The 121,896-nt window shown below is 42.7% G+C and overlaps 2 protein-coding genes across 2 annotated transcripts; one reads left to right on the top strand and one right to left on the bottom strand.

The window, feature by feature from the left end:
- Window positions 1-5,151: 5,151 nt before the first annotated feature.
- COL17A1 (collagen type XVII alpha 1 chain) lies at window positions 5,152-49,496 on the top strand. The gene is made up of 55 exons (XM_060104209.1): window positions 5,152-5,203; window positions 7,105-7,149; window positions 8,405-8,509; window positions 9,522-9,656; window positions 11,882-11,929; window positions 12,840-12,875; window positions 14,081-14,128; window positions 15,525-15,668; window positions 16,876-17,034; window positions 17,649-17,720; window positions 19,059-19,130; window positions 19,930-19,998; window positions 21,083-21,244; window positions 21,618-21,698; window positions 22,839-22,883; window positions 23,914-24,126; window positions 24,710-24,931; window positions 25,291-25,320; window positions 25,699-25,725; window positions 27,067-27,093; window positions 27,196-27,258; window positions 28,019-28,123; window positions 28,896-28,958; window positions 29,618-29,653; window positions 30,288-30,341; window positions 30,712-30,747; window positions 31,280-31,315; window positions 31,964-32,026; window positions 33,233-33,268; window positions 33,523-33,594; window positions 34,440-34,466; window positions 35,429-35,464; window positions 37,286-37,321; window positions 37,556-37,636; window positions 38,975-39,010; window positions 40,525-40,578; window positions 40,698-40,739; window positions 40,900-40,953; window positions 41,418-41,474; window positions 41,782-41,808; window positions 42,413-42,445; window positions 42,526-42,600; window positions 42,871-42,921; window positions 43,384-43,509; window positions 43,972-44,109; window positions 44,447-44,515; window positions 44,824-44,964; window positions 45,460-45,549; window positions 45,650-45,760; window positions 46,242-46,388; window positions 46,672-47,016; window positions 47,504-47,641; window positions 47,885-47,947; window positions 48,103-48,183; window positions 48,544-49,496. The coding sequence occupies exons 1-55, from the start codon at window positions 5,152-5,154 to the stop codon at window positions 48,594-48,596; spliced, it is 4,467 nt and encodes a 1,488-aa protein (XP_059960192.1). The 3' UTR covers window positions 48,597-49,496.
- Window positions 49,497-50,517: 1,021 nt separating this feature from the next.
- SLK (STE20 like kinase) lies at window positions 50,518-107,200 on the bottom strand. Its single transcript, XM_060099947.1, has 18 exons — window positions 106,435-107,200; window positions 88,939-89,103; window positions 86,919-86,967; window positions 86,438-86,587; window positions 79,893-79,965; window positions 79,536-79,730; window positions 78,914-78,995; window positions 76,825-76,953; window positions 75,102-76,478; window positions 72,524-72,654; window positions 72,174-72,297; window positions 70,526-70,705; window positions 60,662-60,791; window positions 59,914-60,038; window positions 59,206-59,394; window positions 58,526-58,651; window positions 57,435-57,548; window positions 50,518-54,207 (listed from the first exon to the last, which is right to left on the bottom strand). The coding sequence occupies exons 1-18, from the start codon at window positions 106,582-106,584 to the stop codon at window positions 54,061-54,063; spliced, it is 3,636 nt and encodes a 1,211-aa protein (XP_059955930.1). The 5' UTR covers window positions 106,585-107,200; the 3' UTR covers window positions 50,518-54,060.
- Window positions 107,201-121,896: the final 14,696 nt, after the last annotated feature.

Consider the following 121,896-nt stretch of genomic DNA (forward strand, 5'->3'; position numbering starts at 1 on the left):
TAGTGCTTTTGGAGGAAGGTGTATGGATGAGCACTGCTGGGAGAGGCAGGCTCAGACACGTGCCTGGGCATGTAACTTTCCTTTCCCTTAAGTTACACTTTTTAAAACTATCGGCACTTAAAATATTTAAAAAGGAAGTCCTGTGGGAAAACTATAGGCCCCATGGGATGATCCCTGTCCAGATTTGTGCCCTCAACCCATCATTTTCCTTTGATAACTCACAGAAAGCTTCCTCTTACGTTTGGTTTAAAGGAATCCACCTCCCAAAACATCTCTGCCATTTCAGACTATGAATCTGGGAAAGAGCTTTGGCAAAGTCAGCAGAGCTCCGTCCTGTGTACTTCAGGCCCGAGAAATCATTGTGTTAAGGCCATGGGATGCAGCCATTTAGGGGCTGCAGGCTGAGAGAGACGCAAGAACCAATCTACCTGCACCCACCTAGGGGGACTTCTATCCCAGAGCACCAGTCAGTGAAGAGCCCCCAGGCCCTGGAGGGGGGCATCTGATTTCTAGCAGGCTGTCTCCTCACGTCCTCTGGAAGTTAGGGAACTCTTGGCTTTTTGCTGCAGATCTTAAGGCTTCATCATTGGGACCTAAGAAAAAGATGGGGGATACCTAGAAATGTCTGTTATATCTCTGGGTACAGAAAGAGCAAGAAAACACTTGCCAGTTTTGCTGCCTAGATGCTGAGACTCTTAACAAATGGAATGGAGCTATCATCAGTCTGCCTTGATGGCTACAAGTGGAAACAACTCAGCCAAACCCAAATTTATAGCTGCCGGCAGCAACTTTCATTAAAGGATCATAGTAAGCAATAACTTGCGGGAAGTTAAAGTTTCCATGGATTGTTATAAACAGTTCCTTTCAGGATGATATTTCATGTCAATTCAGGTGCCATCCTAGGTGGCTCCACACCAGCAGCCAGGGGCATTTGAACGTTTGATCTCCAAAATACCTCCTGCTTCACAGCTAATGACCAATTGGGGGGGGGGGGGAAGGAGAGGGATTTCAGAGGCACCAAAGGCAATTAATGCTTAAACAAAGGATTTCAGAGAGGGTGTCAGGTTGTAGGTAGGTTGGTGTGACATAAGTCATACAGGTAATAGCTGGAATGCAGACAGTCACAGGCTAGGTTTGGCCCTCTAATGAGGCTGGCCTCCATTGTTAAATTGCTTATGGAGCCCCTGCTCTTTGGCTCTGGGAAACATACCTGCAAAGAACTGTGTCTTCTCAGATGCAGCCAGGAGTTTTTCCATGATGTCTCATTCCTTGCTGCATTTAAAAAACTCTGATGAGCAAAAAGTTGGCATATTCGATCAGGCCCTGACACTAAGTGTGTGGATCTTGGTGAATTTCTCTGGGTAGTTGACCAGTTGGTCTTGTGAGGTCTTGATTTTCAGTGGGAAAGTCACCCAGGGCTGCACTAGGACTTCTATCGGCCCTAGATAATTTTGCCTTTGTGGATGTCCTGCCTCCAGGAAAAAAACAAGCAACGACAACAACAAACAAACAAACAAAAACCCTGCATTGAAAGAATATAATCCAGGTTGCATTGTGTTCATTTTCCTTTCAATTATAAAAAGAAGTTCAAACATTTTTGAGGGACCCTGAAAGTATGATGGGGCTAGGCACTGTGCCCATTGCACCTAATGGATAAGTAGACCCTAAGGTCACCAGGCAGGAGAAAAAGACTAAAAGCGTTCAAGAAAGGGTTGTCCTGGGTAGAAGTAGCTTGCTCCAGAACTCTAGAATCCAATTTGGACTGCATCCAAAAAGTAAACTAGGAGGAAGGGAAGGTTGGGGGGATGGGAGGAGAGAACCACAGGGAAAGCCAGATTTCAACTCCCTGCAGAGCCTGAGACTGGGAACTACAGCCAAACGCACCCAGTTGGTCAGGGATCCTTGCCACGGTCTCCTGTGTGTTCAAGCCTGAATCATGCTCCTCCTCCGCCCCCCAGCCCGACCCCACCCCTTAAGTCAGCCTTGCCTCATCTCATCCAGGCTTCAGGACACAGCGGACAAGATCTCAATGATTTTTCTACTCAGAACACAGAGTAAGAGTGAAGGGAGAACATAGATGACATATACAAATATTTTCCTATGTATTTCAGTAGATTTTACACTGATTTTCTTCATGTTTTCACTACTTATATCTGTAATAAGCATAGTAGGCCTGGTGTGTTACGAAGAGAAAGTTTCACGTTGTAAGAAGTATAAAGTTCCACACAAGTATGACCATTATGATTTTTATCCTGATTTGAATCCATCAAACATCATTCTCACATCCAAACTCTAATGAAGCATGAATGTCTTGTATTCGTAGAGCTCCATATAGAACACTGAACATTATGGGATGCATCAAAATGAATTAGTTGAAAGCACCATGTGCTTTGACAGATATCCTTCAGCTGTGTGTTACTTGGGCAAAAAACGGAAGTTTTATAGTCAGGGCACCAGATCTTCTATGTAAGACCTTTAACATTCAGCAGGGGGCAGCCTGCTCAATTAGAACTTAAAAAAAAAAAGATCCCAATACAAAGGAATAGAATCCAAGGTGGAACTATTAAATTATTCTCTCACTGATACAAGAAGTGGGAGTGACTCGTTAAAAATATACACACAAAAGAATTATGCTTCGAATTCTAGGAATCAAGTTTTGAATTCAAGTTTGAATTCTAGGAATCAAATCACTATTATTCAACATAGTTTTGGAAGTCCTAACCATGGCAATCAGAGAAGAAAAAGAAATAAAAGGAATCCAAATTGGAAAAGAAGAAGTAAAGCTGTCATTGTTTTCAGATGACATGACACTATACATAGAGAATCCTAAAGATGCCACCAGAAAACTACAAGAGCTAATCAATGAATTTGGTAAAGTTGCAGGATACAAAATTAATGCACAGAAATCTCTTGGATTCCTATACACTAATGATGAAAAATCTGAAGGAGAAATTAAGGAAACACTCCCATTTACCACTGCAACAAAAAGAATAAAATACCTAGGAATAAACCTACCTAGGGAGACAAAAGACCTGTATGCAGAAAACTATAAGACACTGATGAAAGAAATTAAAGATATACCAACAGATAGAGAGATATACCATGTTCTTGGATTGGAAGAATCAATATTGTGAAAATGACTATACTACCCAAAGCAATCCACAGATTCAATGCAATCCCTATCAAATTACCAATGGCAATTTTTATGGAACTAGAAGAAAAAATCTTAAACTTTGTATGGAGATACAAAAGACCCCGAATAGCCAAAGCACTCTTGAGGGAAAAAAATGGAGCTGGAGGAAACAGACTCCCTGACTTCAGAGTATACTACAAAGCTACAGTAATCAAGACAATATGGTACTGGCACAAAAACAGAAATATAGATCAATGGAACAGGATAGAAAGCACAGAGATAAACCCACGCACCTATGGTCAACTAATCTATGACAAAGGAGGCAAGGATATACAATGGAAAAAAGACAGTCTCTTCAGTAAGTGGTGCTGGGAAAACTGAACAGCTACATGTAAAAGAATGAAATTAGAACACTCCCTAACACCATCCACAAAAATAAACTCAAAATGGATTAGAGACCTAAATGTAAGACCGGACACTATAAAACTCTTAGAGGAAAACATAGGAAGAACACTCTTTGACAAATCACAGCAAGATATTTTTTGATCCATCTCCTACAGTAATGGAAATAAAAAGAAAAATAAACAAATGGGGCCTAATGAAACTTAAAAGCTTTTGAACAGCAAAGGAAACCATAAACAAGATGAAAAGACAGCCCTCAGAAGGGAGAAAATATTCGCAAATGAATCAATGGACAAAGGATTAATATCCAAAATATATAAACAGCTCATACAGCTCAATATTAAAAGAAAAAAACCCAATCCAAAAATGGGCAGAAGACCTAAATAGGCATTTCTCCAAAGAAGGCATACAGATGGCCAAGAAGCACATGAAAAGCTGCTCAACATCACTAATTGTTAGAGAAATGCAAATCAAAACTACAATGAGGTATCACCTCACACCAGTTATAATGGGCATCATCAGAAAATCTACAAACAACAAATGCTGGAGAGGGTGTGGAGAAAAGGGAACCCTCTTGCACTGTTGGTGGGAATGTAAATTGATACAGCCACCATGGAGAACAGTATGGAGGTTCCTTAAAAAACTAAAAATAGAACTACCATATGACCCAGCAATCCCACTACTGGGCATATACCCTGAGAAAACCATAATTCAAAAAGACACATGCCCCCCAATGTTCATTGCAGCACTATTTACAATAGCCAGGTCATGGAAGCAACCTAAATGCCTATTGACAGATGAATGGATAAAGAAGATGTGGCACATATATACAATGGAATATTACTCAGCCACAAAAAGAAATGAAATTGGGTCATTTGTAGAGACGTGGATGGATCTAGAGACTGTCATACAGAGTGAAGTAAGTCAGAAAGAGAAAACCAAATATCGTATGTTAACACATTTATGTGGAACCTAGAAAATGGTACAGATGAACTGGTTTGCAGAGCAGAAGTTGAGACACAGAAGTAGAGGAAAAACGTATGGACTCCAGTGGGGGAAAGCGGCAGGGGTGGGGGGTGGTGGTGGGATGAATTGGGCGATTGGGATTGATATGTATACACTGATGTGTATAAAATGGATGACTAATAAGAACATGCTGTATTAAAAAATTAATAAAATTTTAAAAAAAAGGTTATGAATTTTTTATTGTTGTGGCTGGATTATGGGAACAGGGATATTCATTGTCCTATTCTCCCTGTTTGTATATATTTTCCATTATAAAAAGTTAAATAACATTGAAAGCAACTTAAATCTTTATCAGTGGGGAATGAGATAAATTATGGTGTCTCCATTCAATAAAAAAAAAAATAAAAAATAAAAGATCCCAATACAAAGGAGTAGAATCCAAGGAGGAACTATTAAATTACTCTCTCACTGATACAGGAAGTAGGAATGACTCTTGTTAAAAAAATATACACACGATAGAATTATGCTTTGAATTCTAGGAATCAAGTTTTGGTTCTCAGCTTGAAGAGTAGGGACCTATACTTATGAAAAGTGATGGTCATAGACATGGTTATTCATGGTTTCTGGCTTTTTCCGTAGTTGGCGATGGTATGGATGTAACCAAGAAGAACAAACGAGATGGCACTGAAGTCACTGAAAGATGTAAGAGCATGATACGTGTCATTATAAAAGTAAAAAAAAATTTGGAAAGAGTAAATAATTTATTCCTAATTCTACTGCAACTACTGTATCTTTTTTTCTATTTCTTATGTTTTTGTTTTTAGTTTTTTAATTAGCTTTTTCTTTTTGCTTTTTTTCCCCACTGTATCATTTTAAATGTTTTCCTAAATAGACTATTTCTTCCTATAAGAAGCCTTTTGTTGATTTTTTTAACACACTTGTAATCAAAATGTGTTCTGCTTTTTCTTCAAAGATGAAAATCATCATTTCTATGTTAGTTTTTATAACCAGCCTTTTTAATGGTTTCATAATATCCTGTTGAATGAATTTGCAACAGCTTATTTAACTGTGTTCATTTTTAGGGATACAGGGCAACAGAAATCCAAAAGAATAATATCCCCATTATTGCAGGGACAAAGGTGGAATCACACTGGTGTCACAGTTGCAGTCTACACTGAAAACTGAAAACAGACACATTTCTTTTGTGAAACTGCCCAAATAATAAACTCAGAGACATTTAAAATAGCCCCTTAGCAGCTCTGATTCTTTCATTTATCCTGTGACTTTCATATATTGCCAATAAAAAATTCTGGCTCCACAGACTTGGAACTTCAGGTTAAGAAAGAATTTATTTTTATGTGTCATAGAATCCCAAAGGTCCACACAATGAGAGGTTTAGTGAAAGCTCAAGGCCTATTATTCAAATCAAGCTGCCATTTTAGTCTGAAAAACCATTTCCTTTTATGCATGGAATGATGCTTCTGCTCCATTCATAACCCCATGTTGCTGCTAGGACAACCAAACTAATAGGAACACGCAGGGTGAAGAAGGAAAGGGTGAGGGCTGGGAGCAGTAAGACCAGTGTGGGATGCAGCAGTTGCCAGCAGCACAGAGTGATGCCCCACAATCTTCTTCATCCTTTTCTCCTTTCACCAACCATACGTGCATTCACAACACGCATATGAATATGCTTGGGCGTGTGCACGAGAAGGGTGCTTCTAGAAACCAGTGACCTTAGCTAGATAGGTGCTCCTTGATGTCCAACCCAGAGGGAGGTAGTGGTTGATGATGGTCACAGTCAGAGCACAGAATTGGCCCAGTTATGGTTTCGGGAATCTACTCACCTCCCCATGCTGCTGTAGAGGAGAGAGTGATTCAGGAAGGCAAGAGGTCTTTCTTCTAATTGGTGTTTTTAAAAAACACCGGAAGCTTTTGTGACCTCTATAGACTCACCATCACTTGGAGTCTTCTCAATTTCGGGAGGCAAAGGGACTGGTTCTTCAAGTCTGCCTTGGATGTTCATCTGTCCAAGCACCAAATGTGACTTACCGACCCCCTTCCTTCCTACACCTCCTCACACTCAGGGGTGACCCTGAAGACTTTAGAATGAATTATGACGTCCTTGATACACCCCCAAATTCATAAAAAGTTTCAAGGTAATTATTCGCATCACAGTGTAATCAGCCAGGATGATATACTGGCCTCAGCTGGACTGGGTGACCATTTAGAAGGGACAGTGCAGAGAAAGAGAGTGACTTGAGGGCCTGATCCTCTTTCAAAGGCAAATCCAGGCCTGGACTAGATCTAATTGTTATATGAGAGACATTAATGCAAGACAATTCATTGTTCAAATCAGTGGGTTACTAACTACTTTTGGTACCAAAGGGTTATAAACCTATTTTCCAGGTACATTAAGCCCTATTGTTATTGCACCTATTTGCTTTTACAGTGGGTCAGATCAAATACCTTAAAGCACAAGTGTATAAAAGTCTATATTGAACCTAATTTAATGTGCTGAACCTATGAACGATGTGAGACCTTGCCAAAGTACAAAGATTTCAGTACATTACTTAAGATCTCATCTTTTCTTTGTCTTTTTCTAGTTATCACGGAAACAATAACTACAAGACTTACGTCCTTACCACCAAGTAAGTGACCATCTTGAGAGCTTTCTTCTCATTAAGGCCTGTGTGAAGGGCTCCACATGTAACCTTTTCCATGGGTACTCACTCTCCCGTTGAGCAAGTCCAAAATATCTGAAATCTTTTTTTTATTTTTTATTTTCTTTTATTTACTTTTTTGTGTGGTACGCAGGCCTCTCACTGTTGTGGCCTCTCCCGTTGCGGAGCACAGGCTCCGGACGTGCAGGCTCAGTGGCCATGGCTCACGGGCCCAGCCGCAGCATGTGGGATCTTCCCGGACCGGGGCACAAACCCGTGTCCCCTGCATCGGTAGGCAGACTCTCAACCACTGCGCCACAAGGAAAGCCCTGAAATCTTTCTTTTAAACAGCTGTATTGAAATTACCTTATATCTCACAAAATCCACCAGTTCAAAGTGTATAATTCAGTAGTTGTTAGTGTATTTACAGAGTCGTGCAGCCCCTTTGCAACAATCTAATTTTAGAACATTTCCATCACTCAAAAAAAACCTCCACGGCCATTAGCAGTCACTCCCATTCCCCCTCCCTTCTCCCCAGCCCCTGAAAACCACAAATCTACTTTCTGTCTCTATAAGTTTGCCTGATCCAGACACTAAAATTTCAGAAATCTTATCCAGCCTGGGCCTGGGGTGGGAGGAGGGAACCACATCCAGGCTTCTGTCTGAATTCACTTTTTTCTCGGGAGGTTGTTAGGGTTAGTGGATTCTATAATGGAGATCTGAGCCCTCAAACTAGCCCTGCACCTCTCGGGAAGCCTGGCTCAGTGTGGGGAGTGGGGAGATCCCTCCATCCACAAACGAGGTTGGAGCATGATGGGCTGCCGGGTGAAACACCAGCAACCCAGAGCTCTCACTCATCCCTCCAGCACTTCCAGTGGCTGCCATGTCCAGTGTACCGACCAGGCATTCAAAAAAAGCGAGCCCAGCCCAGGCCTTGGCCTCAAGGAGTTTTCATCACTTGCTGACTTTTCAAATATTTAATTTTCCTAATCAGCAACTTGCTATGCTCCACCCAGGGAACTTTCTTTTTAAATTGGGTAGAATATTTGCTCTTGACATTTGTATCACAAACAAACAAACCAAGAGCATGGCAGTATGTATCGTGCAGTGAAGGTGGGAAAGGGGCCCCAAACCAATATCCTCGTGGGTGAGAAGCCAGGGAAGGCTTCCGAGGGGCAGGGAATGAGGAAACCCTCTGCACTGACTCCACTTGTAAACTGTCACCTGCTCCTCCTTTCTGCAGAAGGGGGCACCAGCAACGGCTATGCTAAGACAGGTTCTCTTGGTGGAGGGAGCCGGCTGGAGAAACAGAGCCTGATGCATGGCAGCAGCGGCTACATAAACTCTAGTAAGTGCCTGCTGGTGTGAGGGCTGGGGGCAGGGCAGGTGGACAGGGAGAGAGAGGGTCCTGGATGGAGGGAGACCATTACCACTGTTTGTCACCCCTTCCAAATACCCCAAAGAGCTGTGTAAAGGACACACATCCCACCAAAGGTGAGACTTTCGAATTATCCACATTTGAAGCCTACTTAAAATGGAATCAGTTATCATTCTCTCCCCCAATATAAATAACAATAATTAATTAAGAAGGCTTCCTGGGGAGTTGACTCCTTTCCCACTGAATTACTCTCTTTAAGCCATCTCTTTTAGAAAAGGGTGTACATGTCCGAGGGTTTACAATTTGAATTAACAGCAACAAAAGAAACTTAACTGATTGGGTTACTGTGCTAAGGAAATCTGGTGACATATGAACCCACACTTTGTGCGTTTCCACTGGGCAAGCATCCAACACAGGCCCAGTTGTTCCCAAAGAAACATTCTTTCATGGTAGCTTTCAAACTGAAACAAAACAAAACAGGGAAAACACACACACACGCGCGTGCGCGCGCGCACACACACACACACACACACACACACACAAAACCGCTGAAGCCATTTTTAAAATCTTGGAATGACACTAAAGAAAAGGCCCAAGACAGGCAAACAGCTGGGCTGACCAAGTGCAGTGCCTGCCCTTACCTCTCGAGGAATACTTCCACGTGGGGTTGTATTCTAGTCCACCCAGCAGTGCTCTACGATTGCAGGCCAGGTCCTCAAGAAACATCCTGTTTTTCCATTTCCGTGCACTTTGGCCACAGACGTAAAGGACCTCCCTACCTTCCAGTAGCAATAATTCCATCTCCCATTTCTGAGCAGCCGCGGGAATGCTGAGGGGTGCATCCTTTCGGACGTGCTCTCCTGAAGTCCTCTGGCCCCTCCATAGGGCCCTCCTTTATCAGGAGCAGTCTGCATGCACTTAGTGGAACCGTATGTCAATCTGTGAAGTGCTCTGAGGGTCTGTGCTTTTTCCCCTCTTGTAGGTGGGAGCACACGAGGCAATGCCTCTACCTCCAGTTACAGGAGGACCCCTGGTGAGTTGGCCTCCACTCTGCCCAACTCACCAGGCTCAACCTTTGAGAGAAAAACTCGTGTCACCCACCATGGAACATACGAAGGTACCAGTCCCACAGACTTTGAGAGCTACTCTCTCCCCTCAGTAACTTCTCTCATCCTTTGAAGACGGAAGCCTCAGCCACCTGTCTTCACCTGGGCCTTCCCACCTTTCTTTCCACTCTTGTTTCGGTTCTTTTATGGACTCAGGTTACTTGGGGATTTTGTTGATTTATCGACCCCTCATTTATTCATTTATCCATTTAGTCACTTTTTCAACTGGTATTTTATCAGACATCTACCAGGCGTTTAATGCCGTGCAGAATGCCTTGATGGATGCTTAAATGAATCAGACCTGGATCTTCTCTTCAAAGGGCCTAGAATCTAATAGACAAGTTAAGATGACAGATAAAAAAAAACCTATAATGTAAAGTAGAAGGGGATTATCATTTCCAGATGGGTCTTCAGGGAAGAGTCTATGTAGGAGGTGGCATCTGAGCTGGGCCTTCATGATGTGTAAGACTTTTACCCGATGGAGAGCTGGGCTGTTCCAGGCTGCGGGAGCCTGCAGCACAGCGAAGACAGGAGTCCAGGGCTCAGGCAGCGAGCAGCAGTGGTACCTGTGTGAAGACAGACGGAAAGACTCAGAGTCGGTGCTAGGCCAAGATGTTTGGGCTTTATTCTGCACACAATGAGGAGACACAGAGATGTCTGAGCAGAAGCGTCCATCATGTCTGTTGTCCAGAACTAGAACTCTGGTTGCCATGCTCAGGACGAATAGGGCGGGAAGAGGCTGAACACGGTGACAAGTTAGGAGGTGATCAGTAGTCCGGGGAGGGGAACCTTGGCCGGGACTGCGGTGGTAGCAATGGGAGCCGACAGGAGGACCTGGAGTGAAAGGTGTTGCAGAGCTGGAATTGACAGGCTTGTCAATTATTCAAGTTTGGGGGGAAGGGAGAAAAAGGAGTCAGTGATTCCACTGAGATTTCAGACACAGGTGGTTGGGTTCATTGTGGTGCCAACGACTGAAGCAGGGAAGCCACGTGGAGGCCTCCCAGTGGATGAGTTCAGTTATTTTGTCCTAAAGTAGAGCTGCTGGCACAGCTTTCTGGTGGGGGTACCAAGCAGGCAGTGGGACACATAGGACTTGAACTAAGGGAAGAAGTCAAGGCAAGACACCCGGTTTGGGGTTATTCACAGAGTTGTTAGTAGAGGTTGGAAAACTGAAGGAGTTGGTCAAGGAAAGAGTTTAAAAGCAGAAGGGGGGCTTCCCTGGTGGCGCAGTGGTTGAGAGTCCACCTGCCGACGCAGGGGACACGGGTTCGTGCCCCGGTCCGGGAAGATCCCACATGCCGCGGAGCGGCTGGGCCCGTGAGCCATGGCCGCTGAGCCTGCGCATCCGGAGCCTGTGCTTTGCAACGCGAGAGGCCACAACAGTGAGAGGCCCGCGTACCGGGAAAAAAAAAAAAAAAAAAAAAGCAAAGCAGAAGGGAGCATAGAAAGATAAAGTTGGGGGAAGATGGAGAAAGAAGAGTCAGATCACAGAAAGGAGGAGGAGTCAATGGCGATGCCATTGAAGTCATGGGGGGCGGGGGGAGGGAGAGAGAGAGAGAGAGAGAGAGAGGGAGGAAGCTCATGACCAAGAAGGAGAAGGCGAGAGGAAGACATCTGGGTCCTGCTCCTAAGATTACTGGAGTTCCTGGTGATCTGCAGAAGCAGTTTTAGTGGAAAATAGACAAGCCAGGTGGCAAATGGGTCTAAGCGTGAATGGATATGGGTACCAATGATGGAGAAGCAGGATTAAGATGGGTACCCCAGTAAATGATTTTGACCCACAGCTGCCAGGGGTAGGGAGAGCCCCAAATCTCGGCCAGGTGGATGGGGTCACCACAGTGCTTCCTGCTGCTCTGCCAGCACGTGGGCTTGTCTCTTCATTTCACAAGGCCCACATCTGGGACGAGCTGCATGGAGTCAGAGAAGCCCTGGTGCTGACAGCACGTTCATTTGATCAGAGCCGGGTCGCTGGCGTCAGCACTGCATAGGGCAAATGCAGTCGAGGATGTGAAAACAAAAAGGAAACGAAAACTTCCTGCTCTCCTTTGCTCAAACCTTGCCCCACCAAGGTAGATCAGTGACCGGAAGGAAGTGCCACAAGCGCATCCACTGGGCGAATCATGTTTAAATCTGGTGCTGAACACCCAGGCTGCAGAGGTTTAGAAAGGACCCGCTCTCTTGGAAGCCGTTTGGGCTTAAGGGGCCATTTGTACTAAGTGTTTTGTCCTCTCTCCAGGGAGCTCCAGCGGCAACTCTTCCCCTGAGTACCCTCGGAAGGAATTTGGTATGTCCTATCCTTAGTTTCTGAAGAAATGGTCAAACATGCCTGGCGGGGATGGAGGGGGGAATATGATGAGTTAAGTGGATTCTTCTAGAGGAGTTTGACCTCTGCTGACCTCTTTTACCTGCTCTTTATCCTGAAGCATCTTAAGGGGACTGTCAGCCACATTCGCTTGCTGTCATAAGTCTTTGCTCGTGAAATGGCAAGTTATTCATACAAGGCTCAGGCTTGGACAGATAAGCCCTCACGCCAGGCAACAGTCATAGGATTTTTCCTTCCACAGGACCCACAGAGACCTCTCTGCAAAGGGGAGCAGGGCTTAGAATGAGCAAATGTCAAACATCCCAGCACCTCCTCCAAAACAGTCTCAAAGGGACACATTTTAACCAAATGAAACCCTAGGCTGTATCTTCACATGACCTTAAATCTTTAGTCCACATTCTTGGGTTCTCACTGTGCATATGAATTTATGATATGATCGTTGATTTTACAGGGATTATAATTTCATGTATTTATTTGCATACAGTGGGAAAACAAAGGCAGTCTCTAACAAAAGACCTGGAAAGGGAAAGACCTGGCAGTCTTTTGATACAGTTGACCAGTGTGGTCAGCCAGTCCGAATGGATCATGCTCCCAAACAATTTCCTTAGTTAACACTAAGTGTGAGCCAACTCCACATTCATTTGCTAACTTAATACCCTAAATGCACTGAGGCTGACAAAACTTTCTCTGCCCTTTGGCTATGTGGGCATCATTTATTAAGCATCCACCATACATTAAGGCTTCTATCTGGATATAAATGCACTATGAAAACAACCTCCTCCTCCCACCCAAATAGGTCTTCCTCCAAGTCACAAATATTTAGCATGCCACCTCTTATATATGCCTAATATTACTTTCCTTTGTTTCTCAGCATCTGTTTCAACCAGAGGACGGAGCCAAACACGAGGTGAGCTCTGTTGCTGGATTCAGTTCAGTTCATTCAACCAGTATTTTCTGAGCTGCTAACGTGTGCCCAGCTGTGAGAAAGGAAATGTGAGGTGTAAAGAATGAATAAGCCTGGAGGGGTGGGATGGGGAGGGTGGGAGGGAGGGAGACGCAGGAGGGAGGGGATGTGGGAACAGATGTATATGTATGACTGATTCACTTTGTTGTAAAGCAGAGACTAATAATAAAAAAAAAAAGAATGAATAAGTCATGACTTCTACCCTCAAGGAGCCTGCAGCATCTGGGCATCTTCCGCTGGCTCCATGAGGGTGGGAAGGGTAGATTTTGACAGCGACCTAGCAAGTACATGGAGTGGTTTGCACTGCTGTGGATTGTCTGAAGGTGCTGGCGTCACATCTGGTTTCACACCTAGTCTCCTGGGTGACTTTAACAAGATGTGCTGTAATTGCCTTTATGCAGCAAAAAATGAGCACAAGCCCTTCTTTTTCATTATTCCAGGGGACATAGGGCTCCATGAGAGTTTTGCACTCTCCACAACTGCCTGTAGATAAGGCCCTAGGAGGGAATGTGTCCTGGAGAAAGCTGCCCTTGATCTATCCGGTGAGGGTGGCAAGGAGCGTATGAGAGATATATTGAAGGCAGAATTCTTCACAGGCCCTGGGAGTTCTCAATGACCAGTCTAAACTTCCCAGGGGCCTGGTTGTATTGGTAACTGGAAAGTTAGGCACATACCAACCACCTACAACTTTAGGCTGATAGTCCAATAGATGCCCATACTCCACCTGAAGCTAATAATGTTAAATCACCCACTTTCTGCCCTAAAAGGCCAGAATGGCTAAGGAAACACTACAGGCTTTAGAATTGTCTTGCTATTGCTTGAGAAACCCTGGAGGCAGGAGAGCGGCTTGGTTCTGGCAATGCGGAGTGGGTCCTGTGAAAGGGGCTGGTCATTGCCGATTGTGATAGAGTCTTGGGGCTCAGCCCGGCGTTTCTGCTCGAGGATCCTGGGAGGTTAGCTGTGGGCAGGCTGGGGGGTCGAGAGAAGACGCCTCTTTCTAAGCACTCTTCCTGGGCACACCTAGCTTTTCTGTTCCCAGGACACAGATTGCAGATCAGCCCAAAGATAATCTGCCGCTCAGAGCTCAGTGCCAGGCACTGTCAGCCGAGCTCCTTCATTCACAGCTTCTCCATCTCTCCCCTGTACAGAGAGCGAGATCCGAGTTCGACTGCAGAGTGCATCCCCATCTACCCGATGTAAGTGCTCAGGTCTTGGGAAGGACCCAGGAATCCAGGGCTACTGCTGTGCGTGTGCGCACGTGCGCGTGTGTGTGTGCAGTCACTCCATCATAAGTGACATGTCTAAGGCCTTCTGTGACGGGGACTCCGGGCTGGGTGCAGGGGGTGAGGATCTGAGTCAGTCATGGTCCCTGATGCTTCACAGTTCACAGACTAAGGGGAGACAAAAAACCTACCAACCATGACAGCTCAGGGAGCTGAGGGGGTGGGGGCCACAGGAGTCTCCCCGGGCTAGTCAGTCACTTGAAGGGAGACTGAAGGGTGGGTCAGCTAGACTCAGCGAGATGAGAGGGCAGAGACACGGGAGGAAGGTTCGGTGCAGCTGAAGGAAAAAGAGCAGGAGGGGACACAGTGGGGCTGGTGAGGCTTAGAGAAGGCTCAGAAGCAGAGCGTGAGAGTTTAAACTTTATCTCGAACGTCGAGGATTTCCAAGTCTCTGTCTATTGACTGTGTTGGACTCCTGTTGTTTGCCATTTTGAAATGAGCCCAAATGGGCAAGAGCCAAGTACAAAGACGAGGAGGAGAAAGATCTGGGTCGAATGGCTCAGCAATCACAGGCTGGGACTTGCCCAGAGAGCTCAGGGCCTGGGCTGGACTCCAGGCCTGACGCTGTCTCACCTGAGTCCTTCCAGGCTCGGGGTGCTGAGCGAAAAGAACGGAGCTCTTGGGAGAGGGGCTGCCTGGGCAGTCCTCCAGCAATGTTGTCTGAAGATGTCCTGTGCGTTGCCCTTGCACAACACCTCCCTCCTCTGTTTGCCACCTCAGGAGGCACGGGCTGCTCACTCCACTGAATCACCTCGCTACAGATTACATCAGCCAGAGGGTCTTGCAATTAACCCACAGGAAAGCAGCGTAATATTTAAGAGTTATGGGCCACAAATTCCTTTTGAATTTGTGGCCCATAACTACCCCACTACAGAGCATACAAGGTCAGGGACCCAACACCTGAGGCATCCTGTACCCGGGATGAGACCACTGTTGAAGCATTTGTTTCAAGGGGTCTGGTGCTCCAACTGTCCTGGGTGTAAATGTTCCAGGATGACAGTGTCTTCCAGCCACAGAATCTTCCCCGGGCTGTCTGACGAGGTCTAATTAGGAAATATGTACTGAGAACTTTGACTTCCTTGTAGAGGCACTGTATTTATGCGGCCACTAATATTACAAAACTCCAGGTTAATCAGTGCTATAAATTGACAAGAGGGAAAAATTATAAGGCTAACCAAAAATGTCCCGGCGGGTGAGGTGGATGCTTCATACTCCCTGGTATTCAGAGTGCAGCGAATGTTCCTCCCACTGCACTTGGACTGAGGAAGGAATCCTGGGCCTGATGAAAAAGTGGAGGATTCCTTTACAGGGACGGAATTGGATGATGTCAAGCGTTTGGTCAAGGGAAGCCGATCAGCAAGCGTGAGCCCCACCCGGAATTCCTCTAACACACTCCCCATCCCCAAGAAAGGCACCGTGGAGGCCAAATTGGTGACAGCGAGCTCCCAGTCAGGTAAGCCCCACAGCCCTGACCTGCTGTGGAAGGAAGGGAAAAGTGGCAGATGTGTCCGGGCAGGGCTTTCAGGCCGTGGCAGAGACTTCACAAAACCCTGAGCATTGCTCTTCCTGCAGCGTGAAAATGTGGGCTGGACCCTTCTCATCCCTGTCTGGTCAACCATTCTATGTGCTGGCTATAGTCCGGCTCTAGATCCTAGAAATTCTCTCCCAGGAGATTCTTGACATGTCCTGGGAATTCAGGTTCCCTGAATGAAGACTATTGGGGAAAGTTGCAGTGTTTTCTATCATTCACTCATTCATCCAATGAACATTTATTATACGCCAAGCACCAGGCACTGAGGAAAGACAATGAGCAGGATGGACACGGCCACTGCCCGCGTGGATGTGAGGGCCTCTGGGGGAAGTCAAGCAGGATGAGTGTAGTTCAGCATTCATATATCACGTGCCTACCAAGGGCAAGGTCTCTGGGGGGAGATATGGAAAGAAGCCAGTTCTGCTATGAGGTGAAGCTTTCTTCTCATTCACTACTGAAGAAAAACCATCTTGAGATAGTGATCTTGTGTTTTTCAATATAAAACCAAAATCTCAGGGTACTTTGTGACCTGAGTGGCTAACTCCCTCTCAGATAAGAAATAGGCAGAATTGACTTCAGACTTGAAGAAGTACCCATAGCCCCTCTTGGGGGCAGAGTGCCCCTTGGGTCTGGTTGGCACATGGGAATGTTTAAGGAGGGTTCAACCGGAGAAGGCTGCCACCTGTGCAGCATGGCCTTGGGACCAAGGGCTTCCCTGTCTACCTGGAATTTTACTGTAAGGGAGTCACGGGTCCATGACATCTTTGAAGGTGGAGTCAGCAACAGAGGGAGAGAGAGACCGTTGGTGGGGACAGTGCACCAGGAGGTGGCAAAGGGGGCTTAGCAGGAGAAATGGGTGGACCACAGAGCAAAATTTACCTACCTCAGATTTCACCAAGAGCCAAAAAGAATTTCTAACCCAAGAGGTCAGGTTTTCACCAGCTCTGAGATTTCAAAAAGAAGTGAGATGACCAACTGCCCCAGTTCACCCCAGACTGAAGGGGTTGCCAGGGCATGGGATCTTCAGGGCTAAAACCAGGAAAGTCCTGCAAACCAAGCCCACTGGTTCCCCCCATTACAGAGGGGGTTTGTGTCTCACTGGGGTGTGGTCGGGCATGTCTGTTTCCAGTGTCCGGCACCTATGACACAACCATCCTGGATGCCAACCTTCCCTCCCACATGTGGTCCTCCACGCTGCCGGCAGGGTCCTCCATGGGCACCTACCACAACAACATCACAGCCCAGAGCTCATCCCTCCTCAACACCAATGCCTATTCTGCAGGATCAGGTACGTGGCTTGCAGTCCACATCCCCTCCCAGTCATAAACCCTCCACACCTTATGATGGAGCTGAATGACCCCTCCAGCATTTGCCATCCCCAAGGCTTCTTAGAGGGGCTTTCTGTGGCCAAGCATCCCAAGATTTTTCCACTGGAACTTCAATTCAATTCAACTTCTATGGCATTTCCTCTGGTGGGTCCCCTATGGAAAGGACTACATGGTACAGTGTATCCAAAAAAAAAAAAAAAAAAATGTAATGGGAAAGAACATGAAAACAAATGAAAGGAACCTAGTTTCACTCCATGTGGATTAACTGTGTGACCTTAAGAGGTCATTTAACCTCTCTGGGCTTAAAGTGCCTTCTATGTAAAATGGTCACTAACAAGAGGGGCTTGGCTGGAATTGATGTCCACTCAAACCCCACCAACCTGTGACCGCCCCTTGGCTGTTATGACCCAAGGCACTCCACAGACTAATGGTTGGTTCCGTGCCGCAAAGCAAGAGCCCAGGTTTTTCCTAAAAACAGAAATGTAACACAGTGCAATGCTGGCATTTCTTCCGGTGCTTCTTTGCCCCTATTCTGTGTGGACGTCCTCTCACCAGCCTTCCTCTTCCCCCGCAGTCTTTGGAGTTCCAAATAACATGGCCTCCAGCTCCCCAGCTCTGCAGCCTGGAATCAGCACCAGCTCCTCAGGTCAGTGCTTGCCAGCTTGAAACAAACAGGGATGCTCTTGCCTAGGGAGGAAAATGGAATGGTTTGTAGGGAGGATGTTCTTCCTGACCAAGAGCACAAGGACTTCCTCCACACCCATGGCAACGTGGAATCCGCAGCCAAGGAGCTGCGTTAGAAGGCACAGAGCCTGCCCTCCATGGGAGACACGGCTCAGTCCCTGAGGGAAAGGGCTAAGGGGGAAGCCGCCGGAGACCACACTATGTGCTTATTCTGCTCTGGTCCCCTTACGTAATGGGAGAGGTGGAGAGATGGAAATAAAGGAGCCAAGTGAGGAAGAGCTCAGGACATTTTCAGGTGGAAAGCATTGTTAATTTAGAAAGAGCTTCACTTCACATCTTTTTATAAATAGCGCAGTTCCCTGGGGGCTCAATAATGTTACTGCTTAAAGTCCAAGGCAAACATAGGATCATTTTAAAGAAGTATGTGTTCACTCTAGTTCAACATACATCCTAATAGCCTATACGTAAATAAGTTAGCCGCCCACATCTTTTGTTAAAGCAATCTGCCTCCTCTCTGTGATATCATGACTAATAAATACGGTGATGTGGGCCTTCCTTATTTCCTTGGCTGGTATTCTTGGCTTCTGATTTTAACATCTCCAATTGACTAGAGTCCCACAAGCCCAGAAGACACCAGGTTCATGCTTTGTTCCTCCTGCCTTTGTTATTCAATCAGTACTTTGCAAAGTCCTGACTGAGGAGGGCAGGCTGATGTTGGATCCATGATCTTGTGGCCCAAACTGTAGACAGGATGGAATAAGAGAAGCTGTTACCTGGGGAGGAATGAGCTTCTGCACATTGTTAAAAACAAACAAATAACCAGCCTTTGAAATCGTAATGGGGACGAGGGGAGTTTTGTGTGTTTGAGCCAAGAAAAGAAAGGAGGAAAACTAGGGTCCTGCCCAGTCAGTGCTTCTTAGCCTCCACTGTGTCTGTATCCACAGTTCCCACACTGTACACCACGGCACCCAAGGGTCCTGCAGGGAAAGGAACCCCTGGGATATTTTAAAATTTTGAGGCATACAGCAACAGACCCTATGCGAACTACCACTATTAAGTTGTGTGAACCTAACTACTCAATAAATGGAGCTTAGTAACTTTTGCCTGGGGTAGGGAGATGGGGTATTAAAAAAAATTGCCATGTCAGTGAGAGTGTGGGAACCGAGAATGTCCGGGATCTCTGTCGTATGCAAAGGCATTACTTGTGAAAATGGTTTGGGGGGCTCCTGGGACTGGCTGCCCTAACCTGGGGGGCCTCATCTATGTACCTGCACTCACCTGTCCTCAATTCCTCTCACAGTGTTTGGCATGCAGAACAACCTGGCCCCCAGTTCACCCGCCCTGTCCCATGGCATGGCCACCACCTCCACAGGTCCGTAACTGGGGTTTGGAGCCTAGGGGCTGGGAAATAACTCCTCTTTGCAGCTATAACTCACAATAGCCCCTTTCAACAAGGGAATTAGAGGGGCCAAAATGTCCCTAAAAATCAATCAACCTTTCCCACCAAAGAAACAACCCTCCACACCTCGACCCAGAGATGCCAACCTGAACCATGTGCTGGCTCAGACATCAGTGGGTGCCTGTGCTGGGGGTGTCTCCTGTATATCCCCATGTCACCCTGCTGTCCTTGACAGCCCACTGTCACTGCAAATCAATCATCTGGCTGACTTTATAGTGCACCCGGGCGGGGACAGAAAAGGTGCGAGCCTCAGCCATTGCACTCAGCTTGCTTACTGTTAAGTTGGAGTAGAAAGTCTAATACACATGAAACATCTGGGGGATCCTGTTAGCATGAATCAAGCTGTGCAGAGCAGGTGTTAGCTGAAGGAATTCAGAAGGGAAGGAGATGTGGGAGGGTCTGGGAGGACTTCACCGGGCAGGTGGCCTTTGGAATGGTCCTCCAAGGATGGGGATTATATCATAGAAGTTTTCATCTAAACTCACTGTTGCCCCCAAGGCGGGAGAGAGTTGATTCCATTATTCATTATTATTCTGTTCATTATTATCGGGTTGGCCAAAAGTTCGTCCGGGATGCTACCAAGAACCCGAACGAAATTTTTGGCCAGCCCAATATCTTCCTGTCACCTGGGGAGGTGGTCAGGCTGCTTCCACCCATCGTGGAGCTGCTCTCCTATGCTGGCTCTGCTCGTTCATAGGTTCCTCTCTTGCAGCATATGGTGTGAAGAAAAACATGCCCCAGAGCCCTGCCGTTGTGAGCACTGGGGTGTCCACCTCCACAGGTGAGTGCTGTCCCCAGCTGCTGGGGGCAGGCTGGCACACAGGAAGAGTTGTTTCCAAGTGACACATGGCAGGAGGGGACATAACCCATTGGTGGTCTGAGGTCTGCAAATGGGACTCACCCCACGGGCCTCTTGGTTGTTTCCAGGAGTGGGCAGGTGGGTATGCCCCTTACCTTACCTTGGCCTTCCTGTCCCAGGGGGCCAGGAAGCTCCACACCTGCCCAGAGTCAGGCACTCATACCCCAGCCCCCACCCTTGTTGGAAGCCCCTGGCCTGGTTACTGGTTACCCATCACAAGGGCCAGGGTGCCCCCCCAGAAGCTGCCACACCCTCCCTACTTCCCGTAGAATCTATCAACTTAGGCTGCCAAGAGTCATGTGTCCATCTCTTCCGTTGCTCTGATCCTGGTGCGTTTCCCTCCATTCAACAATTCATTCATTCAAAAGCTGTTTACTGAGCACCTGCTTTGTGTGAGACTGTGTTCTGAGTTCCCGGATTACAGACATAGACAAGGAGGCTAGATTCCTGCCCTCACCAGGCTGACAGTTCCAGTGGAGGAGGCAGATAACAAACAAGTGGAAAAAGTATACAAGATAATTACAGGAAATGACACATCATTGAAGGGCTGACATAATGAGGTGGGAGAGACAGGCCTGTGTGTACGCTGGACGGAGGGGTCAGGAAAAGTGCCCCCAGGCTGCAAACCCTTGAGACCTGCAGTTAGAAATGAACCCACCCAGTTAATTAAAGAAAGGCCTGCCTGACACAGCAACTTTTGACCATTCACTGAAGACCCTGTAATGTTCAGGTGGGGGGCAGCCCCTCAGGCCAGCCCCTAGCACTTCTGACATTGACCCGGCCCCCTGATGGCCAAGCCCAGCTAGGCAGGGGAGGGTGTCTCTGGTCCCCAAGATGCTTCTTAGTAACCACGACGAGCAGGAGCAGGAGACCCTCCGACACACCCACTAACCCTTTCTTTTCCTCCACCCTCCTTCTCTGCCTCTTCTCCTTCTTCTGGTCATTTCTTCCCTCTTCCTCTCCCTCCACTATTTCCGTCCTCCTCACCCACTTCTCTCCTCTCCAGCCAGTACCACAGGTGTCCAGAACAATGACCTCTTGCACAAGGACTGTAAATTCCTGATCCTGGAGAAAGACAACACACCTGCAAAGAAGGAGATGGAGCTGCTGATCATGTCCAAGGACAGCGGAAAGGTCTTCACCGCCTCCCCCGCCAGTGTCACTGCAAGTACGTGGCAGCCACGAGACTTGGGTCTTGGAAGAAGGACAAACAGTGTAGACAAATGTCCTAACAAGATGGTTTGAGACATTTGAATGATGAAACCACAGTCATCCCATTCAAATTGAAAATGTCTGCCAAATAGGGTGTCCCAGGGTCTGCCTTGAATGCAGACAAGTCAGGGAAATTCCAGCAAAGAGCTCCCAGAGTGTCTTTGGGCAATAATAAGTCTCCTAACCACAGGCCCAGACTGGGGGGATTAACCCCGGGAAAGCAGGCCCTCTTCCTACCAGGCTAACTTCTACCTCCACAAGCAGGAAAGGATGTGGGGTGGCGGGAGTCGGGAGAGAAAATCCGGGATCATCATGGGTTGTGTGCATAGCTTCTTTTTCAGAGGACACCCTAAAAAAGGAAAAGCAAGCTGCATACACCACCGACACCTACCTAATGTCAGAAGCTAATGGTAAGAGCAAATCTGATCGCTATCCACTTTGACTTCGGCCAATCCATCTGTCATTTATTTGTCTCCCAAGACCTCAGTAGTCTGAGTGGTCCTGGACCAGCAGCATCTGTAAGACCTGGGAGCGCGTTAGAAATGCAGAATCCTGGGCCCTAGCCCAGACCTGCTGTGTCGGAGGCTGCATTTTAACAAGCTCCCCTGTTGATTCACGTGTGCTAATTATAAAAGCAAAGTCTTCTCATGGTACATCTAAAGTCCACAGTGGTATTTTTTGCTCACCTTACTTGTCCTCCATAATTTTCAGAGCTAATAGAAAAAAGCTTTTCAAAGCACTTGCTAGCTTTATTTTTTTTCTTCCCAAATACCTGGATTCTGTCTTGCATAACCGCGTTTCTTCACTGCTCTGGTTGCTATGAATCTCTCCAAATCACTGATTTTAAGGAGGTCAGTAAAGGAAGAGAAAAGTTAAGTCACAGAACATTTTTTTTTAATGAAAATGACATCAGTTATAATCCTCTCAAGGTTGGAAGCCAAATCTTCTAAGTTAGCAGTTCCTTACATTTTAGGGGTGGAGGTGGGGTTTGGAGCCAAAAGATCCTTTTCAGAATCTGGTGAAAGCTATAAACAGTTTTCCCAGAAAATTCCACACATGCCCACAAACTCAATGGTCAAACAGCATCCAGGACTCATGATCAGCCCTCCTCCAAGCCCATCTTTGCCTTTCTGTTCCCTCCACCCCAGGTAAGGAACCTGTGTGCAGTCTTATAACCAAGAAATCAAGAGTCATTTCTCACAGGCACATTTATTATTTGAATGCCATGGTCATTCCTAAAAAACGTCCTCCAAAAAATGTCTCGGGCTTTAGAGATTGAAGGTCACAAGAAGGTTATGACACTGTGCTTTTTCCCACTGTGACTTGTTTGCCAAGCCATGTCTTCAACAATGTGATTATTGCAAATATGAGATCTGTGAGGACTTAGTTAATGGATGTTCCTGCACCTGCATGTGGCTGTTCCACAAGGTCCCTGGGGGCACATCTACTTCAAGCCCTGTCCCAAGTCCATGCATAGGCTGGACTGGACTGTGGGCTCCTGCAGTTGAAAGGCTCAGTCAGAACACATGTTCTTGGTGTTTGTATTTCAGGAGACGTGAAGACCGTGTCTGCAAAGGGCAAGGCCGCCTCTGCAGGTGAGTAAGACCTGGGTCCTGCAGTGACTGGAGCAGAAAGGGCTGGTTATGGTGAATGGAATAGATAACGGCCCCCTAGCCTGGAGCCAGGGCAGGCATGAGCCACCCAACTCTTACAGATCTTCCCCAAAAGCCTTCAATGGGAGCAGGGTGGAGGGCAGGAGAGCGGCTGGCTGGGGGCTGGAGCAGGGCTGCAGAAGGAGCTTAGCTCAGGAGATGTGCTCACGAGCCACGCTGCCCCTGGTGGGTGCCCATTGTCTGCCCTTAGCTGCAGAGTCTGCCAACGTGGCAGGAGCAGCACAGCAAGGCTACTGTTGTGTCTTACAAACCACTCCCCTCCCCCCACCCACACGGGGTTCCAAGGTGACACTAAGACCACACACTTCTCCAGTCCTTTACACTTTCCTCACTTGCTCCCATAATCTTGTGAGAGAAGCAGATCAAGGGGTATCAGCCCATTTTAGATACTAAAAACTAAAAACACTTTCACTGTAACTAAAAAATAAATAAAAATAAAAAGCTTCCTGACCACCCCTTAAGAGCTGAGTGTAGTTCTAGGCACTGTGGGGATTACAAAGAAAGAGCCGTGTGAACTGAGACATGAAGATGGGAATTATTCAGCTTTGGGCATAATAAAACGCAGGAGGTTGTAGCAGATCCACATTCATAGCCACGAATTTTAAGCCTGGTCGTGTCTGCTACATCCTCTGCTAATTACTCTACATGCCTTATCTCATTTCATTCAACATCCCTCTCATGAAGAAAGGTCAGCTTTGAACTCTATTTTATAAAAAATGAAACAGAGAGGTTAAGTGACTTTCTCTGGGTCACACAGCTCAAGGCCAGGATTGTCAGACCTCCACTCTTCGCCAGCCACAGCCCTGTGTTTTTTTCCAGGAGCCACACAGGAAGCTGAAAGCCCCACTCACATTCACTCAGGCCCACAGGAAGGCACCAAACGTTTGAGAATTTGGAGGGAAGAGGGCAAGAGCTGCCTGCATTCACCTTACCCTTGTCCTCTCTTCCACAGACTTCTACGGCTACAACCGCCACCGTGGGGGCGGCAGTAGCAGCGGCAGGGGCGCTGGCAGCGGGGTCTCCGGTGGAGGCGGCAAGGGCTCGTGGGGGGTAGCGCCAGCCTGGTGCCCCTGCGGCTCCTGCTGTAGCTGGTGGAAGTGGCTGCTAGGCCTGCTTCTCACCTGGCTGCTGCTCCTGGGGCTGCTCTTTGGCCTCATCGCTCTGGGTATGTGGTGATGGCAGCCCCGCTGCCTGTTCTGAAGGGCAAGAATCAGCGAGTGTCCCAAGTGTCAGGGGCCAAGGGTCCCGAGATCATGGGTGCAGACCCCACGTTACTGCAGATGAGAACACTGGGCCTCCAGGAGGCACCTTGCCAAGGTCCCATGGCTGCTCCGTGGCTGAGCTGGGACTCTAAGGCAGCTCCTCAGTCCTGGCCCCAGGCCCCAACCCCGTGGCATCCTGCTCTAAGCATCTGGCTGCCCTTAACAATCAGGCCAGGCCTTTCATAGCCTTTTTACTTTCCACGTTCTGTTGGCTCTCACACCAGCTCCCTGGGAGAGAGGGCCGGCTTTGTGACCATCTCAGATGATGGCCAGGCGTCTTCAAGGCTCAGTTCCGAATTTGAGTAGCTCATCCTGCTGGTAGCCACAACAGACTGTCTCCCCCAAAATATGCCAGCAAAGTGTCCCCATGGCATGAAGAAGCCGCCACGGACTCCAGAGCCCCCTTTTTTCAGGCTCCCCTGGAAGCTTGGAAGGCACTGGCTCGGGGGCCCCTGTACTGACACTGCCTCCGTGTGTCCATTTCAGCCGAGGAGGTGAGGAACCTGAAAGCACGTGTGGACGAGCTGGAGAAGGTCAGGAGCAGCGTGCTGCTTTACAACGAGAAGATGGAGCGGAGCAGCCAGGACTCCAAGCAGGGTGTCGCACCGAGGCTGGGGGAAGGTGTCGGGAAATCTGGGCTTGATGGCTACAGTCAAGAAGACCTCTGGCAATTCATGAGGGGCAAGCTGATGGCAGAACAGGAAAACGGTGAGCACATCGCAAGGCAAAGGGCCAGTGGCTCCCGGTCCCGGCTCCTGTATGTGGAGTGGTACCCATTTAGGGCACTCTCAAGCTCCCCTCATTCAGCCCTCTTGACAGCCCTGGGAGGGAGGGAGGGAGGACCCGTGTTGCTATCCTGTTTTACAGCTAGTAAAACTCAGACCTGGGGAGAATTGCCCATGATCACGATCACACAACCTGCACACTTTAGAATCAGATTGCTGGTCCTAGCCTCTGTTTCTTCCTACTGTACCATGGTGATCCCCTTCAAGTGTGTGTGTGCATGCGTGTATGTGTGTGTGACACAGAAGATGTGCAGCTAACTCAGGCTTTGCTGTCTCTTGTAGGAAATCTCCGAGGAAGCCCTGGCCCTAAAGGTATCACAGTGGTTGGAGCCCTTTCCCTGCTCTCCTTTCCTGCACTTGGAGCTGGGTTTTCGGGGAGGATCGGAAAACTTCTCTTCTTTCCAAACTGAAGGATGAGCAGTGGAAAGATCTTACAGAATCTGTTGGGAGGGTTGAGAATTGGCTCTACAGTCAGAATATCTTAGAATGAGAAGGGAACTAAGGCATCATCTAAGAGAGGCCGAGTGAAGTGCCCAAGAGATGCAGACGGGGACCTCGAGGAAGCGACACCACACGCCAGCTCACCTTGAAATGCCATTTACATGCTGTCAGCTGGCCTAAAGATACTAGGAGAGGATGGCCCTTGGGTTCTCACCCCATCTCACACTTTTCATGTCTTTCTGATTTTAGGTGACATGGGAAGTCAAGGCCCTAAAGGTAAACAAAACCTGGAAAACTTTACCCTAAATATTAGTGAGGGTTGACAGTTTGAAGCAATCAGCAAGTGTCAGAAGATGCACCTCCCACTCCCCTGGCCATCTCCCCTTGTGGTAGGATCGTGAATGCACACCCTCGGGCTTTTGGGACCGGGGGGCTTCATGACAGAGCAAGGCTACATCTCTGGGGCAGCACTGTCGCTGGCCCCTTCTCAGGGGTTCCCACGCCAGGGACCCTGAGGAGGCCTGCGTCCAGGACCTGCATCTCCCCCAGCTGCAAACGGCAGCCTGAGGGCCTCTACTGCACAACCCCTGGGGAGATTTTGAGAAATACAGATTCCTGGGCCCTGCCAGGAATCAGATGCTCTGGGGACAGACCCCCTCCCCCCAGGTTAATTCTGATGAACCAGGTCAGGAATCACCGATCCAGGTGAGCAGCCTGCTCTCAGGGGTTTTAGCCCAGGGAGCCTGGGAATAAAAGCCACCAGTCAGAAATGGAGCACCTGGGGGGCACATTCAGTAGGAGCAACACCACCTGCCTTCAGGGGAAGTAGGGGCGGCTGGCAGGGAGACAGGACATAGTCACGGGAAAAGGTGCCCCTCAGTGTTGGTTAGCTGGGGGACAGTCACCTGCTAACTTGGGTGGCACAGTATCGCTGTAGGACACTGATATATGTTCTCAGAAAAGTGGTCTGACAATCACTGGGACAGGCCTAGGGGTGGGAGGAGGATCTTTCCAATCCCAGTGACCACAGAAGTGCCCCTCGATCTAGCTGAGTGGGATTCTCAAGATTCAGGGTATGTGGGAATTGCCGGAAGATTCTGGGCCCTACTCCCAGAGCCTCTGATGAGCAGGTGTGGGTGGGGCCGTGAGCCTGTGGCCTGGATCAACCCGGGTGGTTCTGAGGGCAGGGCTGCACAGACCATTCTGAGAATCACTATTGGGAATGACAGGGTCACCCCTCTCTCCTTCCCAGGAGATCCCGGTGCAGGAATTGGGGTTCCTCCACTTGGTGGCCCTCAACTTCAGGATTCCCTGCCCTGACATGCACACCCTGGGTCACTGCCTCAGCCCCCCTTCCTCAAGGCTCCAGCTTGCAGGTCCCACACCCCTCCTGACTGTAATATAGGATGCCCAGTCAAATCTGAATTACATATAAACACGAAATTACTTGTCACTATAAGTAAAAGTTTATTCAATGTTTTCCTGCAATTCAAACTTAACTGAGAGTCCCATATTTCCACTTGCTAAATTTGGCGATCCTACCTGAATTCCACTGGTGGCTCCTTTAGGTGACCGGCCTGAGTCCTCTGGCTGACTTTTTTCTCTGTGTTCCCACAGGAGATCGAGGGTTCCCTGGGACTCCAGGTGCGTAGCCTCTGATGGTTCTGCTGGGGTTGCAGGCTGCCCGGTCCTTGCTCCGGGGGTTTGGGAGGAAAGCAGGGCTGAGTTATTCTTGTGTGTCCACAGGTATCCCTGGGCCCTTGGGCCACCAAGGTCCGGAGGGACCAAAGGGACAAAAAGGCAGCGTGGGTGAGGACCGTTTTTCTGTTCACTTATTCCCTCATTCTCTCATTCATTCATTCATTCATTCAGTAAATGTTCGTTGAGTGCCTGCTGTGTGCCAGACCCTGTTTTAGGTACTGGGGAGATGTGGTGAACAAAACAAAACCCCTACCTACTTTTGGGTGGAGATAAACAACAGACATGATAAATAAGTGAAGTACATAGAGGGAGGAAGTGGCTCGTGAAATGGGAACACAGAGCCCAGTGGAGCCTTGGGAGGGCTGAGGGGTAATTGAAAATAGGACCGGCAGGGAAGGCCTTGCTGAGAAGGTGCCACTTGAGCAAAGATGTGAAGACAGGGAGAGAGCCAGGCCTGAGGAGATCTGGGGGAACCTTCTAGGCAGAGGGAGCAGCTACACGCCCTGGGGCAAGCGTGTGCCCGTGAGTCTTGGGGGGAACAGGAGCTTGGGGGGGAACAGGAGGAATGGGGGCGGGTGCTGGAGCCCACTAAGAAGGCAGAGAGTTGAGAGGGAGGGACACTGGAGGCCTTGTGAGGGTTCAGCTTTTACTCCCAGTGAGTAGAGAAGCCATTTGCAGATTGGGGCAGAAATGGGACATGGTCCACTTGCATTTTCAAGCTCTCTGGCTTCTGCTTTGAGTCTGGGCTACAGGGGAGAGAGAGGGGTAGGGAGTGGGGTGTGGACGCTCCAGGCAGGTGTCCCGCCAGCGAGGTGCTGCCTGTGGCGTCCTTTGCGGCCCTAACTGAGATGGACATTCCTGTCTTTAGGAGAGCCTGGCATGGAGGGACCCATGGGCCAGAGAGGGCGAGAAGGCCCCATGGGACCTCGCGGTGAACCAGGGCCTCCTGGGTTTGGAGAGAAAGGAGACAGAGGTAAGAGGTGATTCCTTCACCAGGAGGGTTAGCTGCATCCACACTTCCTTCTTACATCGTTCTCCTTCCCTCTGTCTTTTACTAGCATTAGCTGAGCACCTGCCTTGAGCCAGGGGCTGTGCTGGGCCCTGCAGAGACTGTAGTCTAATGAGGGGGCATGGGCTGGACTGTGAGTTCAAGCCTGGGGCTAAGACCCCTGCAGTCTGAGTCCACAGAACGTGGTCACAGGGAGAAATGATATTCCTGAGAGGGGGTGGGGATGAGTCAGGGCTGAGGTGGAGAGCTCACGGTAGGGCCTGACGGAAGGCAGAGTGGGGTGCCTGCCCTGGAGCCTCTCGTGGCTGGAAGGAGGCGGGGAAAGCTTCAGACACAAGCCCAGCCCTGGAGGGAGCTGGGAAGATGTTGCATTAGATACTTAACCATGAGCCTGCTTTCATCAGGGGAAATGAAGCACAGACACCAGAAATTCTCTCAAGGCCAAAAGGTTGTGAGCAAGAAGCTTTATTTTTAGCTTCACTCTCTCTTAAAAATATTGCTCAACCAGGCAACAAATGTTTATTGAGCACCTACTGAATGCCAGACATCATGGAATATAAAGACTCTGGAGGTAGAAACTGAAGGTGTTTTGCTGATTCTTGGCCTCATGGAGGCCCCAGTGGATCAGAGACCACTGGCAGGGTGGGAAGTGTTCCCTCTACCCTGCAAATGACACCACTGGGCTGGGTGGGCAACCAAACTGGGGTACCCTCTCAAAGTGCTTATTTCTCCCCAGGGGATGCTGGTCAACCGGGCATTCAAGGCCCACCTGGTGTCCCAGGTTCTGTGGGTCCCAAAGGTAAGTCAGGTACCCAGACGGTACCCAAGTTTGCCACAACCAGGATGGATCTCAGAGATCCAGGCACTGGGATCCCAGATGGTCCTAACCCACGGTCCCAGGCCTGTGCGGGGTCGACGGGCCCACAGAGGGTCCCCCCACAAAGAAGTCCCTGGGCATCAGGATCGGGGCTGTAATTTTGGCTCTGTGGTGGATTTGGGAGTCACATTTCCATCTCTCTTTGATGGCCCTGTTATGTGGCCCCTAAGTGGGGGAATGGATCTGGAAATCAGAAGTCAGACAATTTCCTTGCTGGCTAGGGCCGAGATGCAAATGTTTGAGAGCAATATGTCTGGACAAGCCAGGCAAATGGGGCCTTCTCACAGTGCGACGCCCATCTGGCCCACTCTCCTCCCTGCCCCTGCCCATGCCCCAGCTCAAATGTTTGACCGGGAAGGAGCAAAGGGTCTCTTGATCCCAGCAGCTACAGCTTCCTCCCTAAGGAGGACTTTGCACCGGGATCACTCCTGGACCCACTGGCTCTGGGGTCCTGGTGCGCACACGCAGCCCTCCCCTGGGGGTGCGTGCCCCACCCCTCCCACCTGCCACTCACCATGGGGTCAGTGTCCCTGGCCTCTACCCGACCCATCTGATCATTGTTGTCATGTTGTCCTCCTCAGGTTCTAGCGGTTTTCCTGGCCCACAGGGTCCCCCAGGTCAGTAGCCTTCTTCTCATAAATAGATGCTATTTCTGGGGCAAAGAGAGGGATGTTAAATGGAGAAACAAACATTTTTCAAGCAAAAGAAGCAATTATAAAGAGAGCCTCTAAGAGACACAAAACTCACATCTGCACGTGTGTCCCCTGCGGCTGAGGCTGGTACCACTGGGTCCCCTGAGATCTGTTCTGACCTGACTTGGGGCACGAGGCCCTCCAGCAGCTTCAGCAGCAGGCAGCTCCCAGCCTGCCACGATCTGAGCAAAGCGCCTGCCTCACCTGATCCCCTGTGGGCCAGAGCTTGTCCCGCTGTCCTGGGAGTCTTGAGCTGCAGCCCACTCTGTGATGCAGGCCAACGTCTCTGCCAGGGTCCCATGAGGGGTCCTCATCCCCGGGCCTGGTAGTCTCAGGGACAAGGAACCTGGACCAGGACGATGTAGCAGGGACATGGGGAGGAGTCTGTGAACAGCAGCCCTTGACTTTTACCCCAGGGAGTGTGTGTGCCTATGTGTGTGTGTACATTTGTGTGCCAAGTAGGTGTGTGTACGTGTTGTGTGTATGTGTGCCGTGTGCATGTCCATCCCTTCCAAAGCTGGGGACACTCATCCACCCGTGTGGTTTCCTCTGTGCGCAGGCTCTGTAGGTCGCCAAGGGCTCCGAGGTGAAGTGGGACTCCCTGGCATCAAAGGTAAGCTGAGGGAAGGGGTTAGAGGGAGGGGACATCACCTTGTAGATGCCACTCACTTAAGAAGGAGGTCTGGGGGACTTCCCTGGCGGTCCAGTGGTTACGACTCCATGCTTCCAACACAGGGGACACAGGTCAAACCCTGGTCAGAGAACTAAGATCCCACATGCTGTGTGGTACGGCCAAAAAAAAAGGAGGAGGTCTGGGGGGACAGGGTCTGGTGGACATGCCAACAGCCTGTGCAGGCCGACAGGTGCATGAGGGGAGGGGGCAGTCAGGACTGCGGGGGAGCCTGTCTTCAGACACAGACTCTGCCCCTTGTTGGTCGTCCCTACCAAGGCTCTTTACACTAAGGTGTCCGTTTCCTCTTCAGGTGACAAAGGACCTATGGGACCACCAGGACCCAAAGGTATGCTTCTCCTGCTGCTGCCCGGACAACACCACAGCCTGCCGACTCCTGGGAACCCAGATGTGACCCCTGTCCCGGTGTCCAAAAACCCATATGACTTGGCTCCTGGACCCTGGGGCTGGGAGGGATCTGAGATTCTAGTCGAACCTCTCAGGGAAACTGAGGCACAAAGAGGAGGAACAGCACCAGCGTCACAATGCTGTGGTTGGGTGGCCCTCGGGGTGGCATGGATGCAGCACTGAGGCTTCTCCCCTCTAGTCCGGTCCCCCTCTTGCCCACAGCACACACTGGTAAGACAGCAGGGCCTGGGTCAGTCTGTGGGGGGGCCCTGACCCGGAAGAGCTCTATCTGGTGTGCCTTTTGGGCTTTGTTAATGCTGAGTTCTTACCAACATTCAGCTGACAGCAGCTTACAGGTAGAGTGGGAACCGCTCTGCAGCCCGGGGTCCCTCTTACTGGGTGAGATTCTTTTCCTTGCTCCTGACTGATGCTTGCTTCCTCCACCCCCCACCCCTGCCCCATTTCTATTTTAGGTGACCAGGGTGAGAAAGGACCCCGAGGCCTCACAGGTCAGTCCCACACAGGAAATCTACTGTGATCCACTAAAGACTTTTTGTAAATCCATTGGGTACCAGAGATGGGGGGAAAAAATACAGAAGTAGGAGACAGAATCTCTGTCTAAAACCTTCAGGGGACTTGCAATCTAGAAAAAAGCAGGCCAAGATAAAATAAAACACTGAATGGAGTATAAGCCAGCATCAACATGTATGGTCCAGATAGTAAATGTTTGGGGCAGAAAAGGGAGTTTATGATTATCTCTGATTCTTTTGAAGAATTGAGTTGGGAAAATTAAGCTCTTCCCTAAGTGGCAGAAAGTTTGCACTACCTGTATCCACTTACCTCCTGCCAACTTGCATGATTAAAAAGGACTTTAACAGTACTAGTGCTTTGGCTACAAGGGGCAGCTTTTTGTTGCCAAGGAAATAAGACTCATACACAGGCCCCTTCGGACCAGGCGTGGCCTCTGGGCCAGTCCGTGCCTGCTGCCGGGGGTGGGAGGCCTGACTTTAGAATCAAAGCTGACGCTGTGTCTCCCGCCTCTGGTTGACACACCAAGCTCCTCTGGGTGGGGAAGTGGCAGGCTTGGGGGTGGCCGGGAGGGTAGAGTGTTCACCACTGTCAAGCTCCTCCAAACACCTAGTCCATTTCCTTTGCAGGCGAGCCCGGCTTGAAAGGTTTACCTGGTGCTGTGGGCGAGCCCGGGCCTAAAGGAGCAATGGGTGAGTGTCTCACAGCAGCAAACACCATGCGTCTGCCCCGCCGCGGTCATCATCATAGCCCTAGAGTTGAGATTCTCCTAGAGCTGCAGCTCCCATTCTCTAATCTACCCACCCCTGGTAGAGGCTCCATTTACAGGCTGTTCCTGGATCTGGGCATCCCTCTTGGGGTTCAGAGAGCTGCTGCTATCTCTAACAGTTTCTTACTGCTCTGGAGGGGCTTGGCAGGACATGGTCCATCTGCCCCGGTTCCTGCCTCTAAGACCCTCAGGCCCTTGGGGAGGACAAACAAGGGCTGAGGTTCTTTGGAACCCGCAGAATTCCAGGCATAGCCCTGATACTCCAGGGTTCAGCCCTTTGGCCGACCCTCACTGAGGAACCTGTCAGCCAGGACAAGGAAGCTGGCTAAAGACCCCCCACGGGGCCAGGCATTTGACACCACATCCCAGAAGGGTCTAAGCCCCACCAATGGAGACGTGGTGCATTCATGATCTCATTCATTAACAAAGTGTTAGGAAGCGCTGATGGTGTGCAGGATGCTGTGCTGGGAGAGTAAGATGCTTTACCTCCCTCGAGGGGAGATCAAGTTTGTGTGAGATGACAAGGGCCGTGAAAGGTACAGGGTGCTATGCGGAAACAGTAGAGAGAGAAGTTTCTTCCAACCGGAAGGATGAAAGAGGTGCCTTTTCAGATGGTTCTAAAAAGTAAAGAAGATTTTAATCACATCAATTTAGAAAATGCCACGCAGAGATATGAGTGAGGAAAGACAAAGAGGTGGGAAAAAGCAGGTGGGAAGAGCTGGTCCCAGAAGGACATCACTTTGGACAGAGGTTAAGATAATGCCTACAGCAGAGGAGACAAGATCTTGGAGAATCTTGACCTCCAGGACCTGGACCAAATGAGGCCGACGTGTATTGAGCATCTGGTGTGTGCGAGTCCTGTGCCATCAATGCGGGAGATGCAGTGGGCGCCGTGGAACAGTTCTCAGCAGGAGAAAAGAGGCATTACTGGTCTAGGAGGAGAGGGCAGGGGGAAAGCTGCACCCTGCAGGTGTGACAACGACAGGGCTTCTTCCACGTCTAATGGCTGCAGGAGGGGATGCATGGGTGCCCCACCTAGGAGACAGCTTGTGAGGCTGTAAGGCAGTGGAGAGAGGGAGTCCCAGAGTAGCTCCCAGAGTCACTGATGAGCTTGCATCTTCTTTCCTAGGACAAGCTGGCCCCGACGGACACCAAGGCCCAAGAGGTTGGTCACTCACTCCCCCGGCCCGCCACTGCCCCCCTGCCCATGTCCCAGCGCGCAGCCCCCAGCCCCCCGATCACAAGGCCAGAGGGCGTACATCACAGGGAGGTGTGCAAGGTCCCAGTCTCATCTCCCTCCTCCCTACCAACTGCCAGCAAGTTACTCAGTAAAACCCCAAGAGACCATTGGCTCCGATGCGTTGGCTGGTCAGCTTGCCTAAAAGGAAAACGTTTCCATGTTGGTCATGCTTTCTCTAGGGGAACAAGGTCTTCCAGGGATGCCCGGCATCCGGGGCTTACCAGGACCTTCTGGAGACCCAGGAAAGCCAGGTAACAGAGTGGGAAGCGGGAGCTGGCCATTGTGTGTGTGTGTGTGTGTGTGTGTGTGTACGTGTGTGTACGTGTGTACGTGTCTACGTGTACCTTCCTTAATCCATTTTCCTCTAGCAGCTCATTAGGAAAATGCCACAATTGCTGGCTTGAGCCGGGCATAGCGGCTGTGAGTCCTGACACCTGAGTCACCAAGTCTGGCAACTTGGAAAAGAGAGATCAACACTGAAAGCAAGGAGTTCTAGAAAGGGGCAAGGAGTCTCTTAAAAATGGCAGTTTATCACCACCTCAGTGTCTGGGTCCTCTGAGCCCTTCCCCAGTGGACCCCCTTGGGCCATACCTGGACCCTCGCCAATACCCACCAGTCTGGGGAGATAAGCCATTGTTAGGGTCTCCACCAAAGGCCCAGCAGGAGCAAGATCCTCAGGGCTGCAGGAAGAACAAATCAAAACAAACCAAGAAAGCCGGGAGGACAAGGTGGCAATCCTCAGGGGCCAATGAGGAACCAGGGGGCCTCTGGGCTCCTTTGGTGGGTGCACAGATGGAGAGTACCCAGGAGGGAGCCTGGGGGCAGCATTAGGGATCAGTGAGTGTATGAAATTTTGGGGTTTGTAGCTCTCAGACACCAAAGGGTCTTGACCCCAAATGGGCTAAGAACCATCCCCTGATGGAGCAGTGAGTCAGAAAACTGCTCTCATCCGGGGCTGCGAGGACCCTGGAGTCCGGCTGTCCCAGACACGGGGCTCATCCTCCTGTGCCCACCAATCCCTTCCGCCCGCTCCTGCTGCTGAGGGGTCGGCTCCTCCGCCCTTCAACTCTCCTCTCATGTCTTCTACTCTCCGTAGGTCTCACAGGACCCCAAGGACCTCAGGGTGAGTCATCGGGTCACTGCCACTTCAAATGCCACCGCCAAGCCTCCCAATCCCAGCATTTGGCAGATGCTTCTCCAGTCACCTTAGTGTTTCCTCTCCTTCCCTCACTCCCCCAGCAAAAATGGGTTCAGGTCATTTTAATGTGAGTCTTGAGAAACACCTTAGGAAGGAAAAATATGCACAGAACAATCTAGAAAGCCATTCTAGGAGAGATGAGGTTAGATCACGTGTGAATTCTGCCTGCCTGAGCCTGGTCCCCTTTGGTGCAGGGACCCCCAAGAGGAGGCTCCAGGCCCAGGAGTCCCATTAGCCCTACAGAGGCCCACATCCCCTGTGGCACGGTAGGGAGTGGGCACTCATCTCATGCAGAAGGGCCCAGCCTCCCTGGGACAGCCCCAGTGTCAAAGCCTGTCTGATAGTTGGACAGTGTGCACCCACTTGGATTTGAGAAGCTGTCACCACACCAGCCCCAACTCCTAAAGGAAATTAGGCAAAGATGTAAAATAAAATCAAACAGCATCTCCCCCCCAACAGTTGAGCGCACAGGGATATCTTTCAAATGCTCCCTGGTGGAGCTGTGGACAAAAGCAAGAGGGGGTGTTGCATCAGATACAGGAAGCCCAGCCCCTACTCCCCCAGGCTGCAGGGCCGGTGGGTTACAATGGCCGCTTTGCAGGCTGCAGGGGGCTCATTACCCAGAGGGACTGGGATCCCCCAAAGCTCGACCTGTGAGTCTCTGCCTCCAGCCCAGCTGTTGCTCCATTTCCTAGAGAGGGAGAAGGGCTCAGAGCAAGAGGCTCCCTCAAGGGAGCTGGGCTAAGGCAGAAGGTTGAGCCAGGTGGGTCTGCAGGTTTCAGTCAGAATTGTGGCCTTGCCAGTGACAGAGCGCTAGGTACTAAAACAGGGGGTCTGGAATTGCTGGCCCTTAATCATCCTGACTGACTTGTTTTCAATCACACCAGGACTTCCTGGTACCCCCGGCCGACCAGGGGCTAAAGGTAAGTGATTTTCCAAATTAGACAGTCACTGGTCATTTTTGCAGGAGGGGAGGCATTGGCAGGAGGGAGGTCCCTCTATGGCCACAGCCTGGATCAATAGTGGCATCTAGTGGCTTCAGTGGAAGGCTGTGAGGCTGGGGAGCCAGGGATTCTTCTGACCAATTAAGCCCCGAGTCCTCAAGCCCCACCCTTCCCCCCACAATCCAGAGCCTCGCTTTGGTGCCCGGCTGTCTCCAAGCCCTCGATGGAGGAGGATCTGCAAGGCTGCTGTCCCCACCGCTGACTCTGTAATGCCCCCCACCGCTGACTCTGTCCCCTCACTTAGGCATGGTCCCCCCATGATGTGCCTCTTCCCTGGGACAAGTGTTATGGTCCACACAGGCCTCAGGGTAACGGGGACGCTGCCACCCCCTTTCTGAGAGGGGGCTTTGATGCAGGCAGGGAGGAGCCTCTCAGATGTTACTAAGAGGGCAAAGTCAGAGTTCTCAGAGAGGCATCCTCAGGACTTGGACCCTTACGTGTAGGGTGACATTCGCATCCGGTTCTGGGCCATCAGACCCCAACCCTGAGCCAGTCCAGGAAAGGGGCTGCTCAGGGACGGTCCTTCTCCTGTCCCTGTGACCCCACGTTCCTGAACCCTGACGTTCGGTGGAGCTGCCCTCTGTCACTGTCACCTTGGGGGGGACGTGCTTTCCAGAAACTATGGCTAACAACGGGTTGAGCCAAGGAGTTCTTTCAAGTACATCCCAAGCAGACACGTCTCTGGGTCCACAGATCTGCTCATGGATTGATGGCGTCTTTAGTAAGAGATCAGAGGCTTGGGGATTCTCAAGGAGAGACACCCTGCCCTTCTCCAGGGCCTGTGACTCTCTGTCCAGTGTGCACAAGAGGTGGACATTTTACCTGATACTGGATTGTGTTCCAACAAAAATAAAGTCAAGTGCTTTCTCTTGGCCTTGACCTCGAGGGGCTGGCAGATTGCAAGCAGAGCCCATCCCTCTACTTCCCCAAAGGGGGAAGTCAATATCACCCCTCAGTGTGTGGATGACTGAATTGCCCACAGGCCTTGGGAAATGACAAAAAAAAGTCCCAGAAGAATCTCCAGTCAAGGGTTTTCCATCCTCTACTTCACTCACCTTGTTCTTCAGAATGTGGATTTCCATCGCGACAGCCTTGGGAAAGTGTGAATCTGACACTCCCTTCTTGGAAGTCCTCTATGCACATTTGCATTTTCAACTCTCTAAGACACAAGGCAGAGAAGAGATCTGTTAACCTTTACATAACTCGGAGTTTCCCAGACCACAGAACCCCCTCTTGACTGTGCAGACCCTACTACTGTCCCAGGGAATTAGCACCTGAGGAGCACTGGGAACCAGGCTCCACCCCGCAGGCTCACTGCCTCTGCTCTTTGACCTCTCAGTGATTTTCCCACCTAAAGCAATTCCTAGTAAGAGCCTGCAGTGCCCAGTGTGGGAGAAGATGGAGTGTGGGAGGGGGAACGACTCCTGAGTCAGCTCATTCTGGCCTCACCAAAAGGCAAACTCTCCAACACCCACAAATGAAGCCCCTTCGCAGAGTCCCAGCTTCTTCCAAAAGCTAATGTGAGCCAAGAAGATTGATGCTCGAGCCTCCAGGGTCTCCAGTGCAGAGATTGGTGCTTAATGCATCCTGTATGCTTCCCTTCAGTTCATTAAAATGCCTTTAGCCTGAGGGTTAGAAGCCCAGGAGTGGGTCTCAAATGCAATCAGAGGCCTTGAAAATGATTCACTGAGCCACTAATTGATGCTGGGAATAACCACTCTCCTTTTGCTCCCCTCCCAGGTGAACCGGGAGCTCCAGGCAGGATCGTGACTTCAGGTGAGCAGGCCCTGCGCTGTTACTGGGCGTCTGCCCCGGCTCCGTCTCAACACCCTCCAAGTCCGCGGGCCCGGTGCTTTGGGCAAGGTGCAGGGCTGAGCTCTTCCAGTCAGAAGTGAGGAGGGTGGGGGGATTTCAGACATAATACTGGCCCGACCTGGCCCACAGCCTGGCCTGGGTCCCCTCTGAGCGAGGAGAGTGGGGCTCAGCGTTCAATGTGCCTTCTGTTTTCAGAGGGATCATCGACTCTCACTGTCCCAGGTCCCCCGGGACCTCCTGGAGCCATGGGACCTCCAGGACCTCCAGGTGCCTCAGGTCAGTCTGTTTTCTTGCTTTGCCCCAGATCAGTATCAGGCCTTGGTTGCATTTGACTATAGCGGCATTCGCTCAAATCCTGAAACCCGGGCCGGAACCTGGGGAAGAGTAGGAAGGGGGCTGAGAAAGCCTCTCCCGGACAGCCCGGTGAGCCCTGATCACTCCCCAGCAAGTAGCCCAAGCCCTGCATGGCATTGCTTCACTAGGTCCCCGCAGTACCATTGGAGGCTCGAGCAGGTAAATGACACGCCTAAGGTCACACGGATAAGAAATAGCAGAGTCAGGGTTTGGCCCAGGTCCTTCTGCCTCCAGATCCAGTATTTGACTTGTCAGAGTCAGTCCTCAAGTTGTTTCCTCTTGGAAAACAACTTGATAATATGCATCAAGAACAACAAAAGTGCAAATATCCCCCAATCGTCCAGCAATAATGAGATGGCTACAAAAATATGAAGACTTAAAGTTGTTAGCAGATAACAGTGTTATTTAAAAGGGCAGGTAGGGCTTCCCTGGTGGCGCAATGGTTGAGAGTCCACCTGCCGATGCAGGGGACGCGGGTTCATGCCCTGGTCCGGGAGGATCCCACGTGCCGCGGAGCGGCTGGGCCCATGAGCCATGGCCGCGGAGCCTGCGCGTCCGGAGCCTGTGCTCCGCAACGGGAGAGGCCACAGCAGTGAGAGGCCCGCGTACCGCAAAAAAAATAAAATAAAAAAATAAAAGGGCAGGTGACACAACATTGTAAATCAGCTATACTCCAATAAAAAAATTTTTTTTAAAATAAAAGAGCAGAATACTCGATAATGTGTGCTCTGTAGTTGCAACTATATTTATATAAGATAAAAAATGCTGGAAGGAAATACAACAAAATGCCTGTAAGTTAAAGAATTGTGGGTGATACTTCTTTCTATTTATCCAAAATGCCTGTTTTTTTATATCTATTTTTTAATTATTTAAAATGTTTGTGTGTAAATGAAATACATTATTTAATATGACCAATGCAAGTATGGATCGGCCTTCCCTCCTGATGAACTCCAGTGAGAGTGGGGACACTGGGGGTGTTTAGAAGTCCCTAACCATCGGAGGACAGTGTCAGAGAGGGCAGTCCTGCCCATCCCAGGGGCTTCAGTGCCTGGCAGAGGAATTCTCACTGGAATGGACCACAGGGCTGGTCTCAAATTGCTTATTGCTTTCAAATAAGCAAGGTGACCTCTTTGGGCCACTGTTCCATGCCTTGTGAGGAAAGTACTTATGTACCCAGGCACCTGCCTTTTCTTCAGTTCTTTCTAGAACTCTGCCCCTAGAGGTATGATAAAATCTTTCCTTCCCCAACCCCATTTCCAGGCCCCACTGGCCCAGCTGGTCTCCCAGGACAGCAAGGTATGTCACACCCTGAAAGAACGCATGACTGTAGGCTGTGGAGAGCTTCCTTCCTGGGGTGGCCCTGTGCCCCACCTTTAAGTGAGAGATGTGCATGTTGGGAAGGGAGGTGAGGGGCCACCGGGCTCTTCTCCAAGGCCCCGGCAAGGCCTCTGCAGCCAGAGGAGACACCTCCTCCCACCTTCTTCTATGTTTCTGAGAAGGTAGGGGTCCTCCCAAAAGGGAGATTGAAGCTCTTGGGTCAGGATCAAGCTCAGCTATCTTCACAGGCCTCAGGCCTCTGGTGACCATATCCTGAGAATCGTGTCACTGTCCAGCAACTTATCCAAATACCAAAAAAACGGACTCCAGCTCCTCCTGGGGTGTGTCTCGCTCCCAGCCAACACTCTGGCCCCGCCCACAGTCAGCTCAGCCCCGCCCACAGTCAGCTCTGCTTGGCCCTGCCCCACCCCGAGCACCCGGGCAGCTCCAGAGGGAAAGCACTGACAGCTGCAGGCGGTGTCCCCGAACTCTGTGTCCTCCCCACAGGCCCGCGAGGGGAGCCAGGACTTCCTGGTGAATCGTTCATGGGCAGCAGCAGCTCCATCTCTGAGGTCCTCTCCGCCCGTGAGTGCCTCCGTGTTCTCCGGGACAGGTGACACAGGGGTGGGAGTGGGAGAGGTGGCCATGCACTGGGGCCTGCGGCAGCTGCACCAGTGAGTCATCGTGAGCCCCAGTGTAAGGATGGCCAGTTCCTCTGAAATGCAGTGCTCGCTAAGAAGGAACAGCAGTTTTATCAGCTGTGGAGGATGAGTCACAGGGGATGGCACAGCTGTCAGAGAGGCTCTCCGGATTCCAGGAGGACCAGGGTCACATGGGGCCTCTGAGCCCAGCCCTGTGAGTGTGACTGGAGGAGTCCTGAACCCCCCACACCATGAATAATGACGAGGTTCCCTGGGTTCTCAGCCACAGGCCCGGCCTAGGAGCGCTGACTCCTGGGTCCTCCGCTTCCCAGAGTCCTTTAAAGAACCCAGGCAGAGATGCTGCTGGGCCTCCCACCTGGGCACCTGGACACTTGAACAGCAAAGACAACGCCAGCCCTGGTCTAACAGTCACCACGTGCCAGGCGCTGTGCCTTGTCGTCCCACTGAGTCTGCACAAGGCCCTTGTGATGTAGATCTTGGGCCTCTGGTTTACAGTGGAGGAAGCTGAGGCTGAAAGGTCAAGAACTTGCCCACAAGCTGGCAGTGATGAGGCAGGATTTGAACTCAGGCTGTCTGACTCCGAAGCCATGCTCTTAATCATCACTGCACACCCCCATCAGCCACCAGGGAGCTCGACTCAGCCCCGCCCTGCCTCTGAGCAAAAGGCACCTCCAGCAGAGGGGGTCTTGGAGGGTCCTGTGCCACGACCCATGACCCATGGCCTGGTGTGTGGGTGTGAGCACAGGCACCGAGGATCCTGGTGAGGGGTGAGGCTGGTGGAGAGCAGCCTTATGACAGCTTTTGCTCATTTCTGGTTTCTCCTTTCCACAGAGGGTCTTGATTTGCGAGGTCCCCCAGGCCCACCTGGACCACCTGGGCCACCAGGTGAGCACCTCAGGGATCTTTGGAAGGTGGGGAATCTTAGGGGCAGGGGGCTCAAGGCACTTAGTGAGGAAGCCAAGATCCTGGGTTCAGTATTGCCTCTTCCTCACCCTCTTCTACAGGACCATCCATTCCAGGACCCCCAGGACCTCGAGGCCCAGCAGGTGAGAGCTGAGCAGTGGGCTGAGAGATGATGGGACCCAGAGCCCAGGCTTCTTCCGGGCCGGCTCTTAGGAAACAGCTTCTCTGTCACTTCGGCTCCTGGGCAGAGTGTTCCTGGCCCACCTCTTGGCATTAATAGGTCTTGGGTGCTCTCTTATCTAGGGGAAGGCTTGCCAGGCCCACCAGGCCCACCAGGATCTCTTCTGACCAGCTCAGGTAATGCTGGGGAGTCAAGTCGCTCCTGTTCTCTACCTCAGCCCCAGCCCCAGCACATGCCATGGTCATGGGCACGCAGCCTTTCTGACCTACTCACCATGCTTCCTCCTTCTGACTTTCCACCGTGAGTGTGTTTGCATAAACTCCATGCTACCTGCTGCGTGGAGAGAAGGTACTGATGCCAACCCAGCCACCCTGAGAATCCCTGGTTGCCTAGCCTGGGGGAGATCTGCCTTTGGGGAGCTTCTGGGCCAACCGGGGAGACCTAGTTCCTGTCCTCAGAGAGCCCAGCTCTGATAAAGTAGGTAGGACACATGCTCATGAAATGAGATAAATGCTGACAGTATAACATAGAAACATATGGAAATAACTTTAGAACAGACTTTAGCCCAGAACTTGTCCCTAGTGGAAAATTCATCCATCCATCCATCGTCCACACTCAAAACTATTTCTTTCCTCTACAGAGACCTTCTCCGGCCCTCCAGGCCCACCTGGCCCCCCAGGCCCCAAGGGAGAGCAAGGTGAGCACAGTGTCTTAGGGAGCGCAGGAGCCTGTGTGAACCCCTGCTGAGCCAGCTGGTGGCCGGGAGAGTTCGGATGAGGCTGAATGAGCGGGCCTTCACCCTCCTGCCCTATCCCATTAGGAGCTCCGCAGCCTGCAGCAGGGCGTGGGGGGTGGTCGGAAGCTCTGCCAAGAATATCCGCCTCTGCCTTGTCCTGATGGGAGGAGAGGCACGAGGGGCCCTGGGGCCCCGAACCCTTCCCCATGGGCCCCTTGCAGTCACAGCATCTGGGTGGGACACGTCTCATGACTGTCTTCTCCTCCAGGTGCCCCAGGCCCCCGAGGACACCAAGGTACAGTAGAACTGGCATCAGACAAACCTGGGGTGGGGGTGGGAGTGGCAAAGGCTGACCTTCCAAGATCCCTGAGCTTCTTGAGTTTGGTCCAGATGAGGGTAGATAAGCGTGTGTCTCTGATGGTTGAGAACTTACGTGCGTGTGTGTGTGTGTGTCTGTGTGTGTGTGTGTGTCTGTGTGTGTGTGTGTGTGTGTGTCTGTGTGTGTGTGTCTCTGTGTGTGTGTCTGTGTGTGTGTGTGTGTCTGTCTGTGTGTGTGTGTGTGTCTGTGTGTGTGTGTCTGTGTGTGTGTGTGTGTCTGTCTGTGTGTGTGTGTGTCTGTGTGTGTGTGTCTGTGTGTGTGTGTCTGTCTGTGTCTGTGTGTGTGTGTCTGTCTGTGTGTGTGTGTGTCTGTCTGTGTGTGTCTGTGTGTGTGTGTCTGTGTGTGTCTGTGTGTGTCTGTGTGTGTCTGTGCGGCAGCTCTAGATACTACCCGAGGGCCGGTGCTGCTCCAGCCATCATGAATCCGGGGGAGCCCCGGGAGGGAGGTGGTGTCTTGGGCTGGGGCACGGGGAGAGGGAGGCCGGCCCAGCTGACTGTCCCCTCTCTGCTGTGTCCCTCAGGCGAGCGAGGCCTCCCAGGGTTCTCAGCCTCAGGTAAGTGCTGAGCCCCCTGCTGCCGGCTCTGCTGGAGCCTCTTCCCACCTGGCTGACTGCACTGTGTTGTTGGCCTCCAGGCTCCAGTTCTCTCGGGCTCGACCTACAAGGACCGCCAGGCCCACCCGGCCCTCGGGGACCCAAGGGTGACAGAGGTCAGTGAAGGCGGGGAGGAGGGGGAGCACGCCTGGCTCCCAGAGCCTGAATAGAGGGCAGCGAGTACTTGCTGATGCTACAGCCTTGGGAGGAAGAAGAGGCTGAAGAGAGGAGAGCCTGGAGGGAGAAAGGGACGGGTGTGGGGAGACAGTCCCGAGAAACATGGGGCCGTTGTTGAGCCACAGCTGACAGTGTGGTTCAACCTGAGGGGCGAGGGGAGGCTTCCTGGAGGAGGTGAGGCAAGCAGAGCTGCTTGTTTTGGATTCCAGGTGATCCCGGAGTCCCAGGGGCTCCCGGCCTTCCCAGTGGCCCCTCTCGAGGTAAGAACCAAAGGGGCCCAAAGTCCTTCTCTCCTTCTTCAAGCAAGGCTGATCATGCCAATGAGGATGTTAATTAACTCATTCATTCACTTATCCGTGATTCAGTGTTGATGAGATACTTTCTCCATGTGCGGGGATCTCTGAACTGCCTTTAAGGAGGTTACAAGTTAGTGGGGGTGGGAAGGAAGGATGCCTGCACGATAAAGATGACTAGCAACGCCGATGATGAATGAGGGCGAGAACAGAGCCTGGGAGCTGGGGGTTCAGGGGCGAGGGAGGCCGTGTGGGCGGTAAGCAGGTGGCCGAAGGAAAGGGAGGGCTCGGCCTGGGACAGCTCCTTGCCACTGTCTTAGTCCTCCTACTGAGAAAGACTCTCCCTCCTCAGACTGTGAAAGCATTGCCTGGGCTCCCTTGTTGGACCCCAGGGTGGAGAGACCAACTCAGAGGCTTTCTCTCCTGCAGGGGGATCGTCATCGAGCACCATGTTCATGCAGGGCCCGCCAGGCCCACCAGGGCCCCCCGGGCCTCCAGGCTCCATCAGCAGCTCGGGCCTGGAGATTCAGCAGTACGTCTCTGACTACATGCAGAGTGAGTGCCCGGCGTCCGAGTGGGCAGTCTGTGAGCTCCCGGACACCCGCCTTCTCACGGCTGCCTCCGTATTGATACATAGACTTGTCCTCACCCCAGCAGAGGCTCGTACATGCACATGCACACGCACACACACTTTCACACTGGTGTGCACTCCCCCGACCTCATCCGTGTGCCATGGAGGTGAGGGTGTGGTTTTCACACATGTGGGCACCAGAGCTTTGTCAAGTGGGTGGCTGACTGGAGTCTTGTTAGTCCACAGCCATGGAGATCCACCTGGCCCAGCACAGAGTCGGCCTCAGTTTCTCCATCTATAGCAAGGGGAGTCTAGGCTCCCTGCTGGCCCTGCCTTGGCCCCTGTGTGGGATGGGTGGGTGCATTTCATCAAGTATTTCAGGTCACCTCTGTGGGGAGGACACGCCCTCTTGGGGACAAGCCTGACTTTGCTTTCTTTGTTGACAGGTGACAGTATCAGGTCTTATCTATCTGGAGTTCAGGGTCCCCCAGGCCCACCTGGTCCCCCCGGGCCTGTCACCACCATCACGGGGGAGACTTTCAACTACTCAGAGCTGGCCAGCCTCGTCGTGAGCTACTTACAGAGTAAGCCTGTCCCCACCCCTGTAATGACACCTTCCTCCCAGGGTCCACGGTTATTCCTGGAGCCTCGTCTCTTAATTTGCTGTTTGCTTTGCCCTTTTTCTGAAAGTGATGTTCATTGCTGAATTCACGGTAATCAGGCCGCCGAATCTAGCTTCAAAAAAGGTTTGTTCAGATTAAGAAATATAGAAATAAGAAATTATAAATAGCCTGCTAACACCCCCATGCATTCATTTCCCCCAAACGGAAACAGCTGGTTGACCGGGTCTTTGTGATTCTGGAGTACTGACTGCGTTGCTTCAGTACCAGCTAAGCGGGTAACCGGTTTCCTTCCCCACAGCTTCGGGGTACAGCATCAGCACGTCCTCCACCTCCATCTCTTCACAAGACATCCTGGCTGTGCTCCAGCGTGAGTCGGCTGCGGTGGGCTAGAGGGTGGGGTGCCTTCCCTCTCTCCTGGCCGCACTTGTCAGGCACACTTGGCGGTCCCTTGGGACAAGGAGCCGCTCCCTCCTCGCTCCCAGCAGCCAGCTGGAAAGGGGGCATCAGCTCTCCCCTCTAAGGCCAGGCAACCGGGCAGGAGCCCCTTCAGCTACCGGAAGCTTGTTGATGTCCCCCTGGGGGTCTGAGAACCCCCAGCTCACACGTCACCCGGGCCAGTCTGCGGGGAGGTTAGGCTGGACGTGTGGTCCATACTGGTGCCTCCTGTCCTTTCAGGGGATGACGTGCGTCAGTATCTACAGCAGTACCTGATGGGCCCTCGGGGTCCCCCAGGGCCACCAGGAGCCAGTGGAGGTTGGTCCCTCCAGTCTTTGGACTACGCAGAGCTGAGCAGCCGCGTCCTCAGCTACATGTCCAGTGAGTGTCCGCCTCCGTGGCAGGGCGGGCAGCAGGGCGGGACACCCGGAAATGGCCCCCCGGCTCTCTCCTGCCAGGCTGCACCCAACCCAGAGGGAGGGGGGGCACTTCAGAGCTGTTCAAACCTGTGGCTCCAGAGCAGGTCACAGAGCTTGGCGAGGGAAGCCAGAATGAGTGTCCCGAGCACCGTCCTGCACACGACTCACATGCACACTTCTCTGTGCACACTCCCACACACCCAGCAGGAGGAGGGCTGTGGGCACTTCTGACCTGCACTCTTTCCCAGCCCTGGGGCCTCTCCTCCGTGGTGCCATTACCCAGGGTCTCGCATCCGCGTTACTCTCTGCCGGTCTCTTCCCGCTGTCCCTCTCGCCCCTATCCCAGCCTCCACTTCTGTTCAGGTTGCTTCTGTCTGGCTTCCTCTCTGACACGGTGTTTCTATCTGCCCTTCCCTGTCTGATCTGCATCCATCGCAACTTGGGATTTGTTCCTCAGGCTCCGGAGTCAGCATTGGGCTTCCTGGCCCCCCAGGGCCCCCAGGCTTGCCGGGAACATCCTACGAGGAGCTCCTGTCCTTGCTCCAAGGTAGGGCCGAGCAGGGCCCTCTGATCGAGTGCTTCGGGGTGGAGGGCAGAGCTCCTTGGCCCAGGCTTTGACCGATCCTTGCTCTTCCTTGGTGTCTCAGGGTCTGAATTCAGAGGCATTGTTGGGCCCCCAGGTCCCCCTGGGCCACCAGGGCTCCCAGGCAGCGCGTGGTCCAGCATCAGCATAGAGGACCTCTCATCCTACCTGCAGAGTAAGGAGTGAGGCAGGCGAGGGCTGCAGCCTGACCTCCAGGGCTCCCGCGGGTCTGAGCCAGGGCAGCCATGGAGGGCTCAGCCCAGGCACCAGTGCTCCTAGAGCGGGTACAGGGCCGGGCTCTGGGGCCCTGGAGGGGGACACACTTGACGTTGAGGTGCTTTCAGCCCTGGCAGGGGGAGAAGTGGGGGGACACCATGCATCCAAGTCACGAGAGAACTCGGGCCAGTGGGTGACCAGGTGCCTAGCCAGGAGCCCCAACTCCCAGCAGCAGAAGGGCTGAGGGGAAGGGGTATGATTTGGGTTGAGTGAGGCCGGGACTTGGGGTGGAGGGCAGCGGGGAGCCGTCACTCCAGGGAGGACGGGACGCGCGTGTGGAGGCCTCCCTCACCGCCTCCTTCCAGACGGGCCCAGGCTGGGAATTCCGCGGTCCTGGCAGGGGATCCCTGATCTTTCTCTTTCTCTTGCTCCCTGTTCAGCTGCTGGCTTGTCATCCATCCCAGGCCCTCCTGGTCCCCCTGGCCCCCCAGGCCCTCGAGGGCCCCCGGGTGTCTCAGGAGCTCTGGTGACATACGCAGCTGAAAACAGCGACAACTTCCGGAGTGAGCTGATCAGCTACCTCACAAGTGGGTGTCCCTGATGTCACTCTCCCTCCTCCATCCCCTCCCAGACCACGCTTCTCCCTGTGAGAGGGGCAGCCAGCCGGGGCTTGAAGGGAACTGGAGGCCAAACACATAAGCCGCCCTGGTCGGCCGAGGAAGCCTGGATTCCTCCCAGCCCACATGCTCCCGCTCGGTGCGAGTTCACATCCTGCTCAGGGGTGCTGAGGCCCTGGGAGAGACACCCCCAAGTCCCACTTCTTTCTCTCCCCCAGACCTGGCTCCCACTAACGCCGCTTCTTCCCCACAGGTCCTGACGTGCGCAGCTTCATCGTCGGCCCGCCGGGTCCTCCCGGGCCCCAGGGTCCCCCCGGGGACAGCCGCCTGGTGTCCACGGACAGTTCCTACAGCCGGGGCGGCAGCTCCTCTTCTCTCGGTCGGGCCTCTTCCTACAGCTCCTCCACGGGCATAGGAGGAGCCAGCGGAGGGTCCCTGGGCGAAGGGGGAGCCTTTGGCCTGGACACGGGCCTGGGCCGAGGCTATGGGGCAGCGGCAGAAGGCGGCACGTATGGCGGTGACGGCGGCTTCGGGGCCAGCTTTGCTGGAGGTCTGGATTACAACGAGCTGGCCGTCCGGGTGTCTGAAAGCTTGCAGCGTAAGTGGGGACACACAGGCTTCAGCGCTGCGGGGTTACAGGATCATGTGAGCATCTCCACATCCAGGAGGACAGCAGTTCTGGAATCAGACGGGCAGGGACTGAAGACAAGCTTAGTTCAAGGGGCCCAGTCGGGACTGGAACCTATGCTGCAGGGAACAGAGATGCTGGGGTCTTTGTCCTTTGTTTTCCCAAAGAGTCTATATGACTATGAAGGTTTTCTGGTGGGGCTGAGGGAAGGTTGTTGACTAAGAAGCCCTTTCCCGGGCGGCTCACCTGCACAGCTTATGCAGTAAAAGGCCTGTGAAACAAGCCCACGGAGGCGAGACATGCCTGTCAACAGGGGAGACTAAGGAGGCTCTCCCCTCGCTGCCGCACAGGAGAGTTTGGTTGGGATGGGAGCCAGACAGAGGGCACCGCGCTCCCACCGTGAGGAGGGTGCCGGGCGACCCCTGCTGCCTGTGCCCACCCACTCTGGTTTTTACAGGTCAGGGCCTGCTCCAAGGGATGGCCTACACTGTGCGGGGCCCACCAGGCAGGCCTGGGCCCCAGGGGCCCCCTGGCATCAGCAAGGTCTTCTCCGCCTACAGCAACGTGACCGAGGACCTCATGGACTTTTTCAGAAGTAAGGGCGTCCCCCGATTACCTGCCCAACACCCCACTTGCCGTGTAGTCTGCTCCACAGAAACTAGTCTCCCCAAAAACCTTGTTAACGCTCGAGATGCTGAAAATCGGATAAATTCTAAACCGTTTTCTTCTTACAAGTCCAAACTCTACCACTACCTGCCTGTGTTAGTCTGAACAAATCACTTTACTTCCCAAGCTCCAGGATGAGCTCTCGTCTAAGGCCAGTTTTTCCCCCTTGCAGCCTATGGAGCCATCCCAGGACCCCCTGGGCAGAAGGGCGAGATGGGCACCCCTGGCCCCAAAGGTAAGTGGCGGCAGGAAACAGCCACCAGGATCCCGTGTTAATGACTGCCTCTTGTGGGAAGCAGCTCCTCTGCCAGCGCTGTGCTGGGAACGTGTGCGGCTCCTTCAGGCCCTGCACTGTGCCTCGCTTAGCCGTGCCCCCTTCTGTCCTCCTAGGTGAGAAGGGCCCTGCTGGGCCACCAGGTCAGCCTGGGCCACCCGGCCCTCGAGGACACAAGGGAGAAAAAGGAGACAAAGGTAAGCCTCACTTGCCACAGTTTTTGGAGTGCTGGGAAGCAGGCCACATGTTCCAGAGCAAGCCTGAAAATTTTAGGCAAATGCCAGTTATGAAAGGCAGATACTGGCAACAGCATACTTTGTGTAACTATCAAATGAACAGCCAGGGAGAAAGGAAGAAGAGTGTCAATGCAGGGAGGAAAAGGAGAACCAAGCTGGTAATGAAATAGGGTAATCAATTTAAATCAATTGATAGTCTTACAAAAGAGTTCATCTTTCAAGCTGGTTTTGTAGTAGTCACAGTTACTGTAATTACCCAAGCGGAAGTCCCCACAGACCACAGGACATTTTCTAACTTCCCATTCATCTTCCAACTTCTAGGTGACCAAGTCTATGCTGGCCGGAGAAGGAGAAGCATCGCTGTCAAGCCATGAGCGACCCTTGGCAGAACAGCCGCCTGGACCAGTTGTTGCAGTGGCTTATGGCGCTTATGTCAAGACCTCTCCAGAGGGTACAAGCTGGAATCTCACTGTCCTACTGAGGCAGCACAGCAAATAGTCAACTAGAACCTTCTCTTAGTCTGGAGCAAAATATATGTACGTAGAATTCAGTCCAAGGTACACAGTCCGAAACAGCTTCACGGGGTAGACTCAACAGTGGCCGCACGCAGTGTGGTAGGATGAAGCTGGCCTCCCTGCTGTCCAGGCCTGAGCTCCTCGGCTTCTTTAACACTGAGTTCAAGCCCCAGCCTAGGAAAGCCAGGTACCTAAAAGTTGTTACAGGAGCCCTTGAGCTTCACCTTAAAAATGAGCCCAGAAAATGGAAGATGGGATGGGGGTGCCTTCCTGGGAGCCACTCGATGGGACTGTTCTGGTCAACGCTGCAAGGCTGTGCTCTCAGCTCCTTTCTCCTCTCTTCACTCTGCATTCTCTAGTCATAGAAAAAAACTCTCTCAGCTGAAAAACTTAAGAAATCCACTTCCCCTGAAGGTGGTGACAGGGTTTCTACTAGTTATTTCTCACTATGTATCACATTCCCACTTAGGAAGTTTGTTTGATTGCAGCTATGATCTGTCTCCATAGGTCCACGCTAGAGTTGATAGTATGTTAACACTGAACTAGGTTGCAGCCGATAGGAAGAGAAAGGCCGGGGTCAAGGAGGAAAGAAGGCGGTGCGGGGGAGAGCAGACTGCCCGACACCGGAAGCCGGCACCCCTGCTCTGCACTTAGGAAACGCATGGGGGACTGGGCGCAGTTGGTTTTATTGCACTTTTCAATGTCTACAAACATTCATGTGGTCTATTAGATGAGTCATTTCAATTGCAAAATTTCCAATTAAAGGGTTTTTTCTTTTTTAATATGTTTAATGTGATCCATCTAACCAAAAAAAAAAAAAAAAAAAAAGAAGGGAGGGGAGGAGGGAAGAAGGAAGGAAGAAAGGAGGAAAAGAAAGAGGGAAAGAAAATATTTTCGGTTAATTAAGTTTGACATTTTACTGTCTAATGAAAACTTACTATGTATAATGAATGAATGCATGCATCGTGCCTTTTTCATATTTTAGTTTTACCTAAAGGCTGACTCAATTTGTTTTTGTAATAGTAGCTTTAAAAGCTCAAGTATTATATCCCCTTTAATGATTCTTATCTTGATTAACCAGACTTCTGAGTTTTGTCCTAGTTATGAGATTTGCCTATCCAAGCTATCCAAAAGTCTTCATAGAATCCTATGCCCAAGAGAAATAGGGTAAAAGCCCAAACTTGCTAGCTTCTCTGGACAGAACCCAGATATGAGATATGTCCTCAGCTGGATGGTGGTGGATCTTAGCCTCTTTTGTTTCATTAAAAAAAAAAGTCAAGCATGAGCTCCACAGTATGCAATGCTCCTGGATTAGAAAATGACATGCTGTGCCTCCCTCCATCCAAGCTGACCACGTGCCAAATGGTCAGCCTAGTATGTCTACTGAATCTTGCATGAATGTATGAATGATTGAAAAGAGGTTGTTTTTAGCAGAAGTGACGTCACAGTTTGTGAAATGTTTGGTGAGAAAAATAATCCATTCCAAGGGGAAAAAAGGACATAAAAAAAGGTATATATACATATGCGGATGGAAATATTTTAAGCACCACGCAAAGGCGGGGCTTGGGCAATGAAAGACACTCCCAAGTTACCAGTAAAAAGGACCCTCTTGTGTGTGATGACTGCAGATGGTCTGGAATAGTAGTGAGTCTGAAGGGTCAGAAGATCTGGAGGACTGTGAGTTTTAAAATATAATTAGGATTTTTTAAAATGCTACAAAATGTTCTCATGCAGGACAATCTAGTTTCAAATAGTCTCAATAAAAGACTGCTTCCCAAAGTAGAGTAAGAAATAACTTTATTTTTCATTTGCCAACCCCATGATTGAAAAGACATGTTGCTCCCAAATAGACAAGAGGCATTTTCTGAAACAAAATTCTTTCTGAAAATTTAGCTTGTGAAGTTATTACACTGCAAATCAGAGAAGGATTACAAAAAGCTACAGCCAACATTTAAAACTGGTATCACATTCAACCCCAAGCTTAGTAACAGAAGTTTTAAAGCTGTATCAAAACCATGTCAGCCACAGGATAGCAACAGTAGTGGCATTAATTGTTGTGCCTTCAACTTAAGAAAAGCATTTAAAATATCCCATTTCCTATAAAAGATCATTTCCCAGGAAAGAACTGATTTATTCAACCAGAAGCCTATTAGAACTGGAACTACAGAGCTCGCCGCCTCCACCTCACAGCTCTACATTTCCCTGTAATCAACAATATCTCTAGCTAATCATTTGACAGAATTTGGCTTCTCAGAAGAGTCTTTGTCATTTAAGCACAGTGTGGAATGGGGGAAAAAGTGTGTAGTTACAAGGGAACTAGGAGACTACAAAAGACAATCGCTTCTGAAACTCACTGATGCTCAAGAAATCAGAGACCCTCCATTACAGTGGGTCTCATGTGCCTGAGAGCTTTGTGCTTGAGGAAACACTACTTAGAGGTAGGTCTGGTTCTGGTTTATATTTAATTACAATTTGCTGTATCCTGTCACAGGAACGTTTCAACATTTTCAGCAAGGTATAAGCACTCCAAATTTCCTCCTTACCCACCCTATAGCTTCCCCATAGAAAACAGTAAGAAAAAGCTTAACTGTGAGTCCATATAGTATAGCGGCTAATTCAGCAATTCACACCCAACCATGGGTTGACAGGACTAGGAAAGGCAACCTGGTGCAACGAGCTCCATGAGCTAGACCTGCAGAAGCGTGGTGGCCTGGTGTGTCCACAGCACGCAGGGAGAGGAGGGGAGGCTGGGTAATTAGGGGGCAACACGTGGAGAATTTCTTCTACGCATTTCATAGTACATTCTGCCACAGCAACAAAACCACCAACTGAGGAATGCATTTGACTGTACTCTTTGATTTCAAAGACGTCTGTGTCCCTCCCCAAGCCCCCACCTACACTTCATGCAAGAGAGAAGGATCAGTCTTCTGTACGTGAATACAGGGTCTAGCAAGAAGTGGGCAGGGATGGGTACAAACAGCATGGTCTATACAACAAAATACCTTTTGAACAGATTTAAGTAACTTTAAGTATTAAAATGAAGGTTTTACCTCTACATACATATCATTCTGTAGTCCTGCTCCTACATGCATATGGTCTGGTCACTTTTGCAAGAGAACTCGAGCGTGAACAAGGAATCCAAAGGGCAGTTTTACGGGAGATGCGAGAGGTGCTAACAAACTTACCAGCATGTCAATCGTTCTACTCTGAGCCTCTTTATTCAATACTCTGAATGTCAACTTGAAAGGAAGAAAAAGAACCAAATATTCAGACCAAATTAATTATGTGCCGTAAACTATTCAGCACACAGGATAGCCTTTAAATGATACTGAAAAACTGTCCACTGCCTGATGTATTAATTTTTAAAAAGCCAATAAACTGAAAATTTCAAAGGAGAAAGTGGTATGAGAACCTTCTTCCTCTCTCCCTCTTCAAATAAATCATTAAATACACTGGGTAACATACTGTCATTTCTATCATAACAATATAAACAATTTCCATCATCATCCTGAACATTACTTTATAAAGATATATATGTTAAAAGGCTTTCAAAACATTTTTCAACCCAGCATTTGAGAATAAAGCATTAAGAGTTTTGTATACAGTAACACATTCATGTGATAAGTGTATGAATTTACAACCATACATAATATATATAAATGTATATATATTTATATAAAAAACAAACTTGGCCAGAAGTTAAGGCTACCTACAAAGTTGTCCAAGTAAATTATGCTTGTCAAAACAATTACAGAATTAAAATCACATGCATTTTTAAATCATCTAAACCACTGACAAAATAAAATAAGGTTCAGCATTCAAAGTCTTCAGATTAACTGCAAGAAAGTGCTACAGATATTTACATTTTCTGAACATGAATCAGTGTTCCCACAAAGTTTCATTTGCATTTTTCACGAGCCTCAAATGTAATATAACTAAAGACTGACATGTCTACGGTTTGGTACCGGGCACTCATGACAGAACAGGCGCCCGTGGCAGGCAGCGAGCGTCGTCCACAAGTGTACTGTCCCACACCCCGGAATACGGTGTATAACACTGTTCCGACCTGACACGTGCTTGAACTTCTAACCCTCAAAAGGGACTAGAGTGAACATTTCATTAATAATTACACGTATCAGCAACCTCATGACAAAGGTTTCAGGCTTTTCCCACTCAAATCAAAGTCAATAATTTAAACATGGAACAAAACAAAGCCAAAATATAAATGACTCGATCTCAAAACAACGAAAAGTCATTTCTGATATTTGCCTAAATATTTTAAATTCTTTCTTAAAAACTATTCTGAACAAATGCCTCTTTTAAGACTAATTTCATAAAAATATATTCATAAATATAACTCAGAGCCTGCCAGCCTCCAACAGTTTTAAACAGAATTTGCTAAGATGGGAGAAGTCATTTAACCAGCTCATGTATTATTTTAGGAAATAAGCTGAGATAGCTATATCTGTATTTTTTTTAATTTGGTGAGTTTTACATTTCCAATTTGGACATCTAAAAGCTACCATTTATTTTTTTCATCTTTCCAACTTTGTACAACATATACTTTAGGATGAACATTTCTATCAATTGGTAATAGGAGCAAGATTTAAAAAACAATAATGCTTAATGCTAAGGGCGTTTTGTCCCTGTTGAATCAAAAAAGGAAATGCAATTTTAGACTCAACTGAAATTTAGTGTTTTAGGCACTATTTTAATAAAACTAGCACCCTTAATTTTTAGCTCATGTCTAAACAGGTAAGTATTTTAGACAAATTATTGAAATAATTTTTCTCTTTTAAACGAGTTTGATGCTAACATTTAAAGATAATAGATTTATTTACTGAATCAATATCATATTTTGAGCAACTCATAGTTTTTTCATGAGAGCTGATTCACCAAAAAATTATTCCAACTCTCTACAGCAGTTTCAACTATAGATTTTAGGCATGATTGAGAAGTTAAGTCAGGAAAAAAGATATTTAGTAATACTTAAGTGACATAACAGGGTTTTTTTAAATAACTTTAAACATTATATCTCTACCAGTTTTTCAGGTAACAGTATCTAAACAACACAATTTTTAAGATTATACACAAAAATCACCTTAGGGAATTACTACAAGATGCTACTTTGCCAGCATGGCCCAGCATCTGTCTTAGTGCCTTTCCCTTTATCTTTGCTAAACAAATAAAACAAACAAAAAAACATCTAGAAGGTGAGGCAGGTGATTGTCTTCGTGAGCTCTCTGATATAGACTATGGCAGAAGATGAAGAGAACAGAATGACATACTTAAGACAAACCCAACCACAGAATGCTTCCCATTGTTACGATCCAGTGGAATGCAAGCTAGGAATAGGATAGAATTTGGAAATCCGGCTCTGTGTTGATGGGTTAAGGCATTCAGACTCCCCGGTCATTTTAAAGAACACTTCCTGTTCCTGTAGTTTCCTAGCAAACTCCTCTTCCAGTGTCTTAAAAAGGAAGGGAAAAAGAAATTATGCACTGGTATTAAAAACAGAATTTACTCTGACAGCCCAGATAAAATTATTTGCCCCAAAGACTTTGTTATCCTAAGGAAGAAGAGACTGCTCAACAGCTAGGACCATAGGCTGTACAGCCGTGGGTTCAAGTCCTGGCTCAGCCACATGAATGGATAACTTGGGGGCAATTACTTAACTTCTCTATATTACAGAATCATTTCATTCTTCTGCTATGAAACAGCGATAATACCATCTACTTCTACTGGGCTGCTATGAGAGGATTAAATGTGATAATAATGTACTTAACACACACTAGGTACTCAACAGATGGCACCTATTATTAACTATTGATATTAACTGTCTCTTCCACATGGAACTTACCATTTTCTATTTTTTAATTTTGATTACTGATGTGCATGTCTTTTCTTTCACATTGAACTATAAACTGTTTGAAGGTAAGACCTAAACCAGATTCATCTTTACAACCCCACAATATGGAGCAAATATAATAAGTGCTTGATAAATATCTGAGGTATCAATTACTTTGTGGACAAGTGACTCAGGAGAAGTACTGCTGTAAAAATACAAAGTACAGGAAAAGATGGAAGGATAGGAAGGTTTCTCAGAAGAGGAAAACCATGAGCTTAGTTTCAAAGGAAAAATAAGAATTTGACAGACAGGATGGGGAAGACACACCAGACAAAGTGAGCTGAAACAATGCACAGAGGCAGGAAACTGTGGAGTTGCTGTGAGTAACGGTGATTATACCCAGTACTGGAACATGAACTGGGAACAAAGTGGCTAGTGGGAGACGAAGCTAGAAGGGCTGATATGGGCAAAGTGTGGCACTATGAAGGCTTCAAAGTCAAAGTGAGGCGTTTATATTCTACTCTGTTGGAACTGAAGATTTATCAGCACCACTATGACAGTAACAGAGATGCTCTTGAGGATAAACACTCTGGTGATGGCAAGCAAGTAGGAGGAAAGGGAACAAGAGACCAGAAGGACCATTAGGACATTACTGAACAATTTTAAGCAAAGAGTAGGAAGACAGTAAAGGGAAAGAGAAATATTATGAAATAAGAGTCAAAATTATTTGTCATCTGATTGAATGTGGGGTGTGATGGAAATGAAAGGTAATTCAGGTTTCTAGCCTAGATGTCAGTTAAGAGAACAGGAATGTTAGGAAGAACACCTGATGGTGGGTAGGACTGGAGAGAGGGGGAAAGATGAGATGGAGATGAAGGAAAAAAGAGGGTGAGTTTAGTTTTATCTCCACTGAGTTTACAATCTTTAGTCAATGTTCAACAACATTCAACAGGTATGTACTGATCATTTACAATGTGCAGGAATTGTTCCAGAAGCTGGGTATATATCAGTGAACAACGAGATAATGTCCCCGCTTTCAAGGAGCTTACATTCTGGTGGGAGAAGACACACAATAAAGAAATGTGTCTGGTGGTGATGAATATTATGAAGAAAAACAAAGAAAGGTTGAGGGGATAGAGAGTGTTCGAGGTAGGCATTGAAGCTATATTTTATATACAGTCATCAGAAAAAGAAACCTTTGATGAGATGATAATGGGACAGAATGAATGAAATGAGGAGGAATGGAACATCCATATGGAAAATGAGAGCTGAGAGCATGAACCAATAATAAAAACAATAAAATAATAACCATAACAACCATTCATTGGATCCTGACCACATCTCAAGTACTGGGACAAGTACTGTACACACATCACTTCTGTTAACTGTCTTAACAACCCCAATTAGGGAGGTAGTAACATCCTCATTTTACAAATGAGCAGAACTGGGCTCAGAAGTGTTAAGAGACAAAATTAATCAGTGTCAGCACTGAGATCTGAACCCAGACCTGTATGACTATAATTCATGTTCTATACAAGTTTTGGAATTGTCCTTAAATATGCAACAGCTGAAGCCATGATAATCTACAAGATCATCAAGATAAAGAGCAGAGGTAAGAGTGTAAAACTGGAAAATATCTACATTTCCGGTGACTAGATGACAAAGAAAGGTGATAAAGAGCACAGAGAAAGAAGAGAGTATGTCACAAAAGTCAGGTGAGAAGAAAATTTGAAGAAGATTTTTTAAGAAGAACAGGTAGATGATGCCACTGGTGACCACTGTCAACCAATTCAACTGGGGAGGAATTTGAGGCGAAAGCTAGACTGCAAAGGGTGAAAGGAGGAACTGGAGAAGGGACTTCTCACTTTCACCCCTCTGTGTACCCTTTGAATTCAGAAACACATGAATGAACTACCTATTCAAAAATGTAGCAAAAAACAAAATTCAAGTTAAAAAGCCACACTATTAGCACATGGTAGGTGCTAAATACATATTTCCTTGATTAACCCATTGGGTGAATGGAAGAAAGGAATGCTTGAAATGTATAGCAGGCAGGAAGCCCAAGAGAAAATAAAGGTTTACGTTTGACAGTTGGCAAAGAGAGAGAATCACACAATAATAGCAAAGACAGAGTTGAAATGGTTGACCAGTTGGACCAGGCTAGCAGGGAGTCAAGTGCAAACAAAGAAGATAGCTGGCTGGCTGGCTGGCTGGCTGGCTGGCTGGCTGGCGCGGGGTAGGAAGCCAACCCTATTTTACTAAATTGTCAATTAACACAGCACATAAGGGCCGTGTAATCTGGCTCCAGTCGACCCATCCAGACAAAGCTGTCATCCCTTCCCTCTCTCCCTCTCTAATGCCTACACACAGGCACACACTCCCTCTAATGCTACAATGATAGGGAGCTACTTATGATTCCTGTACACATTATTTTCACTCATTCTCTTTTCTGTACTTACATTGCCCCATTCCACTCCCATCTGTCTGTCCTCCTAGCAAGCTCTTACTCGTCTGTCAAGCCCCACTTGGCGTACACGGCGTCTCCTCTCTGACCCTTCCGGACTCCCCTGAGCAGACTTGAGCACTCCTCCTCCTCCTCCTCTGCTGGCACACGGTGCTCCTCTGCTCTTTATCTTGTGCTTGCCTCCCTCAGACAGATGCTGCTACTGATCTGCCACGGCTTGTCAACGAGATTCGGAACCTTTCGGGGACAGGGACTTTGACCCTTCACCTCTGTGTCTCCTGTCCCTGACACTGTTCCTGACACATATTAGGTCAAGAGCCAAGAGCTGGGAGGATGGAGGGATGGATGAATGCAAGCATATTTTAATTAAAGCTTTTAAAATTACCTTTTTCCTAGGTCTCAATTTCTCTCTCCATTCCTTTAATTCTTGGCTGTGTTCCTCATCTAACTCCTTTAGTTTCTGAGTCTCATGCTCAACCAAGAGGTGGCATTTTTCATTCTGAAAATAAAGTTTGGATTTAAAAAATTTCAGATCAAGTTAGCAATTTTTCACAAATACAATTATCTTCCAAAATAATAAAAGTATTCATTAAACATAAAGCTATTACTGAGGTTGAAATTCTCCTCTAACAACCAAAGGCCAAGAACTATGAAGAGTCATAACTTCATTTTTGCAAGTTTAGAGGCTAGATCTGTTATCCATATGAAAAGAACTTGAATAGAAAGAACTAGTTTGATCCTGATTTTCCTTCAAAGAAGGTTCACTCACAAAACTGACACTTCAGAGGGCAACTTGCAAGCATTTTACCCAATCGTACCAGAACATGGGGTTAGAAACTATTCCACTCTAGTAAATTAAGTAAATATGTAGCATATCCACAATGTATACACTACTCTGAAACTGTAAACATTTTAGAAATTATATTACATTACAATACATTATATTACATTACAATACATTATATTATATTATTTTATATATATTAGAGAGCTGCATACCCCAGGTAAGGTTCAAAAACAGTCCTCTCTAAAGTAATGTTTAAATTCCTTAGGAAAAGAATTCTCATATTATTTATCACCTTTTTCAAAAACCTTGAAGAAAATGAACTATTTCTCCCTAAATAAAAAGAAATTTTAAATTCAGAATGATAACAAAAATGCCTACATCATTTTTAAAACTCCGTTCATCTTCTTTGCAAAATACACTAAAAATTCTCAATAGTACTTTTGAAAGATGCAACTTCTTATATCATAAATTAGCTTCATGTTTATACTAATCACGGCTGTGTAAGTTCTAAACAAGTGCCTGCGGTACTAAACTGATCTTCCTTTGGGTCTAGAGGAAAGAAAACCTTTAAATCCAAGCATCTTCACAAGCAATGTGCAGCTTACTCTGAGTAGCTATTATTTCCTCAAAACCAGCCACCTGTACTGTGCATCTACTACCAGCTTTGCATTCATGCTTCTGCAGCTAACCTGCAGCTGATGCAGTTCTCGGACATTGGCTTCACACTGCAACTGAAGATCCCGCATTTGATTTTCATGTTTTTGATGCTGAGCCAGTCTCTCATTTTTCTGCCTCTTTTCTTCTTGAGAAGCAAACTATAAATAAGAAAAACAAAAGATAAATATGGTTAACAAGTAATGTAATTTCTGCATCTTCCAAAGGTGTAATTAAGGAATGTAACAAAGCTTAAAGTACAATAAGCTAAAGCTGCAAGTAATAATATGCTGGGACTCAAAGCTGGAGTCTACGTCATGGCTTTGGTGGGGTGTAGGGAGGTGGAGAGAGACTTCTGATTAAAACCTTGTTCCTCCTACCTGCTTAGTCACCTCAGTTAATTTGTGTGTGGGATCTGTGACTGTAGAAGTATAGTGAGGCCACACGTTTGACTGAAAAGTTGGTCAAGTCATCTTATTCCCAGGGCTGGTCTTAGGACCAGCCTAGCCCTGGATCTGGTGTGGGGCGTGGAAGAGAGCAGCTCTCCGTGGCCAGCACCTGAGGGAGACTGAGTTGGTATATGCCATATGTGTACAGAGCCATGGTGAACATCAATGAGCCCAAGGTAGATCCAAATGTTTACAGCACAATTATGTGGTACTTCTAAAGGCCATTCAAAATTTTTAAACTTAAAGAGAGTAATTTGCTTATTTACTTGTTTAATTTTGTCACGATCCTGATCTGGTGTTGCCGTTGGGTTAATTCTCAAACTCTTCTTAAACATGGCCATGCGAGTCTTGGCTTCACTGCGCTGAATCTTAGGCAGTCTTGCTCTTTCTTGAGTCTGTCTGTTTTTCAACTCCTCAATAAGTCGTTGATTGTAACGCTGCATTTGTTCTGTTTCCTAAGAAAGTTTCAGAGTCCAGTGATGTAGATATAATTTAATACTCAGTACCCACATGTATGCTCAAACATGTCATTTTGCTGTTGCTTCCCCAAATTACTCTCCCTTGTTGCATACCAACCAGCAAAATATTAGGCAAAAAATAATTTATAAGAAAAATAAGCTACTAGTAATAAGAGATTTATATTGACTCTCGTATACTAAGTATAGGGAGTCCACATTTTTAAGATACCTGAACCATAAATAGAGCCAAAATAGCTAACTCCGAGAGACAAGATGAAGATTATAATGTATAAGAGGTCTTTAAGCATTGTAATCAGTTACCTTCCTTGGAATTTGTAGAAAAGAGTTTGCAATCATGACCAACATACAATTAACTACTCCAAATTTCAAAGAAATTTTAGGATAAAAGAAAGGAAATCTAAACTTTATCCTGTAAAAAAATATAAGTTTCAAAAATAAATAGCTCTGCAAACTTTAAAATGAACAAAAAAGTGAACAAATTTTCCTTTCATTAACCTTCTCATGGCGCTTAAGTAGCTGATGTCTTTGCATAAAATACTGATCTTTAAGTTGCTGTTTGAGCAGCTGGTGTTTTTCTTGTAAGTGTCGTTCTTCAAGCTCCCAAATCGCAGCTTCTCTAGCTAGAAGAAGAAAGCAATTTCAAAATGTAACTTTGCTCTTTTTACTAATGTACTTTGGTCTTCATTTTAATATTTACATACAAGTGTTCTAATACACTAATTAATACACACGGACATTCTGAGCTATAAATGGAATATTACCAACATAAAGATAATATCCATTACCACTTTCCGTTCTGCTCTGATGTCCTGTAAACAGAGAATGCCCTACCCACAACACCAAAATTCCATTTAATCATCTTAGTGAGAAAGAAAAAAAATATAAGGTATTTGTTAGGGGAAATAAGTGCTTAAAATTCCATTCTATCATGTAGCCAGTTTAAGTATACCAACATTGTAAGGCATAATGAGTATATAAAATTATTCAGCTATATTTCTACCATCATCTGGACAAAAAAGATGTTTTAAGGATTATATGTTTATGTTCACTTCTATTGCCTTAAAGGAATTCTGTATCTTGCAGTATTTCTTAATTTTATAAAGTATTTTCCTCTTATTTACTTTAAGTTGCTTCATCTTTCCCTCTACCACTCTAGCAACAGAAAACATTCAAATAATTTCCAGGGTATATCTCTGCAATGTTTTGAGATATATATACACATATGCTGCATAATTTCATATACCTCTCATGAGCTGTTGTTTGTTATTCAGGCACTCTCTTTCAATATTGGCTAACTCTGCCTTCTGCTGTTGGATGATCTTTTTCAGAGAGCCATCTAATTCTTGTTGTTGCTTCTGAACAAACTCTTGTTCCTATTAGACATAGTTAACCATCAGTTAATAAGTATCTACTGAGCAAAACATCCATTTATCTATACCTCTGTATATATTAGTGATTAACAAGATTTCTGAACCAAGTTTCTAAAGTCAACTAGATTTTAAAATCACCAAAATTATATAGTATAGACATAACATAAGTGTATTAGTCACCCAATTCAAGCCCAGAAAGAAAGTACTAGAATACATAATATTCTAAACTCACTATTAAGAATAACATACAAAAACACCACTCATAATTAAAATGCCCTACATCTTTGGGAAAAAAATAAATTTACAGTTTCTAAAACTGACTATTCATTTCACTAGAGTGTGGACAAAACAAGAATAAACAAGAAATGTCTTTCAGGAAGAGAGGCAATAAAGAGCAAACAAGAAAAACAGATATCGATATCAGGATTTTAAACTCTCTATTTTTCTATTAATAAAGAGTTAGGAAGCCATACCATGGCTACACTAACAGAGAAAGACAGTTTCTGTATCTTTAGCCTGTGCCTAAAAAGAACAATACTTTAAGGATTTAATGAGAAATAATGCATTGCTAGAGAAATGTGAACTAGAAATAGGAAAATGAGTTACATTTTATGACTCTACAAACAAAATTCCTTATAATCAGAGAATTCTACCAACATGTAAGGGATTCACTCATTCATTCAACAGTATTTACTGAGTATATACTATTTTTGCCCAAATGCCAAACTTATACTTTCAAAAAAAATCCTTCAATTACTGTGTAAGGAAAGGAAACGTTAAAGTGACTTATGGTCATTATGCTAGATTACACATTTGCAGAAGGAAAGGAACCATACTCAAATTGAAGAAATGCAAATTTTGCCAGTAAACGTTTGGCTCTCCATCCCTCTCTTGGCTATTATAGCAGTTTGTGATTAGCTCAAGGGTATTCTGATCAATTTGAGCACAGATTTAGAAATTTAGGGTTGAACAGCAGCACTTCACCTATAATTCCTCCTCTTGCACATCTAAGAGATGTAAAACCTCAAGATCCATTTTGGAACTATTTTTTAGGCCTTGGACAGAGTCTGGCAGGATCTGGATCACTACCAGCCTGGTCTTCAGTGCACAAAGAGTGAGTCAGCAGTGTTCCTCAGGATGCTTGTCTTACTACTGTTTCTCTGGAGGTGAGAATCAGGTCTTACCATCCATGACATCCTGTTAGTTTGTTGTCACAAATGCTGCTGTCTTATCTACATCATGATTTGTATTTTAGCATAAATACAAATATACAGTAGCAGAAAGACTAATAAACTGTCTCCATAAAATACAATTGCCAGGTGCAAGTGGAATAACATGTACTTTTGTATTTATTGAGCTGTGGTCTTATGTACTGGGGACAGGAAATGTACTTATGTGTCGTTAAAAAAAAATATCACACACATTGTCAGTTCCGTAGATATAATAAATGCTGAGCAAATTTATACAAAAAAAATTACAATTGCCAACTTGACTACAGTCACCTACATCACTTTATCACAGCAAAGAAAAAAAAAACTCAATGAATATTTAAATTCAACTATCTAGAATAAGGCTTTTGAGTTTTATTTAAAGAGATGCAAAAATCTCCATCCTATCTTATAAGCAGTTATAACAAAGTAAGTTGTCAAGCTTCTCTTTTCCTACAGTAAATATCATTTGTAATAAAAATTAAATTGATTCTCTAATTTCATTGTAAAATTTCTATATGCAAACTTGTTTAATAAACAATATAACCTGCAGATTTATCAAAAGTTTTCTTTTGTTCAACATTTTTACCACTAGTTTGCATAAAGAACTTTTTAAAAATATCTGTGTGGACAGAAATAATGGGTCCAAATTATCATAAATAAAAATATTACATTTATATTTATCAAAAAAATCAAGTGTAAAAGATGGGGCAAATAAATATTTATATGAAACTAAAAAAGGTAAATACAGTGGACCCTTGAACAACACAAGTCTGAACTGTGTGGGTCCACTTAAACGTGGAGTTTTTCACTAAGTATGTACTGCAGTACTACACATTCTATGGTTGGATGAATGTCCAGATGTGGAAGCACAGATGTGGAGGGGCAACTGTAAAGTTATATGTGAATTTTCAATTGTGCAGAAGGTCAGCACCCCAATACCTGAGGTGTTCAAGGGTCAACTGTATAAGCCAGTGCCACTAAAAAAGTGAACGTGATTTCTTGTCAATGCAGTTTTTGGTCATATTATTGTATTTATGTCTAAATTAAGATAAGAGTTCAGGTCAAAGAAAACCTTTATCAGGCACTTAGTAAATGCTGGGGACTGTACTACTTACAGGGTTACTAAAATTAATAAAAGACAGTACTGCCTTCAAGGAATTTCCACTCTATTGGTCCCAAATTGGTTTTATCTGTCAGCCCATATAAAGAGTAGTGGGTCCCTTCCCTTAGTAACATACTTTGAAAAGTTTAAAAGTAAACCACAGAGAACTCAAAGCAAGGAATAAGGGTCCAGAAATCAAGACTCAAAATGAATGACAAGGAACTACAAAAGCATGCCCTGAAGCGGCCAGGACATGAGAGGAAAAAGGAGCTAAGACTGTTATGTAGAAGCGGGCAGAACTAGCACTGTGCTGCTCCAGAAGATAAATAAAGATCAACAGGTCAAGGCTGGCAACGTCTGAAAGTGTCTCCTAACCATCAGAGTTTGCAAAGACACCAGCTGCCTTACAGAGCTATGGACTTGAATAATCAAGCAGAGTGTGGATGATTACAGAGTCAAGAATACTGCACATTTGATTTTTTTTTATATTAAAGCCAAAAACTACCAAAAAGGTCCCTTACACACTAATTAATATATTTTATTACCACAAAAGAAATGAAAATTTAATATCACTGAGCTTTCATTAAATTTCCTAAATTCAAAAGCCAAGTATAATACATTCACAGTGGAATCTGTAATTAGAAATTACTCTTAGGATCTAAAAGAAAAGCGATCTTACATTCCAAAAACACTGCACAAATTACACTCATTTAAAAAAATAACATCAATTTGATCACTAAGAGTAACAATTTCAAAATGGACACAGAAATTGTAAAATGAGTGTTCTTTAAATGTACAAGTTTTAATTCTGATAAGGAATTTTATCCTATTAGTCAGATAACTGTGAACGTTAAAAATACAGCTTTGGGTTCTAGAAAACTATAAGAAAGGGTTATGATACGTGGCGCTATTTGTACAGCATCTGGTCATTTTAACTTAAAAGCTAAAAATGGTAATGATCAGAAAAGTGTTCGTAATTCATAATTTCTCCCTCTCGTCAAAAAATAATTAACATTTTGACTACTCTTTTAGAAAACTATAGAGTCCAATGGCTGACAATAATATAAATAAATAAATAAATAAATAAATAAATAAATAAATAAATAAATAAATAATTTCGGGGCGGGGGAAGGAGTGGTTGAAATCAAGCTGTATTCTATCTCCTCCAGTTGTGTATATCAAACATCACAAACAAATATTACAGTGTTAAATAAGCTAGTCATTTCCCTATAGAAACTGTGAGAAAGAATACAGCCTGGAATTCCAGGCTTAATTTAAAACTGCAACATGGAGAATAGCAACCCACCATTCATTATGGACAATTTGAACAGTGAAAACTAAATGGAACTAAAATCACCACTTTTAACATGGCTTTTCTGACCATATCCATAATTAAAACATCTACATAAACATATATGCAATCAAAATGTCACTTCACACGAAGATAAAAATCTAACCACAGCATTCAATTTCTCACATGTGCAAAGTTCATAAAATACTATTGAGAAGATATTTCTTGAAAAAGATGAAAATCTCAGATTAAAATTTGTGGTGGTGTAGACTAAAAAAAGAACACTGTAGTAGAAGTGTTCTAGTTCCAGCTCTACCACTAATCTCTTTTGTGACTTTAGGCAAATCACTTAGTCTTCTGTGCCTCGATTTCCTCATCTGTAAAACAGATACACTCCATCCCTATATTTGGGGTTGGCAACGAGAATCAAATGTGAACTCTTCAAAGAATACTGAACTATAAAGTTCATGTCAGGTTATTACGACTGTCATCACTGACATTATCATCTATCAATCTTCTAGATTTACAACAAATGAAGCTAACAGTGAAAAGGCACATGTGAGCCAAAGAAAAAGCAGGTAAAACAGAAGAAGGCACCCTCCTACAAGGCACGCGGGACTTACGTCCTGCATTTGGGCGTTGAAGACTGCACAAGATGACAACTGAAAAGACTGAATCATGACCTGAGCAACGCCCTGTGGATCAGAATACAACGCACTTCCCAGGTAAGAATAGAGCTGAATGACTTTTTGTAAATGGAAAGAATAATTATACAAACGCAGAGTTTCCTGAGGCCTGGAACAAGTCACTTAACAAAGGGGTCTCTTTCTCATCTGTAAAATGAAGGATTTGAACTAGATCAGTGGTTTCCAAACTCTAATTTGCTGCCATTGTTTTTAAACCAGTTGAACTCTCTTTTTAAAAAACTCACCAAAACAATCTCAGTTTATAAAACAGATGAAAAGTGGTCCTGCTCTGGAAGCAGGGGCCCAGAGCCCTACTGTCCTCACTTTTTGAAGGATTCTCGAGATGCTTCTTCCAAACTCAAGAGCTCCTGAGAGTACAGTTTGAAAACCACTGGACTAGATGATCAAATACATTCTAGTTCCACGACCATATGGCTATTGTTCATAAACTCTTTAAAAAGTTTAAAATATTAGACTCAAGTTATCATGTGTTAATACCTTCATCAAAAGTGGTAGCTAAATAGAAATACTTTTGAAATTTGTTTGATTACTAAATTCTTCATTAAATTTACAGAGAGAAATTTACTACTGCTTTCAGCTTTAGTTGGAAAATACAGGCTAGCCCCTCAAATTATATGAAAAATCACCAACAAAGTTTTATTAAAGCATTGGATCACTTACCATTCAACACTAAATTCTCAATTTCAACTCTAGAGTCTGACATATTACCTTTTGGAATTAAAAACTTTACATTCCTTTACAAGGCAAAACCAAATTGTTATCTTCTGGTTTGAAATCCAAATTACCCAAAACTTGATGTGTGGCCAGCAAGGACTTCCTCTTCACCTATTAATAAGACATGGCCAACAACCACTAGGCCAAGCCAATAATTTAAATTAGGCACAGAAGGGGTAGCTTAAATACAAGAGGCAGTATGATGCGGTGGTTCAGTGTATGAAACATGGAGCCAAACCTGCCTAGATGAGAATTCAGGCTCTATCACTAACCAAATGCGTGAACGTGGGAGAGTCATTCAACCTCCTGTGCTTTAGTTCCCTCACCTGTAGAATGGGGGTAATATGAGTAACTACCTCCTGTGTTGTGAGGTTAAATGAGTTCATATAGGTCAAGCATTTAGAACAGTATGTGCCATACAGTAAATGCTGTGTTTGCTATTATCACCTTAACTACGGGCATACCTTGGAGATGCTGTAGGTTCAGCTCTAGACCACCGCAATAAAGCAAGTCACATGAATTTTTCGGTTTACCAAATATATAAGCTATGTTTACACTATAGTCTATTAAAGTGTGCAATAGCATTATGTCTAAAAAAACAACATACATACCTTAATTAAAAAGTAGTTTATTGTTAAAAAATGCTAACCATCACCTGAGCCTTCAGCAAGTCGTAGTAGTACAGCAAAGATCACAGATCATCATACCAAATATAAAAAGGGAAAAGTTTGAAATATTGTGAGTATTACCAAAATGTGACACAGAGGCATGAAGTGAGCAAAGCTGCTGGAAAAATGGTGCTGACAGACTTGTGCAATGCAGGGCTGCATGAACCTTCAATGTGTAAAAATCACAATACTGCAAAAGCGCAATAAAGTGAAGAGCAATAAAACAAGGTGTGCTTGTAGTAATTTCCTTACCAGGCCAAGACAAAATGTTTCATTGGCTCACAGGAAGAAAAAAACTACTAAATGTATTCAAATAGGCTAGTTTTATTAAAATTTTAAATTCTGAGATAGTTTCCTTATTTTTCATGGTGTTAAAATCATCTCTCTTTTGAAATGATGATGACAAATAAATGGCAGTTTCAAATAACCTTCCTTGACAAAAACAAAAAAATTTTTAATGGCAACCCATTTGTCATGCCTCCCAAAGGTTTGTGTTGCTTTTATGTTTCTTTTCATGAATCTATAAAATTCAAAAGTCTGGGAACCACTTTTTAAATTACATAAAACCCACATTAAAAAGATAAATTTAAAGCAACAAATAAATAATCCATGTCTCTTCTTCATTAACATCTGTAACTACAAACTGAGCTCATTTCTCTCTTTGCCTCCCAGCTGAGTGCAAGCTTAATTAAAAGAAAGGTAATCCCAAGTATAAAAGACCTCATACTCATGTGAGATACTTCTAGAAAAATCTGTTGAAAATACCAGTTTATCTATTTTGTAGAGAATTCACCCATCAATTGGCCTTATCATAACCTAGAATCAGGTTTATATAGGTAAAAACTGTCTATTTCTGTAACTGCTGGATTCTGAATCAAAAAGAAAAACAACATACTTAATATTTAAAATCTGGTTTTAAGTTGCTTATACTGTTGAGTTTAACAGTAATAAGTGTTTGATCTACCATTTAACATTACCATATACCAGGCTTGCAGGATCTCAGTTCCCCCACCCAGGGAAGGAACCCAAGCCACAGCAGTGAAAGCCCGGAATCCTAACCACCAGGCCATAAGGGAGCTCCCGAATCAATGGCCTTTTAAATATGCATTCCTTTTGTATGCATAAAGCTTATATACTCACCCTCTATATTTTTCTGCTCTAAAAATCTTCTATCAACCATTGACATTACCACTTAAATACAAGCTTCTATCATGATTAAAATAAGAATGCAGTGGATTATACATTAACATACACGTTTATTTCATCTGGAGTCAGCTTTCCAAACATTTCACTTAATTTCATGTTAGCAACTTAAATGTCACCATTAGTGTGAATTTAGTACTACATAAAGAATGCCCTGGGAACCTTTGTATAAGGAGACGTCAACATCATATAATAAGTACAGAATTTACCCTTTCAACCATGGTTTACTGAGCTGTGAGAATATTGCCACTTTCTGTTTTTAGTAGCATTAAGCTGCTGCTGTTACCTGAGCATGCTGGCTTTGTGCAAGCTCCTCTTTCCTGCGTTTCATGAGCTCTTTTCTCAGCTCTTTGGGTGCTTTCTCCACTTCATTTATAACCTACAGTGTATAAGCATGCAGGAGGTGGGGAAAAACACTTTCTCCACAGCAAGCATTTATGAGAGCAGACAAGCTACAAGTCAAATAAAGCTGTTAAAAAGCTCCTTTCAACATGCATTAGCATAGGTGTTAGTTTGGTGAAAAAGAATGAAAGGATAGAACATGCTTAATCTCAGTGCAGAAGGGGACATTACACCATACAAGGAAAATTAGTTGCTTAATTATCCCTACATATCATTCTCTTGTTAGATCCAAAGACAATCAGTAAAGCATTACTTGCAACGCTAACGCTGAACTAAAGGTGATAAACTCAACTGACCTTGAAAGATCATAAAATTATAAACATATCTACTGACACTGTTTGAAATATTGGATATAAAGAAAACAAATGCCACTCATTTATAAATCTGCAAAATTTCATAATTGGCTTGATAAAACCAATGAAATAATTCTAAATGAAATCCACTTAATGAGATCAAAAGAAAAACAAAAGGGAAAGTAAGCATTAGAATACACAAAGGAGAGACAAATGGACACTAAGTTTTCTTTTTTCATAATAAAGTATTTTATATATGGTGCGATAAAAATGAACACATCTGATGATTTTGGGATTAGATTAGAAAAACATTCTCCTCTGCTGATAATTTAAGCCAAAATCAATTGTCAGCTTTAAAATCAGTAATATAACCCCTCATAAAATAAGTTTATATGCTATGATTTATTATACCAAATAAAGTAATTATAAAATGAAGTGTATTTTAGAGCTCCTTCTTTCAATCATTTCAAAACCCTAGATATGTATTCCACCTAACAATAGATCTGTAATCCAACTACGAAAAACAATCACGTGTTTATAAGTAGAAGCACCAAAAGCAACCAGATTCCAAATCACCACACGCCATTGATGGTCTGTGAAAGAGACTGATTTTGATTTAACATAGTGTATTTTAAATTTCCCATCAGTAATCTCTCATGAAACCAAATCACCATGAAAAAGAAGAGACTCCCCAAATGCAAGAAGTTTAGCGATAAGGAAAAAAATACAGAATAGAATTATTTAAAATATGCATATCACTATCTCAAACATGTTCTCTGGCTAAACCTCTCCTAGTCCAAAACAGTAACAATAACTAGAAACTTCTATATATCTATAATTAAATCATATACTTACCTACAAAATTTTTAAAAGTTAACCTGATATTAAAAAATAACCTCTTAATAAAAACTACTCATGGTTTCAAGAAAATTAACATTTAGTTAATACAGTAAAGTCATACATCATGGTATATAGAGCAATTCTACATAAAACATAATAAACAGTAATTTTTAGAAATGGTAGCCACATCAAAAGGCTATATACCATTTCATTCATCTTTACCTAAAGAAATCATAGAAGGCACTGTATTTATTAACATTTGATTCTATCCTGTTTAAAGCAGATCCTCAAGTTCAGCAAAATGATGTTCCATTATCTGCATAATTTCATTGTTAAAATCAATGAATCTGAGTACTTGGGACATGTAACAAAAGTGAAAATGTATTCACTAGTTTGGTTGATATTAGTGTGTTCCAAAACTAATAAAACTGATCATAATATTGTCCTGGGGTCTTTCATATCATGAAAAGATGAATTCTCCTCTTACACTAAAGGAACAGAATAAATTATAAAATTATCTCTCAAAACTGCTAATATGTAAAAGCTCTCTTAGTGTTACCTTAATTGGGGAAGAAAAAGACACACTGATACAATACGTAAATCCTCCTTCTGAAACAATGACAATCTTTCATAGTAAATAATACCACAAATAGATTCTATGACAATATGGAACAGTTACAGGAAAAAAGAAAAAATTCATTATAATCAAATGACTTTACAGATACTTTCCACCTGTGATTCTTCAAAGTATCTCACAATTTGATAAACTTAAAGATATTATTCCAAATTTCAGCTTACTCAGCTTTTGTTTTGACACAAAGTCCAAGAAAGGTAATCAAGCTAATCAAGAGAAAAAAAAATTTTTAAGCATGAATTAAATATTACAAATAAATATTAAGATGAATTATTATTGCCACCTGCAAACAGAACATAGTATGTTTTCTTGAAAAAAAAACATTACTAAAAAAAAAAAAACAAAAACATTACTATGTCAGGCCTTAAATGTTGCATTAATAAAGGAGGAGTGATAGGTTGAAAGGAAAATGGATTACACTCAATTTGAAGACTTGGTTCAAGGGTTAGTTGGACATTTAATAATAGTTTGTGAACTTGAACAGGCCATTAAAACCTCTTCTGCTCCAGTTTTCTTGGCAGTAAAATGAGATAACATCTGACCTTACTACTACCCTGCATAAATGCTGGGAAGACCAAAAAAAAAAATGAATGAGTGCCATTTAACTACCAAGTATTATCGTAATTCCTTAGACAGTCTTAAGTGTACATTAAAAACAGTAGTTACGCTTACCTCCTTCTTTCGGTTCTTTAACATATTCTGAAATTTAGACAACTCTTTCTCTTGTTCACCTTTAATGCGTTTGGCTTCATCTCGTAAGCGATTTGTGTGTTCCTGTTCTAGACGTTCAATAGTCTGTTTCTGCTGTTTTTCTAGATTCTCAATCTCTTGGTCATATTGTCGTTTCTTGCTCTGTAAAATGATGTAGCTCAAGGTCATTTAACTTTAACATTAATGCTCATATTAATTCATTATACTGAAGATGTTTACTAAGAGCACATAACTGGCATTTAAATTGAGTGACGTAATATGTACCCTTTGCAATACTGAACAAGTTCAAATGCACTAAAATATGTTTTAAAATTTTTTCAAAAAGATGTGCATTTCGTTTTTTTCTAATATGGAAAACTTTTTTCTATTGTACAAGTGTAGAATGTTCAAAATTTTTAGACAATCTAGAAGAATATCCAGTTGCTATGAAATACTAAAGTAAGAAAAATTTCAATATTTATCCTATAAAATTTTTGATAAATCAAAGGTCTCATTTGAAGTCTATTTTAAAAACGTACCATTACTTGTCATTTTCAAATTTACCCTTCCTCATTAAGATTCTTAAATATCCTATTTCATTGAAACAAACCTTTTAGAATTATAAATCTACTCTCTCAACAAAAGATTCCTGCTTATATAATACTTGAGTAACGTTGCAATTTTAGACACAGGTAGAGTTAAGTATTTGTAAAGGGTGTTTTCTTTTAAAAAAAATTAAAAAGCAAAATATTTTGGAAAATATGGGGGGGAGAAACAGTTTTTATAAAGTTCTGAAAAAACAGAATATAAGTACTGTAAAAATACTCAAAGAGAACAAAAGTTCATTATTTTCTTAGGAATTCTCAGTTATGATCCAACATATGTAATCAGCAATGCCAACCTTCACACAAAACAATCCTTACCACTTAAAATTATAAAAATGTAAGTACTATAATCAACCATGAATCCTATAACATTTCAAATGATCTTTTTTCTAACCTACATTAAGCTACATGTTCAACATAAGTTACTGAAATTTTATATCACATTAATAATACCTTTTCCAACTTTGGACACAAAAGTAAAAATTTAAAGACTCGGTGACAATTACCCTTTACAAGTCAGCACTAACTTCTCTAGCAGCTGTGAAAAGGGATGTGGAAGCTTAACTGTAGTAGCTAGAAAAGTAAGTGTATTTTGAAAAATTCCCCAGGAAGTTCTAATACTCAGCCAAGTTTGACAACAACTGCTCTAGACTGGTTTAAATCTTGGATTCTAATTCTGAGAGGTCAAACTGTAACAATAAAAAGTTATACAGCAACAGGCACACCGAAGAACTTTGCAAACCATCGACTAGCTTCATGATTCCAGGTTTTCATGACAGATTTAATCAGAGAAAAATGAAAACACCCACCACACTGTAAGTCAGGCAAAAGGAGAAGAGAAGAGAAGAGGAGAGAAGAAAAAAGAAAGCATCTAACACACCAAAGAAATAAAGGCGAGAAATACATCACAAAGCCAGAGAAATCTAGTAATTAGAGAACAAGTTCTAAAACCTGCCAGTGGTGGGTTTTTTTCTAAGCCTTAAATTTCTTTATTAACAAAAGGGTACAAAATTCCAAGACTTTACCATCATCTCCTGCTCAAAACGCCGGAAAATCTGCTCTCGCTGTTGTTGCAGTTTGCCATTGAGCTGCTGTTGGGCTCTTTGCTCTTCTTTTTGAAGAAATCTTAATTCCCGAAGTTCCTGACGTCTGATAAAATTTAATGGCAAGGATAGAGAAAGACAGCAAAAGTTACACCTTTGAAGTAATGCTTTAAAAGAAAAAAACTTTAAAAGTAACATTTATTTTCAAATGGAAAAGTAATACACGAATCCAAAATTAGCCAAGACTTTACTCTTGTTTCTCTTTTCTTCAGACTCTGCAGAGACTTGAGAAGTCACAAAACCAGTTTAAATCATGTTGTTTCTCTACTCACCTAAGAAACCTCAATTCTTCAGTTTTGGAATCACTATCTGTAACTATCTTTGATGTTGTTACACTCACTTCGACACCATCAACAACAAATTTGCGTGTTTTCTTCAATGTTTTCTTTTGTCTTCTTGTTTCCTGAGTGAGATTTTATTTTAGTTAGGCTTTATATGGGGAATACTAGAGAGAGAAAACATTTTCTTCTTAAAAAAACAAAAACAAGAAACTAAACAGCTATGAAGACTATGAAGACTACACATATAAATGATGAATAGAAAGCAGTAAGACTCAACTTTGAAGCCAATTATATCATCTCACACCTCATCTGACTTTCACATGATTTTACAGATAAAATCAAATTTTTTTCAACTGAAATTATGCATTTTGATGATGTGCATGTAAAATTTTTATACCACATCATAATTAGGCACAAGTGGTAACAAGCAATTCACAAAAAAGAGTAATTAGTGCAACTTTCACATGTTAATCATTTTTTCCTCTTTTTATCTTGTAGGTTCGCAGATACCTCTGCTTTTCTGTTTTAGAAACACTTACAAAGCAATTAAAAAGGAATTCCTGGGACTCATCCCTTAAAGAATCTAAATCAACAGGTCTGAGGGTGGCTGAGAATTTCATTTTGAAAGGCTCCCAGACAACTTTTTTTTTTTTTTTTGCGGTATGTGGGCCTCTCACTGTTGTGGCCTCTCCCATTGCAGAGCACAGGCTCCGGACGCGCAGGCTCAGCGGCCATGGCTCACGGGCCTAGCCGCTCCGCGGCATGTGGGATCTTCCCGGACTGGGGCCGGAATGCGTGTCCCCTGCATCGGCAGGTGGACTCTCAACCACTACGCCACCAGGGAAGCCCCTCCCAGATAACTTTTAAACACTGCCAGGACTGGGATTCAAAATCCATTTCATCAACAACAATAGTATCACCAGCCCTCTTCCACCTCAGGGCCGGAGATGGATGAATGATTTTAGAGTTACTAGAAAGACAGCACCTTTACTGCACTCCCAAAATACCAGATCTGCCTGTTAGCTATTGCCCAAAATTCTTTATCAAGACCAAACTCTTTATTCCTCAGTTGGTTATCCAAATGCTTTTTAAAAGCAAAGAGAAATAACAGAAGTATAACACTGCTACAAATACATCTTGGTAAACATGTAAGTATTCAGAACAGATAATTACTTAGTTTTGATAGGTGGAAAAGGTTAGAAAGCAGAGGGAGCAAAAGGGGACTGTGAAAATACTACATTCAAAATGCATTAGAATTTTTTTTTTTTTTTTTTTTTTCTTTTTGCGGTATGTGGGCCTCTCACTGTTGTGGCCTCTCCTGTTGCGGAGCACAGGCTCCAGATGCGCAGGCCCAGTGGCCATGGCTCACGGGCCCAGCCGCTCCGCGGCATATGGGATCCTCCCAGACCGGGGCACGAACCCGTATCCCCTGCATCGGCAGGCGGACTCTTAACCACTGCGCCACCAGGGAGGCCCTGCATTAGAATTTTTAAGTTGATCTTTGGCACTTTCTAATCACCTTTCTTCAGCCTCTTACTGTTGTACTCTTTAGGCTTCCAGTATTCTCACACTGCTCTCCCTAAGCCCTGGACTACGGCCACCCTATCCAGACTTCCTCTAAAACCTAAAGTGGGCATGCTCCAAAAATAAATCTACCTCCCTGTAACTTCCATATTTTCCATTTCTTCAGTTCCTACTAAAGTATCCACAGCTAATATCACCTTAATTCTCACAGAAGTATCTGCATTTTTTGGAAAGGCTAACTATTAAGTCAGTGAATGAACTTCAGATTAATGGAATTTCAGCAGGGAAACAACCTGAAAACTGAAGACTATCTAGGCAATACATATAATAATTTGGGACAGATATGCAGGCTGATCAGTCATGCCATGGAGTCCTATCCCTAAGGTCAATTTTCTTCAGTTCTTTCTGCTTTTCTGCCACCTGTCAATCCAGAGTCTCACCTGTATCAGAATTGCATGGGATCTTTTGCTATAAATACTGATTCTATGGCCCCATTCCATACTTCTACACAGCTCCCCCTAGTTACTCAGATTGGAGAATTGTGCTTAACAGCTCCAAGTGTTCGAGGTTTAGTATCTGGCTTTCTTCCCACGATGATTCTCACGGCAGTAGTGATTGCTATGACTGAGGAGGTAAGAGCAGTCACCGCACGTGCCAGTGGTAACAAGGGCTGTTTATACCCTAAACATTCTTAAAAAGAGATCATTCTTTCAAGTCCTCAATTCTTTCATATACTGCTGATTCTTGCTACAATTATACCTAGGTATGTACAATAGGAAAACCCAAATTCCAGTAAGCAACTGTATTATATTGTTTCTATCAAGTTGGCAAAAATAGATAGGTACTACCAAAAAATTTAAAGATGACATCCAGAAGCTCTTTAGTTTTTTTTTTTAATTGATTGCCCTCATAGGCCTGAAGAATTTTATAGGGTTAATACCACACTGATTTAGTGTTGTTTTGTTTTCAAGATGTCAGTTTCACATAAACTCTCAACTGCCAAAATAACAAAGAAAAACCCAATCAAGGACCCGTGTACACTTACTTGTAAAGATATTGATCCATTGTCTTTAGTTTTGCTTAGGAAGCTAGAGATGGATAAATTCAAGTCAATGCTGCTATTATCAGCAGTGGAACCAGTGCCTGAATCAGTATCATTTTCCTTTTGATTCTCAGATTCTGGTAACGTGGTTTCAGTTTTTGATAAAGCACCTATTTCTCCTTTATTTTCTGCATCTTCAGGGTTGATATTAATACTGGGTATTAGAACAGGCTGAGGTTCACTGGACTGTGAAGTGGCAGGAGCTTGAGGTTCTGCTTTAATTGGCACTTCGCATGGGATATCTTTCTGCTCTGTGTCCATCTGAGCAGTGGCTTCATGAGCATCCTGAGTTTCACTTCCTAAAGCCTTTTGGTCACTATCAGTCACCGCACTTCTGACCTCCATCCCTTCAGTGCTACTTGATTCAGTAATCTCAGCTTCATTTGTCCCGAGCTCCTCATTGGTCTCCACTATGTTCTCTGAACTGCTGATTAACTGTTCCTCTTCCTCACCTTTACCTTCTACAGATTTTTGATCTATCTCATTAGTTTCAACTATTTCTTTAATAGAAACTTCCTCAGTACCACCAGCCTCAGGACCCTCTGTGGACTTGATCACTAATTTCTGGCCTGCTTCACCCACTTCTTTCCCATCATTACTCTGAGAATCCTCAGCACTGTTTTCAGTTGCCTTCTGAGCAACATCTTCTGCCTCATTTGTTCCTATCACTTTGCTTGTATCACTGATCATGTCTTTTTCAGTTTTGTCATCTCTTCCTAATTTCTCGAGGGTGTCTTCCTTTGTAAACTCAACTTCACTTTCAATTGCCTGAATATCTGCCTCTTTTTCTCCAGTCTCTTGAGAAACTAAGTCCATTGTCTGAATAGTAGTGTCTTCAATTTCTTCAGATTTTATAAACTTATTTTCAAATATCTGTTGCTTTTCTCGATCCCCTTCTTCCTCAGGTTTCAGATTCTGTTCAATATTTGTTTCTGAAGTTATCATTATGTTATTTTCTTTTCCTTCATCGACTGAATTAATGTCCACTGTTTCATGGTCTTCTGTGTCAGGTAGATTTTCAAGCTTGGGTCTCTTCTCCTCTCTCCCATTTTCCTCGATTACTGTTGCTCTATTATGAAGTTCAGCCATAGCTTCTAAATGAGTATCATTAACATGTTCATTAATGCCTACCACAGTATTTTCAGGCTCGTCGGTGGCTGGTTTTTCAGTAAGAATTTTACTGTTAAATTTATCTTCAGAAGTATTACGTTCTGTTTTTTCTGAGACAGATTCCAAAATACAAGCATTTTGTGAAAGCTTATCTTCTTCAGAGCTGGCAATACTAAGGTCAGAGGAGGCACGCTTACTTGCAGGTATTGGCTAAAAAAGATTTTATACAGTTTTAGTGTTAAAACATAATTTCAAGATGGTAACCAAAACAACGTTCCATATATAAAAATGATTTAATTCATATGTATAATGATTTAATATCTTTATTCAGTAAAATTTGATGAAATTATAAAAATAACTTAAAGAATTGACAAATTTTCACATAATAAATATGACAAAAATGGGCAGCAAGGAGCAAATTTAACAAATCTTCACCTCTAAAATTAAAGGTTTTTGTAATGCTACCCGTCAATTAATTCTTAGACACAGCTGCAATCATACCTCAAAACTCAACTCTAAAAATTACCTAAATGAAATTTCCTTTCTAAATACTAACCAGAGAATTTTCTGTTTCCTCATCCTCATCCTCCTCTTTGCCATCTTCAACTTCTTCTGTTACTTCAGCCTTTGCCTCTGCAATCAATTCTCGAACTGGTTTGTTGGAATCAACTGTCACAAAGGGATGCTGTTTGATCATTAAAAAGAGCATACTCAGTAACAACTGAAATGCTTGTGAAGTAAATTTCAAATATATAAAACACATTGTTATGTGGCAAAAATATAAACATATAAGTAGGAAAAATACAAACAACTTCAGATGATATTACATCTGGGAAAAGAAGGAGGGGGAGGGAATTGAGCAGGATAAGGGCTGCCTGCAACTGTATCTGTACCTTTTTTTAAGAATCTGAAAGAAATATGTCAAAAATGATAACATATTACATCTGGGTAGTAGGTATATATACTTTTCTGTATGTCTGAAAACTTCATAACCTAAAATCTAAATTAAAATTTAAAGCAAGTTTCAAGTACATTACTAGTTTTATAAAGTAACAATATGTTTACAATATGTTTGTTAGAACGTAACAATATGTATAAAGCCTCAATAAAAGATTTACAAAAAGCTTTAAAGTTCTGTTCAAAGTATCTACCTCATACACTGTTGGTGGGACTGTAAATTGGTACAGCCACTAGGGAGAACAGTATGCAGGTTCCTTGAAAATCTAAAAATAGAGCTACCATATGACCCAGCAATCCCACTCCTAGGCATGTATCTGGAGAAAACCGTAATTTGAAAGGATGCATTCTCTCCGATGTTCACTGCAGCACTATTTACAACAGCCAGGACATGGAAGCAACCTAAGTGTCCATTGACAGAGGAATGGATAAAGAAGATGTGGTACATATATAAAATGGAATATTACTCAGCCATAAAAAGGAATGAAATAGTGCCATTTGCAGAGTCATGGATGGACCTAGAGATTGTCATACAGAGTGAAGTAAGTTAGAAAAACAAATATCATATAATACCACTTATATGTGGGATCTAGGAAAATGGTACAGATGAACAAAGTCACAGATGTAGAGAACAAACTTATGGTTACTGAGGTGGGGGAGGGGGCGTAGGACGAACTGGGAGACTGGGATTGACATATATACACTACTATGCATAAAATAGATAACTAATGAGAACCTACTGTTTAGCACAGGAACTCTACTCAATGATCTGTGGTGACCTAAATGGGAAGGAAATCTAAAAAAGAGTGGATACATGTATACGTATAACTGATTCACTTGTTGTACAGCAGAAACTAATACAACATTGTAAAGCAACTATACTCCAATAAAAATTAATAATAAGTGTCTATAAACATCTGTTTTTTGACATAGTTCTAATATTCTTAAGAGTAAGAAGATATTTTATTCACCTCTGTACACTCAACACTTGGTGTTTGTCACAGATTAAGGCCTTCAAATGGGGGGGCTAGTGAAATAATAAGAGAAAGTGTGTTCCAAGAATAGTTGTACAGAGAAAGGAAATTTTTCCTGCTTCTCCCCCCAGATAAATAGATCAACCTAAGAAACTATAATGGAGGAGTTGTACTCAATCTAACAGTAACTGCCTCAAGACTTGTCATTCTATTTCTCTACCTATACTATTATTGACAAAATTTTATTTCAAATATTACAAACAAGTCCTGCTATAAAACAAAATTATCCAATCACTTTAACACCATTTTTTAAAAGTTAGCAATATTTACTGAACATTTACCCTCACTGTAAGGGACATTAAAAAAAATTTAATTAGCTCATGGCCCCTGCCACCAAGGTGCTTGTTTTCTAGTAACTGGAGAGACAAAATGTAAGTAACTGACAAAGTGGAAATAACTAAACAAAATGAAAAAAACACAATTAAACAATCAAAAAAGCATACGAGAAATTTAAAAGCTAAATAAATGCCCTTTAGTAACAGCAGCAAATGTTTCTAAAGCAAATGTTAACTACTACAATGAATCTTGAGTGAGTTTGCACAGGGAAACTCAAGTGGAAAGAGGGCACACTGAAGGAATCTGAAACTGTATTCTTCTTAAAGAGATGTTACAACAATTATATGGTTTGCCATTGTCTTACTACTCTTATCTTACCTGCAGTAGCTGAGATGTAGTCCACCTGGAATCCACGTTCTTTTCCAAGCATTTCTTTAGAAAGTCCTTAAAATTTGAAGACCTTCAAAATAAAATTTTAATAATGACATTCTATTTTTCTTGTTATTGAAATCAAAACTCTGAGAAATTATGGTTAAGTTCCATTATGTATGTAATAGTATTAATTCAACATAAGAAAACTAGTTATGAAATATTTCATAAGTCATTTATCTATAAATACAAGTTACATATATGTAAATAGATTCACAGTTTAAGTCATTGAGATGCAGCCATATATCCATAAGTATGCTAAAAATCACAAAAATTCTTCCATTATATTAAACTCCACAAATACAGATCAATCACATCTATGCCTCACTTTCTCATAGTACAGAAAATATCTCTTTCATGTAGAACTCAAATCACTGGTATTTTTTAATTTATGGGGAAAGTTAGTTACAGGAGTTTATATGGTCCTTAAGTCTTGAAAATACACCAAAAATCAGTTTTCTACTTCATACAATCTTTGTACCATGTACCTAAATTTAAATACCCTTGGAAAGTCGGAAGAATAAAGCATCAAATTTTGCTTCTTAAAAAAAATTGTTTAGGAATACTTTACCATTTTGATGGCTGTGCTAATGTAGGGGGCTCAGATTTTGCTATTTTTAGCAGCACTCGCATTGGATTTAATTCATGATGAGGTGGTTCTATCTCAGCCATTTCTATTAAAGTGATACCCAGGGACCAAACATCAGCTTTGTAGTCATAGGGTCTGTCCTTAGATGTTTCACACATGACTACCTCAGGAGCCATCCTATGAAGACAGAGAACTGAAAATTAAGATGTTTAACTGAAGAGCAGTGATCACAAACCACGTGAAAGATAGACAGTATAATTGATTATGTGGACAAAATTAATGAGTAATAATAACTGTTGACATAACTAACGCTGCAAATTCATAAAACTGAATACATACCAATAGGGTGTGCCGATAAAGGAATCTCTCCTTTGAATTGTCCTTGTGTTTTTAGCTGATACTCCAAAATCCGCTTGAAATAATCATACAAAAGTATTAATGATAGATTTTAAGCAAAGAACACTATATTGAACATAAGGGAAAAGTATATCAAGTCTTTAATAAGGCCACTGTTATTAAAGGGCAAGCAAAATAGAAAGAGAAATAACTTCCCTATCATCCTAATTTTGACCACCCTCTTTCTACCATACCCCCACCCCCCAAAAAAAAACTGCCAAAGAAAAGATTCCATCATTAATACACTTGATACCACCATCCTTACACATCTTCAGATCACAAATACTCCAGAATTGAAAAAAAAATAGTAACTTTAAAATAGATCAGTCTATCCACTTCACCAAAATAAATGCCAACTAGTGTTATATGTTACAATTAAATTAAGGGACATTTTTTCTATAGTGTGAAAAACAGAAATTATACCAAAGCAGCCTTTATGACAGCATATGTCTTGCTAACTTCCTCATAAAATTATACCACTAAGAAAAAAATTAGGAATGATGCTTTCTAATTTAAATTATAGGGCACAGCAACATTATAGCTTTATCGGTTGTTAACTCCTTTTCAGCTTAGAGTTCAATCATTAATAGCAATATAAAATTGCTATTGTTGCATAAATTACCTCATGCCATATACATTTAACTTTTAAAGTTTCATTTGACATGCCACAATTCTCAAAACTGAATACCAAAAATCCTGTATTTAGTATTCATGCCCCAAGGCCTGGCACAGAATATACACACAATAAATGTCAGCTACTGTTATTAATCATATGTGTAATTTTAACCTTCGTGATACTTTGGCAGTAGAACTCTTAAAACTCATGAAATCCTGCCCTATATTCTAATTATTTATGTCTATTATATAGTTCTTTCTTTTCTTTTTTTGACCATGTAGTTCTCCTGCTTAAAACATCTTGGCAGCTACCTATTGCCTGTAGAATGATGTTTAAGCTTCTTAATATGGTGTATGAAGTCTTTTGTTACACTAGATATTTCATTAATGTTTTATAATTAAATTAATAAATGAATTTGCCAATAGAACATACTATACTTGGAAGACATATCTGCAGAAAATGCAACATAAATAGATGTATTCAGGACTCTCCATCCCTATTACCCCCCTACTTCCTCAACTTATAACTTGCCATGTTTCCACAGGACGGGATTGAGATCACAATATGAAATTCCTGCCAGAAGAGGTTTTCTACTCAGGTAGAATCAGCTCAGTACGTATTCCAGTGTGTTCCTAGAACCTACTGATGGTCTATTCTTTTTAACTTTTTTCCCCTCAGAACATGACTGGGAAAGGAGGTCGAGAAACAGGCCTAAACCACTAAGGTCCACTGTCAACATTCATACCTCTTGAAGCACTCTTATGAGCAGGAGGTAAACTAAGGAGGGACAAGAAGGCATCTTCATGTTTGTGCAAAGGGGAAAACTAAGGCCATTATGTGCTTTACAGTTCTACTTATAATGATATGGCATATATATGTTAAAATAGCATTTTATATACTTATTTCCATTTGTAACAATGTGATCTGACAAGATCATTAAAATTTGATTATTGTAATGTATATATGGTTCTTGAGGATAGTATGGTTCTATATGCATCTGTGTACACTTAATACGATGTCACAGAATTGGAAGGTTCTCTGTATTTATGAATTAATGAAACAAAGTGCAACTACTTTAAATGTCAACCAACTCAAAACTATTTTGGCATTCCTAAATCTTCAAAAATATACTTATTTTTAATGGCATGCATTATTTTACACAAAAGTATATTCCTGTATTCAAATAAGATTTTAGTACACTTACAGAAAAACATGCACTAAAAAAGATCAAAATTATATTTCAAAACGAGCTACAAAACTAAAAAATGATGACATAAAAGAGTAACAGAAGTCAGAATTTTAAAACTCATAAATGAGGTGACAGAACTCAAGGGAAAATTAGAAATAAAAAACAATTTTAGAAACAAAGGCTAAAGTAGGAGGAATGCAAAAGCAAATAAACACAACAAACTCACATCCATTACCACTTCACACCCATTAAGATAGTTATCATCAAAAATACAGAAAATAACAAATGCTGGCAAGGAGGTGGAGCAACTGGAACTCTTGTGCATTGTTGTGGAAACATAAACTGGTGCAACCGCTGTGGAAAATGGTACGGTAGTTCCTCAAAAAATTAAACAGAGAATTACCATATGATCCAGCGATTCCACTTCTGGGTATATACCCAAAAGAACTGAAAGCGGGGACTCAAATAGATATTGTACACCCATGTTCATAGCAGCATTATTCACAAAAGCCAAAAGGTGGAAGCAACCAAAGTGTCCATCAATGGATGAATTGATAAATAAAATATGGTGTATACATATAACAGAATATTATTCAGCCTTAAAAAGGAACAAAATTAACACATGCTACACCATGGATGAACCTTAAAGATATTATGCTAAGTAAAATAAGCCAGTCACAGAAGGACCAGTATTGCAGGATTCCATTTATATGGGGTACGTAGAGTAGTCAAATTCACAGAGACAGAAAGGAGAATGGTTGCCAGGGGCTGGGGGAAGGAGGAAATGGGGACTTAAGTGTTTTAGTGTGTACAGAGTTTCAGTTGAGGAAGATGAAAAGGTTCTGGAGAGGGGTGGTGGTGTTGGCTGCACGACAGTGTGAATGCGCTGCATGTTACGGAACTGTGCACTTAAACATGGTTAGGACGGTGAATTTTAAGTATATTTTGCCACAATGAATAAAAATGAAGAAAGATAAAAAGGACCTGAGAGAAAGTTATAACTACTGATGATTGTCAAGCCCAACAAAAAAATAATAAAAGTCTCTAAAAGGAGAAAGTCAGTGTAAGGGAACAGAATAAATACTTATATCTATAATTACAGAAAACCTTCCTGGGGGGCGGGGGGTGAGCGGGAAACAAAAAAACAACACTTAGAAAAGTTTAGTCAAAGTATAGTCCTTAAAAAAAAAAGTCTTTGGCATCTAGGCAAAAAGAGCACATGACTTACACGAGAAAGAAAATCAGATTCTCATCAGACTTTTCAATAACACTTTATGTCAGAAGAAAACAGAGGAACATATTTTAGATATTCAAGGAAAGAAATGTGAACCAAGGATTTTCTATCCAGCAAAACTGACCTTCAAAGTATAAAGGGTGGAAGTGTTACCATTATATAAGAACTCAGAGAGCCCTTTCAGAGAAATCTACCAGAGAATGAACTTCAGACAACCAACACAACCAAAGAGACATGAACAAGAGCGGTGGTGAGCGCTGAATATAGAAATGAAGGTTAAAATGAGTAATTACAGAATACTCCAAATCTATCATCAATGTTCTTGAGAAGCAAGATTCTCAGGATAGAATAAAAGTGATACAGATGTAATACAGAAGGGGCTAAGAGAAGGAAAAAAAAAAAAAAGGCTTTATCCTGAATTTGAATAGGACATATGTAGGAACTCATGAGAGCCTAGCTCTGTCCTTTGGAAAGGCCTAGAATGAAGGCAAATCCAGAAACTATAAGCATGTCTAACACTCAGATTGTGGTCTTGAAATACCATGTCCTACTAAAACTTCTTCTTCAGGGCTTCCTGAAGAAATGGCTAATTACAGGTCTGAGGCAGGAAATGTAAAAGATGAGCCTGAAACATCTCAACCTAACAGACAGCAAGGAATCTACCAAAGATTAGTAGAGTCATGTCAAAAAGATTAACAAGCCAGCTTGAAGAAACTCCCACTGACCAAGATGGTACAACGTGAGCTTTAATAAGGATAAAAATTGTAATAGATTTGAAACCTATAAAATAAAATTAAATTCATGAATTAATAATGCCATTTAAAAAAATACTGGCCACAAACTAAGGATGAGAGAGAACCAATTCATTGTCTTTAAAGCTAAATAAATAAAAGGAAAGAATCAAGCATTTTTCCCGTCCTGTCTATATGAACTATACTCCTGAATAACCAAACAGTTGAAGGGAAGTGTCTTTTTATATAAGTATTCCTAATTTTATAATGATGATAAATGAAAATAATGAAATAACTGATGAATAGTTACACCAAAATTATTATCAAAAATAATAAATGAAAACAAAATGATATAATTCATTTTTCCACTCCAATCAAAGAACGGATCCAGGCATTAAACATCAACAGCTGCTAACATCAAAAAAAAGATCAAAAAGCCGGTATTACATGCCTCCCAATGAAAGAACACAAAACCACCTATAGTCTTGCCAAAAAAGTCAAACTTGAGACTGATGAGGCTTTTGGATTCATCTGCAAATTGAGGGAAATACAGAGAGGAACTTACTAAAGTCATCAGGAGTACACAGTCAGCAAAATGCAAGATGAGAGAAACTCTACAGGTCCAACAGCCTAGGTCCTATACATCAGTGTTTCTCAACCTTTTTTTTATCTCTCTCCTAAGGAGCCTTTTTAGACATTTTTTCCGAATCCTCCCTCCCCCCCATGAAATTTTAATGCCACAGATATACTGTATATCTGTTTGTGTATATCTATGGGCCTTTGGAGGGTCACAACCATGGTAACACTAAAATTTTTTGTCCCCAAAGAACCAACTTTCTTTGAGAAAGCATGCCATGAGAATGCATGCCATAGATAAAATGTAAAGAGAAAAAAGGAATGGCAGGGCGGTGGCAGGCAACCTATAAATTAAAAGAGACTTAGAAGAAAAATCAGGTTTTAAATATGGGTAAGTCTAAACTCTAAAGTCTAGACATGAACATTGGGTGACAGAGCCATAAAGAAACACAAGGAAGTGATTACTATAAAAGTCAGGATATAGATTACCTGTGGAGAAGGGAGGGACAGTGTGATTGAGAGCGGGCACATGAAACAGCTGCTAGGGTGCCTGACATAGTTCTAGTTCTTTTTTTCGTTGAGGCATGCGGGATCTTTCGCTGCGGCGCGCGGCCTCTTTGTTGAGGCTCGCAGGCTTCTCTCTAGTTGTGGCGTGTGTGGGTTTTTTCTCTCTAGTTATGGTTCTCAGGCTCCAGAGAGTGTGGACTCTGTAGTTTGCAGCACTTGGGCTTAGCTGCCCCGCGGCATGTGGGATCTTAGTTCCCCGACCAGGGGGGATTGAACCCGCGTACCCTGCATTGCAAGGTGGATTCTTTACCACTGGACCACCAGGGAAGTCCCATTCTATTTCTTTATCTAGGTGGTGGTTACAAAGCTATTGTGTACAAAGCTACAAGTCAATAAACTACACAACTGTTAGTGTGGTTTTCTGTATCTGTATCCATTTCTTAATAAAAAGGTTAAAATTTAGTAGTATATCAAATTATACCTGTTTAGATGTCATGACAAAGTGAAGTGAAATGACTATGATCACTGGTATCAGCATGGCCTTTGAATATATTTTGTTTTTAATATACTTCCCAAATACCCAAATTTAGACTTCATCACCAGATTTTTTTTTAATTCATATCTTGGGGATACTTACTTCTATTTGTATGCGTATATATGAAATTCATTAATTCCCATCTAAAATCTACATCTACTCCTTATGAAATTATCCTTTATTCCCTCAGTGTAAAAAACAAAATTAAAAATTCTAGTCCTTACACTTACTTTAGGCATCTTTTTCAGACTTAAGGTTAGTTACTTTGTTAGTTTAGCCAAGATACCATATCTACAAAATAGAATATAAAACTAAACATGGAAAAAGAAAACCACTAGATATGAGTCTTGGAAATGAAGATAAAACTAAGTTAGTGGTTTTACATACTATGGCATTTTCTAAATGTATTATATTTACAAGTATTAAGTCTACATACAAATAATTAGCCAGTCTTTTAAAAGTGTGCCATTTAAAAAATAAAAATCCATCCTTTCTTACTTTTTAAAGAGTCTTTATATGAGGTGCCTATACTTAGGAATTCTGGGAGTTAATGAATAATTATGTATCCAAGGAAATTTTGTTTTGTTTTTTTGTCCACACTGCATGGTGTATGGGATCTTAGTTCCCTGACCAGGAACTAAACCCGGGCCCTCAGCAGTGAAAGTGCTGAGTCCTCACCACTGGACCTCCAGGGAATTCCCTCCTAGGAAGTATCTTAAAAATTAACACTGAGGAGATACGGGGATATATGTCTATGTATAGCTGATTCACTTTGTTATAAAGCAGAAACTAACACACCATTGTAAAGCAATTATACTCCAATAAAGATGTTTAAAATAAATAAATAAATAAATAAAAGCATACAGGAATTGAAAGACCTGTACTCTGAAAACTATTCAACACTGTTGAAAGATATTAAAGCAGACCTAAATAAATGGGGGAAAAAATTAACACCGAGTAATTCTCCATGTTTCACATATTTGAATATAATTCTCCATGTTTCACATATTTGACTCATAACAAAACAATATTAAGTTAAGACATACGGGGGAAATCTCAAAGCACAAATTCAAATGTTTTATATAAAGGAATAAACTTACCCAACTTAATATCTCCATCTAAGGTAAAAAGAATGTTTCCAGCCTTTAGATCTCTGTGGATGATTTTATTATCATGTAAGTAGTTCAATGCCTCTAAAGTCTGCTTACAAACTACTTGTATTTGGGACTCAGTTAATGGTCTCTCAAGCTCTACAAGGAAAAAAGTAAACAAATCTGCACTTTTGTACAGTGAAAGCATATCAGCAGGCTATATAACTTTACCATCACTGTCAAAGATCATACACAATGAACTGATTTTTAAAAAACTATACACAAAACTTTCTTCACATATTATACTCAATGTTTAATTTTAGAATTTTATTACAATTATCCAAGAATATAAAAATAATTAGGCTGATTTCTTAACTTACTGAATGTCTCTAAACAATAAGATAAATATATATGTATAAATGTTTGAAATCATTTGACTTTTTTAAAGTATAATTTAAGATATTAACATGAAGAACAAAAAACCATTTACCAAGCATCACAGCATCCACTGCTCCACCTGCACAAAATTCAATGAGGATCTGCAGGCAAATAAAAAAGCATGTGTCTAAAATGACATTGAGTTTGAGTATTTTTTCTTCAATTTAGCATAAAAGATAAAGAAATAGCTATAAAATAACCTAGGTTACAGAAACAATAGTATGCTAACAACCATAAAGATTTTCTTTGTAAAAAGAGTTACAAGTCTTAATGATATACAACTAAGAAAGCACAAAGAAAATACATTGTGGAAATATGTGCATTTTTTTAATCATCATTTTTAGTATCCCTGCTTCTGTAAAATTACCAGGTGTAGAATTTTTATTCAGGACAGTATTATATATCCATTTCATCACCACTGAAAGATTTTATACTCTCCTTTTTAAGGTAACTATTGTGAAGTAAGTGATCAAGTATATCTTTTAACTTTATTTCTAGGAATAAACCCTGAAAAGAGAAACTTTTAGTTTTTCTGAAAAATAGGGAAAAAAACATATACAAAAGCTTCAGGTCCTAGCTCAATTATCACTTCCTGGTGGATGCCTTCCCAGATCTCCCTGGTACATACCACCATGCACCTTTCTTTCTTGACCCTTATCACAGTTTTAATGTTATATTTATTATGATTCTTTGATTAATTAATGTCTATCTCTCCCACTAAACTGTCCCTCACAGTTGTCCAGCTTTTTATTTTGTAATAGTCTCAAATAAAGATCTTATCTATTTATTAAGTTGTCTAGGAATTCACTTTCATTACTATCTCTGGAAACATTCTGCTAGAACTCTGAACAACTATATTAGAAGGCACCACACTAATAATAACTATAGATTTTTTTTTAAATTACATACCTTAACAAATTGTGTAGCTTCACACTTTTTTCTCTGTATAACAACACTTTATTTTTTACAGGAGCTTGCCAATAAATTGTTTTGAAATTCATTATATCATATGAAAAATAATTTGAGAGACAGATCATTACTCATCCTAGAGATGAGTAAACAAGTCATAAAGGTTAATTGACTTATTCAAGCTCCTGCCTAGCATCATCAAAATCAAAAAATAAAGGCCTTCTGATTCCCAATCAGGTACGGCTTGTACAATCTACTCTTCTTTCATAACACTTTGTTTCTTCCTTCAAGGAGAAAAAACTAAAACTCCATTTCAAAAAGTCCTATTGATTGAATTAGCATCAGTGCAGAGCAAGTGACTGGTTATTATACTAAATATTAACATTTTACTTATATATTTATTTATGCCTAATATTTCCTAAAAATGAATAAAATTTTTACGTACAGACTTGGCCACTACATCATGCACTAAAGTTGGGCTTGATAATAAATAAGATAAATGTTGGGTTGGCCAAAAAGTTTCCGTAAGGAAAAACCTGAATGAACTTTTTGGCAAACCCAATATTTAACATTTCTAGTAAGCATTTTATAATTTATTACATGATTTATCAGAAGTTTAGTATAAGAAATTATAAACAATTGCAAAGAAAACAAAAGAAACTTTAAAACATTTTAAGTAAATGCTTAAATTTAAATCAAGACACTTAAATTTAAACAAGACACTTCAAACTAACACAACATTGTAAATCAACTATACTTCAATTAAAAAAGAAAAAATAAAATTTTTAAAGTGCTGGGGAAAAAAAAGACTTCAAAGAAAGAAAGAAGTTCCAACTGGGAAAAAAAATTAATTAAAATCAAGAAAGGCATCTAATTTCATTATTTAGGAAATTTAATATTCTTAACCAAGTTTCTACATTTGAGTCCAATGTCAAACAATCATGAAATTCAGTACAATCTGAAATACACATCAAAACATCTGTTGAAGCTAAGGATAATTATGTTGTTAATGACCCTCTCACCAGCAGGTCAATTCTCATTCAAGTAGCATAAGTGACTAAAAAGAAGAGGTAGTACATAAAATAGGCCTACACAACTTATAAACCTCTTTAGGACAATTAACTCATTTTGGTTATTCCTACAGATTAACAGAAAATACTTACCCAAAGATTGTTCTCATAATAGAAGGCATCTAGAAGCTTGACTATATTAGGGTGATCACAAGATGCTAATATATCAATTTCAACCATGTAATCTTCAAGTTCTTCTTCAGATTTGGTGTCAATCACCTTTGCAGCAGCTAAAACATTGGTCTCTTTATTCTGGGCCTAAAAGCAAAAGTATCAGAAGTTCACGCTTATAACGCATACTTGCTTTTTAAATATTATTTTTTTTAATAAACTTTATTTTTTAGAGTAGTTTTAAGCTCCCAGCAAATCTGAGCAGAAAGTACACAGAGTTCCCATGTACTCTCCTCCCTACACATGCACAGCCTCCCTCGCTATCAACATTCTGCACCACAGTGGTACATTTGTTACAACTGATGAACCTATATTGACACATCATTATTACCAAAAGTCCACTGTTTACATTAGGATTAACTCCTGGTATGTGCTCTACGGGTCTGGACAAATGTATGATATGTATCCACCATTATAATATCATACACAACAGTTTCACTGCCCTAAAAATCTCTATGCGCTGCCTATTCGTCTTGCCCTTCTTCCTAACCCTTCCACTGATCTTTTTACTGTCTCCATAGTTTTGCTTTTCATACAGTATGTAGCCTTTTCAGATTGGCTTCTTTCACTTAGTAACAAGCATTTAAGACTCCTCCATGTCTTCTCATGGTTTGATACCTAATTTCGTTTTAGCACTGAATAATAGTCAATTATATAGATGTGCCAGTTTGTTTATCCATTCACCTACTGAAGACATCTTGGTTGTTTCCAAGTTTTATCAATCATGAATAAGGCTGCTATAAACATCTGTGTGCAGGTTTTTGTGTGGACATTAAGTTTTCAACCCCTTTGAGTAAGTACCAAGGAGCAGAATTACTGGATTATATGGTAAGGGTATGTATAGTTTTGCAAGATACTGCCAAACTGTCTTCTAAAGTGGCTATACTACCCAACAGCAATGAATGAGAGTTCCTGTTGCTCCACACCCCTGCCAACATTTGGTGTTGTTGGTGTAGATTTTTGTCATTCTAATACGTGTGTAGTGGTATCTCCTTGTTTTAACTTGCAACTCCCTAATGACATATGATATTGAGCATCTTTTCATATGCTTATTGGCCATCTGAATATCTTCTTCAGTGAAGTGTCCAAATCTTCTGGTCATTTTTTTTTTTTTTTTTTTTTTTTTTCGGTACGCGGGCCTCTCACTGTTGTGGCCTCTCCCATTGCGGAGCACAGGCTCCAGACGCACAGGTTCAGCGACCATGGCTCACAGGCCTAGCCGCTCCGCGGCATGTGGGATCTTCCTGGACTGGGGCACGAACCCGTGTCCCCTGCATCGGCAGGCGGACTCTCAACCACTGCGCCACAAGGGAAGCCCTTCTGGTCATTTTTTAATCAGACTGTAGGTTTTCTAATTGTTGAGGTTTAAGAATTCTTAATATATTTTGAATAACGGTCTTTTATCAGATAGATATTTTGCCAACATTTTCTCCAAGTGGCTTGCCTTCTCATTCTCTTGACATACTTATTTTTTAAAGATAGCCTAAACATAAATATTAACTGATGCATGCTATCGCAGGCTCTATGGGGTCAGACTGGTAGGGCTCAAATCCTGATTCTGCCACTTGTTAACTATGTTGCTTGGGCAACTTACAAACTCCCTTTCTTAGTTTTAGCTTCCTCATCAATAAAGCATACTTACATCTCACGAGTTTGTGAGGATTAAGATAATAAATATTTGCCAAGTGAAAAAAATACATATAAACATTTAATACAATGCCTGCCATACACAGTAAAAAAGATTCAAACATGTTATCTGGAATTATTACTATTATTATTTAATCCTCAAAATGACCCCATGATATATTAGCATCCCTACTTTTAAGGAGGATAAATAAATTTAGAGACATTAAAAGGCTTCCCCGAGGTCATGTAGAGCTAGTAAGAGGTTGAATCAGGATTCAAATCCAGGTTGTTTCCAAAGCCCTTTCTTTATTTTAATCATTACCCTTTCCAGTTTCCCTATACTTCCATCAGTTTAAGTATTTTTCATTGTTTTTAGTACTTTAACTTTTCCATTTTTTCTTTAATTGAATAACTTCTCACCTCCATTTATTAGAAATGAAAGGTTTCCAAATATGTAGTAGAAGCCAAGATCATTTTTTTAAAATTAGGAATCAAATCTTAAAATACTAATGAGGTTTTTAAAAGACATTTCAATATTATATATGTTATCATCACTTCAGTAAATCACCTTAAAAGAAAAAATAGCAAACTTTCAAAAGCTAGTAATAAGTGTTTTAATAAACAAATAAATGTCCAAATCCCATTTTTAATAATTTATAAGGAGATAATTTTACAAAAAAAAATGCATGCACAAAACATTCATCAAAGCACTGTTTACAATAAAGAAAACTTAATCAGCCTAAATGTCCATTAACGGGAATCTACTTAAATCATTCAGTATGCTTCTACAATGGAAAATTATGCAACCATTAAAAATATTTGACTAACCAATTAATATTTCTTAAGATGGGACAAAAGCCACAACATATCACTGAATGGAAAAAAAGTAACTTACTAAACACAAAAGGTATGCAGTTTTACAAAAACTACACATCCATTTTCACACAGGGATAGCTACATAGAAATATCTGGAAAGACATCATCAGTGGGGATGGCAGAGTTTCACGTGCTTTTGACTTTTTCTATATTTTTCATATTGTTTACATTTTTAAATGGACATGTATTATTTTTACAGAGAAATAAGATACAAAAAAATCAGTCTACGGGATATTTCTTAGGGATCTATTATCTAACCTTTGAGATGATGATGAAAGAATAAATAAACCAGGTATCAGCCTATATATAGGAATTATCCTAAGTAGATTTTGCTACATTTCACTTCCTTAGGTAGAAAGAATAAACAAACCAGGTATTAGCCTATATATGGGAATTCTCCTAATTAGATTTTGCTACATTTTACTTCCTTAGGTAGAGATAAAAATTAATACTAATTACTAAGAAAGTAACCCTAATGTTTAGGGTTCAAAGAATATGTATGGATAAAAAGATAACTTTATCAGTCATAACTACCACTCTAGAATAATATGCTAATCTACCGTATTTTATCAAATCTACAAAGCCTTTTAAGATGTGCCATTATCTTATATTCCACTAAGGAAGCAAAACTGCCAGGCACTTTATCATTTAGAATTTTCACATTATTCCTTTTTAAGAGCTCTTCGGGATAAATATAGACAAAAATTGTTAGCGTATATTATTCTTGTGCATACGTGAAAAATTAAACATTTCTTCACACTTAACTCCTGAGTCACTTTTTCACTCAGAATTATCTAATGTCTGTGTTTTTCCACACAATATCATTCTCTAGCCATGAAAAGCTTTGGTGATACATCACAACTGTCATCTGGCGAATAACAATACTAAGGCGTCAATCAATAAATTGGGACATATCCCAATTTGAGAGATGTTTAAAAGTTAAAAGTCTATCCTAGGGGCTTCCCTGGTGGCGCAGTGGTTGAGAGTCCACCTGCCGATGCAGGGGACACGGGTTCGTGCCCCAGTCCGGGAAGATCCCACATGCCGCGGAGCGGCTAAGCCCGTGAGCCATGGTCGCTGAGCCTGCGTGTCCGGAGCCTGTGCTCCGCAATGGGAGAGGCCACAACAGTGAGAGGCCCGCGTAATGCAAAAAAAAAAAAAAAAAAAGTCTATCATTAACTGGTGAAATATGGCATTAAGTTTATCTCTCTAAGAAAGACACTATAGTTGAAAAAGTAATAAATAGAACTCGCCCTCCCTCAAGTCAGGAAATAAGCCAGTGAGAAATAAGCCCTTCTCTCACCATTTTAACATAACACTTTGGGAAGAAAGAGCACAGGGGAACGGTCCTTCAAGAGGAACACTATAAAATACGAGCCCTGGTAAGAGACCAAGGATATTGTGAGTAGAGTTAAAAGTCATCCTGCTTCTGCATGCCTCTACCAATGTCCTGGAAGATTTTAAAGATGTGTATTTTACTTGCGAATAGAATGGCATGAAAGGGGAAAAATAATTAATACTAGATAATCTCTAAAGTTCTTTGTAGTAACAAATTTCATTATTCCATGCCCTGGGTATACTGATTAAACCAACAATAATACCATTTGGTTAAATACAAATAATAAATAAAATTTACATTAGAAAATATAGTGCTTCTTACATTACTGTTTGAAAATAACTTGATTACTCATCAGGATATGATTCCAGAGAACTCTAAAAATCAAAACTGAAATAAATTGCTGTTAAGTGTGTAAAACTATCAACAAACATAATGCAAATAAAGTGTTAAAAAGAAACAGTCTCGGGACTTCCCTGGTGGCTCAGTGGTTAAGAATCCGCCTGCCAGTGCAGGGGACACGGGTTCGAGCCCTGGTCCAGGAAGATCCCACATGCCACGGAGCAACTAAGCCTGTGCGCCACAACTACTGAGCCCGTGCTCTAGAGCCCACGAGCCACAACTACTGAAGCCTGGTGTCTAGAGCCCGTGCTCCACAACAAGAGAAGCCACAGCAATGAGAAGCCCGCACACCTCAACGAAGAGTAGTCCCCGCTCACCACAACTAGAGAAAGCCCGTGCACAGCAACGAAGACCCAATGCAGCCAAAAATGAATAAATAAATAAATTCATTTAAAAAAAAAAGAAAGTCTCATCTACTACCTAAAAGCATGAAAATTCTTCACATAAAGACGTAATTATAACTAAACAAGTGTTAATAAAAAACAAGAATGAAATAACAAATACTCAGATATTAATTTAAAGGAGACATAACTTCAATAGATAAACAGTTTTCAGAGATCAGTCGTGATCACTTAAAAATCACTATGTTTTTATCTTCACGAATCACAGGAGCCAAGGAAAGAGACTGGAATGACTAAAACTCAGAAACCTGGAGGAAAGATTCTGCAGAGCTGTAACTGAGCTCCCTGAGGAGAGAGTGCTGCTCTGCTCAGCAGCCTCTGGTGGCTCTGAACTTGGAAGAGGATCTCGTGGGACTAGGGTACCTTTTGAAGAAGAGGGGACTAGCCAACTGGAGCTGGTGTTAGTAAGGGTTGTGATGAGGCTAGCTCTGTGAGTGTTGGAAAAACTACAAACTGAATTCAGGACTGCTGTTGCTGGAGTGAAGACCTTCCACTAGGATGATGGTCAAAGTAACAGGAAAGCAGACAGGGAGCCCACAGGAAACAAAGAGAAAGGCGTAGGTTCTTTCTTCCTCCTCCTCCTTGCAGCCTCCCTCTAGTGCTCCATACTTCTGAAACCTAAAAGTGAGCAGCTGGCAAGTCAGAAATGTGATTTGCAAAATCTTAGAACTGCATCACAAAGTAGAGCTACAGAAGGGGGTGTCTGGAGCTGAAAGACACGAATTTAATAAGTGGCATAATCCTTCTAAAACAGATGAGGATTATAGATGGGAGAACTAAGACACAGAGTAGTATTAAATATTTGGTTATGCAGAATCTAAAAAGAAATGATACAAATGAACTTATTTACAAAACAGAAACAAACTCATACTGGGAAGGATGGGGAGAAGGGATAGTCACAGAGTTTGGGATCAACATGTACGTGCATGTACCAGGCCCCAGGTTCATTCCCCGGCACCTCCAGCTGTTAGTTGGCTTTCAGCAAGCCCCTTAAAGGCAGACTGAGCTATTCTTGGGGCTTCCCTGGTGGCGCAGTGGTTAAGAATCCGCCTGCCAATGCAGGGGACATGGGTTCGAGCCCTGGTCCAGGAAGATCCCACATGCCGCAGAGCAACTAAGCCCGGCACAACTACTGAGCCTGTGCTCTAGGGCCCATGCTCAGCAACGAGAAGCTGCTGCAATGCGAAGCCTGCACACCGCAACGAAGAGTAGCCCCCACTCTCCTCAACTAGAGAAAAGCCTGCGCACAGCAACAAAGACCCAATGCAGACAAAAATAAAATAAATAAAACTTTAAAAAAGGTCTATGCATTTAAAAATAAAGAAATAAAATAGATAACCAACAAGGACCTACTGTATAGCACAGAGAACTCTGCTCAATGTTATGTCGCAGCCTGGATGGGAGGGGAGTTTGGGGGAGAAGAGATGCATGTATATGTATAGTTGAGTCCCTTTGCTGTGCACCTGAAGCTATCACAACATTGTTAATCAGCTATACTCCAACATAAAATAAAAAGTTAAAAAAATTAAAAATAAATAGTGGTTAATAAACATTCAAAGTTCCAAAGAGCAGTTAAGTGAGGGAAAAAAAAAAAGAATAGCACTAGAGAAAGCAGATAGTTTTAGATTGTTTAGCTATTGTTGCTACCTGTTTTACATTATATGCTAATTCTGGTGATCTTCTCAGAGCCCTGATAAGATTTTGCTAGGAATGAGTGTGAATATCAAATAAGAATAAAATTACTCAACATCACTTGGCAAAGATATACAGTTGCTTTCCATTATTTGTGCTAGTTATGTTCTATATAGGTCACTACAAACCCTGAATTAGTGAATACTGAAGCACTGCTCCTAAAAGAAATACACACACACACCCCTCCTCATGTAGATTATAATCTTCAATCTCAAAAACAACTCATTCTGGTAGATTCTATTTTCTTTGTTTTACAAAAGAGAAAATGAGGTTCAAAAGTGTTAGGTGGCTGCCCCAATTAACAGGTGCCAGAGCTGGGATTCAAACCCCACCCAACTGGTCCCAAGGCAGGAGCTTCTTGCACTTCTGTCTGCATCCTTTGGAAACCTCTGTATGAGAGCTGAGACCAGAAGACATAGCATCACTTAGTTCAATCTCAGCATGTAATGTGCGGGTCTAGGGACTCACATTTTACATAGCTTTGCACACGTACACAAATGACTGTGAAAGTAATGCATGTATAGATTTGGGGACTACAAACAGATTTTAGCAAGTAGACAAATTCACAAATACAGAAGCCGCAAATAATGAGGATCAACTATACATACTCTTCCCATAACATCTGGAAAATATTACAGAAATCCTTTTTAAAAAAGCATTTTCCGGGGAATTTCCTGGCGGTCCAGTGGTTAGGACTCTGCGCTTCCACTGCAGGGGCCATGAGTTCATCCCTGACCAGGGAGCTAAGATCCCACATGCCGCCTGGCATGGCCAAATAAATAAATAAATAAATAAATAAATTTTTAAAAGAGTTTTCATGTCATTTCCTGAATTCTGCAAAAGAGAAAGGAATATACTCTATATTCTCTTTATATTCCCAAACACTATTTTATTTATATTGTTCTGGTTATTTATTGAAAACTGAGTTATTGTCAGTCAAGATACCAACAGCAAAATGTCAGTAATAAGTTAATGTTGGCTAAATCTGCAGTTTCCAAAATGTTTTACCAATTCTCAGATCACACAGTTTTCCCACTTATTTCAAGGACTTGCTGACTCGGAGCAGCCTGAATAAACTGAAACATTATTGACAATTGTGTGAAAGATAAGCTGTGGAAATTTGCACAGGCTGCACAGTTGAACAGATGAAAAAGTGAGAACACGAAAAGACAATTTCAAAAAAATATTTAAAAATACGACAAAGATGTACTACTTCTGGACATTAATTCAAGAAAAATAAAGGCTTTTAAATGATAAGGCAGGTCATTGCCACACAAACATTCTTTTTTTTTTTTTTTTTTTGTGGTATGTGGGCCTCTCACTGTTGTGGCCTCTCCCGTTGCGGAGCACAGGCTCCAGACGCGCAGGCTCAACGGCCATGGCTCACAGGCCCAGCCGCTCCGCGGCATGTGGGATCTTCCCAGACCGGGGCACGAACCCGCGTCCCCTGCATCGGCAGGCGGACTCTCAACCACTGCGCCACCAGGGAAGCCCGACACACAAACATTCTTAACGTTAAATTATAGAAGGGCCAAAACATGCTGTTGTCAAGGTAAGTTATTCAACACAAATACGAAGATTTTTACAAATAAGGAGAAAAGAAAAGCCAGCACGTTAAAGCTACTTTTGCAATCCAAAGTTTCAGTTACCTCTTTTAAAACATAAATGTATACATGCTAGGAATTTGGACTTCATGTGGTATTGAGTACAAAACATAATGCGGTATTTAACAAACACCAAATAACTTTAGTAATAGTATAGAAGTAGTTGCCTACTCTGAAAGGAGACTTTCTTTCTCCTTTCACAGAAAAAGAGAAAGAGAAAAATGATGACTATATAGAGGGCGGAAAAAAATGTGAAAAGGAGAACTGTTAAGTGAAATAAAGCAATGTGCAGAAGAGTATTTTAAAATATGACCCCTTACTTTTTTATTTTGAAAAATTCAAACCTACAGAGGAGTGAACAGTGAACACCCATACACCCCTCACCCAGAGTCACCAATTAACATTTTGTTATATTTGCTTTTCTCACTCTCACATACACACACACAAGATCCACACACATATATTTTACATATATATGTAAAAGATACATATGTATATACTAACACACACATATATGCATTTCTTTTTTACTATGCCACTTGCAAAGTAAGCTGCACTTCACACATAACCACAATATAATTAACATACCCAAAGAATTTAACATTGATACAATATCTAATATATACTGCATATTCAAATTTCTCAAATATCTAAAAAAAAATCCTTTATTGCTTACATTTTTAAAAGTTCAAACCATGGATTTGTCTGACTGTTTCCTCATTATCAGATTCAGGTTAGATATCTTTAACAAAAATACTACATTAGGTGATTATACAGTTCCCACTGAATTACATCAGAAAATACAGTTCCTCCTGTTACTGTTGATTAACCCCAGGTTTGATCACTTAATTAAGATGGTATCCATCAGCTCTCTCTACCAAAAAGGTACATTTACGGGGTGATACTTACTTACGATACTTACGGGGTGAAACCATGTTCCTCCACAGCCTTCCACACAATGATTTTTTAGCATCCATCAATAATTTTTGCCTGAATTATTATAGTGTGGTTGCAAAATAGTGGTTTTTCTAATTTTATCAATCTTTATATATTAACTAACTAGCATTCCTCTATTAGGCTACTATTTTGTTGATATTTTTGTTGCTCAAAACTAACCAGTATTCTTTGGGCATGTCCCCATTTATTTTTGAGCATATCTTTGCTTTCTGGTCCAAGATATCCAGGCTCCTTTGGGAAAAAATGAGTAGTGGGGAGGCTTTTACTTTTCAATTTTATCACTTTTGTACTTCTCTAGCCCAGACCTGGATTAGACTTTTCAAAGAGCCCTGGTTCCTTTTAGTAGGGAATGGTATTTAGAAACCAAGAGCTAGGAGTACTAGTTACCATTACTTCTAGGCCTTGTCAGTGGAAAACAGGAATATGTATATATGTAGTGTGTGTGAGTGTGTGTGTGTCTGTGTGTGTCTGTGTGTTGGGGGCATGAGTGCATGTGTTATCACGAGTTCAAACTAAAACCTCCAGTTCAAAAATCAACGTCGCAGCGTTCTTCCTTACATTTCAAGCTTATAACCCCTTTCTCCAAGTTACAACCCTAGTTCCTAAAACAGCACTATATTAATTTGCTCTATCCTATAGTACATACAAAGTATTTTCAGAATTATAACATTAGTATCACTACTAGTAACAAACCTATTTAATAAAGTTCAAGCATTCTTTGCTGTTCTTTTTATCCTTTAAATATATCCCACTAGTCAGAGCACTCTATTCAAAAATCATTTGGGACTTCCCTGGTGGCGCAGTGGTTAAGAATCCGCCTGCCAATGCAGGGGATACGGGTTCGAGCCCTCGTCCGGGAAGATCCCACGTGCCACAGAGCAACTAAGCCCATGCACCACAACTACTGAGCCTGCGCTCTAGAGCCCACGAGCCACAACTATTGAGCCTGTGTGCCACAACTAAGCCCGCGCACCTAGAGCCCATACTCCACAACAAGATAAGCCACCACAATGAGAAGCCCGTGTACTGCAACGAAGACGCAACACAGCCAAAAATAAATTAATTAATTTAAAACATCATTTGAAGCACTTTTCCAGTATGATTATGCTATCAATCTGATAGGCAGTTAAGTTCACCTGTATATACTAACGTGCATCTGTCGATACATTTTCAGTTTTACAAAGAAACATTTGTATATATGCCCATACAGGCATAAAATTTTACCTGAAAAGGTACACAGATATTATTATAGTGGTTAAATTCAGGAAAAAAGACTGGCGGGGAAGGCTTTCATTTTTCAATTTTATCATTTTTTGTACTCTTCAAGTTTCTAACCACATGAGTATACCCTTGAGTTCTTTTAAATTAACAGGTTATCTAAAAGGTAGAATTATTTTTATATATTCTTCTTTATACTTTGCTATATTTTCAAAATAATAGTATTTACATTTCTAGAAATAGAGGAAATATATTTTTGGTTTTTTTAAGGTAGAATAGAGCGTCATGTCAATCCACAGAAAAAAATTATATTCCAGATGAATTAAAACTAAAATTCTTCATAACTGAACTATTAAGAAGTTTAGAAGAAAATATAGATAAATATTTATCTAATTTCTGGGTAGGGAAGGCTTTTCTAAGCATGAAAGTGAAGGGAAAAAAGCAAAGTAACACAATGACAGATTTTGTAGAATAAAGAACATTATATGTCTTTATATCAAAAAAGCAGCATAAACTAAAGTAACTAAAATAACTGCACCATTATTATAAAGTGCTCATTTTCAAAGTACATAAAAAGTACTTTCAAATCAACAAGAAAACAACTCTATTAGAATATGAATAATTCAATTAATTTTTAAATGGCAATCTCTTTAAAAATGAGAGAAATGGAAAATGAAATAAACAGATACTCTTTTTGTCTAGTGAAAAAGCAAATACTTTTTTAAAAGGATAAAAACTAACATTGAAAAAGGTCAAGGAACAAAGGCACAGAAATAGACCATTGTTGGGTTGTTTAAATAGGTGTAACCCATGTATATATACTTAAGTACACAGAAAAATATCTAGACACATATACATGAAACTGGTGATGGGGAGTTCCCTGGTGGTCCAGAGGACAGGATTCAGTGTTTTTACTGCTGTGGCCTGGGTTCAATTCCTGATCAGAGAACTGAGATCCCACAAGCTGCGCAGCACAGCCAAAAAAAACCCCCAAAAACAAAACAAACAGAAAAAGAAACCGATGATAATAGTTACATTTATGGAGAGAAGAGAAGGAACAATAATTAGAGTAATGGTCAAAGAAACCAACTTTAATCTCTAATAAGTTAATTTTCCCAATAAATAGAACTTCTTTAATTATGTATTGGATTGGCCAAAAAGTTCATTCAGGTTTTTCCATAACATCTTACAATATAATTAAAAATTAATTTAAAAATAAATTTATAAACCTTTCTAGAGTAATTTCAAAGTAAACATTAATAAATGATCATGTATTTTACCCTAACAATTCTACTTCTAGGAATTTATCCTAAAGAAATAGGAAATTCATAGCAATATACCATGTGTATATTGACATTCGACATATGATGGAGGCATTGCAAAGCAATACGGAAAGGGTGGTCTTTTCAGTAAATTGTGTTGAGACAACTGGGTATCTACATAGAAAAAATGAAACTGGACCCCTACTTCACACTATAGACAAAAACCAACATCAGTTTAATTATAGACCTAATGTATAGGAAGAAGGCAACACCACAAAACTTTAAGACCATAACATAGGAGGACATCTTCATCACCCTGGATAAGGAAATTTTAAGACAAAAAGCACTAAGTATAAAAAGTTAATAAATTGAACTACATTAAAATCTGAAATGTCTATACAAAAGAAGGATATCATAAAGAGAAAGAAAAGACAAATTACAAAGCAAGAGAAAATAATGTGCATCATATATAACTTGAGAGGATTAGTTTCCGGAATATATAGACTCCCATAAATCAATGAGAAAAAGAAAAAGAACCCAAAAGACTTTAACAAGCACTTCAGGGAAGAAGAAATCCAAATGGCCAATAAGTCTATAAAAAGGAACTCAACCTCATTAGTAATCAGACAAAGAAAACCCCAGCAGGAACAGGAATTGACTGTAAATGGGCACAAGGGAACTTCAGGTGGTCAAAAGAGGATTCTAAAGCTAGATTGTAGTGATGGTTGCAAAACTGTACAAAGTTATTAAAACTCATCAAGTTATAAACAAAAAATAGGTGAATTCTGAGTTATATAAATTATACCTCAATACAGCTATTTTTTAAAATGGGCAAACAAACAGGAAATTTCACAAAAAAGAAAATACCCAAATATCCGATAGGCACATGATAGGCACATGACTCAATTTTTTTAGTCATAAGGAAAATGTAAATAAAACCACTTCACACTCACCAGAATGGCTAACATAAAATATTAATAACAGTATTAATAACAGTAGCAAGTGTTGGGGAGGACAAAGAGCAATTGAGAAAATCCCCATCCCTTACTTATGGGGGTATAAATTCATACAATCACTTTGGAAGCCTGGCCATAAGTAAGGGATGGGGATTTTCTCAATTGCTCTTTGTCCTCACCAACGCTAGTTCAAAAATGTATTTTTGAACTAGACTTCTAGGACCAAACTATACATCAAGTATGACATTATAATACAGACATATTCAGACAGGCCTGGTCTTAACGGAACCTTCCATTCATCCTTTCTCAGAAGACTACTGAAGGTTGTACATAACCAAAACAAGGAAGAAATTCCAAGAGGAAAAACAATGCATTTAAGACACTCTTGAAGTAGTTTGAGCTCCTAAGACTTCTGGGGAGGAAAATTATAAGCCATCATTGAGAGATTATTAAAAAAAAGACCTAGAGATAAAACATATGCATAGGTAGGAAGACTCAGTATCATGGAGACGTTAATTTTTCCAAAGTTGATCTAAATATAAATTCAGTAAAACCCCTTCAAAAAGGCACAACAGGTTTTTTTGTGGAACTCAATTAAGCTAATTCTGAAATGTACATGAAAGCACTAAAGGCCAAGAATATACTAGACACTGTTGAATAAGAACAAGGGGAAGTCTTTCTCTAGCAGAGATTTGTTTTAATGCTTTCCTAATTAAGACAGCGGGATACTGACAAAGGAATAGACTCATAGATTAATGAAGAGACTAGAGATCGCAGAAAAAGACACATGTTGCAGACAGCACTGCAGAGCAGTGGAAGAATAGTTTCCCCCAGTGATGAAGAGTCTTGGGACAACTGTGTATCCATTGGAGAAAAAAATGAAATTGGACCCCTATATCATACCATTTGCAAAAATCTATTCTAACATTTAGGGTTGTAGACCTAAATGTTAAAGGCAAAATCATAAAGCTCTTAGAAGATAAAATAGGGGATTATCTCCATGATCTCAGGTTAGGAAAGCTTTTTTTTTTTTTTTTTCAAAGATCTAATTAGCTTTATTAGGTGATTCATCAATTGGGCAGCATCCCATCCAATAACTGGAAGGACACTCCAGGAAAGAATTTCTCAAATACAATACAGAAAGCATTAACTGAAAAAGAAAAAACAAAGTTGGAGTATATTAAAGTCAAGAACTTCTTGTTCATAAAAAGACACCATAAAGAAAATGAAAAGACAGGCACAGAATGAAAATGTATTTGCAATAACCATAACCAGCAAATGGTTAAAATCCAGAATACACTACAAATAAACAAGAAAAAGACATCCAAGAGGTACATGAACAAGAAACTTGAACACAAAAGAAGAAATTCAAATTACTAATAAACCTGTGAAAAGAATCCCTTATTAGCAGTCAGAGAAAGATGTATTAAAACCACAAGGAAAACTATAACATCAGATTGTCAAAACTTAAAAATTCTGACAATATCAAATGTTGGAGAGAATGCAGAGCAAGGAAATTATCATACGCTGCTGGTGGGAGTGTAAACTGGTATAGTATGGCATCATCTAGTAAAATTAAAGATACACTACCCTATAACCCAGCAATTCTACTCCTGAGTTAAGTCTTAGTGAAACTCATACATATATGCACCAGTACTGTGTATAAAAGCCAAACACTGGAAACAACTGATATATCCATTAACAGTACAATGGTAAATAATTGGTGATGTAACCATATATTGGAATTCTATGCAACAATTAACTACATACCGCTTTAGCGATAACAAAGACAAAAACCTTACAAACATAATGCTGATTTCAAAAGAGGCAAGACACAAAATACACTCAATACATACAAAACTAAAGGTATCATGTTTAGTTATACACTCCTAGATACTAAACTATGAAGAAAGGAAAGAAATGAAAAATTTACAGATAGGATAGTGGTTTCCTTTAGGGGGAGAGAGGAAGCAATTCAGAAAGGAGGTGGGAAGGATTCTGGGGTACTGGCAGAATTCCTTTACTCTGATGGTTGTTAATATGAGTTCACTTTACTATTGTTTGCTAAACGTACATATATGTTTTATACTTCTCAATACAAAGATTATATATTTCACTACTTTTTTTAAAAAAAAGGTGCATGCCCATCAGGGACATAAAAGGAATCACTTTCATCCAGCACACAGTCAATAGTTCAGCTTCAATTCAATAGATCATTTCATGTCATTCCTTTTTTTTTTTTTTCTGTTCAAAGCAACAGAAATCCAAACATAAAAAATTGTGAGGGATACTACATATCTTCATTTATGTGTCAAATAATACTATTAAAAAGAGAAAATAAATTTTAAATTGGGAAGATCTTTCAGGCAAGAAAGTAACTGTTACAGAGTTGTATAGTGCAGGACTGGGTGGAAAGCATACAACAATATGATGGAAAAGTGATTTTGCCTATTTAGAAATTTAACCTTTGTAACAGTTACTAATTTCCATAAGCAAATGACAGTTGGAATCAACTTTAGAAATAGTTTTCTATTACATACTAATACATACAATTATTAAAAAAAAGCTATCAAAGCTTTTTCTCTTACACAGAAGTTTATAAATTTAAAACTTCTAGAGAACCTTGTACAATAAAAAAGGTTACAAAAAAGGCAGAACAGGTCAGATAAGTTTAAATTTTAAATTTTCTTTTTAAAAAAATCTCAGAGCTTACTCCTTGAAAGCATAAAATAGAAAGATGAAAAGAAAAGATGCAAAGAACTCACACTCTTCAAATATCCCACTAAAATAGATACCAAGCCCACAAAAATTATCCTTGACACAATCTTATAGTGTTCAACTACATGGAGTAAGTCTCTTGCTTTTCAAAAATTTTTCAATTGGTCTCCCACTATAGGAAGATACATTCCCCCTGCAGAGTCATTAAAGAATTAAATCACATAGCGTTAGCATGTCCACACAATCTGCCTGTGCCAGAAAATGGTTTACTATCTTCGTAGGTCCCTTTTCCTGTCCCATCCCATATTTTGTTTCCGAGCTGTAAATGTAATAACAGTAATTTTCTGCCATGTTCTGAGCCCTTTTTTGTGTCTTACATTTTTTATCTCCTTTAATTCACACACACTGAGGAGGAGGTCTTACTGATGAGAAAAATGAGACACGGAACGATTAAGTAACTTGTCCAAGGTCACAGGCTGCTATTGAGGGAGCCAAGATATAGTCCAACTCTGGAGCCAGTGTCTTAATATTACACTGTTTCTGTTCAATAAAACATTTATACCACGAAAACTGCCCATAATCACCTACTGCCTTCTAACTACCAGATCCCAGATGCCTTGAGGATTTATTTTTGCCTTTCCTAGATAACTGCATACTCACAGAACATTAATGGATAAAAGAATCTAAACACTTAGGGAAATCTATGATTTTCCACCTCAGAAAAAGGAGGTCCAAAGACATTAAATTTCTCGAAGATCTCGAAGCTGGTTTGTGACAACCAGCAATAAAACACAATTCTTAACTCCCAGGAGTGATCATCCCACTGCACTAAAAGCCCTGTCTACCATACATTCTATACTGTAAGCTCTTGTTGAAATCCATAGCCTACCCTCCACATTAGGCACTGAAGTTTACTTTGTCAACTTTCACAGCACACAGTAGCTTCAATAGCGCTCACAAGCAGGTAACACACATTCTTTCGTTTCCACAAATATAAAGAGAAATGCACTATGTGCTAAGGCAATAGAATTAACCCAAATGTATATAATTTTGGCCCCTAGTCTTATCATAAAAACATAAATACATTAACATGTGACAAGTGCCATAGTAAGCAAGGTGAACAATGTGTTTTGAAAGCACACAGAAAAGAGTAGATATTTCAGACTAAGAATGAGGGGCTTTGAGATGCATTAGAGGCAGGGCAAAGGCAGACAGTGTGATGATGCTTAGAAGGAAAAATGCTATCACTTCTACCAATAGACATTAAAGTAAAAAAAAAAGTAACAGTAAATACGGGGTCAGAAGACTTGAGATCAAATCTAGGCTGTGACTTGTGTGAATGTGAACAATTTGAGTCTCAGTGTCCTCATCTATGAAATGTAGATACTACTGACCTGCATATCTCGCAGAATTCTCACGGGGGCCAAATTATGTGAAAGTACTTTAAAAACCGCAGAGTCCTGTACAAACTTAAGTTATTTATATTTTCACTTCTAGGCAACCCTGTGGGTCCTTCCCCTTAAACTGTCTCATAAAATCCTCACCCTTCAGGATGAAAATATCTGATGACATCATTCATATACTCCTTACAAGACAGTAAACAGTTAACCCATGCCTTCCTATTGAAACGACAAACCTCTTTCTACTGAAATGAACATCTGTATGTAAAAATATGTGTGTGTATATATGTAGGTGCATGTTTTTTTAAATTTCTTAAGCCCTTAAATTGACTTCTAGTCAATGCTTATTATAATTATATTTAGAAACTAATACCAGATGCAGGTTTTCTTCAGAAAATTTTCTATCAGAAATTCCACTCCATTTTACAGTATGCTGTCAAGCAACCAACTCAAGAATAGTCTGCAAGTAGCAATCACTTTGCTCTCATCCCCAAGAGACTGGTTATGTATGAGCAATAGATACAACCAAATATATACTCTGGACCCCAAAAGGGAACTGCTTTAGTGTAAGTATACATACGAATGCAAACAGCTAGTACACAAATTGAAATCCACTGAAAAGTATAATGAGTTTCTGATTTGAAAATGCTTGAGGGCCACAACCAGACCCCTCCTTTAAATTAAAGAACACCCTCATTTCCTTTAACGTTTAACAGAGCAGACGGTAAACCTTGCCTCCGTTTGGCAACTACTCTTTAAACTACATCCAGGCCCCATTTTGTTCAACCTTAAACTCTACCTCTTAGCTGCTGCTTGGATGATAACCTAAATAAAGTTCCAACGTACGTTTACGAAGTCAGAAGAAGGTCCAAGAGACAGGAACAGGACGCGGGAGCGAGAAATCCTCGTGCCACTCCGGGCCACGGGCTGTTTGATCTCACAAGTGCAACTTCCCGTTTCTCCCTCTTACCTTGTACACTTTCCCAAAGGCTCCGTCGCCCAATTCTCCTATAATTTCCCAAAACTCCTCGGGGTTTAGGTCCCTCTTCACATGTTCGTACTGCTTCTTCTTCTTCTCGCTCCCCAACTTGAAGATCTTACGGAAATTGAAGAAGGACATTCTTCCTCCCAACAGAGTTCCTTACACTTAAGGAGTAAAAACAACAATAAGAGGCAAAGTTTCTCCTCCCTCCTCTCCCGCGCGAGCCCGGCGGGCGACGGCGGGCGCTGGCTGTCCGGGATCCCGCCGCTCCGGCCCGGCCGTCTCCGGAGAAGGCGGGGCGCGACTCCCGCTCCGGCCCACGGGGTGGGGACGCTGCGCGGGCGGCCCCTCCGCCGAGCCCGGCCCGTGGGCCGCGCGGCTAAGCGCCTGGCCCCCGGCCGGCCCTCGGAGGGCGGCACCTGCCCGGACGCTTGTTCCCCGACCGGCCCGGCCCGACGGGCCCGAGTGGTCCGGACGCCCGCGGCCACCGCGGTTAGGCCCGTGTCACGGCGAGTCTCCAGGGGCGTCGGCCACTCCGGGATAGGGACGCGGCCGGCAGCCTCTGAGGCGGGCGGTCGTCTGGCCGAGCTCTCCCGCCCCGGGCCGGGAGCCCGGGGTCTCCTCCGCAGCCGTCTGCACCCGCGGTGCGAGGTCCGCGCGTCCCCTGGGCTCTGGGGCGCAGCTGCCGCAGCCGCTGCCGCCGCCGCCTCCGCCTAGCTCCCTCCCCAGCCCACGCAGCCTCGGCCTAGAGTGCGCGCCAACGCCGACGCCGCAGCGCGCCCGCGCGCTCCCCCGGCCGCGCGCCAGGCTCTCCGCGCACTCGCGCGGGGGTGGCCCCTCTGGCCCCGCGCACGCGCGTTGAGCCCCGCAAGCTGGCGGCCCTAGGAGGCTCGCTTGCCCTCGGCGCGGGGTTCGCTGTTGGTGCTTCAGCTGGTAGCTGGTTGACGGTTGCTCCGTGTTTGTTCTCCAAGCCCCAAATTCTTGTCAGCCAACGGCTTTGATGGAGTTGCCTCTTTGCGCACGACCCTGTTGGTTGTGCTAGCGGATGTTTCCTCCATTCTGGATCTGGGAAAATGCGTAGCGAGCGAAAGCTGAGCTGTCCCGATCTGGACCTTTTCGTTCTCAGACGGGCCACAGAGTGAGAGGGAAGTATCTGTGGTGGCTGTTTGCTTTGGATCCAGAGCTTACGAGCTCTGTGACCTTGGGCGACTAACCTCTCCGAGCCTCAGTTTCTTCATTGTGAAATGAAGGTCCTTAAAGTTCCGACCTGGGGGTTGTGGCGAGGAGTAAATGAGGCAATGGATGTAAGCCCTTTGCAAGGTGCCTGCACCGGCAAACGCTCAATTTCAGTTCCTGCTGTTGTTCCAAGTGTGCACGTAAGACAGCCATAAAATATAAAAATTGTTTAAGCCCGCTTCTTGAGTGATGATCACGACACTCCCTTGAGGGTAATCTACCTTCTTCTGGCCACTTCCATAGCCGTAATCCTGGTGTCACCCTTCTTGACTCCATCTGAACCACTTACTAAGGCCCTCACTTCCTGATCTGCCTCCGGGCCCCTTGGACAGCACTAGTGGAAGATGACCTCATGTGGGTGCTGGCTGCAATCTGTCAGATGGTGCCGCGCCTTCCCCTCCACTAGGAGGGAGCACTTTCAGGGCAGTGGCTGGTTAAGCATCATGATATCCAGGTACCTACCAACATTACTGGCATGTGATAGGAAGGCAGATCCCATGAATGAATGAATGAATGAATGAATGGGTGCATGCATCCATGCTATCTGGAGCAGAGGCCATTTTGCTGTCCAAGTACCCCTACCAAATCATTTTGTCCTCCAGCCCCAAAATGGCATAACAAAACCCCTCTTGTAGTAAGAGGGATATGATGATCTTGTTTCTCAAGACTATTTTTTAATAGGTTTATTGAGGTATAACTGATATACAATAAAATGTACATATTTAAAATATATACTTTTAGGTAACTATACTCAGTATCTTGTAATAACCTATAATGGAAAACAATCTTAAAACGAATATATATATTTATATATAGATAGATAGATAGATATAGATATATATGGTCTGAATCACTTTGCTGTACACCTGAAACTAACACAACATTGTAAATCAACTACATTTCAATAAAAATGAGAAAATAAGTTATTGTAAAAATAAATAAAATAAAATATACACTTTTATGTTTTGACAAATGGAAACACCTGTGAAAACAATACCATAATTAATCTTTTTTTTTTTTTTTTTTTTTTTTTTTTTTGCGGTACACGGGCCTCTCACTGTTGTGGCTTCTCCCGTTGCGGAGCACAGGCTCCAGACGCGCAGGCTCAGCGGCCATGGCTCACGGACCTAGCCGCTCGGCAGCATGTGGGATCTTCCCGGACCGGGGCACGAACCCGTGTCCCCTAGCATCGGCAAGCGGACTCTCAACCACTGCGCCACCAGGGAAGCCCTATTTTTAATTAGTATCATTTATGTAATTGGCTTTAGATGTAAAGATAATACTCATTGTGGGAAATGCACAAAAAAATTAAAAGTGCTATAATTTTACCATCCAGAGATAACCATTGGCAAGATTTCATTATATTTCCAAACAGGACTTTCTGGCTGTGCATTAAGATTTTTTACATGGATAAAATTATAAAGATTGCATATAAATATTTGCATCCTGTACCTTTCATATTTCAGTGTGATTAGTAATTGTTTTCTTCCATCATGAGATACTTAGATTGCTTAACAACTTTTCTCTGTTTCAGATAAAACATTAATAAATATCTTTGTTCACAGATCCTTTTCCACATATTTGATTATTTCCTTAGGATAAATTACCAGAAGTAGATTTGGGTCAAAGGGTATAAGTCTGTTTCCTTTTTTTGTTCTTTTCAAAATAGAAAAACCTTTACTGTTTTCTCAATTAAAAGATAGTATATCCTTGTTGTAAATTAATTCAAATGAGACAGAAATGATAAACTAGGAAGCTGTCTATAATTCTCCCCTCCTGCCTTCACCCTCCCAGACTTCACCCCCAACCTAACCACTGTTAAGAGTTAAGCCTTAATGAGTAGGCGGGAACTTTGGATGGTAACAAAAAAGTTCTAAAACTGGATTGTGGTAATGTTTGCAAAACTGTATGCATTTACCAAAAGTCATTGGACTGTAGAGTTACAATGGGTGAATTGTATGGTATGTAAATTATACCACAATGAAGCTGCTTTTAAAAAGTTATAGATGACCAAATTTTTTTCTATGCATATACTTTTTAAATATAAAAATGGTATCTGATATGGATCATGGACATCTTTCATGTCAACACAAATAGATCTATCTTTTTAATAGCTGCATAGAGTCCCAGTGTATAGCTCTACCATCATTTGTTTAAGCATTTCTCTACTGACAGGCATTTAGGTGGTTTCCAATTTTTTGTCATCATAAACAACACTGCAGTGAGCATGCATATACAAGCATTTTTGTGTATTTGTCTGATTATATTCCTTTAAGATAAAATTCAAGAAGTGGAACTGCTGAATCAAAGAACATATTTTTAAATGTTTTTAATTGTATTGCCAAATTGGCCTCTAGAAAGGTTGTACTAACCTCTGCTCCTACTAACAATGTATGTATGAGAATGCCAGTGTCACCAGCCCCTCAATAGCACCCAATCCATCTTTTTAAACTTTGCCAAGATAGTCCAAAATAATCTCTCATTTACAATTCTCTGATTGTTGGTGATGTAACAACTTTTCAGATGTATACTGGCCACCTTTATTTCTTATCTTATAAGTTGCCTCATCATATCAATGAATAATATCAAATGACATTGTCAGTAGTGTATAAATGAGGTGATCAAGTCCAACATACTTTGGTGAAATGATCGTGGAGTTAATAATAGCTTATATAGTTTTTCCATGAAGTTACAGCCACAGAAATTATTTAATAATACCAGGTGAGATGATATTTAGTCAGATTCAGATTTTCCCAATAATGACTATTATATCTAGATGTTCGTGTTATCTGTAAATAATAGTTTGCCTTCCTTCAATTTTTAATCCTTTAAAAATTAAGTTTAAACAGTGGCCATGTAAAGTATTCATTTAATACACAATGTTTTGTCTCCACTCACTAACAGATTGGTGAGGGGAGAACTGTCTTCACAATTTACCAGGTAACTAACCTTCACTGATAATAATAAGGATATCATTAAAAATTAAAAACTGAATATGTATGGAGTGCTTACTACATGCCAGGCACTGTGCTAAGTGGTTTACATGTATCATCTCATTTAAACCTCATATAAACCCTTTGAGGTAAGTTCTGTGATAGCTCCCAAATAAAAGTGAGGAAACCTGAGACAGCATTAAATATAAATAACATAGTCATGACCTCAGAGATAGTAATGGAGGATCTGAACTTGAATCTAGATCTTGGTAAACCAGTTCCTTAGGATTTAACAACTCCACTATGACTATCTCCTTAGCCGTACTGAGCTTCTGTAATAGCTGTCTCACAGGATTGTTGCCACTGTTATTTCTTTCTCCTTCCCTTTGTAACTTGGAAACATACTCTACTCATGGTCTCCACTTTGTGAGCTCCCATATGTACATGTGTGTGTATGTGTAAATATGTTTATATGTGAATGTGTGTGAGTATGTGAAAGTGTATGGGTGTTGGGCGTGTTTGTGTATGAGCAATGAATATGTATGTGAATATATGTGTATGGGGGTATATGTGGGTCTGTTTGTGTGTGTGAGCATGTGTACATTTGAGTATGTGTCTGAAAGTATATGTATGTTTCTCCCTCTAGACTTTGAGGGCAGGGACTGTGTCTTGCTCATCCTTACACCCCCTGCATCTAGCCCAATGTCTTTGTCATATTCCATAAATTTTTGTTGGATAATGAATGAAAATAAAAGAGTTTTATACCTAGTGAAATCAAAATACATGTCAATTCCTTTTCCCTTCCATATTCTTAATTTAGGCAGTAAATTTGCTAATAAGTTCTTTAAATGCTACTGTGGAGGTTACATGGAAGGAGCAAATTCCTTTGGTGTACGAGCACCCTGTGGTATAAATACATTTTTCTATCCTTGTGAAGTTACATTTTTAGGAAGGAATTTTTTCAGAAAGTAACCTGCAATTATGACAATTATTCTCCTGAAATAGGATTTGTGTGTCATTCAGGAAACTACAGATTTTTGGTCATTTTTTCCTGTTTTAAAAGTAAACAAATTACTTGATTTAAGCTATTTTTGATTCAAAAAGGGAATCCAAAAATTCCTCCCTTCTACTTCATCTCCCTTTCTGCATCATACAGAACAGTTATACTCACACTCCCCCCCCTCTCCTCATCCCTAGCTGCTTCTGCTCAAATGAATCAAAAGCATTTCACAGTGTAATGACAAGTCTTAACATATTCAGATCTTAGGAAATTAAAAAAAAACAAAACTGTACAGACATACTTCTTTTATAAGTGGTATTCAAATTCCAGTTTAAAAATCTAGACACCATAACATCTTTTGAACTTTAAGGATTTGAATGATCCATATCAAATTTATTTCATTCAGACATTAACTAGCCACAGCATTCAGGCAACCAGGCCTGTGAGGTTGATAGAAGCCTTTGTGCTAATATGGCTCCATAGTTGTATGTATTATGTTTCTTCTCTCTTTGCTACATAAGACATATGTTGGATGTGATCGTTTTGAGCACTGGCTCAAAATTACTTGTCCTGTGATTAACTAGCTCTGTGGGCAAGTCACTACTCTACACCCTGAGGATTACACGAGTTTCACTTTTAACAAAGGTGTCTTCAAGGAGATGAAACAATTCAGAATGACCCAGAAAACAGGATAACTGCTAAGGTAAAATTTTTGTAGTGGTTTGCCCTTTCAGAATGATTGTATGGTCTCTAAGAGCTCTGGCAACTATAAAATTCTGTTTTCATGGTGCCCCTAACTTTAGTTGCCTTATCTACTAGTAACTGTGTCCATTTTTCTGGCACAATTTTGACTGAAGAGTAATAACTGTAGTTAGGAATTTCAAAAAGAAGGGCATGTCTGCTGAAATTCATTGACAATCCCATTTCCACTGAGAACTATTCTTGGGATAACCCTTACAAAATTTACCTAGTGAGATGTCACACTGTCACATGTGCTGGGGGAAGGGAGGGATATTTTCAGAGTAAAGTCAGTGGCAATCTTCCAAAAGAAATTTTTAGATTTTTCTTGTAAAGAAATAACTTTCCAAGCCCTTGTTACCGTCTTGTCCTTCTTCCTCCTCCCCTTCTAATCTTTTAGAACCTAGTGCCTCACCCAGGTTTTTAAGGAAAACTTTGTTACTGCAAATTCCTGTTTCACGAAGCTGTCACAGCAATTACAAACCACAGTTTGTGGCTTATTACAGTAAATCATTAACACTATCATGAGATACTGCCTATTTGTCTGGGTGATCACAGTTTTTTTTCTATTTCCGTGGCTTGTATTTTATGTTGCTGCAGGAAGAAATTAACCAATATATATTTCTATTTACATGCATATATATTCTCGAGTTTTTAAATCCATGTGAACTTCATAAAATGGCATTTCTCCCCAAAACGAACAAATTATTTGTAATTGAGGGTTCAGCTGTGTAAATATATAGAGTTGAGTCTTTAAATACCTATTTAGAATTGCTACCTTTCATTCACCCCTTCATTCAATAGATAGTCTCCATTTGCTACTATACGCCAGGCATATATTCTAGGAACTTACATTCTAGATGGTTAAGTGGGATTTAGACAAACAATAAAAGAGAGATATTATCTTCTAACCCAGTGATTCTCAACTGGGGGTGATCTTGCTTGCCCCCCTCCCAGATATTTGGCAATTTTTGCAGACATTTTTAGTTGTCACAACTAGGGGAGAGGGTGCTTCTGGCATCTGGTGGGTAGAGGCCAGAGATGCTGCTAAACATCCTGCAATGCACAGGGCAGTTCCCCACCTAACCCCCAACAAGGAATTATCCAGCTGAGGTTGAGAAACCCTGTACTAACCTTTAGTATTATAGTCCTGGATGTTGGTTACCCTTGAGGGAGTAGTGACTGGAAGAGGACAAAGGGGTGGGAGCAGAGTGGGGGTGGAGGGAGGTTTCTGGATGCTAATTACACGGGTGCATTTATTATGCAAGATTTCTCTAAAGTCTGCTCTTGTGGTTTGTGCATTTTTCTATGTGTATAATTTTAACATATATCCACTCCATTTTTTGAAACTCCTTCCACCAAGAGAAGTATCTATGTTCCCTCCCCAGGAATCTTAGATCTGTGACTGCTTCACCAATATAATACAGCAGAAGTGACACTTGTGCCAGTTTCCAGACCCAGACTTTAAGAAATTGGCAATTTCCACTTCCTGTCATTTGGAACGCTCACTCTTGGAACCCGGTGGCGCAGTGGTTAAGAGTCCGCCTGCCGATGCAGGGGACACGGGTTCGTGCCCCGGTCTGGGAGGATCCCATATGCCGCGGAGCGGCTGGGCCCGTGAGCCATGGCCGCTGGGCCTGCGCGTCCGGAGCCTGCGCTCCGCAACGGGAGAGGCCACAGCAGTGAGAGGCCCGCGTACCGCAAAAAAAAAAAAAAAAAAAAAAGAAATTGGCAATTTCCACTTCCTGTCATTTGGAACGCTCACTCTTGGAACCCAGCCACCATGCTCTAAGGGAGCCCAAAATAACCCACGGAGAGGCCCATGTGGAGGAAACTGTGTGGAAGGAAACAGAGGCCCCAGGCCCTCAGTCCTGGTTGAGCTCGCACCTGACAGCCAGCATCAACCTGCCAGCCAGGCGAGTGAACCATCCTGAAGTAGATCCTCCTGACTCTATTCAAACTACCCCAGCTGACACCCAGTGGAGAAAAGCCAAACCTTCCCCACTGAGCCCTGCCCAAATTGCAGATTCATGAACTAAATAAACAACTGCTGTTAATTTAAGTGACTACGTTTTAGGAAAGTTTGTTAAGCAGCAATCTATAACTGGAACAAGGTTAAGTAAAGCAAAACTTTACTTTAAAAAAGGAGTACTACAGCCATATAACTTTGGGAAACTCTTGGTTAAATAAAGTTTTAAAATTTCTCTTACTGCGGAACATTTAATGGGCTAACGTGTTTTGCGTTTCTGCACAAGATTATCCACTGTTTCTCAAACATTTTTAACCGTAAAATCTGTATTTTAAAGTGTCATCTTGCAAGAAAGGTGTTCAATAGACCAGACTTTAAGAACACCAGACTAACCTTTCAGTAATTCAGTAATTGAAATTCTAACCCTTAAAATTGAAGAGTTAATATCAAGATAGTTTTAACTAGAAAAAGTCATATGTAATCCAGTTAATTCTGGTAATAAAGTGAAATACCTTAAATTTGCCTAACCAAATTTAAAATTATTTTAATGGCAGTTAAAAAGCGTAGATGGCATCTCAGTAGCTATTTCAAAGTCCCTGGGGTCATAATCAAAGGCTACATAAGTTTAAAAAAAAAAAAACCTCTACATTCTGTCTTTGCTTGGAAAGTAATAGTAGCAATGTGTACTTCAATTTATTTTTTTTAAGTGAAGTATCATTGATTTACAATGTCGTGTTAGTTTCAGATGTATGTATACTTCAGTTTAGGTGTTGAATGTTATAGAATGCTCTCCATGTTTCCTAAAATTCTCACCTGATCTTAAATTGAACTACACAACATACTTCTAATATACTGATACAAAGTTGTCTGTTTATTTGTCCTTAAAGACAACATTGGGGACTTCCCTGGTGGCGCAGTGGTTGAGAATCTGCCTTCCAATGCAGGGGACACGGGTTTGAGCCCTGGTCCGGGAAGATCCCACATGCCGCGGAGCAACTAAGCCCGTGTGTCACAACTGCTGAGCCTGCGCTCTGGAGCCCACGAGCCACAACTACTGAGCCCGCGAGCCACAACTATTGAGGCCGCGTGCCACAACTACTGAAGCCCGCACGCCTAGAGCCCGTGCTCCGCAACAAGAGAAGCCACTGCAATGAGAAGCCCACGCACCACAACGAAGAGTAGCCCCTGCTCGCCGCAACTAGAAAAAGCCCACGTGCAGCAACGAAGACCCAACACAGCCAAAAATAAATAAATTAATAAATAAATTAATTAATTTTTTAAAAAAAGAAAACATTGGACTGAAGTGGATAAATTTAGAAATTATATCCTGTCCCATATCTAGTGGAACTCGAGTTTATTCATATTGTCATCATCCAAAATCAAATGAAGGTTTTGTTTTGGTTTTCTTATCAGAGACCAATTCACAGTCCCCACACACATTCAGTTTCCCCATGTCTCAGCTCAGATGTATCACTTCAGCATGAGGGAACTTTGGATTAAAAACTGTAGCATCAAAGTATAGCATTGTGCCGAGTAGGATATTGACCAGCTTCACAAATACCCCTGTCATCATTCTCCTTTAGCCTTTCAGATCCTCCACTAGAACCTGACCTCTGCAGATAGAGTTCTCCAATCAGTCCTTAGTCTCCTCTTATCCTGGATCCACAGCACCTTGATTTCCATCCCCTGGCCTTATTATCAAGTCTTAGCCACCCTGATCTATACTTGATTGCTGGAAAAGTTATTTTGTTTGAACCTTTGTGTTCAAACTGTGCTGACTCTAATCAGCTCCCTCTCAAACCAACTGAGTTAGAAATTCTGGTTTCTAGATTCCTCTCTGGCTTGGGGAAAGACACTTGTTTGGCTTTTGTGCCAAAATACAAAAGCACACCACCAAAGGGGTCTGGGAAGGCTGAAATCCAGCACACATTTCATTAATCAGGCTGAGAGCCTGTGAGTCTGTCAGCCCAAAGGGACATCTTTTCTGGTTTTAACAAAGGTGATTCATAAAGTGGTGGTATCACTGGCCTCTAACATAGACCTCAGTGTCATCATTGAAACATCTGGGATATTCTCTTTCCATCTTTTCTATTGTCTTAGGCTCTGTGCTATCCCATGGCATTTCAGAAAGGTCTTTTAAATATGAGACATTCGACGGGGTGACCTCTAAATAATTTTGTGCCCTCAAGTTCTATGACTCTATATTCTGTTCTTCCTGTCTCCCCTCTTCTTATGGACTTAGTGCCCTATCCCTCCACCTGAGAAGCTGTCATCTACCCACTGCTGCAGCAGAAGTTTCGTTCTTCCAAACCCACCCCAAATTATCCCTTTTTCCAACAGCCTCACATATAGATGTGCAGACATCCAATTAAATTGCAAAGGTAAATCCTATTGACTTCTATTACAACTTTTAAAATAATTGAAAACTATGGTTACTTTTTAATGAGTTTTTTTTTTTCAGAGAGAACCTAAAATAATTGTAACATGTTGTGTTCCTTACCAAGGGCAGGAGAATATGGATGTCCCTGTTCAGAGAGCAAATTCACCCTTGCTTTGCCTTTTAGTTCTATTCAGGCCCTTTACAGATGGATGCTACCCACCTACACTGGTGAGAGTGGATCTTCTTTACTCAGTCTACCAATTCAAATGCTAATCTCTTCTGAAACACCCCTACATACATATACCCAGAAATGATGTTTTACCAGCTTTCTGGGCATCCCTTAGCCCAGTCAAGTTGACACATAAAATCAACCATCACACCATACAATGGAACACTACTTAGCAACAAAAAGGAATGAACTATTTGATGTGCGCAATAACATGGATGAATCTCAAAAACCGTGTTGAGTGAAAGAAGCCAGACAAAAAGGAGTACATGGAAACTAACAGGCAAACTAAACTATAGTGATAAAGATCATGCCAGTGGTTGTTGGGAATGAAGAGGGAGAGGACTTAGTAGTACATGGAAACTTGGTGGGGGTGATAAATGTGTTCGTTATTTTGATTATGGTGATGGATTCATAGGTGAATATTTATGTCAAAACTTACCAAATTGTATGCTTTATTTTTTTAATTTTTAATTAATTAATTTATTTTTATTTTTGGCTGCGTTGGGGCTTCGTTGTGGTGCACGGGCTTCTCATTGCGGTGTCTTCTCTTGTTGTGGAGCACAGGCACTAGGCATGTGGGTTTCAGTAGTTGTGGCTCGTGGACTATAGTGCACAGGCTCAGTAGTTGGGGCACACGGGCTTAGTTGCTCCACGGCATGTGGGATCTTCCCAGACCAGGGATCGAACCTGCATCCTCTGCATTGGCAGACAGATTTTTATCCACTGTGCCACCAGGGAAGCCCAAATTGTACACTTTAAATACGTGCTATTTACTGTGTTAATTATACCTCAATGAAACTGAAAAATACATTTTAATGATGTTATATAATCAATTAATAATTATAATCAATTATTGTGACCTTGTATCTTATTCAAAGGCAACTCATAGGCTTCTCCTTAGTAATGGTAATAATAAATCCAGGTTTGTATTACGGATATGCAGCTAACTTAAGTTTACAGTCAGGGTCCCTAAGCAAAACATTAAGAAATGGTCCTTTGATAACTTTGTTTATTGAAAATTTATTTTCATAGGAAAGAAAACTGGTAGTATGCAGGGGTGACCTGAGTGGGCTTTGGCACCCCCATCATTTCTGTTGGCAATGACCCCCTCCATTCTTTGAGATGGACCAATATTATAGACATAGTTTTTCTCAATGTTATGTAAATGGTTAGAGGTACATCCAAACCAATAAGCTTCCAGACATACAAGTCTGGGCCACCACTGGGAGAGATCTCCCCTTTAAGTGACTCTTCCTACAATGTAGAAGCCACTTTGGTGTTTTTTATGCCTTTGATTAGCACCAATATTTATACTGAGATTTGTAGAACATTTTGTTTCTTATTGGTATTCACTAAATTTCTCAAAATGTAGGCTTCCAGTGGAAAACTGTAAGTTCTTTGCTCCCCTTGAAACTTTCTGCCTCATTCAGGAAACCATCTTAATTCCATTCTACAGCTTTGCCTTTCAAACGTTTGCTGGTTCACAAAACAACAAGGATTAGGGAATTATTAAAGGATAAAGACTGCTTTGACGCCAGTATTATTGCCATCAAACCCCAGAACCGATCTTGCTAAACCCACAAACTCAGAAGCACAAGCTCTCTTCCAGAGCTTTCCTTTGTCTTCCTCTCAAGACACATGATTTATTTTCCCAAAGGGAGGTTATGTTCCATTATGTTTTGATAGCATCCAGATTCTCCAGATAAACTCATTTACAAGGTGGTACACTCCTGTAAACCAGGCCAACTTAATTATTTTCAAATTACACACCCTTTTATTAAACTGGCAAAACAAGCTAGCTTGATTTTTAATATAAAAGCACTGTACGTGCACTGATGTGCTTCTTCAGCTTCAATAAAACATCATTTTTATTAAAGAATGAGGGTTTCTGTGTAGTCAGAGTATTACTTATATATGTACTACACAGAAGGAAAAATTCAGTATTCCCTTAATTCCCAAGAGCAGGTAGCAAATTCAACAGAGGATTTAAAACCACTCCAATAAGGGTCAAACAATGAGTGGATGGAAGTAGGGTTTAAAAAAAGAAAAAGTGATGTTTTTGATATAGAAGACATTTCATCTTTTACAATTTGCTTAATATGAGAAGTAAGAGCTCAAGAAGACCAGCAATTAAATGGTGTTCGTCGATATTTTAATATGAGGAGGCAATGTTTGAGGATCAATAGCCAAAAGCCAGTGCTGTTCTTAGCTGTATCAGCTGTCTTTTTTTGTTTTGGCTGTGTTGGGTGTTCGTTGCTGTGCACGGGCTTTCTTTAGTTGTAGCGAGCACGGGGCTACTCTGCGTTGTGGTGCGTGGGCTTCTCATTGCAGTGGCTTCTCTTTTTGCGGAGCACAGGCTCTGTGTGCGCAGGCTTCAGTAGTTGTGACACACGGGCTCAGTAGTTGTGGCTCGCGGGCTCCAGAGCACAGGCTCAGTAGTTGTGGCGCATGGGCTTAGTTGCTCCGTGGCATGTGGGATCTTCCCGGACCAGGGCTCGAACCCGGGACCCTGCATTGGCAGGTGGATTCTTAACCACTGTGCCACCAGGGAAGCCCTCAGCTGTCTTTTGAAGGGTTAACCATGTGGGGTTCTCCTGACAAATTTAAAATGCTATTGAGCCTGCAGGAAAATGGGCTTTGCAACAGAAGTGGTGTTAAATAGGCCACCCAGTTCCCTCTTCAGAACTGAAGGACTTATTCCTTTTGGGCGATGGGAGACCAGAACTGACTCAGCTCAGTAGTCTCCTCCCCCGAGGTCACATCTTCCTGTGACAGCCTCACCCATTGACTGGTTGATGCCAGGGTACATCAAGGTCTGGCCCTCTCACCCCGATGCAGGACAGCTCTGAAGAGCCATCCCAGCTCCAGAGATCCCGATAGGCTTAACTGAGGCCATTGTTGAGACTACTTCACAGCCCACCTTCTTCCTGCCCAATCCTGCTTCCTTCCCTTCCTTCCACAGGTGTTGAACCCAAGCATGAGCAAGTAATAAACTTGCAGCACAGTTATCTCTGTCTCAGAGCTGGGTTCCCTCAAATCCCCTGTTATTCCCAGCTGTAGTGAGATATAATTGACATACTGTGTAAATTTGAGGTATACAACGTATTGATTCGTTACATTTATATATTGCAAAATGATTACCATCATAACATTAGCTAACACTTCCATCATGTAGCATAATTATCATTTCTTTGTTTGTGGTGAGACATTTAAGATCTACTCTCTTAGCAAGTTTCAAGTATATAATATAGTATTATTAACTATAATCACAATGCTGTATGTTAGGTCCTCAGAACTTATTCATCCTATAGCTGAAAGTGTGCACACTTTGACCAATATCTCCCATTTCCCCACATACCCCAACCCCTGGTAACAATCATTCTAGTCTCTTTTTCTGGGAGTTCAGCTTTTCTAGATTCCATTTGTAATTGATATCGTACAGTATTTGTCTTTCTCTGACTTATTTCACTTAGCCTAATACCCTCAAGGTCTATCCACAAACGGCAGAATGTCTTTTCTCATAGCTGAATAATATTCCATTGTGTGTATGTAAGTATATGTATCTCATCTTCTTTATCCATTCATCCAATTATGGACACCTAGATTGTTTCCATATCTTGACTGTTGTAAATAATGCTGCAATGAACATGTGATCCAAAACCCCTCCTGTTTGTTTTCATCTTATTTTTTTAAAAAATAGTTAAACAACAAAACAGGATATAAAATGGAAGATTAAAATCATACCCCTACTCTCCTAGCTTCCCAGAAGGAACCTCTGTTAACTATTGCTTGTATATCCTTCCAGAAATGCCCTATAAATCCATAGCCCTATACACATGTATGTCCCTTTTTTTGCACAAATGAGAGCATAATATCTAAAATGTTGTGCAATCTGATTGGTTTCATTTAGATATATTCTGTATATCTTTTCATATAAGTACATACAGATTTCCTCCTAGTGGCTCCATATTATACCATTATATAGATACACCATAATTTTTATTTTATTTTATTTTATTTTATTAATTTTTTTTTTTTTTTTTTTTTTTGCGGTATGTGGGCCTCTCACCGCTGCAGCCTCTCCCACTGCGGAGCACAGGCTCCGGACGCGCAGGCTCAGCGGCCATGGCTCACAGGCCCAGCTGCTCTGCGGCACGTGGGATCCTCCCAGACCAGGGCATGAACCCGCGTCCCCTGCATCAGCAGGCAGACTCCCAACCACTGCGCCACCAGAGAAGCCCCACCATAATTTTTTAATCAGACTTTCCTACACAAATATGTAGGTGGTTTTTTGGTTTTTCTTTTCACAAATAATATTGCAAGGAGCATCCTGTAATGTTACCTTTGCCTATTTGTGTAGTATATCTAAAGCATAGATTCATAGAAGTTGAATTCTTAGATCAAATGCTGTGAGAATTAAAAAAAAATTAAGATATTGTTAAATTGTTTCCCTAAAAGGCAGTCCCAATTTAAATTCCAAAAATTCCCAAAATCAATGCAAGAGAATGCCTCTTTCCCTTGTACTCTCACCAGTTGTGAGCTTAACAAAAAGGTTTTCATCTTTGCCAATAATAATAGGTGGGAAATATTACTTCACACCCCTGCAAACCTATAGAATGCCTTTGTTTAAATTTTTTAAAGGTGTCCCCTCTGGGTGAATAAATTTTTAAAGTTCCCTCCCCACTCCCAGCTTTCTAGATGGACACAGACCATGCCAGAATGTGGAATTTTCCATTCAGAACTCCATTTCCACATTGCTCTTCCCTTGGCCAGTCACCTTTGCACATTGCCCAAGGTGAACAACTCCACATGGCAGCCTTGGAACCTCACTGTTTGAAATTGCATTTCTTTAACTATGCATTTCGTCCATACAACCCTTGGTACTTTTCTTGGTCATTTTTTTTTCATTTTTCTTTATGGAGAAATCTGTTCTAAGTAGCTCAAAACCCAACAAGGTGATATTTT

The sequence above is a fragment of the Mesoplodon densirostris genome, chromosome 1 (genome assembly GCF_025265405.1).
Source record: "Mesoplodon densirostris isolate mMesDen1 chromosome 1, mMesDen1 primary haplotype, whole genome shotgun sequence".
NCBI classification, from domain to species: Eukaryota; Metazoa; Chordata; class Mammalia; order Artiodactyla; family Ziphiidae; genus Mesoplodon; species Mesoplodon densirostris.

Bases quoted from the DNA above. Each gene is read 5' to 3' on its own strand.
- COL17A1 (XM_060104209.1), top strand. From the start codon at position 5,152: ATGGATGTAACCAAGAAGAACAAACGAGATGGCACTGAAGTCACTGAA. The intron at 15,669-16,875 runs GTAAGCCCCACA...GTCTGTTTCCAG, and splicing joins GACAGCGAGCTCCCAGTCAG to TGTCCGGCACCTATGACACA. The intron at 47,642-47,884 runs GTAAGGGCGTCC...TCCCCCTTGCAG, and splicing joins CCTCATGGACTTTTTCAGAA to CCTATGGAGCCATCCCAGGA.
- SLK (XM_060099947.1), bottom strand. From the start codon at position 106,584: ATGTCCTTCTTCAATTTCCGTAAGATCTTCAAGTTGGGGAGCGAGAAG. The intron at 60,792-70,525 runs GTAAGCGTAACT...TATGTCTAATAG, and splicing joins TAAAGAACCGAAAGAAGGAG to GAACAAGAGTTTGTTCAGAA. The intron at 54,208-57,434 runs GTAATTTTAAAA...TTCCTTTTTAAG, and splicing joins AATTGAGACCTAGGAAAAAG to ACACTGGAAGAGGAGTTTGC.